The sequence below is a fragment of the Muntiacus reevesi genome, chromosome X (genome assembly GCF_963930625.1).
Source record: "Muntiacus reevesi chromosome X, mMunRee1.1, whole genome shotgun sequence".
In the NCBI taxonomy this organism is placed as follows: domain Eukaryota; kingdom Metazoa; phylum Chordata; class Mammalia; order Artiodactyla; family Cervidae; genus Muntiacus; species Muntiacus reevesi.
Genome location: NC_089271.1, coordinates 142398823 through 142543001, shown reverse-complemented (window position 1 = coordinate 142543001; position 144179 = coordinate 142398823). Strand labels below are relative to the sequence as shown.

The 144179-nt window shown below is 40.7% G+C and overlaps 2 protein-coding genes across 3 annotated transcripts; both read left to right on the top strand.

Moving 5' to 3' along the window:
- Window positions 1–6236: 6236 nt before the first annotated feature.
- LOC136153873 (nuclear cap-binding protein subunit 2-like) lies at window positions 6237–7014 on the top strand. Its single transcript, XM_065915994.1, has 2 exons — window positions 6237–6495; window positions 6998–7014. Exons 1-2 carry the CDS (start codon window positions 6237–6239, stop codon window positions 7012–7014), a joined length of 276 nt encoding a protein of 91 aa, XP_065772066.1.
- Window positions 7015–37465: 30451 nt separating this feature from the next.
- On the top strand, window positions 37466–141529 carry MID2 (midline 2). Of its 2 annotated transcripts, none has more exons than XM_065915553.1 (10): window positions 37466–37540; window positions 50027–50742; window positions 65070–65165; window positions 112132–112239; window positions 113633–113781; window positions 125353–125480; window positions 126584–126727; window positions 133314–133475; window positions 135719–135926; window positions 136502–141529. In XM_065915553.1, exons 2-10 carry the CDS (start codon window positions 50083–50085, stop codon window positions 136902–136904), a joined length of 2058 nt encoding a protein of 685 aa, XP_065771625.1. In that variant the 5' UTR covers window positions 37466–37540; window positions 50027–50082; the 3' UTR covers window positions 136905–141529. The 2 variants fall into 2 exon arrangements, with proteins under 2 accessions (XP_065771625.1, XP_065771624.1); XM_065915552.1 differs by lacking the exon at window positions 37466–37540 and adding an exon at window positions 37862–38172.
- The last annotated feature ends 2650 nt before the right edge of the window (window positions 141530–144179 follow it).

Below are 144179 nucleotides of genomic sequence, written 5' to 3'. Positions count from 1 at the left end.
TCAGATACTTGATATTTACTAAGCAACTTGTCTAGAGTTTCAGTGGTAGAGGTTCTCTGTTCTCTCTTACGCCATGGGTCCAGGAGATGGTATAGCTACCTTCTTCCCAGCCTTCTTCCTCATATCCACTGCTCTCCAGGTCTCTCACTTATTGAGGATCTCGGCATCTCACTTAAAGTCTCCCCAACTCTGGCCCTTATCCTGAGTGACTTTAATGTCCTTGTAAATGACTCATGTCCAAAGTTCATCCTTTCAATTTCCTGCCCTCACCCCACCCTGCCACAGAGTTGCATCCCTACATGTCCTACCTCCTTTCTTCTTACTTTGCAGGAACTGCTTATGATTTGGAGCCTATTCTCTCCCACTTCCTTGACCTCTCTTCTTCAGTTATCACCTTACTCATCTGTATCTTCAACCTTTCTTTGTCTTTTTACTGGCTGTTTCCCCATCAGCATTTAGGTATGTACGATTTTCTCCTATTACAAAAGAAACAGACATGGACCTGGACATTATCATACTAAGTGAAGGAAGTCAGAGAGAGAAAGACAAAAATCATAAGATATCACAAATATATGGAATCTAAAGAGTTGATACAAATGAATTATTTACAAAACAGAAACAGACTCACAGACATTGAAAACAAACTTATAGTTGCCAAAAGGGAAAGGAGGAGGGAGGGACAAACTAAGAGTTTGGGATTGATAGATGCAAACTACTATAATATAGAGAATAGATAAGCAACAAGATCCTACTGTATAGTGCAGAGAACTATAGTCAATATCTTGTAATAAACTATAATGAAAAAGAATCTTAAAAAATATACATATATATGTATGTATACATTCATATGGGTTTCTCTGGTGGCTCAGACAGTAAAGAATCCACCTGCAATGCAGGAGACCTAGGTTCAATCCCTGGGTTGGGAAGATCCCCTGGAGGAGGTCATGGCAACCTATTCCAGTTTCTCGCTTGGAGCATACCATGGACAGAGGAGCCTGGTGGGCTACAGTCCATGGGGTCTCAAAGAGTTGGACATGACTGAGCAACCAACACAACAACAACAATACATATATGTATACATATACATATATATATACATACATATATATGTCAGTATGCATGTATATATGTATGTGTGTGTGTGTGTGTATATATATATATCTGAATCATGTTGTTGTATACCAGAAACTAATACAATGTTGTAAATCAATTATACTTCAATTTTTAAAAAAAGAAGCAAACTCTCCTTTGGCTCTATCTTTAACTGGTGCTCACCCTATTCCACCCACTATCACAGTTGCCTTTCACAAGAATAGTCTACACTCATTTCCTCACCTCCCATTCAAAAGCCAGCCCTGCCTCCCTCCACATCCCACCTCCCACCTCACCCCACCCCCAGTCTGGCTTTTCTGATCCCAGAACACAACGGTTACTGCTCTTGTTAAGGAAACTAATAATATCCTGATTGCCAAATCCAATGAACAATTTTAAGTATTTGTTTTAACAAACCTCTGTTTTACTGGACATCTTGCTGCTGCATTTAATATCTAACTCTCATTCCATTTCTGTCCTCATGCCTCTCTTGAAAGTGTCTACTGCTTGGCTTTGGTGATGCTGCTCCTCTCCTGATTCTCCTCATTCTTCTCTAGTTACTCCTTTATATGCTTCTTTGTGGACTCTACCTCTGCCACCCTTTAAATGCTGGTCTTTCCCAGGATTTTTCTGATTCTATACTTTTCCCCAAACTGTGGAAAATTCTTCAAGAGATGGGAATACCACACCACCTGACCTGCCTGCTGAGAAATCTGTATGCAGGTCAAGAAGCAACAGTTAGAACTGGACATGGAGCAATAGACAAGTTCCAAATTGGGAAAGGAGTACATCAAGGCTGTATATTGTTACACTGCTTATTTAACTTATATGCAGAATACATCATGTGAAATGCCCAGCTGGATGAAGCACAAGCTGGAATCAAGATTGCCAGGAGAAATATCAATAACCTCAGATATGCAGATGTCTCTACCCTTATGGCAGAAAACGAAGAAGAACTAAAGAGCCTCTTGATGAAAGTGAAAGAGGAGAGTAAAAAAATTGGCTTAAAACTCAACATTCAGAAAATTAAGATCATGGCATCTGGTCCCATCACTTCATGACAAATAGGTGGGGAAACAATGGAAACAGTGACAGACTTTATTTTCTTGGACTCCAAAATCACTGCAGATGGTGACTGCAGCCATGCAATTAAAAGATACTTGCTCGTTGGAAGAAAAGCTATGACCAACCTAGACAGCATATTAAAAAGCAGAGGCATCTTAAAAAAAATAAAAATAATAAAAATAAAAAGCAGAGACATTACTTTACCAACAGAGGTCCATCTAGTCAAAGCAATGGTTTTTCTAGTAGTCATGTATGAATGTGAGAGTTGGACTATAAAGAAAGCTGAGCACCAAAGAATTGATGCTTTTGAACTGGGGTGTTGGAGAAGACTCTTGAGAGTCTCTGAACTGCAAGGAGATCGAACCAGTCAATCCTAAAGGAGATCAGTCCTGAATATTCATTGGAAGGACTGATGCTGAAGCTGAAACTCCAATACTTTGGTCACCTGATGTGAAGAACTTACTCATAGGAGAAAACCCTGATGCTAGAAAAGATTGAGGGCAGGAGGAGAAGGGGATGACAGTGGATGAGATGATTGGATGACATTACTGACTCAATGGACACGAGTTTGAGCAAGCCCTGGAAGTTGGTGATGGACAGGGAAGCCTGGTGTACTGCAGTCCATGGGGTTGCAAAGAGTCAGACATGACTGAGCAACTTAACTGAACTGAACAGTGTTTTAAGGCCTATGAAAAGTGAAAATGAAAGTCGCTCAGTCGTATCCAACTCTTTACAACCCCATGGACTGTAGCCTGCCAGACTCCTCTGTCCATGTGATTCTCCAGGCAAGCATACTGGAGTGGGTATCCATTCCCTCCTCCAAGGGATCTTCCTGACCCAGGAATCAAACCTGGATCTCCTATGTCTCTGGCATTGGCAGGCAGATTCCTTACTGTCTGCGCCACCACCGATAGGTGTTTCCCCCTATGACATTGTCACAGTACTTGCTTCAAGGTGCATGTTTTGATCCCCAGTTTATAGATGAGGAAACTGAAATCACTATGGTTAACTACTTTCCTGAGGGTCACATTGATAATAAATGGTGAAGTTTAGGTTTGAACTGAGGTCTTTTGACTTCAAAATTTATGCTTGATTCATAACACTACAAGAGTCAGCCTGAAATCACGAGATGCAGGTTTGATCCCTGTGTCAGGAAGATCCCCTAGAGAAGGAAATGGCAGCCCATTCCCCGTTCCAGTATTCTTGCCCTGAAAATTCCACGGACAGAGGAGCCTGGCGGGCTATAGTCCATGGGGTTGCAAACAGTAGGACAGGACTGAGCAACTAACACTTTCACTGTTTTTTCTACTTTTCACAACACTTCACTGGTTAAAAGGGGTGTCTCCACTGCTGACTGCCAGGCAAGGTATTCTCCAAGGTTGACTCGAATTCCTAGTGCTAGTACCTAGTGCTTACTGTTCCCCAAGGCAGCCATTCCATCTCTGGACATCCATATTCTGACCATTTTAAAAGCTCTTGTTTGTAGGAAGCCAAAATTATAAATGAGCTGAATAAGACACAGCCAAGAATAGAGCTTTTTGGCTCACTCCTACAACTTCCCTTCATGTGTGATACCAAATCATTCATTTGTTCAACTAGTTACAGGCTCATCGCAACAAACAGCTGGGGCATCAAGCCTGTATTTTGCTATCTCATCAACAAGTAAAATATGGGAAAGTTTGCTTAACGCCTGGATGGATTGCAATCCACTATAGATATCACATTCTCTGATCAGCCAATCTAGTAAAGAGATAAAAAAAAAAAAAGAAATGAAGTCTGGGAGGGATATTTGTTTTTAAAAGGGGCAATTTGTCAATGACTCAAAGTAATGAGTTTCCAGCAGAAAGTTCCCAGACTTTCAAATGTCACTGAAAGGCTGTCAGGAAGAAGATTTGGGGGCAGTGGGCTTCCTACTGCTCTTCAAATGACATCTAAATAAGCAGGGTCCCCCATTTTTATTGCTTTGAATGGTACAGCACTGTTGTTTGCACCTGGTTTTATTTAGGCTCCCATTTCAGTTTTCCATGCTTTTATTTTTCTTTGAGTTCTACCCTTGCACATGTTTCTTCTGTCTGGCTTGTTCCCTAAATTTCTACATTCTCCCCTCCCCCAAAACACACATACACCCATGCACACACCTTCCTTGTCATTTGAGAATCAGTGTACCCAGCCTTCCCTCTGGACACCCTCTCTTGTGCCTCCAAACTGAATAACTGTTCCTCCTCCTGTGTGATGTAGTGGAAAGTGCACACAATGTCTATCACAAAGTTGATGCCCAATAAACATTAGTTTCATTCTCTCTTTCCCCATGTATATCATTAAAACAGTATGGATCACACCATATTGTATTCTCTTGTTTACTTGCCCCCTGTATCAGTCAATTCTGAACTCATGCGTTCTTTCTTTCAAGAGGTATTTATTGCATGTTTACTGTATGTGCAAGTCATTGTTCATGCTAGGTGCTGGGGATACAATAATTTCTGAAAATCATACTTACACTGTCTTTTTCATTTTTGCATTCATAGCACTTTGCATAGTGCCTGGCAAATAAAGATTGCTCACTGCAGGTTTTGTAAGAGAATGCATTTCCTCAGAAGAATTTCTCCAAGTGTGGTCCTTAGACCACTTGCATCTAGATCACTGAAGGGCTCAGGTTACATGTTAAATGTCAGTTCTTGTTCTAGATCTACTGAGTCAGAATCTCTTAAGGGTGGACTTCAGGAAGCTGCATTTCAGTCTAGTTTGCAGATATTTCTTTCCCACTAAAATTTGGGAACCACTGCAAAATAGGAGTCAGGAGAACTAATGCATATTTTTGAAAAGTGTAGCTAAAATCAGTTGAATCATGTTTAATGCCTCTGACTACAGTAAGAACATTTTGTAAAGGGGGAAAAGGGCATTCGTTAAAATTATCTGGGAAGGGTTTTTAAATAGACTTGGAATATTCAATTAATTATATTAAAGTTCTAAAGTCTAAGATAATAAGTGGAATTATTGTTAATAAAATCTATTCTTAATTTAGATCAAAGTTTATGATGCCAGAGAGTTTTCATTTTTATATAACTACTTGTATATTGAGGGCTTCCCTGATAGCTCAGTTGGTAAAGAATCCACCTGCAATGCGGGAGACCTGGGTTGGATCCCTGGGTTGGGAAGATCCCTTGGAGAAGGGAAAGGCTACCCACTCCAGTATTCTGGCCTGCAGAATTCCATGAACTGTACAGTTCATGGGGTCTCAAAGAGTCAGACACAATTGGGTGACTTTCACTTTCCCTTTTCACTTCACTTGTGTACTTGACAATATATAGAGATTTTGCCTAATTTAACAGTATAATATAGTGATTGCCATATTATAGGCCTGAATCACAAATTTGTTATTTTAAATTATGAGAGTATGTCACAACTATATTGGTACTTTGGCCCCTGGTTAGGTATGTTTTATCTGATGCCTAGTCCTTGATCAGAAGTGGTGGTAGTGCTCATTCTCCATGAAAATTTGATTCATTTTACCATTTTATGCTGTATTTTCCCAGAGGGTACTGTTATTAAATGTGTTCTTTGGTAATAGATGAGGTATGTACAACATCTGAGTCAACCTAAGGAAGCATAACTTCCCTTTCAGGAAGACTTGCAAAACTGGATTTTATGACCATGTTCCTGGGGCTTGGAACTTAGCATTTTTGGTTTGCCTTGATGTGATTTTCACAATCAAGAGCTGAGGTTGTCTATGCCTCGATGCAAACCTCAAATACACACAAGTTTGTATTTCAGTTTCCCTCCTTGTAACTTTACTTTCTTTAAAATTTAATTTAGGGCTTCTTTGGTGGTGTCACTACTGCTAAGCTGGATCCTCACGGTGACCACATGGTGCCACATCCAATGACCTAAGCATTCTGTGCAATGACTCCTCCCTGGAGCTGAGCGAGTACTGGGACCAGAAGTTTAGTGGTGACAACGATGAGCAAGAAAGATTACTGATGGAAAGCTCCACACTTTATGTGGGGAATCTTTCCTTTTATACAACCGAAGAGCAAATATATGAGCTCTTTAGTAGATGTGGTGACATCAAGAATGTTTATATGGGCCTGGATAAAATAAAGAAAATGGCCTGTGGTTTCTGTTTCATAGAATACTTTAACAGAGATGAGGCTGAAAATGCCATGCAATTCCTAAATGGCACCAGCCTAGATGACTGTATTCTCTGCACAGATTGGGGTCTAGGCTTTAGAGAGGGCAGACAATACGGCCGTGGTCAATCTGGGGGCCAGTTAAGAGATGAGTTTCAAGAAGACTTCAATGTTGATAGAGGAGGTTTTGGAAAACAGGCTCAGGTCCCTGGTAGGAGAGGAATCCACTCAAAAAGTCTTTGTTAAAGAACAATGCCAGGCCAGCAAATAGCCCATTTCATAGCAAATTTAAATTACTTTATTTGCTGGGCAGAAGCCTTATTGATGTATTTTTTCTCTCTGGAATGATATTAAATGGTGCAAACAAAAATAGTCTCTTGTTCTTATCTTAATTTTGAGACTGGTTGTCAGGTTACCAGTTTGGTCATCAGGTGGTCAAATGTGAAATGTCCTTCAGGAATTAACTATGTAAGATATGAGTCGTGAAAAGTACAACTTCCCATTCAGGAAGATTTCAGCTGGATTTTATGACCATGTTCCCAGAACCTGAAGTGATCATTTTATAGACTTTGCATAAAATAAAGTAAAATAATTGGAAACAACTTAAAAAGTCATTAAAGGAATGTAGGCACATTATTATAAAGTATTTAAAAAATCCAGAAGAGACTATAAGAGAAGCAAAAATCCCCCTGCCCCACCTCTTCCTATCCTAGGCCTATTCCCTGGGTGATAACTTTCAATTATTTTAGCAGCTTGTTTTGGTATCTTATGGCAGAAAGTGAAAAAGAACTAAAGAGCCTCTTGATGAAAGTGAAAGAGGAGAGTGAAAAAGTTGGCTTAAAACTCAACATTCAGAAAACTAAGATCATGGCATCCAGTCCCATCACTTCAAGGGAAATAGATGGGGAAACAATGGAAACAGTGACAGACTTTATTTTCTTGGACTCCAAAATCACTGCAGATGGTGACTGCAGCCATGCAATTAAAAGACACTTGCTCCTTGGAAGAAAGGCTATGACCAACCTAGACAGCATATTAAAAAGCAGAGACATTACTTTACCAACAGAGGTCCATCTAGTCAAAGCAATGGTTTTTCTAGTAGTCATGTATGAATGTGAGAGTTGGACTATAAAGAAAGCTGAGCACCAAAGAATTGATGCTTTTGAACTGTGGTGTTGAAAAAGACTCTTGAGAGTCCCTTGGACTGCAAGGAGATCCAACTAGTCCATCCTAAAGGAAATCAATCCTGAATATTCATTGGAAGGACTGATGCTGAAGCTGAAACTCCAATACTTTGACCACTTCATGCAAAAAGCTGACTTATTGGAAAAGACCCTTATGCTGGGAAAGATTGAAGGCGGGAGGAGAAGGGGATGATAGAGGATGAGATGGTTGGATGACATCACTGACTCGATGGACATGAGTTTGAGCAAGCCCTGGGAGTTGGTGATGGACAGGGAAGCCTGGTATGCTTCCTGTGTCCATGGGATCACAAAGAGTCAGACATGACTGAGCTACTGAACTGAACTGACTTTGGTTTATTTCCTGGTAGTTTTCTCCATATTTCTAAATAACATGACTACTTACACTGCTTATTTTAATTTTAAATGTCATCTATTGACTTTCTGCTTTCAGAGATGAGGATGTAGCTCAATTACACCCCCACTGGCACTTCTCTTCTCTCAATCCTCTCAATATAGTTTATAACATTTTACTTACATTTTATATTGTTATATAACATAGGTTAGCTTATGCTGCAGTGACAAACAACCCCAAAAGCCTTAGTGGCTTAAAATCACTGAAGTCTGCTCCTCAAACTACATTCTCATTGCTGATTGCCTGGGGGGTCTGCTCCATGCCATGATCATCCTCCTTTGGGGGCCCAAAAGGCTTATCCACTATCAGTCATGTGAATCAGTTATGGTAATTCCCTCTTTCTTGTTAGTGATTGGTTTAGGAATCCAAGCTTAAGCCAATCAGAGGTTTACAATCCCATGAGATTAGTTATTAATAAGGCCATAGGTGGACAATGACCAATGGGGACCCCAGTAAGACAGAAATGAAGGATTTTTAATTTATATTTGAATGAACCATTGTCTCTCTCCTTCCCACTGCATATGAATAAGTATGTGTACAGAGATTGCTACAAATGGCCTTCTTACAACCACAAGAGAAACAAGCCCTAGGATGAATTGGGCTCTTTAGATGATGGGAAGAAGAACCAAAGCAACTGTGTCTTTCATGAAATTACACAGATGCTGAATCAACTAGCCTGGTAGCACACACTATTTCTGGATATCCTATTATGTGAGATAATACAGTATTTTATCCTGTAAACCAGCTTGTTGACATGCAGCTGAAAGTACCATGATACCAAATACTTTTTCTTAATTTTATTCTTGTATAAAGGATTTAAACTGATTTCTCATGAGCCCAAACATACCTCTCCAGGGTTCATGACCTTTCATCTGGGAATTTCGATAAAATCCCCATCTTACTCCCGATTTCTTCATCCTGTGTCCTGATGTTATGTCTCTCATCAGTAACATAATTTCCTGAGTAGGAGAAGAAAGGGAATGTCAATTTTTATGACTGTTAAGTTCTGGGTATTTTGATGGAGGCTTTAAAACACAATTTTATTTATTCTTAACAACTCTATGCCCCTTACATAGATGAGAAAACAGAGGCTCAGAGAGGTAAGGGCACCAACTAGTAAGTGGCAGAACTGGGGTTCAAACCAAGGAGTCTCCATCAAAGGTGGTGTTAAGCAGGGTACTCTATTGTCTCTTTCCCTTATCTTCAGTCAGGACAGGAGGTCCAAACCTCTTATTAGAGTTTTATTTATCCAGAAATTGTCCCACCGACCACATCATATCTGAGCTCTCTCTCCCTCAAGCAAGCTTCTCAAGCTTTTCTGTCTGATGTCGAGAATTCCACCCAGCCATATTTTATTTCTACTCTCTGCGAGAAAGAGGAGCACCTGACATGCATTTCTGGCCAATTTAGCTTACTCTGCATACAGCAATGGAGTTTACTGAGTTTTTAGTGTCTCCTCTTTGCAACTTCCCTAAAATAGAAAAAGAGACTTTTCAAGTCATGGGATTAAAATTTTGTTTTTATCACAGGATGTTTCTGGAGGAGTACCTTGGCATATCTCCCAGCCACTCCTCCTAGTGGCTACCCACTTAGCCTGCTCCCAAATATGTCTTTAAGCATTTAACAATGTCTTATGAAGCATACTGTCAGTTAAATTAAAGGAACTTTCAAACTGTGTGGCTAGAGGACTCTTCCAGTAGTTCTTACAATAAAACATATTCTTCAAAATCATGTTGAATAAATCAGTAGACTAAAGGGTAAAAATCACATGATAATCTTAATAGATGCAGAAAAATTATTTGAAAAAATTCAATTCCGTTTGCACAACAAAAATGACCAACAAAATAAGAATAGAACAGAACTTCTTCACTCTGATAAAAGGTATCTATGAAAACCCCATAGTCAATGGTGAAAGACTGAAAGTTTTCCCTCTAAGATCAAGAACAATAGACTTTTGTTCAGTATTGTGCTGGAGATTTTAAGCTAAGATTAATTAGGCAAGAAAATGAAATAAAAGTCATTCATATTGAAAAGGAAAAAGTAAAATTCTTTATTTGCAGGTTGCATGATCTTGTAGAGAGAAAATCACAAGGAGTCCACTAAAAAGAGAACTACTAGAGCTAATAGTTCAGCAAAGTTACAGGAGATAAAATCAATATACAAAAATCAATTGCACTTCTATGAACTGGGAATAAAAAATCCAAAATGAAATTAAGAAAGCAATTCCATTTAAAATAGCATAAAAAGGAATAAAATACTTAGGAAAAAACGCAAGAAGTGTCTAATTTGCACTCTGAAAACTACAAAATATTGTTTGAAAGAAATTGAAGAAGGTTTAAATAAATGGAAAAAGTATCCCATATTAATGGATTGGAAGACTTATTAATATTGTTAAGAGGACAATATCTCTCAAATTGATCAGTAGCTTCAATCCAATTCCTATTGAAACCCCAGCTGGCAGGTTTAAAAAAAAATTGACAGGCTGATCCAAAAGCTCATATGGAAATGTAATAGAATAGCTTTAAAAAATCTTGAAAAAGAAGAACCAAGGGGAGCGGTCCTAAGATGGCAGAGGAAAAGGACAGGGAGACCACTTTCTCCCCTCCATATTCATCAAAAGATCATTTGAACTCTGAGCAAATTTGAACACTGAGCAAAACAACTTCTGAATGCTGGTGGAGGACACCAGGTACCCAGAAAGGCAGCCCATTGTCTTCGAAAGGAGGCAGGACAAAATATAAAAGATAAACAGAGAGACAAAAGAGTTAGGGACGGAGACCTGTCCCGGGGAGGGAGTCGTGAAGAAGGAGAAGTTTCCAAACACCAGGACACAACTCCCAGTAGAGAAGTAGCTCAGACACTCGTGTCCACCACCAGCAAGCGGGGACTGAACAGGGAGGCGTGGGTTGCATGCTTAGGGTAAGGACCAGGCCTGAATGCCCTGAGGACAATCTGAGGGAGCTAACGTGAGATAGCAACCCAAATTGTGGGATAGCCAGAGAGAGAGGGGGGAATAATGAGAGAGAGAGAGAGAGAGAGAGAACTTTCCTGTGAAAAGCTCTAACCTAAGGCACAGCTGGGTCCACTCACAGAACAAAGGACTGACTGAATACCAGAGGAGAGCTAGCTGGCTGCAGACTGGCCCATCCCCCGCCGGAGGCAGAGAGGCAGGCAGGAGACAGTCAGAGCCAGAAGGTGACTGGCCCTGGAGACAGCATCCTCTACCAAACTGTGAGCAGGCTCCCTGTTGCTAACCAAGTCTTCTTGGGATCGTGGATGGTTGACATCCACCAGGAGGGTCGCAGCCAGAGATCATCTCCCCAGAGGAGACACACGGCACACCTGAGATGGTGCTCCTGCTGCACACCCAGGAAACTGAGCTACTGAGACTGGGGAGGTGATAAGATGCACCGTCCACCTAGGGAGAGTGTGCTTGCCAAGCATCTGGTTGCCTGAGCTGCTCAGACCTGGGAAGGACACAAAACACAGGCCCAACCAAGTCTGCCTTTGTGGAGTACTCAAGAACCTGAACCTGAGCAGCTTAGACCTGGGAAGTGCAAACAACCCAGGGCTCACTTTAGACAGTTCCCCTGCAGAGCAACCTGGAGCCTGAGCAGTGTAGACTAGGAAAGTACACACGCCATGAGTGGGGGCAAACCCAGTGTGGCCTAGATACTGTGAGCATTTCCCACACATGCCAGTGGGATTTGTTTGCAGTGTTCCTCCCTCCCCACAGCACAACTGAACAAGTGAGCCTAAATAAGTGTCTGCCTTTGCCCCCTTTTGTCAGGGCAGAAATTAGACACTGAGGAGACTTGCAAACAGAGGAAAACAAAAATAAACAAAGAAGAGGGAACCGCTTTGGAAGTGACAGGTACAACAGATTAAAACCCTGTAGTTAGCACCGACTACATTGGAAGGGGCCTATAGACCTTGAGAAGAACTATAAGATAGAACAAGGAACTATCTGGAACTGAACTGACCCCACACTGCCCTCAACAACTCCAGAGAAATTCCTAGATATTTTTTTACTATTATCATTTAAAAATTTAAAAAATTTTTCATTTATTTTTATTAGTTGAAGGCTAATTACAATATTGCAGTGGTTTTTGCCATACATTGACATGAATCAGCCATGGATTTACATGTGTTCCCCATCCCAATCCCCCTCCCACCTCCCTCCTCATCCCATCCCTCTGGGTCTTCCCAGTGCACAAGCCCTGAGCACTTGTCTCATGCATCCAACTTGGGCTGGTGATCTGTTTCACCCTTGATAATATACTTGTTTCAATGCTATTCTCTCAGAACATCCCACCCTCGCCTTCTCCCATAGAGTCCAAAAGTCTGTTCTGTACATCTGTGTCTCTTTTTCTGTTTTGCATATAGGGTTATCATTACCATCTTTCTAAATTCCATATATATGTGTTAGTATGCTGTAAAGTTCTTTATCTTTCTGGCTTACTTCACTCTGTATAATGGGCTCCAGTTTCATCCATCTCATTAGAACTGATACAAACGAATTCTTTTTAACGGCTGAGTAATATTCCACGGTATATATGTACCACAGCTTCCTTATCCATTCGTCTGCTGATGGGCATCTAGGTTGCTTCCATGTCCTGGCTATTATAAACAGTGCTGCGATGAACATTGGGGTGCACGTGTCTCTTTCATATCTGGTTTCCTCAGTGTGTATGCCCAGAAGTGGTATTGCTGGGTCATAAGGCAGTTCTATTTCCAGTTTTTTAAGGAATCTCCACACTGTTCTCCATAGTGGCTATACTAGTTTGCATTCCCACCAACAGTGTAAGAGGGTTCCCTTTTCTCCACACCGTCTCCAGCATTTATTGCTTGTAGACTTTTGGATAGCAGCCATCTTGACTGGTGTGTAATGGTACCCCATTGTGGTTTTGATTTGCATTTCCCTGATAATGAGTGATGTTGAGCATCTTTTCATGGGTTTGTTAGCCATCTGTATGTCTTCTTTGGAGAAATGTCTGTTTAGGTCTTTGGCCCATTTTTTGATTGGGTCATTTGTTTTTCTGGAATTGAGCTTCAAGAGTTGCTTGTATATTTTTGAGATTAATCCTTTGTCTGTTGCTTCATTTGCTATTATTTTCTCCCAATCTGAGGGCTGTCTTTTCACCTTACTTATAGTTTCCTTTGTTGTGCAAAAGCTTTTAAGTTTCATTAGGTCCCATTTGTTTATTTTTGCTTTTATTTCCAATATTCTGGGAGGTGGGTCATAGAGGATCCTGCTGTGATTCATGTCGGAGAGTGTTTTGCCTATGTTCTCCTCTAGGAGTTTTATAGTTTCTGGTCTTACATTTAGATCTTTAATCCATTTTGAGTTTATTTTTGTGTATGGTGTTAGAAAGTGTTCTAGTTTCATTCTTTTACAAGTGGTTGACCACTGTTTCCAGCACCACTTGTTAAAGAGGTTGTCTTTTTTCCATTGTATATCCTTGCCTCCTTTGTCAAAGATAAGGTGTCCATAGGTTCGTGGATTTATCTCTGGGCTTTCTATTCTGTTCCATTGATCTATATTTCTGTCTTTGTGCCAGTACCATACTGTCTTGATGACTGTGGCTTTGTAGTAGAGTCTGAAGTCAGGCAGGTTGATTCCTCCAGTTCCATTCTTCTTTCTCAAGATTACTTTGGCTATTCGAGGTTTTTTGTATTTCCATACAGATTGTGAAATTATTTGTTCTAGATCTGTGAAAAATACCGTTGGTAGCTTGATAGGGATTGCATTGAATCTATAGATTGCTTGGGGTAGTATAGACATTTTGACAATATTGATTCTTGCAATCCATGAACATGGTATGTTTCTCCATCTGTTTGTGTCCTCTTTGATTTCTTTCATCAGTGTTTTATAGTTTTCTACATATAGGTCTTTCGTTTCTTTAGGTAGATATACTCCTAAGTATTTTATTCCTTTTGTTGCAATGGTGAATGGTATTGTTTCCTTAATTTCTCTTTCTGTTTTCTCATTGTTAGTGTATAGGAATGCAAGTGATTTCTGTGTGTTAATTTTATATCCTGCAACTTTACTATATTCGTTGATTAGCTCTAATAGTTTTCTGGTAGAGTCTTTAGGTTTTTCTATGTAGAGGATCATGTCATCTGCAAACAGCGAGAATTTCACTTCTTCTCTTCCTATCTGGATTCCTTTTACTTCTTTTTCTGCTCTGATTGCTGTGGCCAACACTTCCAAAACTATGTTGAATAATAGTGGTGAGAGTGGGCACCCTTGTCTTATTCCTCATTTCAGGGGAAATGCTTTCAATTTTTCACCATTGAGGGTAATGCTTGCTGTGGGTTTGTCATATATAGCTTTTATTATGTTGAGGTATGTTCCTTCTATTCCTGCTTTCTGGAGAGTTTTAATCATAAATGGGTGTTGAATTTTGTCAAAGGCTTTCTCTGCATCTATTGAGATAATCATACGGTTTTTATCTTTCAATTTGTTAATGTGGTGTATTACATTGATTGATTTGTGGATATTAAAGAATCCTTGCATTCCTGGGATAAAGCCCAATTGGTCATGGTGTATGATCTTTTTAATATGTTGCTGGATTCTGTTTGCTAGAATTTTGTTAAGGATTTTTGCATCTATGTTCATCAGTGATATTGGCCTGTAGTTTTCTTTTTTTGTGGCATCCTTGTCTGGTTTTGGAATTAGGGTGATGGTGGCCTCATAGAATGAGTTTGGAAGTTTAGCTTCTTCTGCAATTTTCTGGAAGAGTTTGAGTAAGATAGGTGCTAGCTCTTCTCTAAATTTTTGGTAGAATTCCGCTGTGAAGCCATTTGGTCCTGGGCTTTTGTTTGCTGGAAGATTTCTGATTACAGTTTCGATTTCCTTGCTTGTGATGGCTCTGTTAAGATCTTCTATTTCTTTCCGGTTCAGTTTTGGAAAGTTATACTTTTCTAAGAGTTTGTCCATTTCATCCAAGTTGTCCATTTTATTGGCATAGAGCTGCTGGTAGTAGTCTCTTATGATCCTTTGTATTTCAGTGCTATCTGTTGTGATCTCTCCGTTTTCATTTCAATTTTGTTAATTTGATTCTTCTCTCTTTGTTTCTTAATGAGTCTTGCTAATGGTTTGTCAATTTTGTTTATTTGTTCAAAAGAACCAGCTTTTAGCTTTGTTGATTTTTGCTATGGTCTCTTTCGTTCCTTTTGCATTTATTTCTGCCCTAATTTTTAAGATTTCTTTCCTTCTACTAACCCTGGGGTTCTTCATTTCTTCCTTCTCTAGTTGCTTTAGGTGTAGAGTTAGGTTATTTATTTGAGTTTTTCTTGTTTCTTGAGGTAAGCCTGTATTGCTCTGAACCTTCCCCTTAGCACTGTTTTTATAGTGTCCCATAGGTTTTGGGTTGTTGTGTTTTCATTTTCATTCATTTCTATGCATATTTTGATTTCTTTTTTGATTTCTTCTATGATTTGTTGGTTATTCAGAAGTGTGTTATTTAGCCTCCATATGTTTGAATTTTTGACAATTTTTTTCCTGTAATTGAGATCTAATCTTACTGCACTGTGGTCAGAAAAGATGACTGGAATGATTTCAAATTTTTTGAATTTTCCAAGACTAGATTTATGGCCCAGGATGTGATCTATTCTGGAGAAGGTTCCGTGTGCACTTGAGAAAAAGGTGAAGTTGATTGTTTTGGGGTGAAATGTCCTATAGATATCAATTAGGTCTAGCTGGTCCATTGTGTCGTTTAAGGTTTGTGTTTCCCTGTTAATTTTCTGTTTAGTTGATCTATCCATAGTTGTGAGTGGGGTATTAAAGTCTCCCAGTATTACTGTGTTACTATTAATTTCCTCTTTCATACTTGTTAGTGTTTGCCGTACATATTGCGGTGCTCCTATGTTGGGTGCATATATATTTATAATTGTTATATCTTCTTCTTGGACTGATCCTTTGATCATTATGTAGTGTCCTTCTTTGTCTCTTTTCACATCCTTTATTTGAAAGTCTATTTTATCTGATATGAGTATTGTGACTCCTGCTTTCTTTTGTTCTCCATTTGCGTGAAATATTTTTTTCCAGCCCTTAACTTTTAGTCTGTATATGTCCCTTGTTTTGAGGTGGGTCTCTTGTAGGCAGCATATATAGGGGTCTTGTTTTTGTATCCATTCAGGCAGTCTTTGTCTTTTGGTTGGGGCATTCAACCCATTTACATTTATGGTAATTATTGATATGTATGGTCCTGTTGCTATTTACTTTGTTGTTTTGGGTTCACGTTTATACAACCTTTCTGCATTTCCTGTCTAGAGAAGATCCTTTAGAATTTGTTGAAGAGCTAGTTTGGTGGTGCTGAATTCTCTCAGCTTTTGCTTATCTGTAAAGCTTTTGAATTCTCCTTCATATCTGAATGAGATCCTTGCTGGGTACAGTAATCCAGGTTGTAGGTTATTCTCTTTCATTACTTTAAGTATGTCCTGCCATTCCCTTCTGGCCTGGGGGGTTTCTATTGAACGATCAGCTGTTATCCCTATGGGAATCCCTTTGTGTGTTATTTGTTGTTTCTCCCTTACTGCTTTTGATATTTGTTCTTTGTGTTTGATCTTTGTTAATTTGATTAATATGTGTTTTGGGGTGTTTCACCTTGGGTTTATCCTGTTTGGGACTCTCTGGGTTTCTTGGTCTTGGGTGGCTATTTCCTTCCCCATTTTAGGGAAATTTTCAGCTATTATCTCCTCGAGTATTTTCTCATGACCTTTCTTTTTGTCGTCTTCTTCTGGGACTCCTATGATTTGAATGTTGGTGCATTTCACATTGTCCCAGAGGTCCCTGAGGTTGTCCTCATTTCTTTTGATCCTTTTTTCTTTTTTCCTCTCTGCTTCATTTATTTCCACCATTCTATCTTCTACCTCACTTATCCTATCTTCTGTCTCTGTTATTCTACTCTTGGTTCCCTCCGGAGTGTTTTTGACCTCATTGATTGTGTTATTCAATTTTAATTGACTCTTTTTTATTTCTTCTAGGCCTTTATTAAACATTTCTTGCATCTTCTCAATCTTTGTCTCCAGGCTATTTATCTGTAACTCCATTTTGTTTTCAAGATTTTGGATCATTTTTATTATCATTATTCTAAATTCTATTTCAGATAGTTTTCCTATGTCTCCTCTTTTGTTTGTCTTGGTGGGCATTTTTCATGTTCCTTTACCTGTTGGGTATTTCTCTGCCTTTTCATCTTGTTTAGATTGCTGTGTCTGGAGTGGGCTTTCTGTATTCTGGAGGTCTGTGGTTCCTTTTTATTGTGGAGCTTTCACCCAGTGGGTTGGGTTGGACAATTGACTTGTCAAGGTTTCCTCGTTAGGGAAGCTTGCATTGGTGTTCTGGTGCGTGGAACTAGATATCTTCTCTCTGGAGTGCAATGGAGTGCCCAGTAATAAGTTTTAAGATGGGTCTATGTGTTAGGTGTGACCTTGCACAACCTGTATATTGACGTTCAGGGCTATGTTCCTGCGTTGCTGGAGAATTTGCGTGGTATGTCTTACTCTGAAACTTATTGGCTCTTGGGTAGTGGTTGGTTTCAGTGTAGGTATGGAGGCTTTTGGATGGTCTCTTATTACTTAATGTTACATGTAGTCAGGAGTTTTCTGGTGTTCTCACGTTTTGGGCTTAAGTCTCCTGCCTCTGGATTTCAGTTTTATTCTTCCAGTAGTCTCAAGACTTCTCCAACTATACAGCACTGATAATAAAACTTCTAGGTTAATGGTGAAAAGATTCTCCACCGTGAGGGACACCCAGAGAGGTTCACAGAGTTACATGAAAAAGAGGAGAGAGATGAGGGAGATAGAAATGAGCAGGAGGAGAAAAAGGGGGACTCAAGAAGAGAGATACAGATCTACGCAGTTGTCTGTTCCCAGAGTGTTCTCCGTAGCCCAGACACCCACAAAGATTCACAGAATTTGATTGGGAAGTGAAGGGGAAAGGAGGAACTAGAGGTGTTCTGAGGTAGAAAACGGAGAGTCTAAAGTGGGAGAGAGTAATCAACACACTCCTGAATAAAAATGGGAACTGAATACTGGATTCTTAAATATCCAAAATTTATATCACATACTGAAAAACAAAGATTAAAAATCTAGAGTAGAGGTTAGACTCTTCAAAATACAATGTTAAAAACAAAAACCAAAACAAAAAAAATTTTAGAGATATATATGAAGTTTGGTTTAAAAATAAGGCTTCTCTCTCTTTTTTTTTGCAAAATTATAGTGTAATGAAAATGAAAATTAAGGAGTAGTAGAGGAGTAATAGAGGACTTTAAAAGGAAATAAGAGAAAAAGAAATATAGAAAAATGAAGAGAAAAGGGAAAAAAACAAGAAAAATTTTTTCCTAATTAAAACAATCATAAAAATCCAAGAGAATGAAAGTTAAGGAGTAATGGGGGAGTAATAGGGAATTTTAGAAGAACATAAAAGAGAAAAAAGAAAAAAGAAAAAAAAATTTTTTTTTACTTAAAGAAAAAAAGTAAAAATATATCTAGGAATTTCTCTGGAGCTGTTGCAGTCAGTGTGGGTTCGGTTCAGTTTCAGATAGCGCCTCATTCCAGCTTACACTTCTCGATATCTACAGGCCCCTTCCGGTGTAGTCGGTGTTATCTATAGGGATTTTAATCTGTTTCATCAGTCCCTTCTGAAGCAGTTCCCTTTGTTTATTTGGCTTCTGTTTGCCAGTCTCTTCAGCGCCTAATTTCCGCCCTGACACAGGCGGGAGGAGGTGGTGTCTTATTCAGGTTGCTAGTTCCGTCGCGCTGCAGGGAGGGGCTGGCGCTGCTTTCCCCGTCTACGCTGCTCAGGCTCCCGGCTGTTCTATATGGAGCGTACCCTGCGCTGCGCGCGGTTCCAGCCCTCCGGTGTTCCATAAAAGCGCGGAACAAAAAGCTGCCCCTGCTTTTTGTGCCTTCCCCGTCCGAGAGGCTCAGGCATCCAGGAGCTTGATGGGCGCACTCTCCCCGGGTGTGGCGCGCCTTCTGCCCTCCGTGTCCCCAGCCCCAGTCCCTGCCGGTGCAGGTCGGGTGCCTGCACCCTGTGTCTCGCTGCGACCCTCCCGGCGGATGTCAACAATCCAGAATCTCAGGAAGTCTTTAGCTAGAAACTGGAGGCCTGTTTGCAGTGCGGTAAGGGACGTGGTCCTTGGGGCCGAGCCTGTCCCTTTCCCCTCCCCCCTGCCTCCTGCCTCCGGCGGGGCTGGGCCGGCCGATATGCAGCCTGCGAGCTCTTCTCTGGGCTTGCTCAGTCCCTTTGTTTTCCGAACCACCGGTAGTGTGTTCCGGCCGGTTAATTATCTCGCTCTCTCTTGCTATCCCATAGTTTAAGTTGGTAACTCACAAAAGCTCCCTCCGATTGTCCTCAGGGCACTCAGGACCGGTCCTTACCCTAAGCAATGCCGCCCGCTCCTCTCCGTTCCGCCCCCACTTGCTGGTGGCGGATGCGGGCGTCTGGGGTACTTTTCTGCTGGGAGTTGCTATTAGGCATGTAATCTGTGGGTTTTATTTATTGTTCCCCTCCCAGTCAGGTTGCCCTCCGAGATTCAAAAACTTCCCCCAGACCCGCCAGTGCGAGGGTTTCCTGGTGTTTGGAAACTTCCTCTATTAAGACTCCCTTCCCTGGATGGGTCTCTGTCCCTAGCTCTTTTGTCTCTCTTTTTATCTTTTATATTTTGTCCTACCTCCTTTTGAAGACAATGGGCTGGTTTTCTGGGCACCTGATGACCTCAGCTAGCGATCAGAAGTTGTTTTGTGAAGTTTGTTCAGAGTTCAATTATTCTTTCGATGAATTTGTAGGGGAGAAAGTGGTCTCCCCGTCCTATTCCTCCGCCATCTTGGCTCCTCCCACCATTATCATTTCTATCACAAAGATCTCCAGCCTTGATTTCCAGTGATGAGGAGCTTATCAGCTCTCACAGCAGTTCATTTTATTTTTCAATAGTGTTTCCATTCAATAGAAAGAAGGATTGCTGTCTCCCTGTATCTTCTATCCATTGAGTCTTACATAGAATAAATCTACTCCTTCTGCTCCATGACAGTCTGTATTAGTTTCCTGTGCCCGCTGTAACAAAGTGCCACAAACAAGGTGGCTTAAAACAGAAATTTATTGTCTCACAGTTCTGCAGACTAGAAGTCTGAAATCAAGGTGTTGACAGGGCGATGTTTCATTTGTTTCATTTCTGGGGAGAAACCTTTCTTGCCCCTTCCAGCTTCTGAGGGCACCTGTTTTTCAGCTGTGACAGCACAATTCCAGTCTGTGCCTCCTTCTTTACATGATCATCTTCCCTTTGTGTCTGTGACCAAATTTCCTTCTCACAAGTACACCAGTCATATCGGGTTAAGCCCCGACCCTATGCCAATATGCCTCATCTGAATGAGTTGCATCTGTAAAGACTGCGTTCAAAACTCAGTGGCTTCCCTGGTGGCTCAGTGGTAAAGAATCCACCTGCCAATGCAGGACACACGGGTTCAATCCCTGCTCCAGGAACATCCCACATGCCTCGGAGCAACTAAGCCCATGTGCCACAGCTCCAGAGCCTGTGCTCTAGAGTCCAGGAGCTGCAACTCCTGAGCCCACATTAAACAGCTACTGAAGTCTGCGCACCCTAGAGCCTGGGAACCACAACAAGAGAAGCCACTGCAATTAAAAGCCCACACACCAGTATACCACAACAAGAGAGTAGCCCCCCCCTTACTGCAACTGGAGAAAAGTTCATGCAGCAGTGAAGACCCAGCACAGCCAAAAATAAATACATAAAATTATTTTTAAAAATCAAGTCACATTCTGATATTCCAGAGTTTAGAACTTCAGCATATCTTTTAGGGGGGACACGATTCAACTCAGAGTATAGCCCTTCAAATATTAAGAAAATCATCAAATTCCATATGGCCTTCTCTTGTCTCAGTTAAACCTCCTCTGTTCCTTCAATCATTCCTGAGCTTTGGCTCTATTTTTCCTTAAATCACTGCCATTTATTGAATAATTCAACTGAGCCCACTGATTGAAATGTTATTCAGGTGTCGTTTGACCATATGAATAGACCCCACACTATCCCCTCTCTGCCTCCACATACTCTAATTCTATCACTGCAGCTTAGGTTTGATGTACCATTTCCTCTGCTGCTACTCCTGCTGTTTAGTCACTCATTCATGTCCATGCAACCCTATGGACTGTAACTCACCAGGCTCCTCTATCCATGGGATTCTCCAGGCAAGAATACTGGAGTGGGTTGCCATTTCCTTCTCTAGGGGATCTTCCTGATCAAGGGATCGAACTCAGGTTTCCTGCTTGGCAGGTGGATTCTTTACTACCGAGCCACCTGGAAAGCCCCTACCATTTCCTCTACCTCCCCTCATCTCAGGCTGAGCTGGATGTTCCTCTTCTGTTCTTTTGTTTTACCTCTATCATTGCACATTACACTATGTAACAGCTATTTGTGTGGAAAGAAGTAAGAATGTTTTAAGTCAACCCCATGAACCAAGAGGATGTTATGGCCATAAAATAGTGGATTCATCAAACATCAGCTGAATCCTTACTATGTGTACATGGTGTGATGGATAAAATTTTGAATAAAGCATACTCTTTGCCCACAGGAATCTCATAGTCTAATGAGGGATACAGACATGTGAACAGACAAGAAAAATACAGCTGGATGTAGAAGCAGGATGCTTTGGAAGCACAGAAGAGGAAAATCTAACCCAGCATAGGACAGGGCATGTTAAAGAAGCCTTCTGTGAGGAGATGACGCCTGGGCTGAGTTTGAGAGGATGACAAGAAGTCTGCCAGGCAAAGAGGGAGTGAGAAGCAGAAGTGATGGGCATCAAAGCAGAGGCTGCAGCATGAGCAAAGTCATAGAAGTGTTTGGAGAATTGCAAGGTTGCCAGCAGTTTGGTATTGTTGAGACATTAGCTGTGAATGAGGCAGTAGTGTGGGAGATGAAGCTGGCAAGTTTGAGGAGATTTGCATGTCCCTGATATAGGGGCTAAGAATTGGTGCCTTCGAACTGTGGTGTTGGAGAAGACTCCTGAGAGTCCCTTGAACTGCAAGGAGATCAAACAAGTCAATCCTAAAGGAAATCAACCCCAACTGTTCATTGGAAGGACTGATGCTAGAGCTGAAACTCCAGTATTTTGTCATCTGATGTGAACAGCTGACTCACTGGAAAAGTCCCTGATGTTGGGAATGATTGAGGGCAGAAGAAGAGGGCATCTAGATAGCTGGATGGCATCAACAATGAAAATGGACTTGAACTTGGGCAAACTACGGGAGATGGTGAGGGACAGAGAGGCCTGTTGTGCTGCAGTCCATGGGATCGCAAAGAGTTGGACGTGACTAGGTGACTGAACAGCAACATAGCTTAGACTCCATCTTGTAGGTCATGAGGTATTACATGATCTTGTGTGTGTGTACACAGTCTTTGTGACCCCCATGGACTGTAGCCTGCCAGACTCCTCCAGACAAGAATCCTGGAGAGTGAGTTGTGATTTCCTACTCTAGGGGAACTTCCCAACCCAGGGATCAAATCAGGGTCTGTTGTGTCTCCTGCGTTGGCATACAGATTCTTTACCACTGTGCCATGTGGGAAGCCTGTTACATGATCTTATTTTCAATTTAAAAAGCTAATTCAGGTGGCTATGTGGAGAGCTGGATAGGGCCAAAACTGGAATCGGGGAGACAACTACCAGGTGTGTGATGAGCTGAGAAATATTTGAGAAGGAAAATTGTCAAGATTCAGTCAGGGTTTAGCTATGAGGGAGGTGAGTGGGAGTGAGGAGGCAAAAATGACTTTCAGGTTTCTGGTGTGGGAGTGATTGGGTGATGCCATCCAATAAGACAGGGATTATAAGAAAAGGAATGGACTTGGGCGATACTGAGTTTGGTTTTGGACCTGTTCAAATTGAGGTACCTGCAGGATTTTCAGACTTGAAACAAAGTTCTGGCCTGGCAATATAGATTTGAGTGTCATCAGAACAAAGGTAAGACTGAAAACAATGAGAATGGATGGGACCATCTGGGACAATTCAAAAAGTGGGAAGAACCAAGGACCAAGGATGAAATCCTGGTCAACACACCTACATGCTGATGGAGGAGGAGAATCACATGAAAGAACAAGTAAGAATAGTCATAGAGGTGTGAAGGGAACAAGGAAAGTGTGGTGTCATGGAAACCACAAAAAAGAAAGAAATGAGCAGCAGTGTTAAATGATGAAAGGTTTAGTAAAATAAGGGTTCCAGAAAAGAGCTTATTTAATTCTTTGTTAAAACCCCAAAAAATCCCAAATTCTATTTGCTTATTCTCCCTAATGATTAGCTTCATCAAAGGAGAAAATCAGGTTAATTTGACTCATTCTTAGTAAAAACATCTCACTTTAATAATCTGAGCATTGTAGAATTTTTATTAAATGGACAAATATCTATTGAGCACTTAACTTACACCAAGCATTGGACTAGACTCTGTTCTAGGCTCATCATTAATAAACCAGACAGAAAAAAAGAAAAACCCTGCTCTCATGGAGCTTGTAATTGAGATACACTGTAGTATGATACTGACTCCAATCCCGATAAGTGTCAAGGGTTTTCCCCATACCACCAAGCAATTTTCCCACACCAGCTGGTTGTGCTACAATTCAACTCAATTCTATCACTATCCACCTGGACATAAGAGTCAGATCCCATAGGTTAAAGGCTCAGCCCTACAAGATGCCCCTTGCCCTTTAGATGCCAATGATAAGACCAGGTGGTTGCCTGTACTTCTGACCCACTGGGTGGAGATTTGAGGTTCCAGTGACCCCCTCCTTTAGTTTGGCTAATTTACTAGTATGGCTCCTAGAACTCAGAGAAACGTTTTACTTACTAGATTACCAGTTTATTATTAAAAGATATAATACGTGTAACTCTATGGCTGATTCAAATCAATGTATGACAAAACCCACTGAAAAATAAAAATTAAAAAAAAAATAAAAAAAAATAAAAGATATAATCTTAGAAACAGCTAGATGGAAGAGATGCATAGCACAAGGTATTTAGGAAGGGACACCAAGTTTCCAAGCCCTTTCTGTGTGCCCAATCTCCTAGCATCAATATGTGTTCACCACCTAGATGGGTGGAGGGGGGAGGTTCAAGAGGGAGGGGATATATGTATACATATAGTGATTCATTTTATTGTGCAGCAGAAACTAACATAACGTTGTAAAGCAATTATACTCTAAAAAATATGTTCGTCAATCTGGAAGCTCTCCAAAACTTGTCTTTTGGATCTTTATGGAAGCTTCATTACATAGGAATCATTGATTTAAATCACTGGCCATTGGCTAACTCAACCTCCAGCCCCTCCCCTCTCTGGAAGTCCCCTGGCAACCAGCATCCTACCTTGGGTGTGATCCAAAATTCACCTCATTAACATAAGAAAAACACATTTTCCACTCTCATCACTTAGGAAATTCTGAAAGTTTTAGGAGTTTTGTGCCAGGAACAGGGAGGAAAGCCAAATATATATTTCTTATTATAAATCACAATATCACAGTAGCATAATGCTTATAAGCCTGGGTCTAAATCCTGGAAACACTACCTGCTAAACTATGTGACTATGGATAAATTACTTAATCTCTCAACCCTGCTTTCTTCATCTATAAAATGGGGAAATTAAGGATTATTGCTCAGAGATTATTAATAAGATTAAAAGAGCTAATACACGTAAAATGCTTTGAATGGTGTCTGGTACATCAAAAGAGCTAAATAAGTGTTAGTTATTCTGTTGTGTGTGGGCACATGGGGACAAGCCAATAAACAGAAAAATACAAGTTAGTGATGGGTGCAATGGAAATAATTAAAATTGAATGATTTGAAAGCAAGTAAATGCATAGCTGCTTTGGATGGTGTACCCTGAGACAAGGATGTTTGAGTTGAATTTGAACAAAAAGGTATGTATTATAACAATCCTGGCAAAGGACACTCTAGGTAGACCAAAGATGACCCTTGGGCCAAATCTGGACTGCAGCCTGTTTTTGTAAGTAAAGTTTGATTCTTTACGCATCATCTGTAGCTGCTTTTGCTCAGAGCTGAATAGTTGTGACAGAGACCATATGGCTCGAAAGCCAAAAATATTTACTATTTGGCTCATTAGAGAAGAAGTTTGTCCACCCCTGCTCTAAGCAAAAAGAATAGCAAACTCAAAGGCCCTAGGCAGGGATAAGCTTGGAGGGTTCAGGAACAGAAGTGAAAGTGAAGTGAAAGTTGGTCAGTTGTGTCCGACTCTCTGCAACCCCATGAACTATACAGTCCATGGAATTCTCCAGGCCAGAGTATTGGAGTAGGTAGCCTTTCCCTTCTCCAGGGGCTCTTCCCAACCCAGGGATCGAACCCAGATCTCCCGCATTGCAGGTGGATTCTTTACCAGCTGAGCTACAAGGAACAAAAAGAAGTACTGAAATAAGTTAGAGGAATGAATGATAATGAATCTTATCCTGGATCCACATTAAGTCCACCCTGGTCTGTAGGTTTTAGAATCCACTATCTTTCCTCCTTTGAAAGCCCCTCGTCTCTAGTCTTTGAGGATCTGATACTGATACTTCTCCCATGTGTACGATTTCCCAATGATCACTGACAATTGTTCTTTGATTGTACTTGCACATTCTCATTGCCTAGGGAGTAATTCATCCAGGCTAGAAGATTTGAACTTATTAAAAGTAGAACTGTTAACCCGTTGCAGGCCAGTTGATAGTAACAGAAAGCACCATCTCCAACTGCTACTTTATTTTAAACTTGAATCCCATTCAACTTCATTTCACTGGTATTTCTGAATTGGAATTTATGGTCATGGACCTGAAGTCAGTTCAGTTCAGTTTAGTTCAGTTGCTCTGTCATGTCCAATTATTTGCAATCCCATGGACTGCAGCACGCCAGGCTTCCCTGTCCATCACCAACTCCCGGAGCTTACTCAAACTCATGTCCATCAAGTCGGTGATGCCATCCAACCATCTCATCCTCTGTCATCCCCTTCTCTTCCCACCTTCAATCTTTCCCAGCATCAGGGTCTTTTCCAATGAGTCAGTTCTTCACATCAGGTGGCCAAATTATTGGAGTTTCGGCTTCAGCATCAGCCCTCCCAATGAATATTCAGGACTGATTTCCCTTAGGATGGACTGGTTGGATCTCCTTGCAGTCCAAGGGACTCTCAAGAGTCTTCTCCAACACCACAGTTCAAAAGCATCAATTTTTTGGCACTCAGCTTTCTTTATAGTCCAACTCTCACATGCATACAGGACTACTGGAAAAACCATAGCTTTGACTAGACAGACCTTTGTTGGCAAAATAAAGTCTCTGCTTTTTAATATGCTGTCTAGGTTGGTCATAGCTTTTCTTCCAAGGAACCAGCATCTTTTAATTTCATGGTTGCAGTCACCATCTGCAGTGATTTTGGAGCTCAAGAAAATAGTCTCTGTTTCACCATCTGCAGTGATTTTGGAGCTCAAGAAAATAGTCTCTGTTTCCATTGTTTCCCCACCTATTTGCCATGAAGTAATGGGACTGTATGCTGTGATCTAGTTTTCTGAATGTTGAGTTTTAAGCCAACTTTTTCACTCTCCTCTTTCATTTTCATCAAGGGGCTCTCTGGTTCTTTGCTTTCTGCCATAAGGGTGGTGTCATCTGCATTTCTGAGGCTGTTGATATTTCTCCAGGCAATCTTGATTCCAGCTTGTGCTTCATCCAGCCCAGCATTTTGCATGATGATGCATATAAGTTAAATAAGTAGGGTGACAATATACAGCCTTGACATATTCCTTTCCCTACTTGGAACCAGTCTGTTGTTCCACGTCCAGTTCTAACTATTGCTTCTTGACCTGCATACAGATTTCTCAAGGCAGGTCAGGTGGTCTGGTATTCCCAACTCTTTAAAAATTTTCCACAGTTTTTTGTGATCCACACAGTCAAAAGCTTTGGCTTAGTCAATAAAACAAAAGTAGATGCTTTTTCTGGAACTCTCTTGCTTTTTCTATGATCCAACAGATGGCAATTTGATCTCTGGTTCCTGAAGTAAACTCTGATTAATATCCAGTATATATATTTATAGACATTTGTAGATATTTTTTTATAGACAAAGGAAACCCATCTCTATGTCTATCTATACATATTTATCTATGTCTATATCTGTGACAGTATTTCCAAAACTGTATTTTGAGAGATGCTAGTATCCTGTGGGATATCAATAAGTGAGTAAAACATGAAAGTTCCAGGATCAAATATATCTGGAAAATGCTAAGTAAAGCTAAAATAGGTTTTATTTCTGGCGAGATTTCTTAAAGCCTTAATATGCTAATGTCTCTGAGAGAGAGATTTGATGTGTAACGTTTCCTAAACTTACTTGATCGAATTCATTTTTCTCGAAACACTGGTTAATACCCTGAGGGACACTAGCGTTTCTTGGGTCAGTTTGAAAATTGCTGGCATTTAGGCAGTTGAGGCACAGAGAAATGTGTCTGGCCTCTTTGCATGAATATTCTATAAATTTCTGCCAAGAGATCCTTTCCATGTGATATTCCCATTGCAGATGGAAGACTGGAGTAAATCTGAATCAGTGTGATGAAAGTCATCTCTGGACTGCACTCTTTCCTGTTCTTTGCCATCCATCCATCAAATATGAGCACCTACTATGAGCTAGGTACTGTTTTAGTTGTTGGAGAGGCACCAGTGATAGAGACAAAGTTCTTGTTCTCATGGAATATACATGCTTGTGTGTGCTGTGTGTGTGTGTGTGTGTGTGTGCATGCACGTGTGCATGTGCATGGTGGGGGAAATATAATAAACACATATAGTAAATTTAGCTAGCAGTAAGTGTCCTGGAGGGTGTTATATTAGAGAAAAATATGAAGAGGTTACTTTAGATGGGGTAATCATGGAAGGCATCTTGGAGTAGGTGATGCATAACACAGAAGAAGGAACTAGAACAGCCAAGTGAAGACTGAAAGGGAGAGCACTCCAGCAGAGGGAGACTACATGCATTTTTGGGGTGGTCAAGAGCTTGTGGTTCCAGGGGTGTCAGAAGACAAGTGTGTTTGGATTGTAAGGGTAAGAGTATAACAGGATGAAGTGGGAAAGGTAGATAAGAGCCAGCTAATGCCAAGTCTTAGATACAATGTCAAGAAATCTGCATTTTACTCTAGTGGCCAGAGAGAAGAAAGTAAAATCTGATCACTTTTAAAAGAGCACTTTTAAGTGATTGTAAGAGGACAAAAGAAGTTGTTTAGTCACTAAGTTGTTTCTGACTCTTTTGTGACCCTGTGGACTGTAGGCCACCAGGCTCTTCTGTCTATGGGATTTCCCAGGCAAGAATACTAGAGAGGTGCTGCCATTTCCTTCTCCAGGGGATCTTCCTAACCCAGGGATCAAACCCAAGTCTCCTGCGTCTCCTGTACTGCAGGCAGATTCTTTACCGCTGAGCCACCAGGGCTTCCCAAAAGTAGAGGAGGGGAGACCAAAGTAAGACTTGATGATGGATTGAACACTGAGTGTTGGGGAGAGGAGAGCATCAAGGATAACATCCCAGGGTCTGGTTTAAGCAATCGGGTGGTGTAATTGACTGAGATGGGGAGTAATAAAAACCAAGGGGTCTCTTTTGGTAACATTAAGTTAGTGCTGGACTTCCCTGGTGGCTCTGTGGTAAAGAATCCGCCTTGCAATGCAGAGGACATGGGTTTGATCCATGGTCCGGGAGGATCCCACATGCTAAACCCATGTGCCACAACTACTGAGCCTGTGCTGTAGAGCCAGGGAGCTGCAACTACTGAAGCCTGTGCACCCTAGAGCCAGTGCTCCACAACAAGAGAAGCCACCACAATGAGAAGCCTGTGCACTTCAACTAGAGAGAAGCTCCCGCTCGCCACAACTAGAGAAAAGTCAGAGCAGCAGCTAAGACTCAGTGCAGTCAACAACAACAACAAAAAGGTTAGTATTGTTCATGAGGCAACCAGCTGGAGATATGAAATAGCCAGGTGGATAAGCAAGTCTAAACTCAAGGGAGAGGTCTGAGCTGAAGAGCTAAAGTGGGGATTGTACTTAAAACATAGGACTAGAAGAGGTCACCTAGGAAGTGAATGTAGGAGAAGAGAGCCAAGAGGTCACCTAGGAAGTGAATGTAGGAGTAGAAGAGAGCCAAGGACCAAGGGTTGGGTCACACAAACCTTCAGAGGTTGAAGAGCAGCAGGAGGAAGCAACAGAGCCCATTGGAAATGGGAGCAAAACTTGGAGGACATGGAGTCATAGACACTACTAGATTGTAAGTGACCTGGTGAGCTGGTTAGGAAAGCATGGTGAGCCTCAAGTTTTAGGCTTGGTTTTAAAGGCTAATTAAAAATCTAGGAAAGCATTGACCGATATACCATAGATTTCAAACAGATATGTTTATTGTAACAAACAGAATAATTCAAATAAATTACAAAATTAATTAAAGCAATACCAGAATAGAGTTCAAAGGTGAGTAAGAAGGGCTAGTAGCATGCCATTTCTCCATACTGGGAATGTATTTATTTGAACGTGGCATGTTCACAACTGGTTTTAGAACAATGTCCTATAGATGAGCCCATGCCAAAGTACTTTTCTTCTCACCATCTTGTTAAGAGCTCACTGGTTAGAAAAGCCTTCAGTCAACTTCTGGATTTCAGACAATTAGCCACTTCTTTTGAGAGCAGTATGAAGGTTCCTTTCTGCAGAAGTAACAATGCTCTTATGCAACAAAATCTCCCTTCTGTGATTTTTTCCTTCTGAAACAGACTGGGCTCTGTGCTTCTCTCTGTGGAAAGTATCTTGAGCATTCCTCCACCTACCCTGCCCCCATATTTGTAGTTAGGAAAAAAAGAGCCCATGAGCTGTCACATTCATCCTCTAGAACTGTGGTGTCCTGAGTCTGCCTCACTTAATTCAATTAAACACCTCAAGCAGAATTTGTCAGACGTCATTTTTTTCCCATGGGCCCGATTTATTTTGCTAATAGGATCAACACATGCTACATACAAAGGTAACCATTAAATAATTACAGACAAATAATTTCATCACATACTCCCAGCCGAGTTTGCATCTTCTGCCAGACACAAAACATTTACTCTAATAAATTTACAGGGATAATTTGCATAAAACCACTGAAAGTGGAGATATTTTCAAACTGGCTGCTTATGGGATGTGATTAGTAAAATCTCCACACCCCCATTCACACCCACCCACACTATTAGTCACTGCTTTAATACATGGAAGGCCTCTGTTAAAATTAAAACATTACTAACAGAGAGACAAATGAAGTTATTAACATTTAGCTCAAATTAGTTGACTGAAATCCTTTATCAGTAAGGTCTTTTGTGAAAGGAACCCAGAAGCAGTTTTAAGTTTTGAGAAGGAAATAGGAAAGATTCAGAATATGGGCTGCTGTTTGGGGAGGGAAGAGGGGTTTGGGGCACTCTGTATAGAGCTCTGGTAAGCCAGAGACCAGTTTGAAAGCACTGAACGCTTAGGTAAGACTACAATCATACACAATGAAGCAAGTCACTTCAGTTAAGTCACTCAGTTGTGTCTGACTCTTTGTGACCCCATGGACTGCAGCATGCCAGGCTTCCCTGTCCATCACCAACTCCCGGAGCGCACTCACGTTCATTAAGAAGGTGATGCCATCCAACCATCTCATCCTCTGTCATCCCCTTCTCTTCCCACCTTCAATCTTTCCCAGCATCAGGGTCTTTTCCAATGAGTCAGTTCTTCGCATCAGGTGGCCAAATTATTGGAGTTTTGGCTTCAGCATCAGCCCTCCCAATGAATATTCAGGACTGATTTCCCTTAGGATGGACTGGTTGGATCTCCTTGTAGTCCAAGGGACTCTCAAGAGTCTTCTCCAACACCACAGTTCAAAAGCATCAATTCTTTGGCACTCAGCTTTCTTTATAGTCCAACTCTCACATGCATACATGACTACTGGAAAAACCATAGCTTTGACCAGACGGATCTTTGTTGGCAAAATAAAGTCTCTGCTTTTTAATATGCTGTCTAGGTTGGTCATAGTTTTCGTCTAAGGAACAGCGTCTTTTAATTTCATGGCTGCAGTCACCATCTGCAGTGATTTTGGAGCCCAAAAAAATAAAGTCTCTCACTGTTTCCGTTGTTTCCCCACCTATTTGCCATGAAGTGATGGGACTGGATGCCATGATCTTAGTTTTCTGAATGTTGAGTTTTAAGCCAACTTTTTCACTCTCCTCTTTCACTTTCATCAAGGGGCTCTCTGGTTCTTCGCTTTCTGCCATAAGGGTGGTGTCATCTGCGTATCTCAGGTTATTGATATTTCTCCCAGCAACCTTGATTCCAGCGTGTGCTTCATCCAGCCCGGCATTTCGCATGGTGTACTCTGCATATAAGTTAAATAAGCAGGGTGACAAGATACAGCCTTGATGTACTCCTTTCCCGATTTGGAACCAGTCTGTTGTTCCATGTCCAGTTCTAACTGTTGCTTCTTGACCTGCATACAGATTTCTCAGGAGGCAGGTCAGGTGGTCTGGTATTTCCATCTCCTTAAGAATTTTCCATAGTTTGTTGTGATCCACACAGTCAAAGGCTTTGCCATAGTCAATAAAGCAGAAGTAGATGTTTTTCTGGAACTCTTTTACTTTTTCAGTGATCCAGCGGATGTTGGCAGTTTGATCTCTGGTCCCTCTGCCTTTGCTAAAACCAGCTTGAACATCTAGGAGTTCACGGTTCACATACTGTTGAAGCCTGACTTGGAGGATTTTGAGCAATGTTTTGCTAGCATGTGAGATGAGTGCAATTGTGCGGTAGTTTGAACATTCTTTGGCATTGCCTTTCTTTGAGATTGGAATGAAAACTGACCTTTTCCAGTCCTGTGGCCACTGCTGAGTTTTCCAAATTTGCTGGCATATTGAGTGCAGCTCTTTCACAGCATCATCTTTTAGGATTTGAAATAGCTCAACTGGAATTCCATCACCTCCAGTAGCTTTGTTCGCAGTAATGCTTCCTAAGGCCCACTTGACTTTGCATTCCAGGATGCAAAAGGTCAGTGATCACACCATTGTGGTTATCTGGGTCATGAAGATCTTTTCTGTATAGCTCTTCTTTGTATTCTTGGAGAAGGAAATGGCAACCCACTCCAGTATTCTTGCCTAGAGAATCCTGTGGACAGAGGAGTCTGGTGGGCTGCCGTCTGTGGGGACGCACAGAGTTGGACACAACTGACTGAAGTAACTTAGCATGCATATATTTGTGTATTCTTAACACCCCTTCTTAATATCTTCTGCTTGTGTTAGGTCCATACAATTTCTGTTCTTTATTGTGCCCATCTTTGCATGAAATGTTCCCTTGGTATCTCTAATTATCTTGAGGAGATCTCTAGTCTTTCCCATTCTATTATTTTCCTCTATTTCTTTGCATTGATCACTGAGGAAGGCTTTCTTATCTTTCCTTGCTATTCTTTGGAACTCTGCATTCAAATGGGTATATCTTTCCTTTTTTCCTTTGCCTTTCGGTTCTCTTCTTTTCTCAGCTATTTATAAGACCTCCTCAGAAAAACATTTTACTTTTTTGCATTTCTTTTTTTGGGGGGATGGTCTTGATCACTGCCTTGTGTACAATGTCACAAACCTCCATCCATAGTTCTCCAGGCACTCTGTCTATCAGATCTAATCCCTTGAATCTATTTGTCACTCCACTGTATGATCGTAAGGGATTTGATTTAGGTCATATCTGAATGCTCTTGGTTTTCCCTACTTTCTTCAGTTTCAGTCTGAATCTGGCAATAAGGAGTCCATGATCTGAGCCACAGTCAGCTCCCTGTCTTGTTTTTGCTGACTGTATAGAGCTTCTCCATCTTTGGTTGCAAATAATATAATCAATCTGATTTCGGTATTGACCATCTGATGGGGTTGGGACACTCTGTGTAGAGCTCTGGTAAGCCAGAGACCAGTTTGAAAGCACTGGACACTTAGGTAAGACTATTAAAGTCATACACAATGATGTAAGTCAGAGAGACAAACAAATACCATATAATATCACTTATATTTGAAATCTAGAAAATTAGTACAGATGAACTTATTTTGCAATGCAGAAACAGAGACACAGATGTAGAGAACAAACATGGATACAAAGGGAAGAAGTGGAAAGGGATATACAAACCACTATGTATAAAATATCTTCCCTGGTGGCTCAGACAGTATTGCATCTGCCTGCAATGCAGGAGACCCGGGTTTGATCCCTCGGTCGGGGAGATCCCCTGGAGAAGGAAATGGCAACCCACTCCAGTACTCTTGCCTAGAAAATTCCATTGATGGAGGAGCCTGATGGGCTACAGTCCATGGGGTCACAGAGTCGGACACGACTGAGCAACTTCACTTTCACTTTTCATGTATAAAATAGGGCTTCCCAGCTGGTGCAAGTTGTAAAGAATCTACCTGGCAATGCAGGAGACATAAGAGATACAGGTCAGATCCCTGAGTCTGGAAGATCTGCTAGAGGAGGGAGGGCATGGCAAACCACTCCAGTATTCTTGCCTGGAGAATCCCATGGGCAGAGGAGTTTGGCAGGCTACAGTTCATAGGGTCACAAAGAGTCAGACACAACTGAAGTAATTTGCATGCATGCATGTATAAAATAGATAACTAAGAAGGACCTACTGTTTGGGCTTCCCTGATAGGTCAGTTGGTAAAGGATCTGCCTGCAATGCAGGAGACCCTGGTTCAATCCCTGGGTCAGAAAGATCTGCTGGAGAAGGGATAGGCTACCCACTCCAGTATTCTTGGGCTTCCCTTGTGGCTCAGCTGGTAATGAATCTGCCCGCAAAGCAGAAGACCTGGGTTGGGAAGATCTCCTGGAGAAGGGAAAGGCTACCCACTCCAGTATTCTGGCCTGGAGAATTCCATGGACTGTATAGTCCTTGGGAATCACTGTTTAGCACAGGGAACTCTACTCAATACTCTGTAATGGCCCATATGGGAATAAAATCTAAAAAAGAGTGCATATATGTGTATGTATAACTGATTCACTTTGCAGTACACCTAAAACTAACACAACATTTAAAATCAGCTATCAGTTCAGTTCAGTTCAGTTCAGTCGCTCAGTCGTGTCTGACTCTTTGCAACCCTGTGAACCGCAGCATGCCAGGCCTCCCTGTCCATCACCAACTCCTGGAGTCCACCCAAACCTATGTCCATTGAGTCGGTGATGCCATCCAACCATCTCATCCTCTGTCATCCCCTTCTCCTCCTGCCCTCAATCTTTCCCAGCATCAGGGTCTTTTCCAATGAGTCAGCTCTTCGCATCAGTTGGCCAAAGTATTGGAGTTTCAGCTTCAACATCAGTCCTTCCAATGAACACCCAGGACTGATCTCCTTCAGAATGGACTGGTTGGATCTCCTTGCAGTCCAAGAGACTCTCAAGAGTCTTCTCCAAAGAGAGCTGGACTATAAAGAAAATCAGCTATACTCCAATAAAAATTAATTTTAAAAAAGTGAAGGAAAGGTGGTTTCTGAAGGATGATAAAAGCCATTAAAAGCAAGTTTCCTTTAAGTGACAGTTCAGCCAAGAGCAGCTAGCTTAGTTCTGGTGTGTCCGTGATAAAAGTGGTTGCTTCTTCACATTTCAGAAAACTCTTCAGCTCTCAGTAGGGATCATATCAAGTGAGGTTAAAGAATTCTCAGGGATCAATTGACTTCTGACTCAACTTTGGGTTTTTTGAAGAGATACCTTAAATTTTGTTTTACTACAAAAGAAATTCTCATTGTAGAGTATTCAAACAGTTATAAAATATATAGACTCAAACCTGAACAATCCCCTCAACATCCACCACAATTCTTGGCTCTTGCTATTTTATACTGTGCTTCCCTGTTACACTCTATGCCTTTATTGGCATATACATACATCTACTTTCTTACACAAATTCAATAAGCTTTACCTGTTATATATACCTTCTCATTCTTTTAATTTTTAAATTTGTTTTATTGTATTAAAATATACATAATGTAAAAATTACCTTTGTTATCATTTTTGAGTGTATAATGCAGAGGTATTAAGTACGTTCACAATGTTACATAATCATAAATGCTTGACTCCCAGGGAACTAGGCAATCAGTTTCTTAGGTATCTTTACCGAAGTCTATACACATGTAAGCATAAATGAAAGTGAAAATGTTAGTCACTCAGATGTGTCCAACTCTTTGTTACCCCATGGACTGTAGCCCACCAGACTCCTCTGTCCATGGGATCCTCTAGGCTGGAATGGGATGCCATTTCCTTCTCCAGGGGATCTTCCTGACCTAGGGATCAAACCCCATGTCTCCTGAATTGCAGGCAGATTCTTTACCGTCTGAGCCACCAGGGAAACTCCTATAAGCATATATGGATGGACATATATACCTCCCCTCCTTTTTTACATAGTAGTAGCAAACCATAAACAGCTTTCTCTTTTCAGTTAATATCTGCAATATGTAAATATATATGATATATATATACACAATTCTTACATATATACTCTTCTGCTATGCTACTATTTTAATTCTGACTCAATTTTTTAGAAATTAATTTTTTATTGTGACAAAAAAAACATGTAACATACAATTCACTCTCTCAGCAATTTCTAAGTGTACAATACAACCACATGCACAGCTTCATGCAACAGATTCCCTAGAACCCCTGACCTCAGTCCTGCTTGATTGAAACTCCACATCCACAAAACAATTCTCTTCCCCTTCCCCCTAGCACCTGGAGTACATGATTCCACTTTCTGTTTCTATGAGTCTGACTACTTTAGGTACCTCCTGTAAGTGGCATCATACAGTATTTCTCCTTTTGTGACTGGCTCATTTCACTTAGCATATTATCTTCAATGTTCATCCATGTCATAGTCTATGGCAGGATTTCTCTCTTTTTTAAGGCTGATTTCCCTCTTTTTTGTATATGCCATATTCAGTACACATACCATCAGTGTATATGCCACATTTTCTTTATCCATTCATCTCTCTATGGATATTTAGGTTGTTTTCACTTCTTGCTATGATGAATAATGCTGCAATAAACATGGGGGTGCAAATATCTCTTTGAGAGTCTGCTTTCAATTCTTTCAGATATATTTCCAGAAGTGGAATTGCTGAATCACATGGTAGTTCTATTTTTAGTTTTTTAAGGAACCTCCTCACTGTTTTCCATAGCAGTCGCACCACTTTACATTCCTACCAACTGCAAATAGTGTTCCAATTTCTCCACATCCTTACCAACACTTACTATTTTCTGTTTTATTTTAAATACTGGTCAGCCTAATGGGTGTGAGATAATATCTTATTGTGGTTTTGGTTTGCATTTCCCTGATGATTAGCGATGCTGAGCATGTTTTCATATGCTTATTGGCCATTTGTTTATCTTCTTTGGAGAAATGCCTATTTGAGTCCTTTGCCCATTTTTTAATTGTGATATTTACTTTGTTATTGGATTGTAGGAGTTCTTTACCTATTAACCTCTTACCAGGTACGTGGTTTGCAAATATTTTCTATTTTTGCCTTTTCACTGTTGATTCATCTGCTGCACTTTTAAGTTGAATGTAGTCCCTCTTGTCTAGTTTAGCTTTATTTTTACTTGTGTTTTTGGTGTGACTCATTAACTTTTACTTCTCTTAGGGCCAGACTTTCATCAGGATAGCTTGGTTGTGATTTTTGCCTTCCTTTCCACCTCAGTGCTCTCTTGCACATTGTTTAACGGGGTGTTGGCTAATTACTATTGGTTCCCTGATGGGATACACCCAGAATTACCTTAATTTTTCTGGACTCATTCCCACCGAAGGTAATGGGAGGCCTATGGGAGAGGGTGTTCTTTCCTCCCATTTTCTCACTCCTTTCCCCTTCATCTCGCCTTTTAAAAAAATCCCCTTCATTTCCCTATGTTGAGGTACAGAATCTCCTCTGGGGCCTCCTCCCCCTTCTCTCTCCCACCCTCCTCGGGGAGTGGGGAGGTGGTCTCTGAGCCAATGACAGGTCAGCCCACGGGCGGGCGGACTCCAGACCAATGAGCGCTTCTGGGTTCCAGCTGGACCAATTAGCTTATTAGGGACATTGAATACCTGTTATATAGCTAGCATCTGTCCCATTGTCCTCTTATTAAAGACCCTCTGGTTTGACCCATCAAGGATTTGAATGTGTAAATGAGGCCCTACACTCTCCCCCCGCCTGTTTTGGTTTTGTTTTTTGATTTTGGTGGCTTTAATCCATCTCCACAACTTCTGCCCAAGGCCAATAAAACACAGCCATTTTCCCTTTGTAAAAAGAAAGAGGGGTTGGGTTTCCTTCAATTGTCTGCCCTTTTCTGTCTCCTCCACTATTTTTGTTTTATTCTGTAGTTAACTTTACATAGAGCAGCTTCGTTCGAGGACCTGTGCGCTGGACCCGGGCACTCTCTTCTCATTGCTGGTGGCAACGGCCCTTTCGTTTTTCTAACCTAGGGGTTTGTGGGGGCCAGGGGCTTGGCGGCTGGGAGAAGAGTTTGGCCAGAGTCTTCCTTCTGCATTTCACACACATTCTGCTGGCGCTCTCGCTCTCTTACACACACACACACACACACACACACCCGCTCCGGCCCCTCTCCGTGTGTCTTCCTTCAAGATGACAGGGCGCTGGAGAAAAGGCTGCTGGAATCAGCCGGTAGGTACAGTAGTAACCCGAACCCCACCCACCCGCTGCCTTTGCTCGCTCAGGTTTCTCCGGTCACTCCTGCCAGGGGAGAAAACATGTAAACGCGCCTCCAGAGGGGCAGGGGGAGCTGAGAGCGGCGGGGGCGGCGGAAGGTGAGCCGGGGAAGGTGGCCGAGCGCCCCGGCTGCCGGGCCCTTCCCAGCGCTCCCTCGGGGCAGCAGCCCCAGCCCGCTTCGCCCCCACCCCATCCCCCTTTTCGTCGGGATTGCCTTCTCCCCCCCGCCCCCCCCACGCCCTGCGACGGCGGAAATGACAGTGTGGTGCTGCCGCGGTGTCATGGTGCTGCCCCTGGACTGAGGAGCGAAAACTCTTTAAGTTTGGCTCGGGAGACCCAGCCGCGGTAGCGTGGCGGCCGCCGTGCTGTCCCCGGCGGGGCGCGCGGGCGGGCGGATCCTGGCTGCTGCGCGGCGGCGGCGGCGGCTGCGAAGGCGGGCGGCGGCCTAGAGCGGCGGCGGCAACGGCGGCAGCGGTGGCAGCCGGGGAGCTCGCGCCGGAGCCTGAGCCAGCTCGCGCCGGAGGCAGGCGAGCACCCGGCGCCCTCGGGAGCGCCGAGGACATGGCCGGCAGCCGGGAAGGCTCTGGGTAAAACGCGCCCCTTCGCCGCGGCCCCGGGGGCCGACCGCCACCACCGGCGCAGGGCTCGGCCCCGGGCTCGGGCCGCGCGTCTCAGGTGCGGCCGGGGCCCGGCGGGAGCCGAGGGCTGCTCCGGGGCTTGGCGGGGCGGGGTGACGGGGCCCCGCGAGGCCCCGAGGTGGCGGCGGCGGCGGAGGGCGCCCCGGCCCGGCCCTGGCTCCTCGATGCGCCGCTGGGGCCCGGGCACCCGTCGCTGCCCTCCAGGGACGGAGTTTGCACTCCGGGGTCCGGGGCGGGGGCGGGGGCGGGTCCTAGGCCTCCCGCGCAGTCCAGCCGGGTCGGGCGTGGGCCCCTCCCCGAGCGGCTCTCCGAGAGCCTGGGTGCTAGTCTGGGAAAGGGCACCGCCGCCTTCCCACGCTCCCGCGGCCGGCCACCTCCTTGGCCCGGGCGGCGCCCCTCGGCCGCCTGGCTGTGGCGGCTGCGGCAGCCAAAGATGCTGCGGACACCCTGCCCGCGGGGAGGCCGGGCGGAACTTAATCCCTTTGCTGCCAGGGAATGATCCTCGAGTCTCCGTCTGGGTGGTTCCTTATTTTTGGCCTAGCTGTGAAACCAGCTCAGTGGGGGAGAGGGAAAACTTATAGGTCCCCCAGACAGACTGCGATGGAACCCGGGAGAGGTGGGGTTTTTCCATTCCTGGCTCATAAGAATTAAGTAAATAACAGCGAAGTAGATTGACAGAAACATTTTTGGTGATGATAAGGTTTCGGTTACTTAGCATAACGCGTGCAGCACATTTCTTGGAGGCGTTTCTTCTCAGAGCAGGACATTGGAATCCTGGCGTCATTGGGTTCTTCACTTTTTCTCTTCCACACTCCCCTACCCGCCTTCATGCTCACTCGCCTTCTTCCTACGTGGTGATCACACACCTACGTGCTCACCGGAATCTCCCAACCAGAACCACACATCTCCTGGAGTCCTGTGCACTCCCAGGCTCCCTGTCAAGCAGCCTCTGGCTTCTGAACCAGCTTTGCCTTTTTGAGGATTTCTGAGTGTGGGGAGGGTGGATGGTTATGGTTGTTTGTGTCTGAAGAGAAGCCCTTATAAAGGAGTGTATTAGAGGCTATGTAAATAGACAAGTACTTTGTGTGGGTTGATTCTTCTGATTCTTAAGATGGGCCATAAGGGCTGCCTCTAACTCCATTCTGTCCCCTTCCAGTACTCCAATCAGTTCTCTGTCAATGTTCCAATGGAAGGGGAACCCTGAATAGGAAAAGTCCCTCCCCTACTACTCATTTTACCCCAGCTGGTTACCCCTAATGCTCACATCCCCCTTTTCACTCCACTTATCACGGCCTTGAGAGGGAAAGAGTCTTTGCTATTTTAATATTTTCCTGCCCAGTCAATTAATGCAGATATACAATGTGAATTAGATTTCCCCTGATGGTTCCACACAGCTTGATTTATGTGGTTGAAATACAAATCTAGGAGCCAAGGAGATCAGAGAGTTCATTTCAGATCTGATGTTGCATTGGCTTTGTGGCCTTAGGACATTCCTGTGACCTTTCTTTCATAGTTGATGCACTTGTATGAAAGACATCGTATTGTGTACTGGCTATTGTGAGTCTTGGCTTGGTCCTTTGAAGATGAAAGGATTCTATAAACCTTCAGCATTATACTTTTCAAAGAAAGTACTTCATTTACCTTTAATTGAGGTAATAGTTTGACTGCGTGTAAGTAGGAACCCTGGTTTATTGGGAACCCTAACTTGCCATTATTAACCCTTTTGGGAGCCACATCTATTACCCTACTGTGGTCCTAAGTCTGTTTCTTTTTTTTTTTTCCCCTTAGTGCACATGCAACTGAATGAAAACTTACATAAAATAAGACATTCAGAGTAATGATGATTATTTTAAACTAAGGCTTGAATCATATCTAATGTACTCCAACCTAACAATCTGAGTCAGACTCATTTGAAAACATAACCTCACTCATTTTTAGCCCATATGGGGGCAGGTAGTTACTTTCTGCTGAAAAGTGGCTTAAATACTTTTAGGCATGGCTATCTAAGCAGGATTAGTATCTTGCGGTGGTGAGTCAACAGTGTTTCTTAAAAGCACCTACAGTGTGCAGCCCTCTGCTGACTGGGCCAGGGCCCCAGCTTTGGCCTTACATTTTGGCCTCCTGTTTGTTTAAGGCATGCCTCTGTGCTTGCAGCTCTCAGATTAGGACAGGGAGGGACTGTGTAGGGCAGGGGTGAAGTCTAGAGACTTGAAGGAGTGAGTATTTCCCTCCCATTTACTTTCATGACTACTAGACTCCTAATCTAGCATGTTGCACCTTGCAAGGCCACCCCTGGGAAGTACTGCCACAAATCAGAATGGCTTGGTTGCTTTATGAACATATCATCTGAACAGTGCAAATTGATTTAGGTGAAATTGGTTTAGTTAATCCCTCCTCTAAGTGCAGGGCAACTTGCTCCAACTTGTAGATCCTAAAACAGTGCCAAAGGAGTCTCATAATTGCATCCAAAAATTGCTCTGAGTAGTGAACCTGTCCATTCCCTCATCCCTCCTCCCATAAAATCTGCTGACACCATGACAGTTGAGAAGGAAGCTGCCCAAGGAATATGCCTTTGCTACTTGATGAAGAGGAGAGAATGTCTTCCCTTCACTCTGTCTCTCAAGTTCTCTCTTCCCCCCAACAGGGACAGAAATCTCTAAAAGGAAGGGAAGATAGTGCAAAGGCATAGAATGTGTCTCAAATGGCTGTTCTCAGAGGTGTCTGCTCGTGTGTGTCATTCAGTCTTTGTGGATCTTGGTAACTCCCCAGCTGTTAGGCCATTGGCCTCAGCTGCTGGTGGAGGCCAGAGGGGTGTTCCATTGCCAGGTAGCATTAAGTTTTGTTCTTTTCTTCCATGTGAAAGTGGGAAATTGGCACTGTGTGAAGCACCTCCTTACTTAGGCTGAGTATCTTGACTTAGAGCATTGCATCATCAAAATAGGATGTGTAATGTGTTGATAATGGATATATGACAGTTCACAATTGTTCACTTTTTGATGAGTGAAATTTGGGTACCAAGGTGGTGGTGTGCTAATGTCTATATCTCAGGTCTCTCAACAAACCTTGTGTTCATCGCTGAGCAGTGTAAAAAATAGACTAGAAAAGTGTTTCTCAACCAGTGTGTTGGATCATTCTAACAAGTGAGAAGACCAGATGGGTGGTGTTGCAACAAGAAATTCCGACTCCAGTGATTCCCCTGTGCAGGCTGCTAGTCCTCTTTTTATTTCCCCTCTCTTCCGGGGATCAATATATGTTTCTCCATTTTCATGAATTAAAACTGTTAAGAGTCTTCTGTGGGCACTGGAGGTTTGTGGCTCTTTCTACAGTTTTTCTTTTTCCATCTTCCCCTCCTCCATAACCATAGACACGCTCTTTTGACAATCCCCCTGCTCCTGTGTTGCCCTTAAAAATCTGTGTAAGCTGCTCAGACTACTAGATGGTTAATATGGTGGCAGAGGGATTTTGAGCTATGTGCCAACATCTCACCACTCCCTTCTTCATGTGGGATTCACTTGAATTCATGATAAGGGTTTTGGTTCTGCCTAAGTGGGTTAGCAAAGTATCCTTAGTAGGACTTGTCCTACTTGGGATCTTTGCTCCGTGCAGAGCTCCGACTGCCTGACCTTGGGCTTTATCTCAGCCTCTTTCCTGCAGGTCAGACTCCTCTAGTCTCTGGATCTTCCTCTTGCAGAAACCAAAAGATCTGATAACAAATTCATTATATAACCTAAAATCCTCTTGAAACAGAAAATCCCAGTAGTTGCAGTTTGACCAGTTAGGGATATAATGCGTGGGCATGGGAGACAATGCTAATGCAGGACTGTGACGTGTCTGAATGTATACAGCCCAGAGGTAGAAAAATGGTTTATGGTCCAGAATCCTTGATCGCTTTTGTCTATAGCCCTTTGTTCAGTGTTGCTAGGATCCATGTGGCTCCCAGGGGAGTAGAAGCTTGATTTCAAATACACTTCTGTTCTCTGCCCCTTGTTTCTGACCTGAACTTGGGGTCCTCTCAGCCTAACACCTAACAGCATGCCCTACATACATATATTGCCAATTTATTCTGTAGAGGTTAGAGATGGCTGTCCATCCAGGTGTGCCCCTGAACATTTAAAAATTTACAAATATTTCATTGGGTAGCAGAGATCGGGAAAAGCAGCCCTAGAATAGATGGAAAGCTATCCTCTTAGCAGTAGGTAAGTTGTTTGTTCTCCATTTGTTCTCCAACCCCAAAACTGCCAGTGTAATTGGCATTAAGATAAAGGTGTTATGAATTGTACTTATGATTTCTGACAATTATCAGGTGTTACCTTGGCAAATCTGTTTCTTGGTTACTTAGATTAATCATTTGTGCTTGTAGCAGATCTAGGACTTCTAGTTCTGCTATTGTGATATTCATTTTAATGTTTATGATGACTATATTATATCAAATAGGCAATGGTTGGATTTAAGAGCTAATTATTGTAAAGATCATTAAATCTATGTACTATAAAATATTAAGTAGGCTTTAATAACCTTTTAGACAGGAACTGGCTCTGGTGCTGTCAGTCAATAATCAACCTCCAGTCCTGAGCTCTCCCTGTGCATGATAAAAGCTTAAGAAAAAAGAAGAGAGATAGTTTCTCCCTTTGGGGAAACTCCAGTCTAACAGGGGATACATTTGGGCATGTTAAATACCACAGTCAGATGCATGGTCCTCCAGAAAACTTGTGGGGGAGTGTAATTGTCCTCTATTATGTCAACCATTATGCATTTGGGGTGTATTTCCAAACATGCACTATTTCCTTAATAACTTGCTCCGTATCTGTCATCTGTGAATGTGTGTTGAGACTGTCTGTATTTATAAAGCAAGTTAATAATGTTATTTTCATCTGATCCTCACAAAAGCCTTTGAGAATGGTTAACACAGGTATTTTTCATTCCACAGATGAGGAGGCTGTGGCCCAAAAGATTTAAATGTCTTACCTGGGATCACTCAGCAAATTCAGCTTAGAGCCAGGACTACAACCAGGCTTTGCTGAGAGGATCAAATGAGATTGATAGCTTTGGAGCCATTTGAAAAGTATAAAATTGGTACACAAATGTAAAGTGACTGGTAATTGTGCTTACTGACCACATAGTCTCTTTTTCTGGGTTTCTGTCTTCAGTTTTTTTAGGATGAGAATTCTATGCATTGGGTGCCTTTTATACTCCCAAATAATATTTTTTTGTGCTGTAGAGGGGTCCTTTCCTACTAAATAGTATTCTAGAATTTGGTGTCTTCTTTTTCTTCCAAAAGGTGTTTTCATTAGTTTGTACTCCCATGGGATGCCCCTCCCCCTTTAGCTGTCCCCCGGAACACCCTTTGTGTCTTCTTGGAGGTACATCAGGCAAAACCAGCCACTGTCCTTGAGCACCTTGGCTTAGCCAAGGGTAAGTAATGCATTTTGTTTATTTCCAGTTTCTTTTATGATGATGCCCATCGCTTGTCAGCCCTTCAAGTCATACTAATAAATAAGATTTGTGTTTTGAGGAGCTGGTTTTCATTAATCCCAGGTGCCTTTCCTATGTGGTAACATATAGCAAGAACTCTGTTTTAATAGGATGTCAGAGCTGGAAAACATCTTAAAGAGATTGTCTGATGATTCTAGTGCAACTTGAATGACATTTTACAGTTAAGGGAACATCAGACTAAGCCAGGGCTCATTTGCTCATCCTCTAAGGCAGAGAGACAGTTTCTAGTGTTTTAAGGAAGAGCTCAGCTCATGGGGTATTAATGTTAATATCCTGCAGAATATAAAGCCTACTACTTGGCTCAATCCTCATTCTACAGCCCAGGGGTCAGGCTGGGTTTTACACTCCTGGTTTTTCTGTGAAGAAAAGGAGACTGTGGCTCCTCAGGGAGGTAATGAGAGCCCAGAGCCATGCTCCACAGACCTGGAAGGTGAAAACTAGATGGAATATAAACTGTTGAAATAAGCGGGCATTTAATTATTTTCAAATAACATTTGAAATAATAGCATTCTGCCAAGTGCCGATCATGGCTTCTCTGATCAGAGTTAACTGAATGCTGGATTTGAAGGGCAATGCTGAAGTCAATCTTTTATTTTGTAAGTGTAGAATGTATTATTTTTATCCTAATTGCCTGCATTGAGACTCCTCCTTTGTATTCCTGCCTACTCACACAGCCTTATGATACCTTCTTATAGTTTATTCTCATCAACTTTTTTTTCAGGAGTCTCAGCCTGAAGGGGGAGTGCAGGCTGACAGTCAGCTGTACAGAAACAATTTTATACTAGAGCAAGGGCAAATCCATAAACATTCTTATTTGACTACACGGCAGTAACTAAATGATACGGAAGGGAACAAATCAGTAGATATGGATGTGGGCATTTGTTTCTTAACATGACGATTGACCTGCCTGCCCAGGCATTTCATTAGTGCATTTTTATGACAAACTATTGTGTTTTCTGGCAAAACAAACTTTGTGATTACCTGTCATTCAGTGACACTCTATCAGGTTTACATCCTGTCTTTTTCCTTAGTATATTATCTAATTCTGGATAGATTAGCATTTCACAAACTTTTTGAAGTTGCAACACAGCCACTGTTTATTTTTGTTGTACCACTTCTTCCTGTACTTCCTAAAGGTATTTTGTGACCTAGGAGTCAAATATGTTTTAGGAGTCTTACAATTTTTAAATGAATAAAAAATTGGGAGCTAATCATTTCCTGATACCCATTGATCATTAGAGATATCCCAGGTATTGTAAAACCTAGACAGGCAATCACCAACCTAGAAAAGCAATTGAAAGGAGTAAGTGCTTCAGGAGAATTTAGAAACACTACTGAATTACACAGTTGCCAGGGTGGAATAGTGGTTAACTGTTCACACTCTGGATTGTGGGTTTGAATCTTTTTTAAAAATTAAGATAACATTCACATACCTTAGTTTCACTACTTTAAAGTGTACAATTCAGTGGTTTTTAGTATAATCACAAAGCTGTGCAATCGTCACCACTAATTCCTAAACATTTTCATCATCCCCAAAGGAAAACCCATATGCATTAACAGTCACATTCCATTTCCTCCACCCCCCACCCAGGTCCTTGAGAAATACTAATTTTCTTTCTGTTCTTATGAGTTTGCCTATTCTGGGCATTTCCTATAAAGGGAATCATATAATCTGTGACCTTCTGTAACTAACTTCTTTCACTTAGCAAAATGTTTTCAAAGATTATCCATGTTGTAGCATGTATCAGTGGTGGTGGTTTAGTCATTAAGTCATGTCTGACTCTTGCAACCCCATGGACTGTCACCTGCCAGGCTCCTCTGTCCATGGGATTCTCCAGGCAAGAAAACTGGAGTGGGTTGCCATGCCCTCCTCCAGGGGATCTTCCCAACCCGGGAATCGAACCCTGGTCTCCTGCATTGCAGGCAGGTTCTTCACTGACTGAGCTGCAAGGGAAGCCCCGCATGTATCAGTACTTCATTCCTTTTCTTGCTGAATTATATTCCATTGTATGGATATACCACTTTTGTTTATCTGTTCATCATTTGAGGGACATTTGGGTTGTTCCCACTATTATTGTGATTAATACTGCTATGAACATTTGTGTACAAGTTTTTAGGTGAGCATGTCTTCAGTTCTCCTGGATCGTATGGTAATTCATTTAGCATTTTGGGGAACTGTCAAACTATTTTTGCTGCATAATTTTACATTCCCACCAGCAATGTATGAGGGTCCCAGTTTCTTCATGTCCTAGCTGACATTTGCTATTTTTTTTATTCTGGCCATTTTAGTGTGTGTGAAGTAGTATAGCTATTCTAGGAGTGTGAGGTGGTATCTAAGTGTGGTTTTGATTTGTATTTCCCTAATGGCTAATGATGTTGAGTACCTTTTCATATACCAACTGATCATTTGCATATCTTCTTTGGAGAAATGTCTATTCAGATGCTTTGCCATTCTGTATATTTCTAGATACTAGACCTGTATCACATATTTGATCCACAAATATTTTCCCGTTCTGTGAGTTGTCACTTTTTTGGTGATGTCATTTGTAGTACAGAAAGTTTTAAATTTTGATGAAATCCAATTTATCTGTTTTGTTCTTCAGTTGCATATTTGCTGTCATCTAAGAATCCCTTGCTTAACCTACATTCATGAAGATTTACACTTATGTTTCCTTCCAAGAGTTTTATAGTTTCTGTGCTTACATTTAGATCATTGATCTATTTTGAGTAAATTTTTGTGTATAGTGTGAGGTATGTCTCTAACTTCATCCTTTGGCATGTGGGCAGCTGGTTTTCCCAAAGCCACTTGCTTGAAAAAAGTTTACTGTTTCACTGTTAAATGGTTTTGGAACCCTTATCAAAAGTCAGTTGACCATAAATATATGAGTTTATTTCTGGACTCTCAGTTTTATTCCGGGTTTGAATCTCCACCTTGCTACTTGCAAACAAGTGTGACCCTGGACAAGTTACCTTTTTTGTTGTTTTAATAATAATGCCTGCCTTTTAGAGGGCTGTTGTAAAAATTAAATGAGATAATGCCTATAAAGGGTATTATTTACTGCCTCACACATGGCAAATGCATAATTGCTTTTAAAGGGAAAGGTGCTGGGGTAGTCAGGTAGGTAGGGAAAATGGGAGATAGGTTGAAAGGATGCTGAAATACTAGGAAAGACCAGAAAAAGATCTCTCATAAATGAGAGATGAGATGAACAGATATTTGAAAAAGTTGAAAAATACCTAATTCTCCCAAATTGTAATAAAACAGAGTAGAAAGAGTTTCAGAGAAGGCGATGGCATCCCACTCCAGTACTCTTGCCTGGAAAATCCCATGGACGGAGGAGTCTGGTAGGCTGCAGTCCATAGGGTCGAGAAGAGTCGGACACGACTGAGCGACTTCACTTTCACTTTTCACTTTCATGCATTGAAGAAGGAAATGGTAACCCACTCCAGTGTTCTTGCCTGGAGAATCCTAGGGATGGCGGAGCCTGATGGGCTGCTGTCTCTGGGGTCGCACAGAGCTGGACACGACTGAAACGACTTAGCAGCAGCAGCAGCAGAAACAGTTTAATAGAAAAAGTTACTTACCATAAGCAACAGACTGTAACCATTTTATATTATTCTGTATAGACCTGCAATCAGTTCAAGTAGTTATTTTAGAGCACTGATGTCTGGCTTTTTTGTCAAGGACTCTTTTTTTTTTTTCTTTTCTTTTTTTTGGCTGCAGCATGCTACAGGTGGAGGCTTAGTTCCCCAACCGGGGATCAAACCCGTGCCACACCCCTACATTAGAAGTGCAGGGTCTTAACCCCTTGACTACCAGGGAAGCCCCTTCTGTCAAAGACTCTTTTGAGAACAATTTGAATGCTATGGACAATCTGCTCCCCATGAAAGTGAATATGTGATCTACACACAGCATTCTTTAAACATTTCTAGAAGGTTCAGAAATCCCTGGTCAGAAATACTATTTTGACCTTATCCAAGGCAATTCTGATTCATAGCATGCTTTGCTAAGCTTAATTTCACAGTGACGTTCCAAGTGTCACATTTAGTCAGGAACAACTTTTTGGGTTGCAGGAAAATTCAGAGTTTTTCCTCTGTACTGAGGAATTTATATGGCACGTTCCTAAGATTTAGAGAAGTTGTGGTACACCAGTTTTTTTTTTTAAAGGTTTCAACACAGAAACAGGCCTATCAGCAATGCTCTTGACCACCTATCATTTTGGCAGGAGGCCTTACTCCATTCTCCCAAGTAGCTTCCAACACAGACCCTGAGGAATGCAGACCTGCAGTTCTGGAAGAGAACACAATAGAAATTCAGAGTGAGGTGGAAATGGGCCTAGAAGGAAGAGATGTGATTCTGAAAGAGACTAGGAGTGAGAGGCAGATTCAGAGAAACTCAGAGGGACATAGACTCAAATAGAAGTGGAAACATGCTGTCTAGAAACCCTCTTGTAAATAGTCAAGATATTTGTCAAGTGAAGGAGGTGAGATGATTAAAATAAAGGTGTAGGGGAAAGAGCACAGACATTGGCATTAGACTGCTCCAGTGATCTGGGTATGTAGGTTCCTGGTTCATTTACTTAACAACGCTGAGCCCCAGTTTCCTAACCATAGTATGTGTGTAGCATTAGTACCTTCTGTACAGCCTTCTTGATAGAATTTAATGAAATACTGTGTGTAAAGTTCCTAACAACGTACTTAGAATACAGGAGGTGCTTAGTAAACACTAGGTCCCTTCTTTAACTTCCTCTACTTTAAGGAATCTTTCATTTAACAATTTTTGAATAACCAGTGTGTGCGAAGCACTGTGCTATGATTAAAAATATGACATAGTTAATGTCTGCAAGGAGAGTTAGCTGGAGACACAAATATATGTATTAAATAAAACAGAGTGATAAACATGTAAATGAGAGAACTCCTGGGTTTCTCGGCTTGGATGATGATATTCAACAGATAGGGAAAATTGGAAGAGGAACAGGTGTTTTGTGTTGTGGGGCTGGGGAGAATATCAAGTTCATTTATGGACATGTTGAATTTGAGCAATGGAACTACCAAAGACAGTATTCCTGCCTTGAGTGAAAGTTGGGATCTATCATCTCTAAAGTCTCTTCCAATCCTAAAATTCTGTGATATTTGTACATTTTAATTGTTTTACTTTTTCATCTCTATCAGTGAATGCAGATAGATGTTATAAGCTACAAAATACTAGCCAACAACTTTTAAGCACTTGTGAATTGTAAAATAAGAATAGCACACATCTCTTTTTAAAAAGGTGGTTACGCAAACATCTAAACTTATTAAACCAACTGAGAATGTTTTACAATAAAATTCTTCACTTTTACAGTTCAGTTTCCCATAGATTTCCATTAAATAGCTGGTTAGTTCAGTGCACTTAAAACATTTGATTTAGAAATAGCTTTTAGGGATACATTTATTGTACTTGGGGACAACATGTAATTGTACTCAATAGTTAAGTGTCCTGTGAGAGGGCTATGCAGATATCTCTGACAGATGACAAAATCTGAACAAATACCAATGGCAGAATCAAACCTTCAAGCCCTGATGAGACTCTCCAGTAATAGCAAAATGATGAACAAAAGTTATTCAGAACCAAAAATGCCTTTCTCTTTTCATAAATCAGATTCCCACTTTAAGCCAACAAAATTCCATAATTTTTATACTTTAATATTTTTCCTCTTTGTCTCTAGTAACTCAGTTTGCTAAAAATGGTATGGAATAGAAATTTCCATGTGTGGTAATAGGAAATAATTCAAGGTCACCTATCTGAAGAAATAATTATCCTACACTGAGAACTACATTTTTCGAAAGCTCTTCTTTTTTTATACAGTCTCTTAGAATGGTATCATTTCAAGAACCAGAGAGTTAGGTTGAAATATGGCCTTGTTTTCCTTTCACTAGATGTGAAATAGGAGCAGCTTGGAAGTAAAATAGAGAACACTACTGGAGAATGGAGATTGAGAATTTGGCAGGGCCTCAGACGCATCATAGTCCAGGACAAGAGATGTCAGTGGAGAGGGTCTATGAATAGGAATGTGAGTTGGTAAACCAGGAGTCAGAGGTGGCACTAGCTTCTATTTATTAGTGCAGGAAAATAAACCCAGGCATTTGTCAAAAACAAGGTTTCAAGGGGGAGAATAGCTTTCTGATTAATTCCCAACTCGTTTTCCTAGTGCGCCAGTATCCCTGGGGAATCCAGCCTGTAAAGCCTCCATGGGTTAGTGTGTAATTATGTTACATCCACATTTCCTTTGGAAATGCTTAACGACTTCTTGCTTTGTGTTCCTTGCAGGTGAAAGCCCAGCCTCTGCGGTTCTTAATGCCTCAGCAGGATTATTTTCACTAAAGATGGAAACACTGGAGTCTGAATTGACCTGTCCAATCTGCCTAGAGTTGTTTGAAGACCCCCTTCTGCTCCCTTGTGCTCACAGCCTCTGCTTCAGCTGTGCCCATCGCATCTTGGTCTCAAGCTGCAGCTCCGGTGAATCCATTGAACCCATTACTGCTTTCCAGTGTCCTACGTGCAGGTATGTTATCTCACTGAACCACCGGGGCCTGGATGGCCTCAAGAGAAATGTGACTCTGCAGAACATTATTGACCGCTTCCAGAAGGCTTCTGTCAGTGGACCCAATTCCCCAAGTGAGAGCCGCCGAGAGAGGACTTACAGGCCCAGCAGCGCCATGTCTAGTGAGCGAATTGCGTGCCAGTTCTGTGAGCAGGACCCGCCAAGGGATGCAGTGAAAACGTGCATCACTTGTGAGGTCTCCTACTGTGACCGTTGCCTGCGGGCTACACACCCCAACAAGAAACCTTTCACCAGCCACCGCCTGGTGGAACCAGTGCCAGACACGCATCTTCGAGGGATCACCTGCCTGGACCATGAAAATGAGAAAGTGAATATGTACTGTGTATCTGATGACCAATTGATCTGTGCCTTATGCAAACTGGTGGGGCGTCACCGAGACCATCAGGTCGCATCCCTGAATGATCGGTTTGAGAAGCTCAAGGTAAGGGATCTGGAAGACACATCTTACACAACTTTGTCTCTTTACACATAGTTATATACAATCAGCAAGTTCCCTAATAAAATCGGTCACTTTTCCTATATGACAAGAATGATTTAACTCCAAGTTCTTTTCATAAGAAATAGCCTTCTAACCTGCAAGCTCTCACTGTAGCCTGTTTCATCTTTTGCACAAACCTGCTTGCATTCATTCACCTCTGGCCAGTTCTGGGGGATTTAGCCCATGGCCCACACTAATAGCCTGCCCAGGGAAACAGCGCCCTCTCTCCTCTGACAATGACATATTATACCCTGTGTATCTCTGCCATGATCTTTCCACATCTTCTTTTAAGTATGTGAGCACCTGTGTAGGTGTACTACAATTAGCATATGTGCTGATTTGCATAATTGTGCATATAGCAATGGGAAGGTTGGGTGTGTCTCCGTGTAGATGTGGGTGGAGGTGTCTGAGTGTATCTACGTAGGTGAGAGGTTTTCATGGAGGACAGTACTGTATGTGTTATACACTAGAGAAATAAAGGTTTGGCACTGACCACTACAAATTGCTACCAAGCCCTTAACAAGGTGGCTAATTCTAAATCTGCCTTACAAAACAAAGCAAACAGACAAAAACGGGACTTCAGTGTACTATGAAGTCAGGAGGGATCATCAAATACTGAAGTAAGCATTTAAACTGAAGGCAACAAATATTTAATCCAGGATCACATTTTGTGCCGGTGTTCATTTTTGTGGGGTACAGACCAAAGTGTTTGTTTGCAGTCCCTTCCTGGGAAGTTCCTGTTCAGTGGACAGAGTTTTCTGAAGTTGTTGTGCCATGTAATATTTCTGTGCAAGTCTAAGTGCCTGCCTTTTTTAGAGCACTACTACCTCACGTTGATGTTAACAAAAGTCAGACCCAGCAAATTATTTTATTACCATTGCCTGTCTGCTATGGGGCTCAATTTCTCTTAAGAAACTACTCAACTGAAATTCTGGAAAAATAAAATGTTTAAACAAATAATAAGATTACCGTTCCAAAATAGGACCTGGATATATAAGCGAAGCTAGAAGGAACACCCAGACAGCATGGAAGGAGGGTGATAAGGGGATGGAGATTCCCCTCTTGCCATGCTATGGAAAAGTCATTGTAGCTTATGTAAAAATTATGATGTTGGTGAGGGTAGTAATACTCAGAATAGGATACACTTTCCATTCTGTAATTTATTGAAAACAATATTGAGAGTCACACTGACCATGGTTTGTGCCTTTTTAATTTTTTTAATTTTTTGAATTTGTTGAAATTGGCTCTTTTTAAAAGAATTTTTTTTGGCTGTGCCAAGTCTTCCTTGCTGTGTAAGCTTTTCTCTAGTTGCAGCAAGTGGGGGCTACTCTCTGTTGGACCATGTAGGCTTCTCATTGTGGTGGCTTCTGTTGTTGCATAGGATAGGCTCTAGGGCAAGTTGGCTCCAGTAATTGTGACTTGTGGGTTTGGAATTTCTGCTCCCTGGCTCTAGAGCACAGGCTCAGTAGTGGTACATGGGCTTAGTTGCTCCGTGGCACGTGGAATCTTCCCGGATCAGGGATCGAACCCATGTTCCCTGCATTGGCAGGCAGATTCTTTACCACTGAGCCACCAAGGAAGTCCAATTTGTGCCTTTTGATTTTTATTTACATTTAATATTTATAAATTTGTACGAAGTTTAATGTTTATCTGTTGATTTCACTCAAGTTGATATTCTCATTCACATCAAGACTGTAGAGGGCAATAATCTCATTGGCTTCAATTCTTAGAATCCTAAGATGGTTGGCCTTGGACTTGGTCCAGTTGAAGCCCTGTGTTTTAAACTGGTATAAATGGAGGCTTTGTGTGGTTAAGCCATTTGGTCAAAGTCACAGAACTGGAACTGGAACTCAGCTTCTAGAGCTAAGTTGAGTTAAATATCCTTTCTATTGTAGCCTGCTGCCACTTTGTTTTGGACCTAAATTTTTCCTGTGGAATGTGATTTGAAACTTAAATTTATGCTCCAGCAACTGCACATTTCATGGGTCACAGATAAACAGTTAATAGCATTGAGGAAAAGGCATATTGTATAAACTTACAGCTTTTTAATAGCAAGAGATGAAAGCGGGGTTGCAGGAAGACTAGGGGATATGGACAGGAGAGAACAATCTCTGCCAAATATTTGCAGGTGTTGGAACTATAATAAGGCATTGGCCTTGAGAAATATTCCAAACAGAAAATTCTGTATCCATATGTACCATTGAGATAACAAAAGACTGGATAGACCAAGCCTGTATCTACAGAACACCAGCCTTTTGAAAACATCTGAAAACATGAAAACATTGGATGATTGATTAGATATTTGGCATCATGCAGCTACAGTCCTTGTCTCCAGGGATAGGTGTAAAACAAAAGTATTTTACCAAAAGATACTTTACTCTGTAATTAATCAGTAATTTGGGGAGTTAGGAAAGATCACATTTTGAATTGTTCCCCTTTAAATTTTTAGGAAATGTGCAGAAAATTCAGATTATAAATTAAGTGGAAACTTTTTTGCTCATTTTTGGACAGAGAGTGGAAACATATGAATCATTCCCAACCGTGTGGTTTGTTATGTTGTCTGGAACAACTTGGACTTTGAGGAGGGAGAGAGAAGTCCTGCTTGTATGAGAGGGGGATGGGTGGGGTAGGGGTCACTTGGGTTTGGTGCCAAGAATAAAAGGGTATTAATTCTCCACATTAAGCAAAGAGGAAGTCTGACATTTAGGGTCACATATCCTCACTTCTTTGAGTTAATTTTAATTTAGAAAAGCATTTAGGATTATCCCCTTTATCTGCTTGATTCTTCCTGAAGGAGAAAGGAGAAAGGTAGCTGTCAGAAGCTATAGGGTAGATGGCCTTGAGTGGACTCCCCTGGCCCTCAGAGAAGCACAGGAGTCCTACCCGAGGAGGGAAAAGGTTTTACTTCCTGGTCAGTGACTGATGCAGTGTTTATTTGTACTTTTTCTCTGGAGATTCATTGGTGGCATTTCTAACTACTCTTTTTGCACTAACCTTCCTGATTAGGATTAGTGGTCTCAAATATTTATATGTTCAATAAAGAATAAACAGATCATGACATTTTAGATGAAAGGTCAGAAGAACCAGAAGCTAGCCTGGCTTCTTAACATGTACTCAAAATGGGTTAGAGGATTTGGGATACTTAGTATCGTTTATTATCTTTATCTAATTGTCCTGTCTATCTGAACATCCTTCAGAAGGCTACCAGTGGTTTAATTAATTCTTTGATTTGACAGAGTAATTGTGTTCATGACAGTCATTACAGTTTAAGGCCTATCAAGGTAACTATCTTCTCTATTCTCTTTTCATCTACTATTCCATATATATATGAGCTTATGATATATGTTGCATTTCTATAAAGATGCTTCATATTTTAGAGTTTTCATTGTCACATGAGTTCTTCCCCTTAGAAAAATTGATATTATTGCATTAATAAATGTTGGCTTTATAAAAGAGGTCAAATTTGGGTGACTCTCTACTGGGGACAGAACTCAACTGGATATTCCAAGTCCTGTACAACTTGGTTCTCATGCTTGCTCACCTATCTTTTCCTCCTGCCACTTTCAAGCATGTTACCTTCACCATCCAATATAACCTTCTGACTATCTGCTAAACACGCCACTCTTTTCTGACTCTTAACATTCACTCATACTGTTCTTTTGGCCTGCTTAGGAATCCTACCCACTATTTAGTGCTCTATTGAAATCCCATAAGGCCACTCCAACACACCCCAGTGATACCATAAATTCTTTGAGGCCAGGCACAATGTCTTTTTGGAGCACACAAGGACAACCTACTCCAGCGTTCTTGCCTGGAGAATCCCATGGACAGAAGAGCCTGGCGGGCTACAGTCCACAGGAGTTGGACACGACTAAAGTGACTGAGCATGCATGCACAGTGTCTTTTATTTCTCCAAAGTCTTCCTTTGTGTCTAGCACACATAGTATAGGCTCAAGAAATCCAAATTGCCATCCTTAACAGTTAATAAGTCTAGGGGAAAAAATCTCCTGTGAACTTCTGATAATGATAAAAACCAGAGTGTTAGCAAAAGTGTGACATGTCCTTAATTTCAGGTGCCTATCCATTTTGACTGCTAGATTTTCTAATTGCCTAGCCCTAAGGTGACATCTGTATAAATCAGATGTGATTATTATAATTCTCTTTGAGAGTAATGTCTTCACATTTCCATGCCCACAGCCTGCCAAAAATATAGCTGATGAAAACCAGGGGGAATAGAGGAATTTCCTGAAGGGAATAAACAAGTACATTTTCTTTTTCATATTATATTTCCACAAATTCATTACTACAAATAATTCTTTTTCTTTTTTTTTTCAGAATACAAATAATTCTTAAATGCAGTTACATTTACCTATCATGGATCTTGTCGTTATAAAATATTACCTGGCACTAGAGTAAGATTTTTGCTATAGAAAGTAAAAGTTCCTCCCCTGCACTCCCCCCTCAACACACACACACATAAACAGAGACTGAGACAGAGAGAGCTAAAGATTGCCAGACAAAGAGAAGGGAGATATGAGACTTGGAGAATGTTCAAAAGAAAACCACAGTGAGAGTTAAAAGATTGGAAAATATGATATTCTAGAATCTTATCATAGTGAGTTACTTGTCCTTCTTCCTACTCAGTCACTCTCTCATCTACATTCTCACTCAGCCACTACCTTCTCCCAGTCGGTTGCCTACTCATCCACTTGACACCAACTACTGTCTGCCTAAACAGATACCCTCTCAGCTTATCTACCAATGGATGTTTGTTTCTGAACCAATATGAATATCAGAGACATAAGGAAAAGTATCTTTATGAGAGACTGTGTTGAGAGGGCATATTTGCATACATCTGTATATGTCACTATACACAAGTGTGTGTATCTCTGCATGGGTGGGTGGCTGAGAATTTAATCTGTGTGTGTCTGTGTATCTATAAATGTGTGTCACTGTGAAGAGGAGACAGTGCCTGTGTTCATCTTCTGTGGGCTTATCGGTGGATAACTGGGGTATGAGGGGGTCGTGAGTGTAGGACAGGTTTTCTGTGGTCACTCTAAGGAGAATTAGGGCTTCAGTAGACCCTATCCTGAGACAAGGGATCACCAATAAATGAGCTTCATGATGAGACAAATCTTTAGGAGGACAGGGTGGGTCACCATAGCCAAAGGAACAGAATTGTTTCTCACTTTCACCCACTTAGGTACTGAATCATACTAGCTAAATATTAATATTATAAGAGCAGAGCATTTCTGTCTAGATTTGCACTCTCTAAGGTACGGTGGTAGACGTGTGTGTATGAAAGTATTAGTTACTTAGTCATGTCCAACTCTTTGTGACTCTATGGACTGTATCCTACAGGCTCCTCTGTCCATGGGATTTTCCAGGCCAGAATACTGGAGTGGGTTGCCATTTCTTTTTCAGGGGACCTTCCCAACCCGGGGATCGAACCCAGGTCTCCCACGTTGCAGATTCTTTACTGTCTGAGCTGTAATATCTGTCATGGGGTTTTTCAGCTAAACCGGCCTTCTTCTCACTATCTTAAAATCATTCTTGCTTGTAGAACTGTAGTCTGTTAATTGACTAAGACTTGCCCCTGACTACTTAGAATATGTATAAATCTGTACATGTTCTGTATGTGTGTGGGAGGGTAAAAAATGCATTTTATTCCATTTCTACTTGAACTGTGTGCTAAGACTCATTTGAATCACCTTTCTCGCCCTCCAATAATTATATTGATTCTCTGACTCGATTAGTAGTAGTAACAGGCCCCTGTGTTTGAAGATCTTTTCTATTGTTTCTCAGATTTGAGAGCAAGTTTAGCAAGTGGATATTCCAACTATCTGTGCTCTCTAGTGAGTGAGTGAAAATTGCTCAGTCGTGTCCGACTCTTTGTGACCCCATGGACTATGCAGTCCATGGAATTCTCCAGACAAGAATACTGGAGTGGGTAGCCTTTCCCTTCTCCAGGGGATCTTCCCAACCCAGGGATCAAACCCAGGTCTCCTGCATTGCGGGTGGATTCTTTTTCTACCTGAGCCACAAGGGAAGCCCGATCTGTGCTCTTATCTTTCTGTTTTTCTTTTATTTCTTTTGTCCCAAGTCTCCTCTTCATCAACATCTGAAAGAGCTAACAATCATCAGTCTGAGAACAGCTTACACAACATTGACTCCAAGATTGTTCTTGGGTGGATGAAACTCCTGTCTGTTATTATTGGGCAAAAGAATATATTACAGAAATATAATATACACAAGGAAAGATTAAAGAAACAAGAATTATTAAACCCAAAGAAGTGAGGTTTAAAGGGGAAAATGTAATAATGACATTCAAGTTCATGAAGCGTTGATATATGAGGTAATGTCTTGTTCTTTATCTCCCCTGAAGATGGATCAGACAAGAACTTAAAACTGTAGCCCCAGGGATTTAGCTCTGGGGCTCATTCATTCATTTAAAAGCAATTAATGAGCATGCGTTTTGTTTATTTAAAATGAAAGTGTTAGTCTCTCAGTCTTGTCTGACTCTTTGTGACCCCATGGACTGGAGCCCACCAGGCTCCTCTGTCTATGGGATTCTCCAGGCAAGAATACTGGAGTGGGTTGCCATTTCCTTCCCCAGGGGATCTTCCCAACCCAGGGATTGAACCTAGGTCTCCCGAATTGTAGGCAGATGCTTTATGATCTGCGCCACCAGGGAAGCCAGTCCATGGGGTTGGAAAGAGTCGGACATGACTGAGAGACTTCACTTCACTTAAGAAACAAAATGGGGCTTCCCTGGTGACTTAGACAGTAAAGAATATGTCTGAGCAAGAAACCTGGGTTTGATCCCTGGGTCTTTAGGTCATTGTAGTAGGATCTGGGGACGTGGGAAATAAGGCACAGTGCCTGCCCTGAGGAACTTTGAGCTCAATAAGGGAGATAGATAAGGACATCTCTGAATTCAGTATGGTAAGTTCCATGGCAGAGGTTTGCACAGGGTGCTCTGAAGCACAGAGCAAGCACAGGTTGGTGAAAGGAAGTCACTGAGCTAAAAGCAGGAATCATAAATGGTTTTGTTGGAGAAGAGGACCAATTGGAGAGAAACTGAAGAAAGAATCGACAGGACTTGAAGAACGATTACAGTGCTTATAGATGATGGAGAGAAACAATTAAAAAGTGACTTTTGAGGAGGAGATGTCTTGAAGAATGGTGGTATTGGGCATAGAAATAGAGAAATTAGAAAGGGGCTAGTGGTTTTGGGGGTTGACTTGACTTCAGATTTGAGTTTATGTGATTGATCGTGGATCACTTAATATTCACTCACTCATCAAACTTTTATCAAACACCTGTTAGGTGCCAAGCAATAGAAGAGGTGTTGGGGTTCCGGTGATAAGCACAACAAAGCCCCAACCCTGGTGGAGTGCTCAGCTTAGTGTGGGGAGGCAGAAAAATGAGAACACAGTGACAACTGTGGTGAGTGATAGTGGAGGCACTGAGGGGCAGGGTGGGGAGGATGCAAGACTACATAGGAGGGCCAACAAAAGAGACTTCGGGTGGCATTTTGGACCCCCAGTTAGGGGACAAGGTTGGGGTTAGAGGCAAGGAGTGTTGTAGTCCAGAGAAAATAGTTTGTTCAAATATCTAGTGGAGGTTGAGCATGGAGCACTTGCAGAACTGAAAGGGCAAATGTTCTAGAAGGAGTTGACATTTGGGCCTCTGCAGTGGCTGAAAGATCAGGGCCAGAGACATAGGTTTGAGGGTATTTAGCATGGAGGGAGAAGCATGCAGTAGTGGGTTGAATGAGAGCCAAGGAGCAAGCCCTGAATCACCCTCCTGGTCTAGAAGGAAGACAACAGAGGAAGGGCAACAAATGAAGGAGAAAGGGGAGGATGTGTATAAAGAGGCAGGAACCAAAAAAGAATCATGCAAGTGGAAGAGAGTAGTGAGGCCTCTGGGAAAGTAGAGTTCCTTTGGTTAGTATTATCAAAGTAAACACTAGATTTAGGTTTTTAGTACAGGTTTTCTTTTAGAAGGTCCAAATCATAATTTACACATTTAAGCTAGAGACTTAACCAGGATACACCCCTGAAGAGAGGGAAAAGAAAAGAATGTGTAGCTTGTAGATCATTTGTGTAGAATTTCTGATAAGGAAACTGGGAGAGGGTGCGTCTTTGCTGGTTGGTTTCAGGACCTTCTGAGAAGAGGAGGGCTGGCCACCTGTTTCACCTGACTTGAAGACCAGTCTGCTGGTTTCCCCAAGAAGCCCTCAGGGAGAGAAGATCTCATACCCCCAGTATGTCACATGCCTCTCATTCTGGGACAAAGCCTGTGTCTATACAACAGCAAATAAATGTTTGGGGAAGAAATAAATTCAGGCATAAGGGTGTGGGCTTCAGTTTGTGGACCAGATGGTGTGTTCTGCTGTTGAAAGGCCATATGTAATTGATACATAAAGTGACAGACTGAAGCAAAAGCAAAGTAAGTATTTTAAGACAAGCAGTTAAAAAAAGAAGGCAGAATGTGACCCCAAAAGTGTGCTAAGATTTTGGCTACTGGCTTTTGGAAGAGCTGGGAACATCAGTGAATAGACAGGATATCAAAAAAGAGCTTGTCAAAGAATAGCAATGGGGTCACTGGCTCCAAGTATTTTTAAAGATGAAGTTGTCTACTGTCAATTGGGAAGGCTGAAGTTTGGGGTGGGTTGGCCTTTCTTCCATTCACTTCTCTCTGCAACCTCCAAGGTTCAGTTCCCACATCAAAACAGTGGGGATCTTGTCTAGGTTTAGGTAATGTTCGCCTTGTACCTTGTAGAAAGCAAGAGAGAATTCTGTGGCATTCAGTGGCAATAAAACATGTTTCAATAGAACAAAGAGAAAGGCTTTGCCCATTTCTAGGCTTTAAGACTTGCTGTGTCAGGTAGGTGTATATAGGTGTGCTCATATATGTGTGAATACATGTGCCTTCCCGGAGCATGACAGATGAAGATCACGGTCAAGTGTGTGCCATAAGGGGATTCTCTGGTTTTAATGAAGAGCTGGTGTTTGAATGTGTAACTAGATTTCTTGAGTGAAGCAATGATAAAGCTATCTGAAATAACCTGTGTCTAAAGAAGTGAAAAAAAAAAACACAGCAATTATTTGAGAGGGTTAGTGAAGCCATTTCTTTTTATGGGAAGCTGTCTGGAAGAAGAATAGACCATGCCTGGCTTTCTCAGAAATAGCAAAGCATTTTCCTCTTTGGGAAGGGTATAACAAAACACAAACAGGCCAAGTCTATATGACACAAATGAGGTGGAACTCGGGTAAAAATGTAATCAGACTGCCAATTAAGCTAACTTGGGCCTTTTAAAATCTCAGTTATGTAAATCAGCCAAGTCTTCCCCTCACTTTGTGCCATTTAGACACATGTACAATTTTTGAGAGAGCTCTAACAATGTAGTTACCTGGAAGTGTGGAGGGGGCAGGTTGTGTCATAGTTTCATAGCTAAATGGCTTCTCTAAGCCTCAGGGAAGCACAGAAGGGGCCAGAGGTAACCTCCTGCAGCAGGAAATGGGAGCTTCATCCTGCTCTCCTTGCCAACCTCCTGTCCCGTTTCCTCCAGCAGATATCTCCATTCCAATCTCCCCTGCCACTTGGGCCCACTAATTATTATAGATCCAGTGTTCAGAGAAAACTGCACTAACTAGGCATAGGCAGAGGGAGCCTGGCCAAGTCACTAAGTGGACTGCATGAAAAAAGAACAACAACACAACAACAACAAAGAGACATGTTTTACATAAGATTTTGCACACACCCACACACACATCCTTTTAGTTTACTTAGCATATAGCCATGATAATTACTTAGCCAAATCAATGAAATCATTCAAAACTAGAGTGGCACAGAATTTCTAGTTGCAAATGATTCGTTAGGGCTAGGCATGATAAAGAAGGGTGAGGAAATGGACTGCATAATTGCTTCAGTTCTCTGCTTCCCTTTGCATATGTTCGTTATTGAGAATCAATTCCAGTTTGAGAGGAGGCTTTAATTCCCAGTAAATGAATAGGAAGTGAGTAAGTAAACGTTCGGTATTTCCCTCGAATTATGTCTTGTAATGTAAGAAAACAGTGGCAAAAAGCCATCAACAGATGGTGTTTTCATTAGCCAAAGATTTATTTTTCCAAGCACTTTCATATTAATGAAGTAAGGTTGAAATTAGAGTCATCTTGTCAGTTCTAGTTCTGGGTTGATAAAATGTGCTGGCATTCGGCAAATTGCTAGGGGGTGGGCAGAGCGAAATAACCATTTGCTATGATGTTGTGATGGTAACCCAAGGTCTATAGTCTAATCAGACCCCACATTATATGTTCAGCCTTAATTTTTGTTTTCAGTGGCTTTACAGAAGCTGTGAGTCTCAGTTGTGAGCCATAAATGAGGAACACACGGCAGGGATTAGTACTGCTCTACACTATGAATTATTTATAAGATATCAGTTTCATGACAAGTGTTGCAACAGGTTGCATGCATTTGTTAGGAAACATTCTCCCCTTGGAATCCCATGTTTGAAAGAAACCACAGTACAGTTGAAACACAGGTTTCTAACATTATATATACTCTGAGCTCATCAATCCACACTATATTTACCTAATACATTGACAGAGTCATTTGTGATACATAGAATGTCCACTGATCTAGGAATCTGGACCACTCTGCCTGAGGAAATCACAAACTGATTGTATCCGTTACCCATGCCTACTCTCTAACTTGAGCTGGAATTTTTCAACTAACTACAGCTCCATCATATTCACCTTATGGCTCAATTTTTGAAGAGGAGTCCAGACTTGTAGCCTCTATGTCATCATTATTGACATACTAACCCTGCACAGTTTGGCACTTGCTTCCAAAACTCTGCTGAAACTCCTTAATCAAAGGTCACCAGTGACCTCTAATGACCAAATCCAGCTGTCTTTTATCAGGCCTCGTATTTCTTGCCCTCTCTGCATATTTCAGAGTGACAAATCCTTTCTTGAAACACGTTTTTCTTGATTATCCTCTTAGCTTGACCCATATCTGCATTACCAACTACTTTGCATATTGCAAGTCTCCTCCTGATCAGTGCCCCTGCTCCCAGGTCTTCTTGTTTTAGTCTGCCCCACATAGGTTGATCTCATAAATGCAGCCCTGATTATGTCATTGTCTTGCTCAAAAGCCTTTGATAAACACCTACTGCTTTAAAAAAAACAAGTACAGACTCCTCACCTAGACATTTAAGACCTTCATAACAGGGCCTCAATCTCCATTTCCAGCCTTGTGCCATATAATAGCCTTCATAGTACTAATAAAATACATATCAGTTTTACCTTAGTACCAGCACATACTGTAAAGCAGTTATCCTCCAATTAAAGAAATATCAGGGACTTCCCTGGTGGTCCAGTGGCTGAGACTCCATGAGTCCAATGCAGGAGGCTAGAGTTCAGTCCCTGGTTGGGGAACTAAGATCCCACATGCCTGCAGCGAAGAATTTGTGTGCTGCAGCAAGACCCGGTGCAGCCAAATAAACAAATAAAAATATATAAAAAATATCAAACCCCCCAAATTTAACTTAGTAATATCCATTATAAGGCTTTTGAAAATATTAACTACTTCAAAGTAAGTCCTAGGGCCCATATTTAAAACTTAGTTGTCATGAATGTCCACTGATTCATTCTTTCAATTCCTTCATGCAGTATATGTGGACTATATGCCCCTCAGGCAGAAGGGTTGCAACTAAGATCAAATCAGACATAATTCCCCTTCAGGGAGATTAAATTACACTTTAGAGCAGAAGATGGACAATAAACAAGCACCAACAGCTATCTAAGTATAAATTATAAGTACCATGAATAAATAAATCCATCACCATCCAGTTGAAAATAATTTGAGTGCACAGGTCTGGGTAAGAGTCTCAGGATGGACAATTATGGGGGATCTATGTTCTGATGTTAGGGGCCTAGATTTTAATGCTGACAGAGGAAATCAACAGGCCCCCAATATGGGCCATAAGAATGCTTTTTACATAGAAAACATTGCCCTTCTATAAAAACACTCTAAAGTACTTGGTGAAATTAATCACCTTTTTAAAAAAAACTTTTTTTTATATTAGAGTACAGCCCATTAACAATGTTGTGATAGTTTCAGATGTCCAGCAGAGTGACTCAGCCATACATATACATGTATCCTTTCTCCCCCAAATTCCCCTCCCATCCAGGCTGCCACATGACGTTGAGCAGAGTTCCCTGTGCTATACAGTAGGGCCTTGTTGTTTATCCATTTAATATATAGAAGTGTGTACCTGTGCATCCCAAACTCCCTAACTATCCCTTCCCTTTCCCCTTTCCCCTTGGGAAGCATAAGTTCGTTCTCTAAGTCTGTGAGTCTCTGTTTTGTAAATGAGTTCATTTGTATCTTTTTTTTTTTTTTAGATGTTATGTGTAAGGATATCATATAATATTTCTCCTTCTCTAAGACCCATCTTAATTTCATCTCCTCTTTATCTCTGAAGTCAGAGCACCTTGAATAGAGTGGGTGCTCAATACCTTCTGTATTAAATACAAATGAAATACCTTTTGTATTAAGTCTCTGAACTGCCATCTCTTTCCTTTGTCCTGACATCTTCTTTGCTTAGAACTGACGTCCAAATCAACAATTGTGGGCCTTCGTGTTTTCCTTTGTCTCTCTTCCTTTTTCCTTGCTCAGGGGAAGACCACAGATTGAGATGGTGGTGGAGTTAAGGAAGGCCAGGAGAGACACAGTGCCCAAGCCAAGAAAAATGGAACAAATGGTGAAAACTCACTCCCATGGGAATAAAGCCAGAGAACCCAAGAGAGATCTGGCAAGAAGCAGGGATTAAGTTGATCCTCATAATCCAGATTGAGGAAAAGTGAGATCAGATTACCTGTCCTAGCAATATATATATATCCATGGGAATACTCACCTGGGATAGATTCGTGGGACAGTGCCAAGGATACTAAGGAACCACAGCTACCTAGCAAAGAAGAAAGGGGCCAAGTATACGAGTCCTCTCCCCTTTTTCCCACTCTTCCTTGCCCCCTCTTCCCTGCCCCTGCCCAAAACATGAACTTTGAACAACTGTGAACTGTAGGAATGATGAAGACAGCAATGAAGCAATGGGCACAACCAAGGGAAGGCATGCTATGCTAGCGGAATAAAGGCCCAGAAGTTGGGGTATTACATTTGGAGCAGACTTTGTTGGGATGGTGAGTGAGAGAGGAATGGTTATTGGGGCAGGTCCTCAAAGAGAAGCAGCCGCCAGAGTTGAAGACTTGAAAATGAGAAGTAATTAAAAAAAAATCCTATTATTAATCTAGAGTGAATAACATTCTGTTTTTGTTTTCCCACAGGAGGAATGGAAGAGAGTAGCTTGCTCAACTGAAAATATGCTAGGAGGTCTTAGTACTGCTGTAACCATGTTGTAATAAACAGATTTGCAAAGAATCTATGTCCCAATAAATGATAGTAAGCAATGAATGTCCTGTCTTGATATAGCCAGGCTTTGCAGTTTGAAGTCTAGCATTTCTGTAGGCTATTGCTTAGTGCCAAAAGAGGGAAGCTGTGAGATAGAAAGCTAGATTCTGATGAATTTCACACTTAAAATACCATCTTTTTTTTCTTTCTGAAAGAACCTACAAAAGACAAAGACAAAAAAAAATATCATGAAATACTGAGGCAAAACTGTATCTGATGACTAGAGACCTGGGTTCCAGTCTTAGCTTTGCCACATGCTAATTTTATGACTGGGCAAAGCACTTTAACCCCGCTCTGCAGATCATTTCTCTCATCTGTAAAATGCTGACATTATTATTAAATGATATGTTTGAAATTGCCTTGATTAGTGTCTGGGTAGTAATTGTTCAATAAGTTATAGTTTTCTTAGTCAACTTACCTGTAAAAAAGAGAATAAAACCTGTTTTCCCTATGTCACAGGATTACTATGAGGGCAAAATGAGATATTGACTCTGAGATACTTTTAAAAGTTTAAAAATATTATAAAGAACATAAAGTTGCTTTAAAGTCATTAAATTCCTACATCCTCAAAGTCATGAATGTCATTTTTCCCCAAAAATAGCAATCTGGAGCAAAGATACAGCATTATTAGTCAGCACCTAGAACAATGCTTGGCCCATATGCAATGAATCTTTGAAATAATTGTTGACTGACTGATAGCCACATGATACTGGGTCTCAAACTCATCGAACATTTCTTCTTTCTCCCCCCTCTTCCCTGCTTCTCTCTGGCTTCATATTTGGCAATGGCAGCAAACTCTGGAGATGAACCTCACCAACCTGGTTAAGCGCAACAGTGAACTAGAAAATCAAATGGCCAAGCTAATACAGATCTGCCAGCAGGTTGAGGTACGTAACAGAAACTTTTGTCATTCTTTCAAAGAACTGGGATCCAGTGATCCTTTTGAGGGGATTTGTTTTGCCAGAGTATGACTCAGTCATTTGGAGTGAAAGGCTTAATGAGAATTCTAAGAAACGTAATTCCTTCAAGATGCATGTTCCAAGAAAAGTGGCAGATAGCTATTGTTTAAAGGATAATAATAAGTGGTAGTGGTGAGTGGAGGGGAAGACATCAGCCCAAGGGGCAGTGCTGTCTCCTCTTCCAATACCAGGTGGTATGAGAATCCAACAGGAAGTGTGTTTCTTTCTTTATCAGACTGGACATCATAGCTCCTTAAAGAGATTGCTGGAGAGTAAGAAAAGTTGGGAACCTGAGGTCCTTGGGGATAGAGTGAGCTTTGTTCAATGCAATATTATTTCTGTAAAAAATACCAGAATTGCTTCTCTTCTTCCTAGCCCCTTCTCCCTTCTTTTTCATACACCTTACCTGGTCCTCACTCATCACCTTTCTTCTACTTCTTGTCATCATCAAATGGTATCTATGTTAAAGTTATCTGTTTCCAAATGTGTTATCTACATCAAATCTCAGAACAAAGCTTATGAGAGGAGTTGACCTCTTCATAAGTGGACATGATAGAAGAAAGATGCTTTTTCTCTCTTTTTCTCAAGAGCCTGAAACTTCAGCCATAGCATTTGGTTTTGTGTTGATTTTCTTGATGAGGTGCTGGTAGAGCTTAAAGTATAGACAGTGTTGGGTAAAATATTATAGGACTCCTTGTGGGCAGTGGTTGGGTAAAAATGTTTCTATTTATAGCCTGATACTCTAGTTCTAGGGCTTCCCTTATAACTCAGATGGTAAAGAATCTGTCTGTAATGCAGGAGATCTGGGTTCGATTCCTGGGTCAGGAAGATCCCTGGAGAAGGAAATGGCTACCCACTCCAGTATTCTTGCCTGGAGAATCCCATGAACAGAGGAGCCTGGCACACTACAGTCAAAGGGGTTGCGAAGAGTCGGACACAACTTACTGACTAAAACCACCACCACTACTCTAGTTCTAGTCTTACTTATATCACAGAAAATGTAATGGTTCAAGTTTATTTTAAACAATAAAATAACTTTATTAATATCTCATCTCTTAATCCCCCCTGAGGATTCCTATTTAAAAGAATGTGGATAATCTTCTTATGAAAGAATCAGAAAGGCAAATTCTTTGCCTTCTTATGAAAGGCAAAGAATCTTATATGAGTAACCATTCCTGATTGTTTGGATATCTTAAAGTACTGGGTTTCTAAAAGTAGGTTGTTCTTGTAGGATGAGCATACCATAGCAATTTAATCACTGCTGGGTGTTCCATTCATGGAAGAGAGTGGTGGTGCATTAGGGTACATAGGATACTGGTTAAACTCAGGTGCAAAATTGTGGAATGGGGTGGGGAATTTAGGAAGAAGTATAAGGAATGGAAAGAAAAAATACTGGAATGTAAGTTGGAAAATTGGGTTCTAAATGTGACTTTGTCATTAACTGGTAGTATGATCTTGGGTAAGTCATCTAGCCTTTCAACTTCAATGTCCTTACCTATAAAATGAGGGATTTAACTGAATACATGACCTTCACTGTCTGTTCCAAAGGCATGATTCTGTGAATAGTTACTTTATTCTTTTCTTTTTCTCTTCAGTCTCATCCTTTCCAAGAGGGGAGAAGCAAAATAGAAGGCATTTTAGAATGGTTTTCAGCTAATCAGAATCCCTTTATGTTCCACTCTATCAAAGCTTCTGATTATGCCGCTAGATTACAGTGTAAGAAATCCACACTGGTGAAGAGACAAGGAAGTATTGTGAACAGGAGACAAGAAAAGGAATCCCTTTGGTTTAGAATTTGCATGATTGAGGGTGGGGTAACAGCTCTTAGTGAATAAAACATGGTTAGAAATTATAATAATCGCTTCCTCAGTCTCATCAAAAAGTTATTTAAGTAGAGAGCAAGTTGTAGTGAAATTAGCAAAGTAAGCGGTTTCTTTTCATTGCTTATTCACTTTAACACTGCTATAACATCTTATTACACACCCCTCCCCCCACCTGCAGAAGCTTATCGCTCTGGCCAGCCTCACCCAAACAGAGCCCTGTTCTAACCTTTCCCAGCCCATTGCACCAATCAAACCTGTATAATTCAGGGCCCTACTGTTTTCCAGCATTAAGGAGCTAGCCTCATAAAACAATACATCATTGTATAAATGGAGAAGGACTCATTCTGGCCCTCTAGGTTATAGGCAATGTTTTCACAGAGCCTTTCTGAAGCTAGTATTCCTGCTTGAGCCTTCAGGAGATGATGCTAGTGCCAAATGTAAGCAGAGTAGCTGGGAAGAGCAGCCCCATGGCAACCAGCAAAGGAGGTGTTTAAGAGGCTTCCTTAGGGACGCTTATAAAATCCTTGGCCACTGTCTGCTTTCACACACAAAAGGTCACCTTTTATTGATACTTACTTATGCATAGCATTGGGCTTCCCTGGTGGCTGAGACATTAAGAATCTGCCTGCAAATGCAGGAAATGCAGGTTCGATCCCGGGGTTGGGAAGATCCCCTGGGGAGGGCATGGCAATCCACTCCAGTATTCTTGCCTGGAGAGTCCCATGGACAGAGGAGCCTTGAAGGCTATAGTCCATGGGGTTTCAAAGAGTCAGAAATGACTGAGCGACTAACACTAACTATGCATAGCACTGTACCAGGTGCAAGGAAAATGGAAGAGACACAGTATTTATCCTCTAAGGGCTTACATGTTATACAAATCCACCCTAATGTAGATACACATGTGCAAGCAATACAGACAGTGGAGTTAAAATATTAACTGAGAATTGGGAAAGAATCTTGAGATAGTACATTAAATGTCAAGAGTAAGAGTGTATCTTGGGAGTTAAGTCCACCATCTTTTCAGTTTAGGATTCTGTCTTTGGTGGAGGCCCTACAGGATGGCTTCTGGATGCCCATGGCTGTGCTGTATGCCATCACCCCTTCTGAAAGGTTAGGGATGTGCCCTAACTTCCCCATAATAATAGGGTGAATCCAGAGTCCTTATTATGTTCATTTGGCACAGAGCCTGTGTGTCCAAAAGGCTTCAGGACAGCCCCCGGGATTAGAAAGGCAGTTAAAGAACGGATTTGAAACTTCATACATGCTTATAAGGCCTTCCCTCATAGCTCAGTTGGTAAATCATCTGCCTGCAATGCAGGAGACCTGGGTTCAATTCCTGGGTCAGGAAGATCCCCTGGAGAAGGAAATGGCAGCCCACTCCAGTATTCTTGCCTGGAGAATCCCATGGACAGAGCAGCCTGACAGGCTACAGTGCATGGGATCGCAAGAGTCAGACACGACTTAGCGACTAAACCACCACCACCACCACATGCTTATAAATACTTTATAAAATGAAATAAATAGAAGGAGACTGTCTGTCATGGGAGCCAGAAAATGAGGGATTATTTGACTTTTTTTTTCCATTTTATCTAATGCAAATTTGTCTATCAGGAATGACTGTATTCACAGTGTAAAGCAGGCATTTCACTTCAGGCGGGAGTGGAGGATCCCAGCTAAGGCACTTCTGAGAAAACTGGAATAGGCTATTTTCCTGCCAGACCTGTTCCCCTTCCTGATTGTCTGCAAATATTTTTGTCACAGATTGACTTTTCATAAAAGAGCCATAAATACTGCCTCCCCCTCCTGGTTCTTTCTCCCCATTCTCTATTCTCCTCAGAAAGTAAACAAAGCTGCAGTCTTCCTATTATTACAGAAACAGAGATTAGGATCACCACAGATTTGTTAGCTGAATTCTTTGGTAATGCAAGACTCTTAGAGTCACTGCCCAGCTTTTCAGAATTCCGTGGATAGGCAGTTGGAAAATATTTTCTGTTGGGGCTGGAGAACATGGGAAGGAGGGAGAGGCAGGCCCAAGACTCCTTTAATCTGGTTAAGGAAGGGAATGCTCTGACCTTGCTACTCTGGCCACTTGATCTCTATATATAGTTCTTTGTCCCATCTCATCAGGCATCTTTTGTTTACATTTCCAGAGGAAATCTCTGTTTAATGCATAGCCAAGGGAAAATATATACCAACAGATGAATATTTCCTCTTGGCTTCCAAGTCTGCATGGTTTTGTGAATAAATAAGCATTCCTGAAAATACTGAGAGGAAGAAAAATGGTAAAATACTAATCAGTCAGGCAACGACATTTCTTAAGCAAACATGATGTGCTCCATGTGGTAGGTCATTTGGGGGCTACGAAAAAAAAAAAAAAGTTGTTGATGACCTCCAGGAACTTTTATTCTAGCGAGGAATAACCCAGTACCTAGTGAGAAAGGGGAGTATTTGTAAAACAGCTTGCAGTATAGGAAGCACAGATGAATGTAGCATGACCCTCCCAGGTTTACTTATTTTATCTTATTGTTAAATTTTAGGGCATGAAGTGGATTAAAGCACTTTCCTGGCTATTCTGTGTGCCATCTGTTTTCTTCTCCTTCAGAAATGCTGCCGGACAATGGGTCTGTCCATCCCAGAATCCCATGGGTAGATTGATTTCTTGCTGGCTCTTCTCAAACCGTTTGAGGACCTGGGTGGCACAGCTCTTTAGCATTAACAGAAAGAAAAAAAGAAACGAGATGAACTGGCTTCCCTTAATTTGCAGAATTTCAGCTTTTCATCTTGCCACCAAGTCTTTGTTCCAATAACTTTCAGAAGTCTTCTATTAGAGTTCAAACTGTAGGTAACTTGGTGTTCTCCCCTTTCTACTCTTGTTGCTCACTGAAATGGTATTTGGTTTGGAAATAGCAACAGTCAATGTCTACTTCTCCAAGCATAAAAATAGATATCTTAAAAGAAATTAGTTGAAAAAAACATTGTGTTGAGTGATTCCAGCAGATGATCCTGAAATGTTTTCAAGTGGTTGAACTAGAAGAAATAATAGAATCTTAACTCATTAAAGCACAAATATGTTTGTTGGAAGACTCTTCTGCAAGCACTGAGGATATGATAAAACAGAGTCATTAGAGAGATGTAAGCATAATTAGGGAAAATTTAGTGGAGAAAATGCACTTTAGACAAATGTTGAAGGAGGAAAAATAAATTCTCCCCTTCTGCTGAGACAGGGAGCAAAGGTATTAAAAGAGGTGGAAATAAGCAAATTGTATGGGCAAAATGGTATATACACTGGCTATACAGAGATAAACAGTAAATAGTCCCTGATCTCAAGGAACTTGTTTAACAGGTAAAATGTAAAATATAATGTGAAGTGGTAATTATTGTAATGAAGGTAAGTGCAGGATGACAAGCTAGCCTAAAGAAATACCTGTCTGTCTGAGGGACTTAGGAAGGACTGTAGAGTGGGACCAAAAATCAAATTGTCTTAAATAAGAGTAGAATTTTGCCCCCCAAAATGAGAAAAGAGAGTGAAGGGAACACCATATAAGAACACAGGAGGGTAAATAGCATAGAGGTGTTCGAGGGAGCACCAGAAGTTTAGTTCAGCCAGAATGTGAGATGGGAGAATCATTGTGAGAGGTGAGTATGGAGAAGTGGCTAGGGCCTGGGTAGCGAAGGGCCTTGTATACCATGCACAGGTGTTTGGACTTTATCCTGTAGACTCTGGGGACCCATGGAAGGATTTAAAGTGAGTGAATAACTGGATATGGTCTTCATTTTGGGATTGCTCTGGCTGTAGTATGCAGGATGGAGCAAGTGTCAAGGGTCAAAACTGAAGGCAAAGAGACCAGTGAGGTGGCTTTTACTGATCCCTGGAGAGATGAAGGCCAACCTAAGGCAGTGGCAGTACGGTTAGGGAGCAGGAGATAAATTCAAAACAGATTTGTGGGAAGTAGAATCAATATTTCTTGGAGAGCAGTTAGATGAAGTGGGTAGAGAGATGAGAGAATAGTAGGATGATCTATAGGTTTCTGTCTTGGGGAACTAAATGAATGTGTTGCCTTTAACTAGGTTAGGAAATAAATGGAATTCTTTTTAGACAAGTGAGGTTTGTTGTGCCATGGGTCAGAGAGTCAAGTAGGAAACGCCCAGTGGACAGCTGTCTGGGTCTGGAGGTCAGGAGAGAGGTCTGGGAAAGGGATAAACACTGGGGAGTCATCTAAGTAGCACTGAAAGCCATGGAGAATGTGTACAATGAGAAGAAAGCCTAGGACACCGAAAGCAATTGTTTGTCACTGAGAATACAACAACAAGCCGACTTTCCAAAAATAAATGGAAAGGCTGGAGCCTTTTACAAAGTTACTGAGGGATGGCATGTGTTTAAAAAATTAAATATCAGAAGGAAAATTTTCAATTGTGGGCATAATCAACATTTTAGATACTACCTCTGTAAAGACTGCAATAATAAGTGACAAGGAAGATTTCCCACATTACAGGTAAGCACTTTATATGTGTTAACTCATTTAATCCTCACAACTCTATAAGGTAAACACTATTCTTATTCTTGCTTTACAGATAGAGACATTGAGATACAGAGAGATTGAAGTGATTTGCCAAGGTCATGCTGCTAGTAGGTAACAGAGTGTGGATTTGAGTCCAGGCACTTTAGCTCCAGAGCCTACACCCCTGAACACCCCATTATTATACTTCTTTTGCAAGGCCAAGGCATACATCACTTGGATGTCCCTTGTTCATCACCAGTGGTTCCTGACCATCATGAGGATGACTTATAGTGAGTAAGGGGAATGATATATGGGTGTGAATTCTGAAGGAAAGCAAAAGAAACAGAAGGTGCAGAATGGAGGAAGAAAATTGACAAAACAGAGGCTCAGAATGGCAAAGGAAGAGAGGCCTTCAAGGTGTGGGAGTCTTGATAGAGTCCATTGGAGCAGCGCCGTTATATAGGAAGATATAATTAGTGACCTTTGAGAGAAGGTTCAGTGGAAAGGTGAGGATAAAGTCAGAGAGGTCCACGAGAAAGTAAGTTGTAAGGAAATACATGCTGTGAGAAGTTTGACCATGTAAGTAAAAAGATAAATAGAGTGATAGTTATTATCCTTTTGAAATGCTAAATGATCAGACTCACAAACACTCTGTACAGTATTCTGGTTGTTTATTTATTACTTGGTAGCTCACAATAAGAGTCACTAGATCCACTGACTGACTATACATGCTTCATTTCCCATCCTGATTTGGCTTTCAGCCCCCTTTCCAACCCTGGGCCCTCCTGCCCAGCTCCAAGTTTCTACAGCTCACTCCTCAGTTTCTACATCTTGCTCCTTGTAGAAAGTGTGTGGGTTCTGGGATGAAATGTGATACGGTAACTTTGGAGTTGGGTGTGCTAGCTGTGTAACCCTGGACACACACATAACTTCTCTGAGCCTCAGTTTCATTATCTATGAAACTTAGATTAATCATATTTTTAAGGGAAAGGTAATATATGTAAAACACTTGCTACTGTAACAAGCAGATAGTCAAGGCTCAATAAATGGTAGTACCAGTGGCAGCAGCAGCAGGAGTGATAATAGGAGCACTTAGTATTCATAGTACTAGTATTAATAGTGCATATGCATGCTAAGTTGCTTTTGGTTGTGTCCAACTCTTGTGCGACCCTATGGACAGTAGCCTGCCAGGCTCTTCTGTCCATGGGATTCTCCAGGAGTGGGTTGCCATGCCTTCCTCCCGGGGATATTCCCAACTCAGAGATCGAACCCCCATCTCCTGTGGTTCTTGCATTGGCAGGCGGATTTTTCATCACTAGCACCACCTGGGAAGCCCGGTATTAATAGTACTAGCAGTATTTCTGGGCACCTCACCTTTGCCAGAGATTCCTAGTCCCAACTTCAGAACTTCTAAAGGATCATCAATATTTCTGAGGGTGGGGAAGACAGTCAGTCCCCAGCAATCACAATCAATCTCAAATGTAACACATGAACTAGAACTTGCCTTGGGAAAGGGGAGTGGTGATGAAATTGCAGCACTAAAAATGTTGGAAATCTCAGCTACATGGTCCTATTTAACCACCCACCCACATCTGTGCAAAGGTGGTACACCAAAAAGGGTTATTATGCTCAATAAGCTGCCGGTTTTCAGTTACTGAATGAAACTAATTTTATTTACTATGGAAAAGTTCACTGCCCTTCTGCACGAATATCTAGGGGTTTCTTTAAGTTGATATTTATGTAAACTTGCCTATTATCCTGCCCAAATTCCCCTTGATTACTGCCCCTAAGCAAAGGCAAAGAAATGTTTTGGGGAGGGACAGATGCTTTCATCTCTAGTGGTTTTTAAAACAGTGACTTTGGGGGATTTTTTTTAATTGAAGTGTAATTGACATACAACTCTTTGTTAGTTCCAGATGCACAGTACAGTGATTCAATATTTATTGAGGATTTTAAAATGTTTATTAGCCAGAATGTTCTGTGAGTATTTTTGTGGAAGATGGAAGAGCAAGAGGAGCAGACTTAATGTTAAGCTCCTGAGGAGGATTTGGCCTCCCAGTGCCTCATGAGAATGAAATAGCTATTTTGAAGCCAGTGTGGAATAATAGGTGAAGAAATGGTTTTCATGAACAATGGGAAACAAGTACAGAGTGACCTAGTCAGTCTATTCATTTATATTAGTGAAATGACTAATTCAGAGTATTATAGTCAATCTTATTAAGTATATGGCGATGGATAGTTAATATAGATGAAAAACCTAAATCAACTGTGCAATCTTAAGTGTGGGCATAGCCTATTTTTATACTAGAAAAGAAAATGCTTTATAATTTCTCAGACACCTAATGTGTTTCATTCTTTTGTGACAATTCTTGATATATTCCAGTGAAATAAAAATTTTGAGGACATTAAAGGCTGCATTTGAAACATTTGGAGGGTGTGAACACATGACAGGCTATAAGGATAAAATGAGTTAGGATTAACATTGTTTTCCCTTCCCTCCTCCCGACACCTATAGGGCATATAAGCTTTCCAGTGTGGCCATGTTTTCATATTCAAAACAGTTCATATAGGCATGTACTCTTGTTCTGTTTTTGTGCCTTTGGAGGGGGGAGTGCAGTGAAGCTCACTTTATAGCTCCATTCCCCTTCTGCTGCCTTCTTCCTCCAGTTCCTGTTTCTCAGTGTTCAAATTCCAGGTTATTCACTAAATGACAAGAACACTTGCCTAATTTTGGATTCTTCTGCTTGCTCCACTCTTTGCACAGCCCGTCCAAATTTCCCACTTCCAATGTGCTATTGAAAAGTTGGTGGAATTATAATAATTCCGGTTATAGCCATATCAAGCCTACCCTATAACCTTTAAATGTTTCCAGTTGCACCTCTGTCTCCAATCTTCCTTGCCATCAACCCAACCGAAACACCAAACAGATAAATCAAAAACCAAAAAAAAAAAACACCCTAAAATGAAAACAACATCCACCACTATAACAGACATGCATACAGCCATTGAAATGCCCTTTCTGTCTCTGCTTGTCTGGAATAGTTCAGCTGTGTGATAGGGTCAGCAGAGACTGGGAGTGGGAGAGAATCATATTTGAATCTTATGTCCTGGGCTTTGTGCTAGTTCAGTTCAGTTCAATCGCTCAGTTGTGTCTGACTCTTTGCGACCCCATGAACCGCAGCACGCCACGCCTCCCTGTCCATCACCTACTCCCGGAGTCCACCCAAACCCATGTCCACTGAGTCGGTGATGCCATCCAACCATCTCATCCTCTGTCGTCCCCTTCTCTTCCTGCCCTCAAGCTTTCCCAGCATCAGGGTATTTTCCAATGAATCAGCTCTTCACATCAGGTGGCCAAAGTATTGGAGTTTCAGCTTCAACATCAGCTGTTCCAGTGAACACCCAGAACTGATTTCCTTTAGGATGGACTGGTTGGATCTCCTTGCAGTCCAAGGGACTCTCAAGAGTCTTCTCCAACACCACAGTTCAAAAGCATAATTCTTCTGTGCTCAGCTTTCTTTATAGTCCAACTCTCACATCCATACATGACCACTGGAAAAACCATAGCCTTGACTAGACGGACCTTTGTTGACAAAGTAATGTCTCTGCTTTTTAATATGCTGTCTAGGTTGGTCATAAATTTCCTTCCAAGGAGCAAGCATCTTTTAATTTCATGGCTGCAGTAACCATCTGCAGTGATTTTGGAGCCCAGAAAAATAACATAAGCCACTGTTTCCACCGTTTCCCCATATGTTTGCCATGAAGTGATGGGACCAGATGCCATGATCTTAGTTTTCTGAATGTTGAGCTTTAAGCCAACTTTTTCACTCTCCTTTTTCACTTTCATCAAGAGACTCTTTGGTTCTTCTTCACTTTCTGCCATAAGGGTGGTGTCATCTGCTTGTCTGAGGTTATTGATATTTCTCCCAGCAGTCTTGATTCCAGCTTGTGCTTCCTCCAGCCCAGTGTATCTCATGATGTACTCTGCATATAAGTTAAATAAGCAGGGTGACAATATACAGCCTTGACGTACTCCTTTTCCTATTTGGAACCAGTCTGTTGTTCCATGTCTAGTTCTAATTGTTGCTTCCTGACCCGCATACAGGTTTCTCAAGAGGCAGGTCAGGTCAGGAGGCATTCTTGTTTCTAATCTCAGTGTTTATGACAATCCTGTGATAATGTTGGTGATATCCCCATTTTACAAATGAGGAACCTGAAAGTGAGAGAAATTTGATGACTTATTCAAGGTCACACATATAGAGTTAGCTCAAGTTCAGTCTTGCATCTCTCTGGCTTTGAAGTCCAAGTTCTTTCTGCCGTACTATGCAGCTGACTGAAGACAGTGTCTACTTGCCATGGATTTACTGGTGTTGGAGAAGGAAATGGCAACCCACTCCAGTATTCTTACCTGGAAAATCCCATGGACAGAGGAGCCTGATGGGCCACAGTCCATGGGGTCACAAGGAGCCAGACATGACTTAAGCCACTAAACAGCAAACAGAGGAGATGGCTTAGGATGCCCACTGATTTTCCTCCCTTCATTAAATAACTCCAGAAGAGTAGATGATCTGTTTGGGGCCTTGGCATTCCTGACTGAATGGGAAGTCTCTTATATACCTATATTTGATAGCCCAGAGCAACTCTCTCCCATAAAAACCCTTCGTGGAGTTAGGAAGCAGAGGGAAAATGGCTGCTCAAGCCAGCAGAGAAAGCAGTAATGCCCACTGTTAAGGCACTTACTTGCTTAGATTATTTTTGTGCCATGAGACCAAGGTCAGGGGTGGTCAGCTCCAGGTATTGATACTGACCCTGGTCATACAGTCAGTTTACTGTGGGACCCATACTTCCTCCCTGAGACTACCTTGTTGGGCCTCCTAGGGCATGACTCTGCTACTGGTTAAACATTGTCTTCATGTGAGACATGTGAGACAGGTTTTCTTAACCATTACAAAAGAGTTTAGCAGTAAAGATTTACTCTCAGCCAATCTACAGATTCAATGTTCAGTTCAGTTCAGTTCAGTCACTCAGTTGTGTCCGACTCTTTGTGACCCCATGAATCACAGCATGCCAGGCCTCACTGTCCATCACCAACTTCTGGAGTTTACTCAAACTCATGCCCATCGAGTTGGTGATGCCATCCAGCCATCTCATCCTCTGTCATCCCCTTCTCCTCCTGCCCTGAATCCCTCCCAGCATCAGGGTCTTTTCCAATGAGTCAACTCTTCGCATGAGGTGGCCAAAGTACTGGCGTTTCAGCTTCAGCATCAGTCCTTCCAGTGAACACCCAGGACTGATCTCCTTTAGGATAGACGGGTTGGATCTCCTTGCAGTCCAAAGGACTCTCAAGAGTCTTCTCCAACACCATAGTTCAAAAGCATCAATTCTTCGGCACTCAGCTTTCTTCACAGTCCAACTCTCACATCCATACATGACCACTGGAAAAACCATAGCCTTGACCAGACGGACCTTTGTTGGCAAAGTAATGTCTCTGCTTTTTAATATGCTATCTAGGTTGGTCATAACTTTCCTTCCAAGGAGTAAGTGTCTTTTAATTTCATGGCTGCAGTCACCATCTGCAGTGATCTTGGAGCCCCCCAAAATAAATAATCCCTATCAAATCACCAATGGCATTTTTCACAGAACTAGAACAAAAAACAATCTCAAAGTTTGTATGGAGACACAAAAGACCCTGAACAACCAAAGCAATCTTGAAAAAGAAAAATGGAGCTGGAGGAATCAGGCCCTTTGATTTCAGACTATACTAAAAAGCTACAGTCATCAAAACAGTATGATACTGGCACAAAAATAGAAATGTAGATCAATGGAACAGGCTGGAAGACCCAGAAATAAGCTCATGCACCTATAGTCAATTGATCTATGAAAAAGGAGGCAAGACTACACAATGTTGGAAAGACAGTCTCTTCAACAAATGGTGCTGGGAAAACTGGACAGCAACATGTTAAAAAAAAAAAGAATTAGATCATTCCTTAACTCCATACACAAAAATAAGCTCAAAATGGATTAAAGACCTAAATATTAGACTGGACACTATAAAACTCTTAGAGGAAAACATAGGCAGAACACTTTCTGACATAAATCATAGCAACATCTTTTTAAATCCATCTCCCAGAATAATGGAAATAAAAGCAAAAATACACAAATGGGACCTACTTAAACTCAAAAGCTTTTGCACAGTAAAGAAAACAATAAAACAAAAAGACAGCACAGATTGGGAGAAAATATTTGCAAATGATGTGACTGATAAGGGATTAGTCTCCAAAATTTACAAACAGCTTATGACACTTAATAGCATCAAAACAAACAACCTACTCAAAAAAATGGGCAGAAGACCTGACTAGACATTTCCGTAAAGAGGATAAATAAATGGCCAATAGGGACATTAAAAGATGTTCAAGATGTTATTAGAAAAATGCAAATCAAAACTACAATGAGGTATCACCTCTCACCAGTCAGAATGTCTATCATCAAAAAAACCCCACAAACAGCAAATATTGGAGAGGGTGTGGAGAGAAGGGAACCCTCCTGCACTGTTGGTGGGAATGTAAATTGGTACGGCCACTATGGAGAACTGTGTGGAGGTTCCTTAAAAAACTAAAAATGGAGCTACCATATGACTCTGCAATCCCTGTCCTGGGCATGTACTCAGAGAAAAACATGTTTCCCAAAGATACATGCACCCCAGTATTCACTGCAACACTGTTTACAATAGACTAGACATGAAAACAAATGTCCATAGATGGAGGAATGGATAAAGAAGATGTGGTATATATATACGATGGAATATTACTCAGCCATTAAAAACAATGAAATAAGTCCATTTACAGCAACATGGATGGATCTAGAGAGTGTCATACTGAGTGAAGTAAGTCAGACAGAAAAGGAGAAATATATGACATCCCTTATATGTGGAATCTAAGAAGAAATGATAGAAGTTACAAAATAGGAAGAGACTCACAGACTTAGAAAATGAACTCATGGTTCCGGGAGTGGCAGTGGGGAAGGATAGTTAAGGACTTTGAGAAGGTCATGTACACACTGTTATATCTAAAATGGATAACCAGCAAAAACCTACTGTAAAGCACATGGAACTCTGCTTAATGTTATGTGCCAGCCTGTTTGGGAGGGGGGTTTGGGGGGAGAATGGATACATGTATATGTATGGCTAACTCCCTTCACTGTTCACCTGAAACTATCACAACATTGTTAATTAGCTACACTGCAGTACAAAATGTTTTTGGTGTTAAAAGAAATAAAGAATCTTAAAATTAAAAAGTGTCCTTAATTTTATCACACTTAGGCTATAACTGATAAATATAATACCACAGTGACTGCAAATATATAGATTTCCTCAGAAAAAGTACTTACTTTGCTACTATTTTTAAAAATTAAATTAAATTAAAAAAACCCTAGAAACAACACACCCATTTTCCCCATCCCCCTATTCCCCACCTCTGGCAACCACCAATTTTTTTTTGTATCTATGAGCTTATTTTTTTAATTAAAATTTTTGTTTAGATTCCACATATAAGAGAGATCATATGGTATCTATCCTTTTCTGTCTTATTTCACTTAGCATAATGCCCTCAAGGGCCATCCACATTGTCACAAATGGCAAGATTTCATTCCTTTTTATGACTCAGTAATATTCCATTATATAGGTATATCACAATTTCTTTATCCATTCATCCACTGATGAACTCTTAGATTGTTTCCACATCTTAGCTATTGTAAATAATGCTATGAAATAGATGCAGCATTATTTACAATATGCTGTGGGAACATGGGGGTGCATACTTTAAAAAATATTTGCTTATTTATTTGACTGCTTTATATCTTAGTTTTGGCATGTGGATCTTTTTTTTTAAATTTATTTATTTTTAATTGAAGGATAATTGCTCTACAGTATTGTGCTGGTTTCTGCCAAACATCAGCATCGGCATGCAGCTCTCATTGCATCATGTGGGATCTTTCCTTGCAACATGTGGGCTTAGTTGCCCCAGGCATGTGGGATCTTAGTTCCCCAACCAGGGATTAAACCTGCAACCCCTATGTTGCAGGGTGGACTCTAAACCCCTGGACCACCAGGGAATTCCCAGGTACTTATTTTTGAATTAGTTTTTCATCTTCTTTGGGTAAATACTTGGAAGTGGAGCTGCTGAATCATATGGTAGTTACACATTTAATTTTTTGAGGAACCTCCATACTGTTTTCCATATCGGGTGCACCAATTTACATTCTCACTAGAAGTACACAAGGCTTTTCTCCACAAGGTTCTTATTGACTATGTTTTCTTCTGGGAGTTTTATTGTTTTAGGTCTTATAATTCAAGGATTTAATCCATTTTGAGTTAATTTTTATGTGTGGTGTTAGTAGTCCAGATATATTATTACTGTTAATGGTGGGCCCATATCCTCTGATGGAATGATTATTGAGAAGTGCAGGCACACCTGTGGAATCAGCTATTTACTACTTCAGGACAGAAAGAGAATTCCACAGCTCAATGCATTCCCACTCCCTCTCCTCTCACCTAAATCATATCTAGAATCTAAGTTTACCCTATCTCAGGCAGTTCTAGGAACTCTTATTACTCCTAAGAGCTTTATATGAATTCACTCATTTAATCTTAACAATAACCCTATGCTGCTGCTGCTAAGTCTCTTCAGTCGTGTCCGACTCTGTGCGACCCCATAGACGGCAGCCCACCAGGCTCCTCCGTCCATGGGATTTTCCAGGCAAGAACACTGGAGTGGGTTGCCATTGCCTTCTCCATAACCCTATGAGATAAGTACTATTATTATTTTCATTTTACAGACATAGAACCTGAGGCACAGGGCAGGTAACTAATTTGTACAAAGTCACACAGGGAGTAAGTGCAGAGTGAGGATTTGTATCTAGTTAGACTCTAGAATTCATTATTTTAACCACTAAGCTATATTTAAAGTGAAGGGCAGAGCTGACCAGGTCAGTTAGTGGCTCTATGTGCAATGCTTTGCAAGTTGCTTATTATTGTGTCTCCAATCTGGATAAGGACAGACGTTTGTCAGTATAATCAGTCTTGGCGTGTTAAGTGAAAGTATGTCTATGTGGGAAGGGCACAGTGCATATCTGATCATTGTTTGGGCATGCCTTTCTTTGTGGTGATAAGCTTTCTATAGAGCATGCATCTTAGCACCCTTCTACATGCTATGCATCTCTCTATTTCAAACATGGCTGCCTGAGTGTTCATCTCGTGTATGTGTGTGGGGGGAGGTGGGTATATTATAAAGATAATATATGTGGAAAAAAGAATATGTCTAATGAGAGAATAAGTATTTGAACTGGGTCGTGAGGACTGCTTTGACATCTGTTTCCCCCCCCCCCCAAAGGGTTCTTTCCAAACCCTTGGCATTTTCCCCATATAGGGGAAAAAACTGAGAAACACCTGGAGGAGGTAATCTTTTTGTTTGCTTTGATTGGAAACCTTGTCTGTCGTGTTCAGAGCAGTTTTTCTGACCTCTTCTCCTCCATATCCCAGGCCTGTTCCAGCTTCTTCTAATAACATCAAAAGCATAAGAGAGTTATTGGCTTTGGAATAATTTGTAAACCAATAGAACTTTAGCCAAAAGACTGCATTGTACCAATGGAAGCCCATGTCACATAGAATCACACACTTCTGCCTTTTGCTTTTCCACTCCCAGTTTATATATGGGTAGTCACATGCTGGCACACAACAGCAGGCTTGTGAGTGCACAAAGATGTCTTCTTTGAAACATCTCAGGTGGAGGGGCAAGCATAGGATAAGAGGAGGATTAGACAAGGGTGAAAGGACCACAGTGGTACTTGGTGAGCAAGTATGTGAAAAGGAAGGAGGAAAACAATCACAAGATGCCAGTTTACTATATAGTGCACATAATGTAATTCTTGCCAAATTTGTGACGTGTTCTAGTATCTGAAGAGCTCTTCTAGTCTTCATGGGCTATTCTTGGATTCTGACTGCCATCCAATCTTCAGCCAAGAAATGCAACCTATTTTAGGAGGATTCCATTCGCTTTCGAAAGAAGTGGAATTTATATTATATGGGTAGCAGAGAGAACATTTTATTTAAGAAGCAAGATCTACTCTTACAGATGAGTAGGCAAATTGTACAGTGGTCTGCAGACCAGGGAGTGGAATAAACATCTTTATGCTTTTACACTCTGTTTCTGTCAAAAACAGGATATTGGCAGCAAACCACCTGAAAAAGACCCACTGAACTATAGTGGATCCTGCCAAGTGAAAGTGAAAGTGAAGTTGCTCAGTCATGTCCGACTCTGTGAGCCCCATGCTTAATGCTAACCTACTAGACAGCTGCTAACACATCATTAGCCCAGGAAGTGAAAGCAAATGTTATTCCCAGGATACTAGTGTTTACTATTTACAGTCTCCTTTTAGAATGGCAACCCACTCCAGTATTCTTGCCTGGAAAATCCCATGGACGGAGGAACCTGGTAGGCTGTAGTCCATGGGGTCACAAAGAGTTGGACACGACTGAGGGGCTTCACTTTCACTTTAAAAAATAAATACCCTTATAGAGAGTCAGTAAAACTTGTCACTTTCCCTATGTGAATGTTTATCACGAGGTATTTATTAAATTCCACTGTGTGCTTAGCATTGTGCTAAGTATTGCAGGGGACTAGAGCCTTGAAGACAAGGTCAGTGTAGTCTATTTGGGGAAACAAGAACTAACCGTATGAAGCAATACAAAATAAAACAACTGAATCCTCAGTTGTTGATAAGGGCTATAGGAGTTCAGAGGAGAGGGAGATCAAAGAAGTCTAACTTTATCATCACTTTCTCAGTTCAGTTCAGTTGCTCAGCTGTGTCCAACTCTTTGCAACCCCATGGACTGCAGCACGCCAGGCTTTCCTGTCCATCACCAATTCCTGGAGTTTACTCAAACTCATGTCCATTGAGTGGGTGATGCCATCCAACCATCTCATCCTCTGTTGGCCCCTTCTCCTCCCACCTTCAATCTTTCCCAGCATCAGGGTCTTTTCCAACGAGTCAGTTCTTCGCATCAGGTGGCCACAGTATTGGAGTTTCGGCTTCAGCATCAGTCCTCCCAATGAATAGTCAGGACTGATTTCCTTTAGGATGGACTGGTTGGATCTCCTTGTTGTCCAAGGGACTCTCAAGAGTCTTCTCCAACACCACAGTTCAAAAGCATCAATTCTTCTGTGCTCAACTTTCTTTATGGTCCAACTCTCACATGCATACATGACTAAAAGAAAAACCATAGCTTTGACTAGATGGAAATTTGTTGGCAAAGTAAAAAGTCTCTGCTTTTTAATAAGCTGTCTAGGTTGGTCATAACTTTTCTTCCATGGAGCAAGCGTCTTTTAATTTCATGGCTGCAGTCACCATCTGCAGTATTTTGGAGCCCAAGAAAATAAAGTCTGTCACTGTTTCCACTGTTTCCCGATCTATTTGCCATGGAGTGATGGGTTGAGATGCCATGATCTTAGTTTTTTGAATGTTGAGTTTTAAGCCGACTTTTTCACTCTTCTCTTTCACTTTCATCAAGAGGCTCTTTAGTTCTTCTTCACTTTCTGCCACAAGGGTGGTGTCATCTGCATATCTGAGGTTATTGATATTTCTCCCGGCACTCTTGATTCCAGCTTGTGCTTCATCCAGCCTGGCATTTCTCATGATGTACTCTGCATATAAGTTGAATAAGCAGGGTGACAATATACAGCCTTGATGTACTCCTTTTCCTATTTGGAACCAGTCTGTTGTTCCATGTCTAGTTCTAACTCTTGCTTCTTAACCTGCATACACGTTTTGCAGGAGGCAGGTCAAGTGGTCTGGTATCCCCATCTCTTGAAGAATTTTCCACAGTTTGTTGTGATCCACACAGTCAAAGGCTTTGGCATAGTCAATAAAACAGTAGTAGATATTTTTCTGGAACTCTCTTACTTTTTTGATGACCCAGCGGATGTTGGCAATTTGATCTCTGGTTCCTCTGCCTTTTCTAAATCCAGCTTGAACATCTTGAAGTTCATGGTTCACATACTGTTGAAGCCTGGCTTGGAGAATTTTGAGCATTACTTTGCTAGCGTGTGAGATGAGTGCAATTGTGCAGTGGTTTTTAGCATTCTTTGGCATTACCTTTCTTGGGGTTTGGAATGAAAACTGACCTTTTCCAGTCCTTTGGCCACTGCTGAGTTTTCTAAATTTGCTGGCATATTGAGTGCAGCACTTTCACAGCATCATCTTTTAGGATTTGAAATAGCTCAACTGGAATTCCATCACCTCCACTAGCTTTGTTTGTAGTGATGCTTCCTAAGGGCTTTTCTCAATAGCTAACATTTATTGACACTTCATATGTGTCAGGTATTTGTTAAGTGCTTTACACATATTGTCTCATTTAATCCACCCAAGCTACCTCTGAGATAGGCATTATTATCCCCAAAAGAGGAGGAAACTCAGATAACTAAGTAATGTATCCCAGGGGAGTGATGAGACATGAGACTTGGAGAGGCAAGGAGGGACCTGATCCCAAAAGACCTTAAGAAGTTTGTAATCTGTCCCAAGGTCAGAGGGAAGCCAGTTGAAAATTACAGTGAAACCGTATTAATCATTGAGAGGAGTGTATTGTTTAAAAAAGATTATGCTGCTTGGCTGCTGTATTAAACACACAGTTTGGATTGGGAAGATACAAGACCAGAAGCAGAGGGACCAGTTAGATGACTATTGTATTGTGGTGCCTGGCACATACATAGGAGATACTCAGTGTCTATTTGTTGGATGAATGGATAGATAAAGAGGTTCTAGGGGACAGAACTAGTGACATAATAATAAAAGATAGAAAAGGATAGATTTGAATTATATTTAGGAGGTAAAATTAGGGATTTAATGATTAATTGAATGTAGGGGATGAGGAAGGGAAATTAAGAACAATGCCCAGGATTTACTAGGGGCCAGTGGTACCATTTATTCATTTAGGAAGTATTAGAGTAGAATCAGATTTAATGGAAAAGGGTGAGGGAAGGAGATGAGTTTAGTTTTGGAAACTGATTTTGTGATGCCTGTGGTTATACAAATTAAAATGTCCAGTAAGCAGTTATAAATTTCAAGAGAGATTTAGGATGGAAAGAGAGATAAGTGAGATAAGGAGAATTATTCTAAACTTGGGTTGTGGTAATGGTTGCACAGTTCTATAAATTAGTTTGAAAAAATCATTGCATTATCTAACAGCACTGTTTACAATAGCCAAGATATGGAAGCAACCTAAGTATCCATCAACAGATGAATGGATAACGAAGATGTGGTACATTTTGTTGTTGCTGTTCAGTCACTCAGTCATGTCCTACTCTTTGCGACCCCATGGACTGCAGCATGCCAGGCTTCCCTGTCCTTCTCCATCTCTCAAAGTTTTCTCAAACTCATGTCCGTTGAGTCAGTGGTGCCATTCAAAGATCTCATCCTCTGTCTTTCGAATAATTTCTGTCCCCTTCTCCTCCTGCCTTCAATCTTTCCCAGCATTGGGGTCTTTCCCAATGAGTCTACTCTTCGCATCAGGTGGCCAAAGTATTGGAGTTTCAGCTTAAGCATCAGTCCTTCCAATGAATATTCAGGACTGATTTCCTTTAGGATTGATTGGTTAGATCCCCTTGCTGTCCAAGGGACTCTTAAGAGTCTTGTCCAACACCACAGTTCAAAAGCATCAATTCTTCGGAGCTCAGCCTTTTTTATTGTCCAGCACTCACATCCGTACATGACTACTGGAAAAACCATAGCTTTGTTTATATGGACCTTTGTGGGCAAAGTCAAGTCTCTGCTTTTTAGTATGCTGTCTAGGTTTGTCATAGCATTTCTTCCAAGGATAGATGCAGTCACCATCCACAGTGATTTTGAAGCCCAAGAAAATAAAGTCTGTCACTATTTCCATTGTTTCCCCATCTATTTGCTATGAAATGATGGGACTGGATGCCTTGATTTTAGTTTGTTGAATGTTGAATGCTGAGTTTTAAGCCAGCTTTTTCACTCTCCTCTTTCACCTTCATCAAGAGACTCCTTAGTTCCTCTTCGCCTTCTGCCCTTAGGGTGGTATCATCTGCATATCTGAAGTTATTGATATTTCTCCCGGCAATCTTGATTCCAGCTTGTGCTTCATCCAGCCCGGCATTTCACATAATGTACTCTGCATATAAGTTAAATAAGCAGTGTGACAATATACAGCCTTTTGCCAATTTTGAACCAGTTCGTTGTTCCATGGGCTTCCCTGGTGGCTCAGATGGTAAAGCATCTGCCTGCAATGTGGAAGACCCAGGTTCGATCCCTGGGTTGGGAAGATCCCCTGGAGAAGGAAATGGCAACCCACTCCAGTACCTTTGCCTGGAAAATCCCATGGACAGAGGAGCCTGGTAGTCTACAGTCCATGGGGTTGCAAAGAGTCAGACATGACTGAGAAACTTCACATTGTTCCATGTCCAGTTCTAACTGTTGCTTCTTGACCTACATATGTGTTTTGCAGGAAGCAGGTAAGCTGGTCTGGTATTCCCATCTCTTTTAAGAATTTTCCACAGTTTGTTGTATTCTACACAGTCAAAGGTTTTAGTGTAGTCAGTGAAGCAGAAGTAGATGTTTTTCTAGAATTCTCTAGCTTTTTTTATGATTCAGCAGATGTTGGCAGTTTGATCTCTGGTTCCTCTGCCTTTTCTAAATCCAGTTCATACATCTGGAGGTTCTCAGTTCACATACTATTGAAGCCTAGCTTGAAGGATTTTGAGCATTACTTTGCTAGCATGTGAGATGAGTGCAATTGTGCCATAGTTTGAACACTCTTTGTCATTATCCTTCTTTGGGATTGAAATGAAAACTAACCTTTTCCAGTCCTGTGGCTAGAAGAAGATTTGGTATGTATATACAATGAAATATTTCTTGTCCATACAAAAAATGAAATAATACCATTTGCAACACATAGATGAACATACTAAGTGAAATAAGTCAGATAGACAGAGAAAGACAAATTACATGATGCCACTTACATGTGGAATCTAAAAAAAAAGAATAAATCTTTATACCAAATAGAAACAGACTCACAAACAGACTCAGACTCACAAACAGACTCAGAAAACAGACTTATGGCTACCAAAAGGGAAAGGGGAGGTAGAGGAATAAATTAGGAGTATGGGATTAGCGAAGCACACTACTATATATAAAATAGACCAAAACAAGGATTACTATATGATAGGGAACATAAGCAGGGCGCTGGCATATAGGTGGTATTGAGGCCTTAGATGTGGATGAGATTACATAAGACTGAGGGCAATATAATTCTTGGAATACTGGCATATATGGTTCAGGCAGAGGAGCTGGAGTGATCAGAAGGAAAATTAGGAGAATCAGTGTCATGGGAACCAAGGGAAGAGAGTGTTTCCAGAAGGAAATGGATGATTTTTTTAAAACTATGGGAGACTTGATCATCATCATCTGTGCATGCTCAGTCTTGTCTGACTCTTTGTGACCCCATGAACTATAGCCTGCCAGGCTCCTCTGTTCATGGAATTTTCCAGGCAAGAATCCTGGAGTGGGTTGTCATTTCCTTCTCCAGGGGATCTTCTTCCTGATCCAAGGGTCAAACCTGCATATTCTTTACCACTGTAAATTCTTTACCACTGTAAATTCTTTACCACTGTAAATTCTTTACCACTCTCCCCCCACTGGAGAGTGCATGCAGGTCTCAAGCCATCCTGGAAAGGGATATTTAATCAGCTTGTAGTTGAAGGAACCACTGAGCTACAGCCTGAATGTTGATGGGAAGGAGAAAGTTGAGAGGTAGAGGTTGAATGAAGGAGAGAGAAAGGAAGACTGATTAAGTGAGGATTCCAAGAGGGTGGGAGAGGATGGGGTGCAGAGCACAGGCAGAGTGATAAACTTTCTAGAGGAAGAGAGATACCATTTTTTAAAAATAATGCCAGCTGAGGGCAGGATGGCTGAGGGTGCAGGTATGTTTGTTTATTGGTTTGTTTTTGAGAATTTGAAGGAATTCTGTGACATAGGTTCTGTTTTCTTCATGAAGAAGGAAGTAAAATCATTTGCTGTTCTTTTATTATGAGTGAGAAGGGAGGTGGTGGCCTTGGAGCTTTGAGGACTGTGGAGATTTGAATTAGCTACTGTAAAGAGAGATGGAAACAGCTGTTAAGAGAATTCTACTAATATAGGATTAGTAGGAAACTTTGAGAGCCTGCTGGAAGCTGTACACCATGAATGTAAAGGGGAATCAATCTATGCTTGTGTGATGAGCATATAGGTCATACTTAAAACCACAAAAACCAATATATTGGTTAGGTGAGAAAAAGGATGTTGTTGTTGTTGAGTTGCCAAATTGTGTCCGACTCTTTTGCCACCCCATGGACAGTAGCCCACCAGACTCCTTTGTCCATGGGATTTCCCAGGCAAGAATACTGAAGTGAGTTGCCATTTCCTTCTCCAAGGGATCTTCCTAATCCAGGGATCAAACCTGTGTCTCCTGCTTGCCAGGTGGATACTTAACCACTGAGCCACCAGAGACTGTGAAGAGGATGGCGGTGTATATATATACAACAGATAAAAAGGTTACTGTCACTAATATTGGAGATATCCAATATTTTATTATTATATTAGTGATGTTAGCCTTTTATCTGTCACATGTTGTGATTTTCCCCCCCTGATTTGTCATTTATCTTTATTTTCCTATATGTCTTTTAGTGTTCCTGGCTTGTGGGAGGAAGGTCTCCCCTCCTTAAATGTTCTTTTCATGTTTTCAGTGGTTTTCTTTTCGTATTTTAAGTCTTTAATATACCTGGAATTTATTTTAGGATATGTAGTTTTGTTTTCTTCAATATAAAGAGCTCCTAAGCCAAGACCATTTATTCACACAACAGTCCTTTTCCCATTGCCACATATTGGGTTTCCATATGTAGTTGGACCTATTCTAGACTCGACTCTGTTCTAATGCTTTAACTTTCTATTCTTATGCCAATACCTTACTATTTTGATCATAGTGGTTTTATGGTAACTTTTAATATTTAGTAATATCTGGTATTTCTTTATCATAATTTTCTTTCTATTCTTGGATATTTTGTTCTCCATGTGAACTTTAAAATAATTTTATCTAGTTACCAAATATACTTAATTTGGATTGTGATTGTCATTGTATTACATTGGGAAGAAATGATGTTGAATCGTCCCAAACAGAAACCTGTCTCTGCAGGTTTTCAGGTTTAATTTTTGGGAACTTCTCTTTAATATTTTACTGTATTCTTCAAATAGGTACAGTGCATTCTCATTAAATTGATCCATAGGTATCTTATGGTCTTGTCCATGTTGTGAGTGGTTTTTCTATTTCCATTTAAAATAGCATGTGGAAAAGACTCTTGATTTTATGTATTTTCTTGTCTGTAATAATCTTACCAAATAATTATTTTTTATATCAATTATTTAATTTTCTAATATTCTTTTGTCTCAGCTAAAACATTAAAAACATTGCTGAATAATAATTTTGCTTGTTCATGTTCTGGGAAGGACCTTAGAATTTTCACCATTGAATATCATGTTTGCTATTTATTTTCTTTATCATATTTAAAAGTTGTCCTTTGTGGTGAGTTTTTATTTGGATTGCCTGCTGAATTGTGTTTAAAAATCTTTTAGAATGTATTAATACAATCCTGTGTGTTGATAGATATTTCTAATGTTGAATCATTATTTTATTTCCAGAATAAACTCTGTTTGATTATACTGTTCTATTCTGTTGGCACTAGTGGTAAAGAACCTGCCTGCCAGTGCAGGGGACATAAGAGAGGCAGGTTCGATTCCTGGGTCAGGAAGATCCCCTGGAGGAGGGCATGGCAACCCACTCCAGTATTCTTGGCCTGGAGAATCCCATGGACAGAGGAACTTGGTAGGCTACAAGTTCATAGGGTCGCACAGAGTCGGACACAACTGAAGTGACTTAGCACCCATCCATTCTGTTGTTACCCTTTTGGATTTCATTTTCTATTTTATGTAGAGTTTTTCTGTATATATTCAGAAGTGAAATCAATCTATATAGTCTTATTATTTCTGATACCATTTTTAGGTTTCTGGTATTATGGTTATATTAGATTTACTAAATGCAGTTGGGATATTTTTGTTTTTCTCTATGGTCTTCATAGTCTAAACAGCATAGGAATGATCTGTTCTCTAAAGAGTTTATGGAACCCAGTTCTGAAACCATTTTTTAAAAAAAATTATACATCTTAAATCAGCTTTCCAATCTGGCCTAAAGTTATCACTCTGTCAAGGTTTTGTTGCTTCTTCTTGGGTAAAATTAGGTAGTATTTGATAGATTTTCAACTCTGTCCTGTAGGTTGCACATAATATTTCCTTGTAATTACTTTTATGTCCATCTAGTGGTATGCTGCAGTTGGCTAGCCAGTTGTGTACATTTCTGGGTTTAGTGACTACACATTGGTAGCTTAAAATCCACCATGTTAGGAGTTTTATACCATGAAAATTAGCAAGCACTGCAAATAGAGGCTTTTTTTGAGAGCCAATTTTTAAATGTTTACCAGCATACTATTGTCTGTATCTGAGTGTATCTCCTTTTTCATTGTGTTTTTCTTGTATGTTTTGCTTTGTTTTCTCTCTTTTTACTTAATTAGGATTTTCAAAGAACCTATATTGATTTTAATTATACTTGGTATGATAGTTTCATTTTGATTTAATCAATTTCAGTTTTTTTTATGAGATCCTTCCATTCCCTTTTAGTTTATTTTATTGTCCTTTTCCAGTTTTTTAAATTGAAAATTTAATTCATTTATTTTTAATCATATGCATTTTCCTGAGTAGAGCTTTGAGTCTATCTTGTAGATGCTGTTAATAAGGTATGCCTTTTCATTATTTTCAATAAAATTATGAATTTCAATTTTAATTTCCTTTTTGATTCCAAAATTTATTTAGGCATATATTTCTTAATCTCCAAGTATTTAAGGATTTAGGGGTTCATATTCTTGTTATTTTCTTCTTATTTTACAGGAGTATAATTAGAGAAGGTAGGCTATATCTTTTTAAATGTATCTGTATTGCACCATTCTTTGTGCTGAAAGACATGATGAATTGTCTGTTTCGCAAATAGAATATATATTTTCTACAGGATGCAAAGTTCTACATGTAACTATTACATTGTTTTATCAATATTTTCCCCATATTCCGTATGTCCTTGCTTATTTTTCAGTCTGAAACCTACCTATTTCATCTGCCTGCTTCACACTGTAACTATATCTTTTCCCCTTGTCATTTCTCCTATTTTTAAGAATATTTGTTTCCTAGAAGTGCAACTGATAACTTAAAGAAAAGGCTCATCTTTAAAATTATTAATACATATTGTCAACATTCTCTGTTCACCAAGGCAATTTACACTCCCACCAGAAATGTACAAGGGAGCAGATGGGGCTTTCTTGTGTTTTCCTCTGCTGTACTGTTACAAAATGCTGCTGAATTCAGTCAATTACACCTAGCCTTTTTGGTCTTCTTTCTAAAAGAAAAGTCCTTGGATGCTAAAAGCAGGAGCTCCCACTGGATTAGAGTTAGGGTTTACAAAACTGATGTCATCCAGTGGGCTTCCTAACTCCTGTTGCAGGGAAGACAGCCAAGTCTCTATGGTTTGGGTTGTTTCCATAGAGAACAAGGTCAGAGAAATCAGAAGCAGTTTTGAGTAAGCAACTAAATATCCCCATGTTGGTCCTTAATTAGTTTTCTTCACAATTCCTGCCACCCTTGCATCCCCTGGCTTTCTTACTCTTTGTTCTTTCCAGAGGTAACTTTTTCTTCTCTCCAGTATCTTTCAGAATCTATTTTCTGGGACACTGAAATTCGCCATGTTTTCTTTTTTAAAAAAATTTTATTTATTCACTTATTTAGTTTTATTTTTGGCTGTGCTGGGTCGTTGTTGCTGTGTGGGCTTTCCTCCTGTTGTGGCAAGCAGGGGCTACCCTCTAGTTGTGGTGCTCAGGCTTCTCATTGCAGTGGCTTCTCTTGTCATGGCTCCCAGGCTCTAGAGCACAGGCTCAATAGTTGTGACACATGAGCTTAGTTGCTGAATATTCCCAGATCGGGGATCGAATCCATGTCTCTTGCATTGGCAGGTAGATTCTTACTAATGGGCCACCAAAGAAGCCCCACAACGCTTTTTTAATGAATGAAAACTGCTGTACAGAGATCTGTATTTTCAAAAAAGACATACATTTCTGAAAGTAGAATTTTAAAGGTCAACGATTAACGTGGAAGAGTGCATAGTACTCATGGGGTCTTCCATTTTTTTTCACCACAAAACAGCAGTATTTAATTATTCCTTAGAAATATAGACTTCCCTGGTGGCTCAGACGGTAAAAGCATCTGCCTATAATGCGGGAGACACGGGCTTGATCCCTCGGTCGGGAAGATCCCCTGGAGAAAGAAATGGCAACCCACTCCAGTACTCTTGCCTGGAAAATCCCATGGATGGAGGAGCCTGGTGGACTGTAGTCCATGGGGTTGCAAAGAGTCGTACACAACTGAGCAACTTCACTTTTCACTTTTTAGAAATATTGATGTCCTTTGAAAAATCAGTATTAAATTCCTCTTCGTAAAGTATCTGATTCAAACAAATCAACTGGAAAAACACATTTTTTTTACATAATTGTGAAAATTTAAATATGGAACAAGTGCTAGATGAATAATATTAAGGAATTATTTTAATCATTGTGATTGTGCAATAAAATATCCTGTTATATTTGAGATTCAAATTGAAGTTGGGGATAAAATAATAGATGAGATTTGCTTTAAAATACTCCAGCAAAAAAATGGAAATAAACCAAACACGTAGAGCAAAATGTTGATGACTTTTGAAGCTGGGAGATGGATATATGAAGTTTTATCTAGAGGATGTTTAGTTTTAGATATGCTTAGAAAATGTCATAAAAATGTTTAAAATGGTAATAGTAATGTACATTCACTGCAACCAGTAAATCAGGGCTGCAATGTATCAGTGTACGGAAAACATTTTCATTTTCCTCACCCCCCTCTCCAGTCAGAATCATAGTCTAGCTTCCTTTTTGTCTGCCATATCCATTTTTGTCACAAAGTCCTATATCCCCACTCTCAGGACTAGCCCAGTTTTCTCCCATGCCCAATTTACCCTCCTTTTTTTGGGTCACTGTTTGAAGCTCCTCAGTGAGGTGAATGTGAGTACAGGGAAAGATCCAGGTGCAAGAAATAAACCACATTACTGTCTAAAGGCAGCCCACAGGAATTGGCCATATGTAAATGTATCCTTCCTTAGAAAATTCATTTGGAATCTGGTACTAGAGATGTGAGATTTGAACTCGTAAGAGATCTTAGAGCTGAATTTCTACAATATGTTCATACCAATGTCACTGAATGAGTTAGCTCATTATTCAAATAAGGCTAACCCAGCCCTTTAGGTTCTAGATGAGATTAAGAAGAAGGAGAGAATGGAAGGAACTCCTGAGTAATAATTGAAGCCTTTAAATGATTTGGAAACACATTCTTATGTGCACATATACACACCTACATGTTTTAAATTCTAAAACTATCTCCATTAACCAACAAAGATTACAGAAATATCAGTTGAAAATGATAAACAATCAATAGTTGAAATGCAAGTCATCCTATTTTTACAATAAGATGAATAAGTATAGACATATATCAAACACTGAATTTTTGCTTTCTGGGAAAGAAGTACTGCATATTTCCAGTCTAGAGTAGAAAGTAAGGGTGTGAGAGGAGTGGGAAAGATCATCAATATTTTTTAATCTATTTTTTATTTGGAGGAAAATTGCTTTACAATCTTGTGTTGGTTTCTGCCATATAACAATGCAAATCAGCCATAATTAACACATATTCCCTCACTCTTGAGCCTCCCTCCCATCTTTGCATCCCAACCCTCTATGTCATCGATATTTATTTAACTCCTATTAGGTTCCGGGTTCTGTGCTAAGGCTGTTATCTCTATTTTCTTATTTGATTTTTAGAACAATCTGCAAGATATGTAGCAGTGCTTCTGTTTTACTTGGCAGAAAGATGGGCTCAGAGATGTTAAGTAACTTGTCTGAGGTCACTCAGCTTATAAGTATTAAAGCTAGATAAGACCTGCTTGACTTCAAATCCAGAGCTTTTCCCAGTCTACTTTGTTGCCTCCTGGGAGAAAAAAGTGCTGAGAAGAAATGGCAACTTAGCACATGAAAATCCTCAAAAAGGAAAAAAAGAAGAGCGCTTTTTCTCCCCCCAAAATAGTTATAGCTACAAAGAGAGTGATCAAAGAGCAGGATTACTTTGATGGTTAGAATGAATCATGGGGAATCTGAAGGAGCCCTGGCTTTGAAATTAGAAAACCTAATTTGGGTTGTAACTCCACCACTCTATAGTTTATATGACTTTGATAATTCATTTTACCTTCTGAATCTCAGTTTTCTCATCCATAAATACAGACAGTAATGCCTGTCCTAGCAATCTCATAAGGTTGTGAAGATCAAATGCAGACATCAAATATATCTGAAAGCACTCTCTAGTCTAAACCATAACCACTACACAGCTTAACTACACAACTGTAATCAATGATTTCCTTGATTAGAGTCACATTGTGTTAAGATGATCAGCTCTTTGGAATTTCCCAGCAAGTTAAGATGCCTTCTCCTTTGCTTTGTGTTTTCTCTAGGAGCTACTGAACTTCCCAAAGTGAGAAACTGAACCCTGAGCCCTAGGAAGAAAGTAAAGACCCAAAGTAATTCATATTCTATGCCCCACTATACCACCACTGTTTATGTATAGGTGAATCAGGTTAGGGCTTCCCTGGTGGCTCAGTGGTAAAGAACCTGCCTGCAATGCAGGAGCCGCAGGAGATGTAGGTTCGATCCCTGGGTTGGGAAGATCCCCCTGGAGGAGGGCATGACAACCCACTCTGGTATTCTTGCCTGAGAAACCCATGGACAGAGGAGCCTGGTGGGCTACAGTCCATAGGGTCCCAAAGAATCAGACAAGACTGAAGCCACTTAGCACACACACAAGCACAAATCAGCTTAAAGTCAAGATCAAGGGCAGACTTATAAGCGAAAATAAGCTCCCAAAAGGTATCATTTTGTCTGAGCAAGTGTGAGATTGGGAGACACAGACCTACCTTCTTTGTCCTAGTGAAGGTGGAAAGAGATTATGAATTTCAGGCATTATATACACAGCAACACACATGCAAACACCCACATATATGTGGGCCTCAGGATTTTTCACCGTAAGGCAATGCCCATCAGGACAGAGTCCTAGATATAACCTAGGGTCATTGCTGATTCCAGTAATACTTGCATAATACCATACTTTCTGTTCATATGTTTGACAACTGCCTCTCATCTTTCCTCATCAATACCACAGGCAGGCTAACCAATGAATCCCTGAACTACAGAGCAGGGATTCTATGTGGGAAGGTGCATATTCATCAATGTATTAACAAGTATTTTAATGAGCCTCCATGGTATAGTGCTTTAAGCTGCTTGGAGCTTAGAGTACAGGACAGATGGGGTCCTCTCCATTAGGGACCATTGCAGAGGAAACTGAAACAGAATGAAATTACGCTATTATATTTTTATAAGTAAGGGAATGTGTTAGCTTTCTTGCTTACACACCTATTTCTTCGAGATTCAGCCTAATATCTTTTGGTCTCTGAGCCTGGGGAATTGTGATAAATATGGGGAGAGCCCAGAGCAGAAAAGCAGAGAATAACATGCTTGAGCCAGCCACATTCCTTCCCAGCCAAACATGTGAAATATAATCAGTGCTTTGTCAGAAATCAGTACTTAATCTCTGTTTTGGCACCAGCCTTCTACTCTAAATGGAGGGAGAAGGTGATGGTCTGGCTCCTGGTAGGAAGAGAGACCATCTTATCTTCAGAGGCAAGATAAACCCTGCCCCACAGTGTGGAGGTAACTACCTTTGGGCATGAGATCTAGATGCTTAGGTGTGGGAAGAAGTATAAGAAAAGGGACATGGTACTCTCAGAGAAAAGTGATCATGACCCAGGATGTTTAGAAAGAAAAACAGATGCAGAAACTGAATAAAAATAAACCAGATGATAAAAGAGTGCTTGCTCATTTGTTCTGCAGACAACCCCAGAAGATACAGTGGTTTTAGCAAGAGTAGTTACAGTCATCATCATCATCATCAGAGCAGCAGTAGGAAAAACAAAACAAAAGAAAAAACAACTATCTGACTACCTATTATATATCAGAAAATGCATTAGGTGCTTTATTTCTGTTGTTTAATCTAATAAACGTGTACAAACCCTTACAAGGCTGGGTGCTAGTCTCATCCTCATTTGCAAAAGAGGAAACAGGCTGCTTGCCCAAGACCAGACAGGCCATTGGTAAGCAGCAGATCTGGGAGGCTAACCTGAGGCTGTCTAACTTCAAAGCCCATTCTTTTAACTATTTTCGACTTGATTTTTGGTTTAGTAAAGATAAATCCTTACCCAAGGACACCCAGGAATCCTTCCCACAGAGTGTTCACATGGATGTGTGTGTATGTCCATGCTCTCACTCACTTTGTCTCTGTCCATCCCCAACCCCATCCCCACCAACATAGCCTGGCCAAGGGCTCTCCTCAGGACCCCTTTATTTCCTTGGACATTCCCATATAGAAATCCCTTAGCTGTGGTCCCTGTCCTGGCTCATGAGGTAGTTGGGACTCCTGAAAATACGTTGTCCAGGCATCTTTGTTACCTGCTCATGGAATTGGACATTTTTCTGGGGTCTCCTTTTTCACTGATGGTCTTATACAGAATTCTTCAGGTCCTTGTCCTGAGGCTCTTTCCTGGTGCTTCTCCATCTTCTTTCCCTACCCCCCAATTCCTCCACCCTCCACAGCTTAGAAACAATATAGGCCCTTCTTCAGCTATTTTTAGGGCTTCCCAGGTGGGTCAGTGGTAAAGAATCTGCCTGCCAATGCAGGAGACATGGGTTCAATCCTTGGGTTGGGAAGATCCCCTGGAGAAGGAAATGGCAACCCGCTTCAGTATTCTTGCCACGGACAGAGGAGCCTGGCCGGCTACAGTCTATTATGTTTCAGAGAGTCAGACAGGACTAAGCACGCACGTAGCAGCCATTTTCACTCTTACACTTGGGCCCTTGTTCTTTCTAGTGACCATCTTCCTTTTCTGAACATGGAACCGGTTTTTTTTTCCTTTTGTCATCTGAAGTCCCCTGCCTCATAAAGAATGACTTCTTTCTCAGAATGGTTGTTTCCCTGACTTTAACTGTCAGAATGTGAATTTCCTGGACTCTCTTGCTCCACATGTATAGAAGAAGTACCAGGATACTGCAGCCATCACCCAGAGACAAAGGTCTTGGGGAGGGATGCTAATGTCAGACATGAGTTTAAGAAAGGGCTAAATGCTCCCCACAGTCTAGTCTGAGGCTAAAGAAAGCATAATTTTTCATTGGCTCGCCCTGCTGTCTTTCCCTTACATAATTCTGTGGTTGTGAAAGGCAGTTAAAAGGAGAGCTTGGGGAAAAGCCCTAGACTCGGAATCAGGAAACCTGGTTTCTGTTACTGGCTCTGCCACCCACCAGCTGCAAGACCTTGGGCAGAGCAGCCAGTGTATCACCTCTGGTACACTGCCTGCTTGGCTGTATTAGAATGACCAGGTTCCATCTCATTTCCTTCTGTGGACTATAAGCTTCTTAAAGGCAGTGGCCATGACATATTCATTTTGGAAACCACAGTTCCTAACTGGTCTATCTGAGTCATGCTGTCTCCTTCTCTAATCCACTTTCCACATTGTTGTGGGAATGAACTTTAAAAAATGCAAAGCCCACATGTCGTTCCCCTACCACAAATAATTCAGTGGTTCCCCATCATGATTAAGATAAAGGTTTATAAGACCCATCATAGTCTGGACCCTATCTACCTCTAGCATGTGCTCTTTACTACCTGCACTTTATACTTTTTTCGTTCATTCCACAGATATTTAGGCATATTTCTGCCTTGGGCTAGGCATTGGAAATACAGTGTGAACATGAGCCTGCCCTCATAGAACTTCCACTCCTCCCCTCTTCTCCTGGCTGACTGCTGCTTGTCTCTTAAGACTCAGCTCAGACATCCCCTCCTCCAGGAACCCATCACGTATGCTCTGTACTCTCTCTCTCTCCTTCCCCTGTGTACCTGAAGCACCCTATGCATACTTCTGTCATAGCACTTCTATGTATTGATCTGTCTCTCCACTAGACTGTAAACTCTGAGAATGCATACTGTGTGCTCTCCACTTTTTTATATCCAGCACATGGCTTGGTATGCAATAGATATTGAGAAAGGATAATTGAATAAACAGTACCCTCTGGTGGCTTGCTGTGTAATCTTCCACACATCATGAAAGTGAAAGTGAAAGCTGATCAGTCGTGTCTGACTTTTTGTGACCCCATGGTCTATACAGTCCATGCAGTTCTCCAGGCCAAAATACTGGAGTGGGTAGCCTTTTCCTTCTCCAGGGGATCTTTCCAACCCAGGGATTGAACCAAGGTCTCCCACATTGCAGGCGGATTCTTTACCAGCTGAGCCACCAGGGAAGTCCAAGAATATTGGAATAGGTAGCCTATCCCTTCTCCAGGGGATCTTCCCGAACCAGGAATCAAACCAGGGTCTACTGCATTGCAGGCAAATCCTTTACCAACTGAGCTATCAGGGAAGCCCTCACACATAAGGGTGAGTAAAGCATAGCTGATTACCCAAGAGAGGTAACTTTTCCTCTTTTAACACTGGGTGGAAAACTATTTCAGAATATGTGATTACCTAGCACCTAGGTTGTTATTCCAAATTTTTCCAAATCTTTCCTAATCAGCAAACAATACATAAATGACAGAACATGATTGTCGTTTTGAGTAATTGTGTGAAAAGAAAATGTAAGGGAAATTTATCTCATGTAATGAAGAAATGTAGCCTTGTATATAATTTTGCAATTTACCTTTATTTCAGGGCCAGCATACTCACATTCATTCATTAATTCAACAGATATTTGTTGAGTACCTGCAATGTGCCAGGTACTATTCTAGGTGTTGAGGGTACAGCAGTGAACAAAACAGATACTTTAAGAAGCTTTCATTCCAGTTGGGAGAGATACATGATAAACAAGCATATTTTTACTAGCGGTTATGTGTGTTATGGGTAAAAATAAACCTAGGGTGCAAAGTGGAGTATGAGAGGAGATGCCATTTAAGCAAAGTCCTAAAGACATATTAGCTATAATTTCAGAAAAATACATAAATATTGGTTCACGAGACCTGCCTAAAACATTGTGGGACTTCTAGAACTTTCTTTCTTTTTTTCTTTTAAATGTTGAAATAAGTTTAAGCTCATATTTGTTGTTGTTCAGTCATTAAATCGTGTCCGACTCTTTGTAACCCTATAGATTGCAGCATGCCAGGCTTCCCTGTCCTTCACTATCTCCCAGAGTTTGCTCCAATTCATATCCATTGAAGGATATGGATATCTAACCGTCTCATCCTCCTCCACCCCCTTCTCCTTTTGCCTTCAATCTTTCCCAGCATCAGAGTCTTTTCCAATGAGTCAACTCTTCGCATCAGGTGGCCAAAGTATTGGAACTTCAGCTTTAATATCAGTCCTTCCGGTGAATATTCAGGACTGATTTCCTTTAGGATGGACTGCTTTGATTTCCTTGCTGTCCAAGGGACTCTCAAAATATACACATACACACAAACACACACAAAAAGAATCTCCTCCAGCACTGCAGTTTGAAAGCATCAGTTCTTTGGTGCTCAGCCTTCTGTATGGTTCAACTCTCACATTTATACATGACTACTGGAAAAACCATAGCTCTGACTAGATGAACCTTTGTTGGCAAAGAGATGTCTCCATCTTTCAATATGCTGTCTAGGCTTGTCATAGCTTTTCTTCCAAGGAGCAAGCATCTTTTAATTTAATGCTGTAGTCACTGTCTGCAATGATTTTAGATCCCAAGAGAATAAAATCTGCCAATGCTTCCACTTTCCCCCTTCTATTTGCCATGAAGTGATGAAAGCAAATGCCATGATCTCTTTCACCCTCATGAAGTGAAAGTGAAAGTCACTCATTCATGTCCAACTCTTTGCAACCCCATGGACTATACAGTCCACGGAATTCTCCAGGCCAGTATACTGGAGTGAGTAGCCTTTCCCTTCTCCAGGGGATCTTTCCAACCCAGGGACTGAACCCAGGTCTCCCTAATATTACAGGCAGATTCTTTACCAGCTAAGCCACCAAGGAAGCCCTTCATCCTCATAAAGAGGCTCTTTAATTCGTTTTCACTTTCTGCCATAAGGGTGGTATCATCTGCATATCTGAGGTTGTTGATATTTCTCCTGGCAACCTTGATTCCAGCTTGTGCTTCATCCAACCCAGTATTTTGCATGGTGTCCTCTGCATTTAAGTTAAATAAGCAAGGTGACAATATACAGCCTTGTCATATTTCTTTCCCAATTTTGAACCAATCAGTTATTTCACATCCAGTTCTAACTCTTGTCTTGACCTGCAACAGGTTTCTCAGGAGACAGGTAAGTTCTGGTATTCCCATCTCTTTAAGAATTTTCCAATTTGTTGTGATCCACACAGTCAAAGGCGTTAGCATAGTCAATGAAGCAGAAGTACATGTTTTTTCTGGAATTCCCTTGCTTTCTGTATGACCCAATGAATGTTGGTAACTTGACCTCTGGTTCCTCTGCCTTTTTTAAACCCAGCTTGTACATCTGGAAGTTCTCGGTTCACGTATTGATGGAGTCTAGCTTGAAGAATTTTGAACATAACCTTACTAGCATATAGAATTGCTAAAATAATAGAGTTCCAACATAACATTCATCTACTCTTCTTCAGTGTTAGCACCTTTCATAACCACATTAACTATCGTAATTAGGAAATTGTCATTGGTACAATATTCTACTTAGTAAACTATAGACCTCATTCAAATTTCACCAGTTTTTACATATACTCAACCTTTTGGGGCCCAGGGGAGTACGTGTATTTCTGTGAATTTTATCACATGTATAGATTTATGTAATCACCACCATTGTTGTTGTTGTTTAGTCACTCAATAATGTCCAGCTCTTTTGCGACCCCATGGACATGCCCACCAGGCTCCATGAGATTTCCCAGGCAAGAATTCTGGACTGGGTTGCCAGTTCCTTCTCCAGGGGATCTTCCCAACACAGGGATTGAACCCATGTCTCCTATATTGGCAGGTGGATTCTTTACCACTGTGCCACCTGGGAAGCCCAATCACCACCTTGGTTAAAACAATATAATTCCATCACTCCCAAAACCTCATTTGTGCTACCTCTTTGTAGCAATCACTGATTACCCCCCAGCAATCACTGATCTGTTCTTCATCACTATAATTTTGTAATTTGTAGAATGTTATATGAACAAAATCATACAGTATGCAACATATTATGATTTGCTTAAGTCACTCATCATAATGCCTCTGAGACACACTCAAGTTGTGTATATCAATAGTGAAAAAATTTTATTGTTGATATTCCACAGTTTGTTTACCCATGTGCCCAAAGAAGAGCACTTTGGTCATTTTTTGCTACTACAGTTACATCTGTTATAAACATTCATGCAAGATTTTTGTGTGTTTAGACATGTTGTTGTTTAGTTGCTAAGTCATGTCTGACTCTTTTGCAACCCCATGGACTGTAGCCTGCCAGGCTCCTCTGTCCATGGGATTTCCCAGGTGAGGATACTGGAGGGGATTGCCATCTCCTTCTCCAGGGGAATCTTCCCCACAGGGATCAAACCCAGGTCTCCCCCACTGCAGGCAGATTCTTTACCGCTGAGCCACCAAGGAAGCCCTTAATGCCATACTAGCACCTTTAACTATCATTGATTAACACCTTAGTTGAGAACAAGGTGAAGAGAAAAAGCAGGCAGGGTACTCAAAGAAGTGAAAGGATACAACAAATTTCTCACTTCTCATTCTAGCCCAGGATCACCCAGGTGACCACTTCCCCACCTTCTCAGACTCCAAAATGTCAAAGAAAAGAGGCCGAGGACTTTGTTTAACATGCAGCCACTTTTTGTGCAAAGGAGATGAGAAAGAGAAGTAAATTGGACATCTGACTGATTATCAAGAAATTGTTATGAAAACCTCTCACCTTGCTGAGCAGCGAAGAATTTATTACTGTCATTACAATGCAGTCAAGAAAAGGCAATGGTCTCTTTCTATGAGTTTGGTTTTTTTAAAGATTTTTTGTTTATATTTAACAAGACTGTATGTGTGCTTGAAAGTTGCTAACAGAGTGCATCTTAGATGTTCTCACAGACACACACACAGAGAGATACACACATACATGTAACAGTGTGAGGTGAAGTACATGTTAACTAACCTTATTGCAATAATTCTATCATGATATGTTAGCATATCAAATCATCATATCGTACACCTTAAATTTACACAATGTTGTATGTCAATCATATCTCAATAAAGCCAGAAAAATTAAGAAACCATGATGTTTATGATGCACAGGTTAGACCTACTGTGGCAGCATCTAAGCTAAGGTGTTAATCCAGATCACACTTTAAAGCAGGGGTCCCCAGCCTCTGGGATCTAATGCCTGATGATCTGAGGTGAAGCTGATGTATTAATAATAGAAATGAAGAGCATAATAAATGTAATGGGCTTGGATTATCCCGAAACCATTCCCCCACCTCTGGTTCCTTGGAAAAATTGTCTTCCATAAAACCAGTCCCTGGTGCCAAAAAGGTTGGGAACTGCTTTTTTAAAGCACTGCATCACACACACCACCTCCACAGTCCTTTGTATCAGGAAGGTTCAAATGTATAAAAGGAAAAAGAAGATGAGACTACCTTGTTTTTTTGTTTTCCAAAGGAAAACAGGGCAACATTTCAAAGATGATTCCATCAGCTTTACATAAAAATAATTAAATAAAGCAGGGCTTTTTATTGGACTTTATCTGTTCACTTGAAGGCAGGGGGTCACTGCCTTCAGGACTGGGAGACATGTAAAACTATTAATAGGATTTTGAGTCCCCTGTACTGGAGTAGCTGTAGCTTAGGAGACAAAAAAATAATTCCTGAAGCAGAGTTAAGCAACCTACTGCCTTTAGTGCCTAAGTTTAAACTTTTTGGCAGAGGTGTGAGTGAGGGGTTGTGGATAAAGGTAGGTGGGGGATGGGAGTGTTGAAGCTAGAAAAGTAGTGTGGATGGGGAGGTGGCAGCCAGGGCATCTAGAAGTGTAAGAATCCTAATGTATTGGACTCGGAACCAGGATGTGGAAGGCCTTCTGACAGACATGGACATCAACTGAAGACATGTTTCCTGTCAGGCTGTGGGTGCTTATGATGTGCTAGGTACTGTTCTCATTGCTCCATATATTTTAACTCATTCACTTCTCCCACTTGCCCTATGAAGTTGGCACTATTATTATCATTGCCATTTTACAAAAGAAACTGAGAAATAGAGGTTATATAATTTGCCCAAGGTCATACATATAATGAGTAAATGACACAGCCAGGATTTGCACTCCAGCAGGCTGGCTCTTGTCCATGATTTAACCAGGTGTGTGCGTGTGTGTGTGTGTGTGTGTGTGTGGATGTGTGTGTGATAGAGAGAGAGCACGTGCTCACATACTTCTTTTCCTCTCAGTTGCCTCTTAAGATAATCACATTCCGTAGCATTAACTGCTACAAACATTTTGGGTAATTTGTTCCTGATTTTGAAAAAATATTGTATAGTATAAAAATGCATGTAATGTCACATTTATACAGTGTACACACATGTATCGACACATGTATTCCATGTTTATTTTACCCTGAGTAACTAACAAAAATCTTGGCAACAGAGAGAGAGAGAGAGGGCAATTTGTTCCATATGCATGCCTTAGGAATGAACCAGTGCCATGTTGCACGTCTGTGTTGGTTTTAGAATCCTTTCTCCCCAGGGATCAGACCTCCAAGCCTTGGTAGCCTTAGGGTTAGTTACTTTCTGCCATATATTCTCTTTCCACACAAGGCAGCTGTTTAGAACATGCAAGAAGTGGGAGAGGTATAATCTAGGCTTGCACCTGGGATTCTATATATAGAGCTATAAATCCTACATGAAATGAAGCAAAAACCTCTTTCTGTCTCTTCAGAACCACAGAATTGTTGGATCTTCAAAAGACTAAAGAAATCATCAGTTCCTAGCCCCTCACTTTAACGATGGAAATATGAGGCCTAGAGAGAAGGGCTTACCCAACATCATATTACTGATCAATGACAGGGTCTTCTGACTCCCCATCCAGTGTTCTTTCCACTCTACTGCTTCTTTTGTGAAGCATAGCACTTTCTTATAACCCCCTCTGAAGATATAAAACTCTCTAGATCTCACCCTTGTGTGAACCCCAGAAATGTGAACATGTATGCCTAAACACAAGCTTCCCTGGTGGTTCAGCAGTAAAGAATCTACCTGCCAATGCAGGAGACGCAGGTTCAATCACTGGGTTGGAAAGATCCCCTGGAGAAGGAAATGGCAACCCATTCCAGTATCCTTGCCTGGAGAATTCCATGGTCAGAGGATTCCTCATGGGCTACAGTCCATAGGGTCGCAAAGACTCGGGCACAACTGAGTGACTAAACAACAACAACATGGCATTAAGATCCTGACATTTTATCCAGCTATGTTCAGAGACTCTGAATGACAGTGCAGCTTTCTAGAATACATCTACAGCCTTCATTTCTAGCCTTATTTCCCTCCCTTGCATCTGTCAGGCTGATCTGCTTTACCCAAACACGTTCTCTGCTTTCCTGCCTCTGTTTTTGCTTATGCTATTCATATTATTCTCTCTGCCTGCAGTTCTCTTGCCTTAAACCTAATTTCTGCCTGCCCATGTCTTGTTCATCCTTCAAAACCAGCTCAGCTACATGAAACCTTCCCTAATCTCCTGACTGTCCTTTTCCACAGACCAAATTACTTTCCTTTCTCTATGCTCTCCTTAGAGCTTCGTTTGTATCCTATTATATTTCTTCTTCTGCTATTTATTAAATTGTAATTAATTGAATTCACAGTCATATTTTGCACTAGACTATAAGTGCCTTAAAGGCCAGAAGCTGAGTCTTTTTCATCATTTTGGTCTCACTCAGAAACCCACCTAGTGCCGTGTGTGTGATGTAGGCATTCAATAAAAGTGGAAAGTGAAAGTGTTAGTCACTCAGTTGTGTCTGACTCTTTGTGACCCCGTAGACTGTAGCCCATCAGGCTCCCCTGTCCATGGAATTCTCCAGGCCAGGATACTGTAGCCATTCCCTTCTCCAGGGCATCTTCCCAACCCAGGAATCGAACTGGATCTCCTGCATTGCAGAAAGATTCTTTATCATCTGAGCCACCAGGGAAGCCCAGGCACTCAGTAAGTGCTGAAATGAAAACTTCCCCAAATGATTTTTAAAATATTTATTTATTTGACTGTGTTGGGTCTTAGTTGGGGCACATGGGATCTTTACTGTGGCAAGTGGGCTTCTCTAGTTGTGGCTTCTCTCTAGTTGTGGTGTGTGGGCCTAATTGCCCCACAACATGTGGGATATCAGTTCCCCAGCTAGGGATTGAACCCATGTCCTCTGCATTGGAAGTTGGATTCTTAACCACTGGACCGCCAGGGAAGTCCCCCAAGTGATCTTTAATGCTGGCATTTCAAAATCTTTGAGGTGGAAGGGGAAGACCTATTTGGGCAGAAGATTTCAGAAAATAAAGGAGGCTGGCACTGACCTTTTAGAACAGAGTACAATGAGGTGGAGATGTCAACAAGGAGTTCTATTACTGTGTAAATAAATTGCATTTGAGTTTGCAAATGCTCATTGCAGGTAGAGGGCTCATCCATTACTTCATACATATTATTCTACCTGAACATAAATTCTCAGTTCCTCCTGAACTGCATTATGGTACTCTGCAGGACTGATGGATGTGACTGAGCTAGGGAGAGGGTGTAAGTGGAGAAGTTTCTTCTGGGGGTGAGGTGGAGGGAAGGCTGATCAACTTTAAACCAAGGGATAAAGGACCAAAAGAATGAGTGTGTGGGAGTTCTCCCAAAAAACTCTCAAACAAGCTCTGTAAAAGAAGGGAGGGGTAAAAAGGTTAGTCCATTTACATTTCAATAGGTAACAGAAACAATTAACCAAAATAACTTTTTGCATCCTCTTAAATCTTGGTAACTTGTGGCTTTTGTGAACCCCTACATATTGATTTCCTTGTAAATCCTTCAGAGAACCTGTGTGTTTCTGTCAGGGAAGGGTGGAAATTGGGGAAGACACGGTCTGACTCTGGGTTTAATCTTTCAACTAAGAGGTAGGAAAGAACTATAGGAAATAGAATGAGGTGGGCAATGGGAAAGAAACTTGCCAGTCAAATTCTCACTGCCTTTGGGAAGAAAAAAAGAGAGCACAGAGCAGAACAGATCTGGAGGCTTAACAGGAAGGGCTGTGTGTCCTAATACTTAGGCCTTATAAGACTGGCACTGAGACTCAGTCTAAAACATCAGAAACTCCCCTTCCCTTACACAAGTAGGTTGCCAGTTCAGTTCAGTTCAGTTGCTCAGTCGTGTCTGACTCTGCGACCTCAAGAACCGCAGCACTCCAAGCCTCCCTGTCCATCACCAACTCCCGGAGTCCACCCAGACCCATGTCCATTGAGTCGGTGATGCCATCTAACCATCTCATCCTCTGTCATCCCCTTCTCCTGCCCTCAATCTTTTCCAGCATCAGGGTCTTTTCAAATGAGTCAGCTCTTCGCATCAGGTGGCCAAAGTATTAGAGTTTCAGCTTCAACATCAATCCTTCCAATGAACACCCAGGACTGATCTTTAGGATGGACTGGTTGGATCTCCTTGCAGTCCAAGGGACTCTCAAGAGTCTTCTCCAACACCACAGTTCAAAAGCATCAATTCCTTGGTGCTCAGCTTTCTTTATAGTCCAACTCTCACATCCATACAGGACTACTGGAAAAGCCATAGCCTTGACTAGACGGACCTTTGTTGACAACGTAACATCTCTGCTTTTTAATATGCTGTCTAGGTTGGTCATAACTTTCCTTCCAAGGAGTAAGTGTTTTTTAATTTAATGGCTACAATCATCATCTGCAGTGATTTTGCAGCCCAAGAAAGTAAAGTCAGCCACTATTTCCACTGTTTCGCCATCTATTTGCCATAAAGTGATGGGACCAGATGCCATTATCTTAGTTTTCTGAATGTTGAGCTTTAAGCCAACTTTTTCACTCTTCTCTTTCACTTTCATCAAGAGGCTCTTCTTCACTTTCTGCCGTAAGGGTGGTGTCATCTGCGTATCTGAGATTATTGATATTTCTCCTGGCAATCTTGATTCCAGCTTGTGCTTCATCCAGCCCAGCATTTCTCAAGATGTACTCTGCATATAAGTTAAATAAGCAGGGTGACAATATACCCCTAATTGGATTTTCAGGGGGTATAGATTTTTCTACACACATAAAGCCATTTAGTCAAACACATTAAACCAAAGAACAAAGTTCAAATAAAGATCTGGGGTTTTCCACAAACCACCAACCAACTGACCAATGAACCAACCAATCAACCAACCAATCATGCTTATCAAGGTAACCCCAGTTGGAAAAAAGTAACCCCTGTTGTTTTTATCTGAGGGTTAGTAAGCAAGTGGAATACCTCACTGTATTTTCAAAAAAAACTGCAGACAAGGAAAATACCAGGGGTTTCAAGTGCCTTCCAAGCAATTTGAGATGTTTTATTTACACCATGAAGACAGATTTTCCCTGGATATTTCCTGTTCCAAAAACACTTAAGGACCCTGCTCTTTTGGGCTGCTTCTTGACATGGAAAATTTTTAATGTCACTGCTTTACCTTTAGTTTGGGATTTTGCCTCTTCAGTTAACTGTCTGCTCTACTAGTTGCATCTCACTGTTTCATCTTGCCTGATGTAACTGTCCAAACCACACTCAAACTCCCTCATTTCAACCTGCATTTTCTCTAAAAAATGCATTTACTGTAGAATATTTTTAAATGTTTTTCATTCCTATTTTGATTTTTCACTTTGCTAAATCCATCAGTAAATGTTTCTTAAGTGTTTGTTGTGTTTAGGCATTGTGCCTATTGCAGCAGGAAAAACAAAATGGCATAAAAACTTTCCTCAGGGAGCTTGTTGTCTAATTGAAGATTATTAAGCAAAGGGATGCTTCTCGTGTTTGACCTTTCCTTTCAGTTCCTGTTACCCTCCTTGACTAGGCCCTGTTCACATCACAGTAGCCTCCTAAATTGTCCCCATGCTTGCTGCTGCTGCTGTGTGTATGTGTGTGTGTATGTGTGTGTGTGCTCAGTTGTGTCCAGCTCTTTGCAATGCCAGGGACTATAACCCACCAGGCTTCTCTGTCCATTGAATTTTCTAGGCAAGAATACTGGAGTGGGTTGCCATTTCCTACTCCAGGGGATCTTCCTGACCCAGGAATTGAACCCATGTCTCTTGCACCTCTTGCATTGGCAGACAGATTCTTTACCACAGCTCCACCTGGAAATCCCATGCTTGCTATTACCCCCAATTAAATTAACCCTAATTCATCTTCTTAAGAAATTTTATTATAGTTATTCTCCCACCGTCTTACCCTCTTTCTTCCCCCGCAAAATTTTCAAAGATACTATATTTTTTTATAAGGTTCAATCTCACTAAAGTAAGGTTCAATCTCATTATCTTGGCTCAGAATTTCCCCATTCTCACTTTTTAAATCTGAGTCCTATCCATATTCAAGTCCTGCCTCATTCAGGCATCTTTTTTCAATTCCCCACTGAGACTGATCTTTCCCTTCAATTTCTGTACATTATAGCCTACATCACTCATTGACATTTCACTTATATTACCTTGATATGTTTTATGTTTAGGTGGTTTTTTCCCATAAAATTGGCCAAGGAGCCAAAAACCTGAAGCCCTTATCACCCTTTTGGATTGTACATTTATTGAGGGCAGGTCCTGAGCATAGTGCATTGCACACAAGAGATGATTGACGGTTGGTGATAAAGATGGTGATGATTTTTCCTGATTTCAGGGGATAGGATGGATTATGAAAGATAGCAAAGTAAAGATTCTGCAGGTAGGGAGATGAATTAATGAGGCTTTTATAATAATATTCAAAAAAGGGTGATGAGGGCTTCAATTTATTGTTTCCTTGGCTCAGAGCCTCATTGTATTACCAGAAGGATTTTAGTGAGATTGAAAAGAAGGGAGGGGAGGACTTTGGGACTGCTGTGATTTTATGTGGGAATGAGGAAGAACTAGGTAACTGAACCTGAACAAGTACAATAATGATAGCATTAACTTGAAAGAGGAAATCAGAGGTGGAAGCTGGATTTAGAGGGAAGATGGTGAGTTTGTTTTTAGACATATTGAGTTACGATAACTTGAGTAACTAAGTGAACATGTCTGACAAGCAGTAAGATACTGCTCTCCATTCAATTCAATGCAACAAATATTTACTGAACACCAACCATATGCCAGTTGCTGTGCTGGAGATATAGTCAAATAATACACGGTCCCTGGCCTCCAGAGCTCATGTTTGCTCAGGGAAGTCAAATTAATAAATTCCTATAAGGTAGTAAATGATATGATAGAATTATATATAAAGTGTTGTGCGTGCATGCTCAGCTGCTTCAATCGTGTCTGCCTCTTTGCAGCCCTATGGACTGTAGCCCACCAGACTCCTCTGTCCATGGCGTTTCAGAATGCTGGAGTGGGTTGCCGTGCCCTCCTCCAAGGGATTTTCCCAACCTAGGAGTTGAACCTGCGTCTCTTGCTTCTCCTGCATTGCAGGCAGATTCTTTACTGCTGAGCCACCAGGGAAGCCGATATAAAGTGCTATGGGAATATAAATAGGGAATCAGTTGTATCCAAGCAGGTGGGAAAAAGTTTCAGAAGTGACAATCTTTGACCTGGGTTTGGGACGATAAATAGAACTTTGTTCAACAAATAAATAGTGAAATCACTTTCTAAGTGAAAGTATAGTCTTGAGCAAAGGCACAAGACATGGATGTACATGGCCTTCTCAGGGAACATAGTCTGAAAACGCTAAAGAGAATGCAATGACAAAATAAAGATGGATAGTGCAGAAGAGGTAACGATTGTCAGGAGCTGAAGACAGGATTCTGCTACACTAGACTGGAGAGACAGTTTAGTGTGATAGCTAAAGGTATGAACTCTCAGAGGTGGATGCTCTGGGCTCAGATTCCATCTCTGCCACTTAGTAGGGCTGGGGCCTTGAGCAAGTCAGTTTGCTCAGGTTTCCTTATCTGTAAAATGGGGCTAATGGTACCTCCTTTATAGGTTTTTTTTTCAAGTGAAGCTAGAATTGGTTTTATTAAAAGTAATCAAAATAGTCCCAAATAATATGAAAGTGAAAGTCACCCAGTCGTGTCCAACCCTTTGCAACCCCATGGACTGTAGTCTGCCAGGCTCCTCTGTCCATGGAATTCTCCAGGCCACAATACTGGAGTGGGTAGCTGTTACCTTCCCCAGGAGATCTTCCCAACCCAGGAATCAAACCCAGGCCTCCCACACTGTAGGTGGATTCTTTACCAACTGAGCCACCAGGGAAACCCCAAACTTCAGGACACAACTGAGTGACTTTCATTTTCACTTTCAATAATATGGCATCCATTTAAATAGATCCTTTTAAAGAGATGAAGCACTACCATAGAAAGCTTCTGCTGGTACTTTAATTAAAAGATCCATAGGGTTGTTTTGATGTTTGAGAGAGCTAGTATATAAACTATTCAGGATGGTGCCTGGCATATAGTGAGTTACTCCAAGGTTACTCCAAGGACTGAAATATAAGAAATAAGGCACCACACCACTGTTTACTATACCATCAGCAGCTATAAATAGGAACTGTCTTATGTCTCCAAATAGTCTCTGCACAGATCCAGGGAGCACTAGATGAATCTCTGATTCCCACTCAAAGAGTGGGAATTCTTTGAGAGGGTGATATTATCTGCCTTAGAAAGGAAGATCCAATTTAGGAAGGGGTGAGCAGTCTGAGAAAACACATTAGGATGGCCAGAGTGGGACTGTTCATTCAGAATAAATGGAAGCTCTCACTGTGGCACTTCCCCTCTGGCAAGTGAAAATAAACCAAAAGAAGGTTGAAATTCGGCATGCATATTTTGTTTCAGTTTAGTAGGAAATAGAAAATTGACCAGTAGGGACCTTAGAGGGTGAGAGAGGAGACAGTGGGGCCTAGTGACAGGTTATCTTGCTGGGCTTGGAGTACATAAAGCAGCCCTCTAAAGAGGGCTAGCGGGTGAAAATGCAGCCCTACTTTGCTAATGAAGCACATCTGACGACTTCACTTTTGCTGCTCAAGAAATCCATTGTCTATGTCTCAGCTTTTTAGAGCTCTACTCGAATGATCCTTGAATAGACTCTTGGAATGATTGTGCTTCCCTCTGTGACTGCTGCTGAAATGAAACTGAACCTTATCTGCCCACCTTGCCAGCCCAGGAGTTTCCCTTGACACATCTTGTTTGAATTCTGTTCTCACCACGTCCCAGCTGGGCAGTCTCGAGCAAGTCACTGAAATTCTCTTAGCCTGTTTTCCCATTTGTGAAATGGAAATAAAAATAGCTCCTATATTATAAAGTGGTTATGATAATTATATGAAATAATTTATCTATAAAGTACTTGATACATTGAGTGCTTAAAAGACATAAGTTTCATTCCCCTTTCTTTCCCTTTACATTTAGGCAGCTCAAAGATCCTCTGTGCTCATTTTAGCCCAGCTAGGGACTTCATATCATCTAATGTCTATAGTAGTAGAGATGGGCAGAAGGAGAAGGCAGTACGTGGGAAGACGATAAAGAATGGTGGCTGTTTTTTTCATCCTCCCACCCTGACTTTGCAGTAAGGATATTTTGATGTAGTTAGTATCCACAAGTAGGAAAGGTATTCAGATACTGGACAACCCAAAGTAAGAGATATCTATTAAGACATGATGACAACTGTGTGAAAATACATCTACACAATCATATACTTAATATGAAGATAGAGCTAAACATTCATATGTTTTAAAATTAGAAAGGAACAAGGAAAACTGAAAACATTTTTGTTAGGATGGTAGAAATATGTTGTTGTAAGGTTAACCTTAGTATTCTTGTACCTATGGAGAGGATCCTCTTTCCCTGATATACTTAAATCTTCGTACCCTCTTTCCAAAAGAACAACAGGAGGACAGGGTGCTAGATTAAAGGGAATTGCACAGTGGGAATAATATGCCCCCATCTCATCTGTCCTTCTGCCCAGCCTTCCATTAATCATCATGATCTACCAGAGGCCAGAGACCTTCCTGTCTGTGGTGCTTCAATGCCCTTGCATCATTAATATCATCATATCTACCCTTCTTCTAGGAGTGGATCTTATGAGGGAGGTATGGAAGAAGTTGTGCATGCTTAGTTGTAAGTCCAAACCTTTGAGAACCTGCAGGGGACAAGGACAGAAATCACTAAGTAACACTCTGGACTTTCTTGGCAGGTGAATACCGCTATGCATGAGGCAAAACTTATGGAAGAATGTGACGAATTGGTAGAGATCATCCAGCAGAGGAAGCAAATGATTGCTGTCAAAATCAAAGAGACAAAGGTAAAACAGAGCACCTCAGTGTGACCAAGGCCAAGTTGACTTTACAAAAGTCCAAGTTTCATTCCAATAATTCCAGTTTAAACTTGGATTATGAAAGCAAGGAGATATGGGAATTTAGGGAGAGAAACAAAGAAGAAGCAATCTTTGGCCTATGGCTCTGAATTCAGAAAAGATGATGGCAGTTCTGCAGTGTTGGAAACATTTCATATTGTGACTTGGTTGGTAGTTACATGGGTATATGTATATGCAAATATCATTGAGTTGTACACTTCAGATTTGGTGCTTTACTCTATGTATGGCCTAAGTCAACACAGAAAGAACTGTGGACCAGAATTATGGAAGGATCATGATTGCCATTGTAAGGACTTAGGGTTTAATCTGAAAGGCATAAGGAAACCATTCTGTTCAGTTTCTTATGATGGGAAAAAACTGATAAATATAGCAGAAGTATGCAGGGTAGATCAGAATAGGATGGTACTAAAGTCAGGGAAGCAAGTTATGAGGCTTACTGAATGATTCTTGGTATAAGTTGATGAAGGCCTAACCCAGGAAATTGGCAGCACAAATGGAAGGGAAGAACATAACAGGCATCGCTAGAAAGGAAATGACGAGAATCATCAACCAATTATATATATATAAAGGATGAATGAAGGATAGAGAGAGAGAAGACTTCCAGGCTTTTAACATGGGAACTGAAGAATTGTGATCAAGAAGGTCAGGTGTGGGCCTTCATGCAGCTATCTGATTTTATGCTTGTTGGTCTGCTGGTTAGTATAGTGATGATGACCTCATGCTATGTGTACAATGTGTGAAGCTCTGAGAGCCTGGAGTGATAACCATTACTTTGTGCCATGCTGGGTGGTTCCTTACTAACACAGATACTGAAGTTTCTGAGAACACAGATCTGTGAGCACACAGGTACGCATGAATGCCTAGAGAGAGAAATATATACATATGAATGTGGATTCTCGTAAAGAAAAAGGAGGTGTTTTTTATTAAGCATATACATGACAATATATTGACAATAAAATGTCAACAGAGGTGATCTCCAGGTGGTAGGGTTTCTTTTTATACTTTTTATTTTCTAAATTTTCTATAATGACCATGCATTGCTTTTATAATCAAAATAATTAATATGATCAATAAAAGAGGAGGTAGGTAACCTAGAGTGTATGACTGAGTGTGTTGCAGGGTAAGTAAGTGGGTGCAGGGAGGAGTTGGCAAAATAGACATGGAGGGTGGGGGAGAAGGCGAGTTATTAGTTCAGGGACCATGGGATGTTCATAGGTCTTATTTTTAGAGTCACTGTAGCTGATCTCCTTCATGTTGTTTTATCATCTTTAATTAAGCACTGGATGTGTTTATCTTGTTTCTCTTTTGCTAATTCTTTAAGGTTATGAAACTAAGAAAGTTGGCACAGCAGGTTGCTAATTGCCGCCAGTGTCTTGAACGATCAACAGTCCTCATCAACCAAGCCGAGCATATCCTGAAAGAAAATGACCAGGCACGGTTTCTCCAGTCTGCAAAAAATATCGCTGAGAGGTGAGTTCCATGGTCTTTCAACATGCCTCCTCTTAGGAAAAGGGACCAGCTTAAAGTCACTTAATTCAGTTCAGTCATGTTTGTAGCCACTGCCACCTGAAGATTTTGCCAGCTGGCTACTTACTAAGCCTTAGTGTGGTGGGTAGCTCTGTGGATTTCTGGTGCCCCTTTCTCTGTCTCTGCCACCTCCCAGTTCTTCTTCTTTTTTTTAAATGTTGAAGAATTTCAGTTTTATTCTGTTTTTTTCTAAAGTGATTTTTAAAAAACTTTTTATTTTGTATTGGAGTATAGCCAGTTAACAGTGTTGTGATAGTTTCAGGTGAACATCAAAGTGACTCAGCCATACATATACATGTATCCATTCTCCCCCAAATTTCCCCCCTCCATTCAGACTGCCACATAACATTGAGCAAAGTTCCCTGTGCTATACAGTATGTTCCCAGTTCTTCTAATACACAGCCAACCATGCACCCTAGCAATGCCATAGCTCTATGCTACCTACTCAGGCCTGGAGCTTTCTATGTTGGTGTTGGTTTAGGGGCAGAGAAACTTTTGGCCACATACACAGATGCATGCCCTACCTAAGTCTAGACCATAGCACTAGACTCCCTGGGTTTGAATCTTGCCTCTGACTCTAAACTAGTTGGTTGGTCGTTGGTGAGTCACACAACCTCTCTGAGTCTCATTCTCATTCTCCTATTTGCAATAATAATAGTGCCTATCTCATAAAGTTTTTGTGAGGGTAAAATGAGTTAATATTTATTTATAAAGGTTTAGAATAATGCCCAGCATGTGGACTTTTCTGATGATCCAGTGGTTAAGAATCTGCCTGCCAATGGAGGGGACATGGATTCAATCCCTGTTCCAGGAAGATTCTACATGCCTCAGGGCAACTGCTGAAGACTGAGCACCCTAGAGCCCATGCCCCACAACAAGAGCAGCGTTAGTCTCTCAGTCATGTCCAACTGTTTGCGACCCCATGGACTGTAACCCTCCAGGCTCCTCCGTCCATGGGATTTTCCAGGTAAGAATACTGGAGTGGGTTGCCATTGCCTTCTCCAGGGGATCTTCCCAACCCAGGGATCAAGCCAAGGTCTCCCGCATTGCAGGCAGACTCTATCGTCTGAGCCACTAGGGGGCTTCCACAAGAGAAGCCGCCGCAATTAGAGAGTAGCCCCTGCTCACCACAACTAGAGAAAGCCTGCATGTGGCAACAAAGATCTAGTGCAGCCAATAATAATTAATTAAAAAATAATTCCCAGTACAAAATAAATACTCAGTATTATTATTGGAGAGCAGAAATTGCAGATGAGAGGAGATTGCCACTTCTTGCAGTATTACTATTAGCAATATTTGACTATTTAATTGGGGCTTCCCAAGTGGCTCAGTGGTAAAGAATCAGCCTGACAGTGTAAGAGATGCAGGAGATGTGGGTTTGATTCCTGAGTTGGGAAGGTTCCCTGGAGGAGAAAATGGCAACCCACTCCAGTATTCTTGCCTGAAAAATCCCATGGACAGAGGAGCTTGGCAGGCTCCTCCATAGGGTCATAAAAAGTCAGACATGACTGAGTGAGCAAGCACACATACACATTACCTTAATATAAATAACTTTTAAATATTTAAGAAGAATAAATTAGAGGTGAAGAAATTAAAATTATTTCAGGAAGTTTCCTGTAAAGGGAAAGAGAAAAATATGGTGATAACCAGAATGAGTATGAGATAAAGGAAGGTTGTGAATACCTTTTTTTAGATAGCAGAGACATGAATGAGTTTAAAAGTGGATGTGAGGTCAGCTAGAGATGGGCAAAACTGAAGGTATGGAAAAAAGGTATATGGCCAAGTAATGGATGTGGATGTTGGTATGCCCAGCAGTTTGGTATGAGAAATTAAATAATTTATCATTTCATATCTACCCCTCTCACTTTAAAATAGGAGGCAAAGTCATTTGCTGAGCATGAGCAGGAAGTTAGGGTTCTCTAGCTTTTTGAACATATGGAATACAGTTATAATCATTGCTTTAATGTCTAATTCTAATATCTGGGTCAGTTTCAACTACTTACTTTTTTCTCCTCATTATGGGTTTTATTTTCTTGCCTCTTTGTGTGTCTGTGCTCAGCCTCTTGTGTCCGACTCTTTGCGACCCCATGGACTGTAGCCCACCAGGTTCCTCTGTCCATTGTACATCTGGTTATTTTCTATTGGATGCTAAACATTGTGAATTTTATCTTATTGGATGCTGTATATTTTTATATTCCTATAAATATTCCTAAACTTTGTTCTGGGACACAGTTAAATTACTTGAAAATAGCTTGTTCCTTTTAGGTCTTGCTTTGAAAATTTGTTAAGTGTGATCAAAGCAGTATTTAGACAGGGGAAGTTTTTCCCCACTACTGAGGCAAGACCCTTCTGAGTACTTTAACAAGTGCCCCATGAATCATGAGATTTTCTGATTTGACCAGTGAGAACATACACTATTCCTGGGCCTGTGTAAGCATTAGTATTTGTCCCCTCTAATTTTTTTGGATGGCTCTTTCTCTGGCATTGGGCACTTTCCCCCACATGCATGTGTTGATCAGTATTTTGTTGAATACTAGAGGCAAAAACCCTTTCCAGTTCTCAGAATTCTCTCTGTGCATTGTCTTCTCTAGTAATATGCCCCGAGAACTTCAACCAGCTTCAGTTCAGTTCAGTTCAGTTCAGTCGCTCAATTGTGTCCGACTCTTTGTGACCCCATGAATCGCAGCATGCCAGGCCTCCCTGTCCATCACCAACTCCCAGAGTTTACTCAAACTCATGTCCATTAAGTCAGTGATGCCATCCAACCATCTCATCCTCTGTTGTCCCCTCCTCCTCCTGCCCTCAATCTTTCCCAGCATCAGGGTCTTTTCCAATGAGTCCATTGCATCAGGTGGCCAAAGTATTGGAGTTTCAGCTTCAACATCAGTCCTTCCAATGAACACCCAGGACTGATCTCCTTTAGGATGGACTGGTTGAATCTCTTTGCAGTCCAAGGGACTCTCAAGAGTCTTCTCCAACACCACAGTTCAAAAGCATCAATTCCTTGGCACTCAGCTTTCTTTATAGTCCAACTCTTACATCCATACAGGACTACTGGAAAAATCATAGCCTTGACCAGACAGATCTTTGTTGGCAAAGTAATGTCTCTGCTTTTTAATAGGCTGTCTAGGTTGGTCATAACTTTCCTTCCAAGGAATAAGCGTCTTTTAATTTCATGGCTGCAGTCACCATCTGCAGTGATTTTGGAGCCCCCTCAAAAAAAGTCTGCTACTGTTTCCACTATTTCCCCCTCTATTTCCCATGAAGTGATGGGACCAGATGCCATGATCTTTGTTTTCTGAATGTTGAGCTTTAAGCCAACTTTTTCACTCTCCTCTTTCACTTTCATCAAGAGGCTCTTTAGTTCTTCTTCACTTTCTGCCATAAGGGTGGTATCATCTGCATGTCTGAGGTTATTGATATTTCTTCCAGCAATCTTGATTCCAGCTTGTGCTTCATCCAGTCCAGCATTTCTCATGATGTACTCTGCATATAAGTTAAATAAACAGGGTGACAATATACAGCCTTGATGTACTCCTTTTCCTATTTGGAACCAGTATGTTTTTCTATGTCCAGTTCTAACTGTTGCTTCTTGACCTGCATACAGATTTCTCAAGAGGCAGGTCAGGTGGTCTGGTATTCCCATCTCTTTCAGAATTTTCCACAGTTTGTGGTGATCTACACAGTCAAAGGCTTTGGCATAGTGAATAAAGCAGAAGTAGATGTTTTCTGGAACTCTCTTGCTTTTTTGATGATCCATCGGATGTTGGCAATTTGATCTCTGGTTCCTCTGCCTTTTCTAAAACCAGCTTGAAAATCTGGAAGTTCATAGTTCACGTATTGTTGAAGCCTGGCTTGGAGAATTTTGAGTATTACTTTGCTAGAGTGTGAGATGAGTGCAATTGTGTGGTAGTTTGAGCATTCTTTGGGATTGCCTTTCTTATGGATTGGAATGAAAATTGACCTGTGGCCACTGTTGAGTTTTCCAAATTTCCTGGCATTTTGAGTATAGCACCTTCACAGCATCATCTTTATATAACATAACAATATAACATATTACATGTAACATATTAATGCATTATATATTATATATATTAACATATAGCATATTAACAATATAACATAACAAGTGAGTCTCAGAAGTGAATCTTAGTAAGCACAGACCTTAATTAACAAAACTAGAACTTAATATTCAGTGAAACATAATTTTTTTTTGGAGAACTCATTGTGAGTACATAACACTGTAGCCAGGGAAGGCTTTAGCCCATCAAATAAAAATGAGGTCTGTCAGGGAGCCGGGGAAAAGCCAAGTGGCCATCTTGAATTCCCCATAGCCCTGGCTCTTGGATTTTTAATGATTGTTTTTCCATTTTTAATTTCCTGATTTAGGAGCAGACTATTGCCATGTTTTAAGGACATCAAGATAGCAAAAGCCTAACTGTGAGGGGTTATTTTTTTGTAGAAGCAGAGTGAACTTTGTCTACATGTAACATAATCATAAATAATGTTTATTTACTTCACCAAAGTAACAAAAAGATTTTAAAAACAAATATAAATCACTTAAAGGCAAAGACAATCATAATCTGTTATCGAAAGCTGCATTCTAAGAAGACTTTGTTCTCTAAACAGAGAGAAGACCAAATTCCATTCTGGTACCAGCTTACTGTTAATAACAAAATTTGTTTATCTGCTTAATCTTAGAAAGACTTTTCCATCAATTTTGAAAAACTAGTAGTATTCTTCTAAAGGCATGAGAGTAAAACCATAGAAGGCATGTTTAAAATCTGACCAATTGCAATTGACCAAGAAACCTGGTCATTGTTGTGATATGTAACACTTTAATATGATAACTAGAATTATAATTGACCATATTTTATCAGGGCTTATCAGATCTATATGAATTTTACACAATTTTAGGATATCGATATTGGTAACATCAGCCATACATTTTAGTCTGAAAAGATTTATCACCCCTTTAAAGCACTTCGCATGTAATTTAACATGTCCAGTGAACCAAGGTAGCTTAATAGCTCTTTGGGATGTCTCTGGGCCCCTCTGAAGCATCCCAAAATTAGCTAGAAATCAAGTTATTTAGAAAGTTTTGTCAATAAATGTCAAAAGGGTTTATAACACTCAGTCAGGTAGGATCATATAAGTTACTGTGAAATAATAGTTATTCACTTAGCCAAAGTTAACAGAAGATTTCAAAGGTAAATGTAAAACAGATCAATTAAGAGGTAAAGAAACATATATCTATTATTAAAAGCAGTTCACCATCTGAATGTCCTCTTATCAGAGAGAAAGGCCAAATTCAAGTTTTTGTACCAGCTTACTTTAAACTCATTTAGGTAAACTTAATTAAGTTTATTTTAAACTTAGTCAGTCCTAACCATGCACAAAACTTTTTTTCAGGGTCCACTTTCCACAAACTTTTTAATCACTTTCTGTAATAGCCACCTGTAAGTCAGACCTACTTTCTTTTTCCTTTATAAAATGTAATTTTATTTTTTATATCTTCTTTATTAAAAACATACATCTTCCTTATTAGATTAGCAAACAGACATTAATACTAGATATTTAATATTGAATATTTCCCAGTTTACATGAATCTGAAATTTATTTAGGTTAATTTTTCTTGTATTTAGAATTGTTTGATTTGTAAGCACTTACTTTTCTTTAGGCCAATTAAATTAGAATTTACAATTTACAATTTCAACATGTTATCAGAAAAAAACAAAGACATACACAAATCCAGACAGACAGACTGACAGAGATCTTATAGTTTTCTGTTTGAGGTTTAAAATATCTCTTTGACCCCTTTTTTTTCTTTGCTTGAAGTTCTAATTTGCCCAAGGCTAAGATCTCAGGCACAGTGAGTGGGCTGTGTATTTCAAGGACATGAAAAGTGTTAACTTCAAGTTTTTTCCTAGGCAGGTCTTTTAACAAGCTAGTTGTTTTTAATTACACATGCAAAAAGAATTGGTTTTGCAGTTTCCAAAAAGAAAAATTTCTCTCATTCTGTTCAATCAGCAATCATGCACTCACAATCATTCAGAAGCTATCACAATGCCTCCCTTCTCCTGAGTCCCCAGTTCTCCCTATCTGATGCTCCCTTCTTGGGAGCTCCAAGGAGGTGATCAGTCTCCTCTTTTACCCGTTGGGGTAGGACCTGCCTGGGGACTGACCCCAGGGCCTTACCTGATCCTATGGCCATTCCTGGTGTGTTGGTCTGTCCCGCCAATGAGTCCAGTCAGGGCTTAGCCATCTGGAGAGTCAGAACGCCGGTCCAAAAGAGAACCCAAAATACCGTCAGGTGGTGCACCTCCTTGTTTGTCTCTCCACTCAGTTCCACTTGGAGTGGGTTCTTTCACTCCAGCCCAGCCGAGCCACTAGTCTGGCAGCTCAGGAGGCTGACGTGGTTGGAATCTCACTGGGGCCTCCAGAAATGTTGCAAAAACCAGTAATCGAGAAACCAAGCACCACATTCAGAGAGTTGGAGAACTCAGGTTTATTATGCCAGCGGGCTCAGAGGAGTTAACACTCCCAAGCTCTGAGCCCTGAACAAAGGGGTTCCAGAGTTTTTATAGACAGACTATAGTGGGCAACACTGCTGCTAATAGGCTGGTTTAAACTAAGGGGTTTTGTGTGCATGGGAACAGAGTCAAGATGGGGAGGGGGATGCCTGACCTTTACACACTGAGGCATGACTAAGCAGGTTTTCAGGGGCTGAGCAATTGCAAAGAGCAGGACAAGGGTGAGCAAGATAAGCTCCAGTCGCTAGTATTGTACGTCCCCACTTTCTGAGACTACATGACCTAAGTGATCCTGACTGCAAAGAGCAAGCTGAGTTACAGAGGCAGAATGAGCAGGAGGTTATGTAAACTTTTAACTTTTCTTCTTCACTACTTTTCATGACTTTATCTTTTAGGTCTAAGATGTTTCCTTAATTTTTCATTCAATCCTTCTATTACAATTTTAATTTAAGGATTCATATTTTTATTAATAAGAGCTCTTTCTTGATCCTTGCTTCTTTTTTAGCACTCTGTCCTTGCTTTATGTATACAAACTTCAGTAAGTCCCCTACATACGAATGAATTCCAATCTGAGAATGTGTTCATAAGTTCAAATTGTACATCCAACAAAGTTAGCCTAGGTACCCAACTAACAATTGGCTACACAGTACTGTACTGTGATACTTTCCACATAAATAATACATAGAAATAAACAAAAAATAAAGCATTTTTAAACTTACAGTACAGTACCTTGAGAAATACAGTAGAACAGTACAACAGCTGGCATACAAGTGGCAACAGCTGGCAACAACTGGCATACAACAGCTGGCATCAAGTGAACAGGCAAGAAGAGTTACTGACTGGAGAAGGGAGAGGAAGTGGGAGATGGTAGAGCTGAAGGATTGCCAGCAATAGAGATAGAGGGCAAGCTACATTTTCACTCACACCTGACGCTGATGGAACTTTGAAAGTTCGCAACTTGAAGGTTTGTATGTAGGGGACTTACTGTATTTATCTTCCTGATGATATTAATGATCATTAAAAATGTCTTCTTCTAAACTGCATTGTCTTGGTTTCCTCCATGTTCCATTTCTCTGTTAGTTTCTGTCTTTCCCTAAATGTTTGGGGAGCTTTTTGCTGCCTTTTTGAATTTAAGCACTAAAAGGTGGTTGGAATATCTGAGAGAGCGAGAACATTTTGTTGCTTGGTGAGCTTTGCTATGGGATTTTAAGGTGGGGTGTTAGATTTTTATTGAGTGGACCCTACGTGTTTTAGTTCTGTAGGCATTTTCTCTTGGCTTAGTTAGCCCTGGAAGGAGCCCACCAGTCTCCTGCTTCTGGGAGTGAGGGGAGCAGTGAAGGGCACAAGTCTGACTGCCACTGTTCCAGGAACCAAGCAGGGAAAGGGCCTGAAGACTGCTCTTCATTTGGCATCAGGATGAGAGAGGTGTAGTCTCTGGTTGAGTGGATCTGGCAGTGTAGCTGTTTATCATGCAAACCTTCAACATCTGTGACATTAAATCAGCTTCATCTTGTTGCCTTCTTGATCCAGCTTTCTCTGCTCTGTGGTTGGTTACCACTCATCCATTCCCTTTCTAGTTTCCAAACATTTGTTGACAATATCTTACTTGCATCTCCTTTTCCATTCCCTTTGTCTTTGTGGGTTCATGATGGTTTTTTTTTTTTTTTCCTTTGACTGTCATTTAAGTGGAATTTCATGAGAGCAGAGATAAAACATATATTTAGACCACTGTATGTAATCATGCCCGCTCACTCTTCAACTCCCTGAAATGTCTTCTGCCACTACCACACTATTGAAAGTGTTCTTTTCAGGGTCACCTGATGAATAACTTGTTGCTAAATTATGATAGACATTTCTTTGTTTTACTGTTTCATCTTGCTTGGTCTCTTAGAATTTGTCCCTACTGACCATTTTTACTTGAAATTTCTCTGCCCTTAGCTTGAGAACACTCCTGGTTTTCCCCCTACATATCTGGTTTCATTTGCCTTTGCAAGCACTCTTCCTTGACCTATCCCCTTAATGCTGTTGTTCTTTCTGCTTCTGTCTTAAGCAGTTTTCTTTTCTTATTGCATATTCTCCCTGTTGCAGACTTATAGTTCCTAGGGTTTTGGTTACCATCTAGCTGTTGATTCCTAACTCTCTATATCTAAATCTTCTTTTCATGGGCTCAAGTATAGCCTCTGTGGTAGGTGGAATAGATAGCTAACTCTGGTATGGCTTGAGAATAATCTACATAACCTAAATATCTTTCTCACTGGTCTCTCTCACAGGGTCTGAAATTCTTCCCCACAATTAATCATTGTTATGTATTAAAACCAGGACTTCAGTTAAAGTGAAATTTTAACTGAGAGAGAGAGAGTTATTCCTTCCCCCTTACTAATGACTGACAGCTCAGTTGGTAAAGAATCTGCCTGCAATGCAGGAAACCGCAGGTTGATTCCTGGGTCAGGAAGATTCCCCTGGAGAAGGGATAGGCTACCCACTCCAGTATCCCTGGTGACTCAGATGGTAAAGAATCTGCCTGCAATGTGGGAGACCTGAGTTCTATCCCTGGGCTGGGAAGATCCCCTGGAGGAGGGCATGGCAAACTTCTCCAGTATTCTTGCCTGGAGAATCCCATGAACAGAGAAGCCTGGCGGGCTACAGTTTATGGGGTCGCAAAGAATTGGACACGGCTGAGTGACTAAGCACAGTACATGCCAATTTAATTAAAATTCTCTGTATCTAAAATGTTGCCCTGTAGTTAATGAAAGACATTTTAGTGTGGTTTATGTATAATGCTAAATAAAGAATATTTAAGCTGTTTATAGATTATCCATTTTTATAGATTTTTTAAATTCAGCATGACAAGATACAGTAGCAAAGTTTGCTTTACTAAATCAGACCAAGTTATAATTCAGGATTGTCTTTTAAACAGCTATCCAAAAACAACATACAACTGTAGAACTACTGTATATGTGTGATTAGTAATGGTGCTTTAGCCAACTCAGAAGGATTAAATTACAGGAGATATACCAGCAGCACAAGCTTTGTAAATTATGTGATCATAAGGCTTAAGAATTAAAACCAAAATCATAGACTAAAAAATATTTATGAATTAGAACTGTGATATCAAAGAATATTTGCATTTGAACCTATTTTCTCATGTAATGCTAAATTTGGCCTCCAAAATCTGAGTCATTTTCAGTCCTAATCAAAATATGTAGGCTTATTTAATAGAGACATAAAAAGCTGCTATGATGCTTTTATTTATAATCATAAATGCTGTCTCATTTTACTTTACATTTCTTTGATTTGTCATGTAGTTGGGATTTTAAATATATTTGTTAGCTATTCATTTTCATGTTTATGAATTAACTTTCTGTTTTATATGTCTATACTTCTCCTGTCACCACTTTACTTTCTGCTCATTCCTAGACACCTGAAAAACCTGATCTGCCTCTAGTTTTGACCACTTCCATCCATCCACTGCAGCTGGAGTATTGTTCTTGAAATATAAATTTGCACTCATCACTCCTCTGCCTAAAATGCTTCAGGGACTCTCATTATATTAGTCTTTCACTTGTTTATCCTGGCCTGAAATTTATTCCAGCAACATCTCTATTTTCAGAAACAGCCAAAAGCTATTGTCATAAACGTGTAACAGGGTATCCATGCATGAGGAGATCTATATCTTTAAGTCCTCATCCCCTGTTTCGAAAGAACAGCATGTATATTACCCAGAGGAATCGGGTGGAGAGGGAGGTGGGATGGGGGACCGGGATGGGGAATACGTGTAACTCTATGGCTGATTCATATCAATGTATGACAAAACCCACTGGAAAAAAAAAAATAAGTCCTCATCCCCTTATAACTAGTTCACCATACAAATTTCCTCTCTGGTAGTCCTACATTCAGTGCCTCTTTTCTCTCCTCTAAGGTGCATATTGTTGCCAAGTTAATGTTTCTTTCCATACTGTTATTTGCATGCTCCAGAATTCTCATTGGCTTTGATTCAGGTCAGGCACAGGGCCTAAACATGTATGTTTCAATCAAAGCTCAGAGATAATTCTGATATGGAATAATTTTTGAGAATTGCTGAGGTATGTAAAAATATACCTTAATTAAAAAAAAAAACTGTCTACATGGTTAAGGGTATAGAGTTTAGAATCCAGGGAACATGGGTTCAGTTATGTTTCTTTTTTTCTAACCCTTGTGTGACCTTGAGCAAGTTCCTTAACCTTACTATGTCTCATTTACAAAATGGAAATAACATTTGCTACACAGGGTTATGGTGAGGAGTAACTTGGATAATGTGTGTAAAGTGCATGCATGGTGTCTTATACATACTGAATGCTCAATAAAAGTTACCATTTGTGGTGTCGTTGTTAGTCATTCAACAATTATTTATTCTCTATGTGTCCAACACTGCGTTAGGAACCATGGTATAAAATGCGGATCCCGCTTTTGAGACTCTTACAATTAGTTAGGGAGATAAAACTAGCATAGCATTATATAACTAGAGAGCAATAAAATTAAGTGTAAATGTTATAAAAGATCAAAGAAAGTATAGTATTTAGGGGAAGATTTTAACCAAGCCCTAGCATGCTGGCTTGTTGATTAACATTTAAAAGAATAGAGGGGTAGAAAAAAAAATCTCTCAAACTTCTGTCACCAAGCTTTCAGAGGTCTAGTTTTGATGCTGCCTGCCAGATGGAAAATGATGTAGAGGGGAAAAAATCCTGTATTTACTTCCCCAAATTAAGACAGGATGGGGGAGTGTGTTTGAGGAATGAACATATGTGAATAAATATGGTATAACCCTTAATTGGTTCCTGATGATTAAAATTTAAGTGGTTTCCATTGGGAAAGGACAGATATTTTTCATTTTAATCAAGTCCTACCAGTCATTTATCTTCACCTTGTTAAACCAGAAATCAAACATTGGATAAAGGTTGCAAATCTATTTTGATGTATATTGATGCACTTTTCTCTCTTTCAGGGTCGCTATGGCAACTGCATCTTCTCAAGTTCTGATTCCAGACATCAATTTTAATGATGCCTTTGAAAACTTTGCTTTAGATTTTTCCAGAGAAAAGAAACTGCTGGAGGGGCTAGATTATTTAACAGGTGTGAAAATACTGTGCTTTCCTTTCCATTTTAGTCCTTTTCTTTTGGTAGGCTTTTACTTTAAAATAATCTGAAAAGGCCTTTATAAATATAAAAATGCCTTTATAATCTTTAAAATGATACATATATCTTTTTAGATAGAATATATTTTAATTCATGTAACTTAAAATAGAAATGATTTGTCAAATATTTCCAAGGACAGAATGGGTATACACACCATCCCTACTTAAAGGTAAAAAACAAGAAGTTGCTGATGGTTTTCTCCTTACGAGCCTGTCAGTAATATAATGTCGCCTGTTATAGGGGTAGAACTTGGGTGGTAATTAAAGAATATTAGAGAATTTTTCACATGGGTACAGGTACCACCCAAATGCTTGTAAGGAAATTTAGGAATTAGCAGAATAGGAAGAAAAATGTAAGAAATATCTGACGTGCAGAGAGAATTTTAGAAAATGAGGGCAACAACTTGTCTGTTAAAAATACTGACTGCCTTCAGGATGTTTGAATGATCATTTCATGAGGAAATATACACACACAATAGCTTTGTGTTTGTAGTTATCTTTGTTACTATATTAAAATAGGTGTCATTGATGGAGCATCTCCTTTAAGCCAGACACTATATATTTATTTTACATCATGATCCTTACAAGGAATCTGTGAATTTAATTATCATCCCCATTTTACAGATGAGGAAACTCATATTAATTTGCACAAATAATCCCTATTAATACTGCCAAAATATATAATACATCTTATTTTGAAATAAAAAGAAAATAGATTGAAGGCCATATAATAAGGAAACACATGACTGCGTTATTCTAATAGCTATGTATGTGTTAGTGCAGGCTGAGTAGACAATGGGTCTACTGAGTAACAGGCTTAGATCTTTGCCTAAAATCCCTATGTCATTGAAGCAAAAGTGGTTAGGGAACTTGAGGTCTCAGCACTTGACTTCAGGTTGTGTGGTATGTGCAATCTAAAGCTTCTTTTTAAGAAAACCTCCTTTCCAGGAGATGTTGGGTTGGTTAGCAAGAGTAACACATTATAAAATGCCATAACAGAGAGTATGTTTTCCTTACCTTCTTTTCCACCTTTCGTTACAGCCCCCAACCCACCATCTATCCGAGAGGAACTCTGTACTGCCTCCCATGACACCATTACAGTCCACTGGATCTCGGATGATGAGTTCAGCATCAGCTCCTATGAGCTTCAGTACACCATATTCACTGGCCAGGCTAACTTCATCAGTAAGTCATGGTGTAGTTGGGGCCTGTGGCCAGAGATAAGGAAATGTAAGGAAGCAGTAAGCTGCTCAAGATTGGCCGGGGCGCCACGAGGCAAGTGTTTGTAAGACATGTTAGGTTGTTTAGTACAGTGTTGTATAGACAGTGCAAGCTCCCCCAGCACATTGCAAAGATCTTACTGATGGGTGACAAGCAAGTTGTGTATTTCCTTGCTGGGCAGTCACTGGGGCCACTCCCATTTGTTTATGTAATCCTTAGCCTTTCTTGAGTTAATCCATGTCACTCCACTCTCTGAAATCAGAGCACAGCTCAGAATTCGTTCCTAAGTAGTTAAGTCACAATCATTGCTGATTCTATGTGTGTGAACATCTCTCTTCTTGACTCTTCTTCCACTTCATTATCATGGTAAAAAACATTACATTCAAAGACTACCACTTCCTTTACTGTACCCATTTGTATCAGTGAATAAGTGACAAGCCTCCTGCCTCTGTCACTCTTCCCTCTATCCCTTCTCCCTTTCCTTCAAAAATTACAACACATATAAAAGTGCATCAGCGAGCCACCAAATGAAAGATGTTCTGAAAGCAGTCATTTAGCTCACATGTTATGGTTTTACCTTCTGATGAATTGGAACAAGACATAGGACCTTACCTCAAGCTGCAAATTCCCCTCAACCTGCTGGAGAAAATGGAAATGAAAGCAAAATCAAAGCTGAATTCAAGATTGGAACCAACTTGCACGCTAAGGTTGCATCTGCATAGCTGCAAATTAGTATTTTCCTTTTATCTTGTGTTTGTGCTTCTGTGTCTGACTTCACAGACCTGTGTGAGAGGAGTTTTTCTGATGAAACCCTCCTGAAAGGGCTTCCTTTTCCCATCTTGTGACAATTTAGGGCCACATGGTAGGGTGGGGAGGTGAGAGGACATTTGGGGTCCAACTCAAAAAAAAAACACTTGCCTCGTGCAGCTCCAACCTAAGCCACTTGGTCCTGGTAGCTGCGTTCCTGGGTGTTTGTTCAGGTTGTGAAGCTGAAAAATGCTAAGGCCTCCCCAACATATATGTTTACAGTGGCCTCTCCTGCTCTGGAAAGTCTTAAAGCCAGTAACTGTGCTTTTCTTTCCTGATATGGGGAGAACAGTGGTCTCCTGGGAGTTGAGAATAAGTCCAAGGAGTGACAAAGATCAAAAGGCTGTTACCTCTATTTTCAAGGATAGATAGTCCTTTGTAAAGAAAAGCTTAAAGGATAAGTCTTAATAGTGATAAGATCATAGCATTTTAGAATTGGAAGGGACCTCGGAAGTCATCTAGTCAAATCATCTTCCCTTCTACCACATACCTTGTAGGTGGTTGTTCTGTCTCTGCTCAAACATTTCCAGTAATGGAATTCTAGCAAAATAGCCCATTCAGTTGTTATGCAGCTATAAATAATTGTCAGTGCTTCCTTATAAAAGGCCCAAGACTTCCTCCTAGTGAATAATAATAATAGTAATTTACATATGTATGTGTTTCCATTTACAGACACTCCCATATATGTTATCTCATTTGGTCCTCATGACTTCTTCCTTAGCCTTATGAAATAGATGATATTAATTATTTTATAATTGTAAATTTATAGACATAGAAATCGAGGCTCAAGTTGAATGAGTTGTCCAAGGTCACAGAGCTACAAACTGAGGGAATCATGATTTGAACCCAAGCCTTTCAAACTTTAAGCTTAATGCCTCTTGAATTAAACTAGCTACCAATTAGTCCTAGTCCATGGAGGATAGCTGAATTATTGCTTTTGTGTATTAGTTGATATCCCCTTACCCCATATCTTTTTTCTAGCAGCCACATTGACTATCGTGTTGACTGAACATATAGTAAGCTGAAATCCCTAGGCACTCCAAATCCCATTCCTATACAATTGAGTGTTTAAACTGAAATACAACATCTTGAATTTATTCCTAGGGACATTTTTATCTGGTAAGTTCTGACTCCTTACCAAGCCAGCTAAATTTTTGGGGGGGAGTTTCTGCCTCCCAATATATTTACCTTCCCTCCCAGCCTGCCTTCTCTGTCTTCCTCCTTTGATCATTGATGGAAAAGTGTAATAGGACAGAGACAAAGACAGAACCCTGAAGCAAAATTTTGGATGGCATTGGACAGATAAGTTGAAACTATTTTACTCAGAATAAATATTCATGAAGATTCCAGTCCTACATGCTTGTCTGGCCTGCCACTGTTGACTAAACTCTGTTTGTGAGAGCTACTTTCCCTTGAGGTTTTCCTACATTTTCTCTTTTAAAAACCACTTTATTGAGGTGTGATTGACATATAAAAAGTTGTCCATCAACAGATGAATGGATAAAGAAAATGTGGTATATACATAAAATGGAATATTATTAAGCCTTTAAAAAGAAGGAAATCCTGCCACATGCAATACCATGGATGAACCTGGAGGGCATTGTGCTAAATGAAATAAGCCAGACACAGAAGGACAAATACTATATGATACCACTTATATGAAGAATCTTAAAATAGTCAAACTCCACATTTTCTTTAACCAGAAATTTCTTCCTTGTTTGTTAGAATTTTGTCTGGAGAAATAGTTCTTTTTATTTTTTTCAGCTTTTCTCCTTTATTTTGAACTTTCTTCCCACTTTATGTAAGATATGAAATGGTCATAGGCCAATAGTGTTTCAGATGATGCTGTTGGCTGAATGAAAACTCCAACAGATGTTTGGATAATGGTCTTCCCCATTACTGTATTTCTTTCCTCTGTTTCAGTTTTGCATTTTGTATTATAAAAGCAACTGGCTGTAACTTCTGGCTGCCAGGCGGTCTGTAACATACTGTCACAAAGATTAACTTTTATCTCCCCTCAGTCTTGTTCTCATGCAAATGCTCTCTATGCCCATTTACACTCAGGTTCATGGATTTCCATATTGTGGTCTTTTCCTTTTGAACAAGGTGTATACTTCCATTACCATAAATAAGTGATAAATCCCATCTCACTAAGTCTCAGTGATACCCAGAGGATCATATATTTACCTTTTTAAAATTTAGAAATGATTTCAAAATTACTGAAAAGTGTGCAGGACTAGTGCAAAGAAAACCCATATACTCTTCACCCAGATTCACCTATTGTTAATATTTTATCCCATTTCCTTTATCATTTGCTAACATTCTCTATTACTGTGTTTCTTCTGAACCATTTAAGAGTAAATTGCATACATCATGGCTTTTCACTCCTAAATTCTTCAGTATGTGTTTCCTAAGAATAAAGAAATTCTCTTATGTATCCACAGTACAGTTATTAACTTTAACAGATATGACGTTAATGCAGTGCTTTTAACTAATCCACCATTCATATTCCAGTCTTGACCATTGACCCAATAATATATTTTAAGACGTATAGAACCCAATATTGTCCTATATAGTCTAAAATCAGGTACTGGACTTAATTGTCATATTTGTAGCATCCTTTAATTTGGAACATTTCCTCAGCCTTTCTTTGTCTTTAATGACATTGTTATTCTTTTTTAAAGTGCCCTTTTGTTTGTTTATTATGCTGTTCCTTGAGTTTGTCTGATGTTTCCTCATGATTATATTCAGATTATGCATTTTTGGCTTCCATCACGTAAGTGATGTGTTCTCCTTAGGACATCACATCAAGAGACACACAATGTGTACATGCCCTTCATTGGTGATGCTGATTTTGATCACCTGATCAAAGGTGTTATCTGATTTCTTCTCTGCATAGTTATTATTTTTCCTTTTGCTACTAATAATCAATCTGTACAGTGATACTTTAAGGCCATAAAAATATCCTGCTTCCTCATCAAATCCATCCTACTTCCATCCCTCTTTTAGCATCAATCAATAATTCTCACCTGATCCAAACTTTACTCTGATGATGGCAGAATAATGATTTTTCCAAGTGAGCATCCCATCCCACATTTACAGGTTGCCACTCTGCATTCTACTGTAAGCAAAAGTCTCATCCTTCATTTGTTTATATTTTTACTTCTCAGCATGGACTCATGAATTCTCTTTTTTCATTCATTTATAATTCTTTACTGCCCTTACTTATTTTGGTGCTCAGATCACCCAACTTTAGACAGTTGGAGCCTTTTAAGCTGACTCCTGAGTCCTTATATTCTGCCATCATTTTCTCGAGCACTTCCTTACTTTGCAACATAACAAAAGGTTATTGGCTAATTTTAGACCATACCTTGCCCCAGCCTTGAAGTCAGCCATTTTTCCAAGGAACCCTGGTCCCTTTTCATGGCAGGATGTTATTAGAGACCAAGACCTGGGTACTAGAAAAATGCACACACAATACACCCATGTACATATACATATTCACACATAATATATGTACCCATATACTTAACGTATGTGCACGCATGTATGCACATACACATACACATTTTAGAAATAATGAGTTCATAGCAATATCTCCAGCCCATTCCCACAGGTTCTTGCTTGCCACCCCCCATTTCATACTTGAATGTTCCTACTTCCACAGTGAGAACCCTGGCTCCCAACAGCATCAACACATACACTCATTTGCTCAATCCCGTAGCATATCTGAAATAGTTTCAGAATGGCGTTGCCCATACCACTACAAAAACAAGCAATACTGGAGCATCTATTGACAGTTCTCCTCTTGCCCTTTTCTGTGATTCTTGATATTTGAAATGCAGGTGGTTTCATTTGGTTTGTTTGCTTTCAGTTTTAGACCCTACTCTTACCATTCATATTGGTGTCATTTACATTTTTTTAATTTCTAAAGCAACATTTCTGAAAGGGAAAGATATGAAAAAAAAGAAGGTATACTCAGAGAAGTGTCATTCTCTCTTGTATTCTTTTAATCCTCTTCCCCTACCCCCATCCCTTGTACGTAACCAGCTTCATTATTTTCTGGTTTTTCTTTCCTGTTGTTATTATTGCTTTGTAAATCTAAGCAAATATATGTAGGTTTTCTAATTTGCCTTTCTTTCTTGCATGAAAAAGGTAGCATACTACTTATACCCTTTTGTAATTTTCTTTTTAAAATTAGCAGCATATCTTGGAAATCATTCCATTACCAACTCATAGAAATCTCCCACCTTCTTTTTTCATAGCTGCATAATACTTCTTTGTGAAGATTGTTTTCTCTTTTGATTTTTTGTTTTGTATTGTTAGAAGCATACCTGAAAGATCATATATTTCCCTCCTACTGTTAAAATTTAATATATAGTTTATGACTAATACTGTGCATTGATACATTGGTAGTCAAGCCCTCCAACATTTTTTTTCTGGCCCTCATCCTTATTGTCATTTCATGAGAATCAATGAACATTGCCACCAATTATTCTTCTTTCTATAGCATATCTGTTTGTACTCCATTATGCTTCTTTTTCTAGTTTTAATTTAGACTTCTACCTCCCCCCAAATTAATTACAAAACCTTCCTGATCATATCTTTTTCAAATCAGTTATTATTATTTCATTTTTAATTTTTACTAAAGCTGCATAGAAATAACTAGATCCACCAGTCATTTCCCCTGCCCTTTCTTTTCCATCCTCTGGTAGAATTATTGTTAAAAAGTGGTAAAGTGAAAAGCAGATAACAGAAGAGATAAGTGTAAATTCACAGACTGGAATGTCTATCCCTCTTTTATCAAAACTTAGCTAAATACATGTTTTTAATTATGTATATTTTTATCTGTTTAAGTCAATGTTATTGGTCTAAAGAGTTTCAAAAACAGAAACCTAGATCTCTGGTCCCTTTCCCTACTTGGGAGGGAAGAAGGTTCCAGACAACAAATGTGTTCCTGGACTACCCAACCTCAAATGAGTATTGGAATCAGAAACGGGGAGGGATAAAATAAGTAGTGTCAAGTAAGGAGATGCTATTTCACTTTGACTATCGTATCATCTCCTTGGCTTCCCTATGACACCTTGGAGCCCACCAGGATTGGAAGCAAGGGTGAGGATAGTGTGGGAGAGCTGAATCATAAGCCTTGAAAGCTTTGCTACCTTGCAGTGACAAAGGAACATTGTTTGCTCCATGAATTGTGGAGCAGTGTAGCGGAGAGAACACTGGACTAGGTTAAAGAGACCAGGGTTCTATTCAGCGCCACTCTCAGCTCTCTGTGGTCTTGGGCAAGTCACTTTCTTTCTCTCTTAGTTTCCTATTTGTAAAACAAGGGAAATACGGTGTCTAGTTGGCCTTTTGGCTCTGAGATTCCTTATTATTCTGTTCTGCTCTACCCATTCGAGGGTCAGACTCAGATCTCAGAGGACTGAACCTTTGGGGTAAAGATCTAGAAATGCTATGAAAGACACGATTCTGTGATTTTGTGTAGAAGTTTTCCCTGTATTCTTTGGCAGAAAATTGAAGTAACTTTTCGCCAGTGGTTACATTCAATTACCAGAGGCAAGGAGCCTGGCATAAGCTTAGCTCCGTGGGAGAAAAGAAGCAGATGGGATTCATCTCCCTATGTCTTCCACGACTCAAAACAAAATGAAATTTGCTTTGGGGGGCTTATGATGAATACTCAGTGTGCTTCTCATCCTGCCTTTTTTACATTAACATCCTTGCTTTCCCCACATTACAGGCCTGTATAATTCTGTGGATAGCTGGATGATCGTGCCCAACATCAAACAGAACCATTACACAGTCCACGGACTGCAGAGTGGAACACGCTACATCTTCATTGTTAAAGCCATAAACCAAGCAGGCAGCCGGAACAGTGAACCTACCCGACTCAAGACAAACAGTACGTTGTGATCGCAAAAGGAGAGAGCAGCTTTGCCCTTCTAAGCAGCGAGTACTCTTAGTCTGACACTGGCACCTCTTACAGCAGTGTAAGAGGGCAGAGGCACCAAGTAGAGAAGCTTTGCTGTTGGATTATGTGCTTTGGGCCAGAGGGGTTGTTTTTGCCCCTGGGAGGTATGTGGACACAGAGATATACAGAAAACAGCTGGTGACTTGGGAGGATGTTAGTGAAGAAATGTTTTTGTTTATTTATTTTTGACTGTGCTGGGTTTTCATTGCTGCATATGGGCTTTCTCTAGTTGTGGTGAGCTGGGGCTGTTCTCTAGTTGCCATGCACAGGCTTCTCATCGTAGTGGCTTCTCTTGTTGCAGAGTACAGGCTCTAGGTGCATGGCTTCACTAGTTGCAACATGCAGGCTCAGTAGTTGTGGCTGGCGGGCTTAGTTGCCCCATGGCATGTGGAATCTCCCCAGGCCAGGGATCAAACCCATGTCCCCTGCCTTGGCAGACAGATTCTTAATCACTGGCCCACCAGGAACGTCCAGTGAAGATTTTTTCTCTGCACTCTGCCTCCATACTTGGGGTGCAACTGAGTAAAAGAGTACTGTTTGTAATAATCTGGTAAAATTCTCCTTCAGAGAAGCCAAACCTGTTAGGAATGCTTTTTGACAGAAAAATCCAACTAATTTAGCTTGACAAATATTATTTGTGAGCAGCTTAAACAAATTGTATTTTTTTTCTCTCTTTCATATAGCAAGAAGCTCAAAGGTAGGCAGTTCAGGGCTGGTACCTGTCATAAAAGACCAAGACTCCTCCTCCCTTTGTGTGTTGGCTTATTGCTAACCTGGCAATAAGTCCCAACCTGGCCACTGCAACCTCCAGATGACATATTTCTTTTCAAGATAGAAAGAAGGGGAAAACACTGGTACATGCAATGACTATCTCTTTTACCAAGAAACTTCCCAGAAGTTTCCCCACCCCATCTGACCTCTGCTTCCATCTTCTTAGTCACCCCTAGCAGCAAGGGAGGCTAGGAGCTTGAGTATTTAGCTTTTCTTGCCTCTATAGTAAAAGCAGGTAAGAGAAAAAAAAGTAGTGGGTGGGTGTTACATTGACCAACGGTGTCTATCAGACGTGTTTTGTATTATACAGCTCTTGCCATACCCAGCTGTTGGCTCCTAGTAACTAACTGCTTTTGTCATATGACTTTAAGGAATTCTTTGTTGGGAATGATCCAACACAACAGATATTTTCTCTAATTATTGATGATGCAACAATCACTCTAACAAAGTGACCTATTAGATGTCATTTCAGTTCAGTTCAGTCGCTCAGTCATTTCCAACTCTTTGCGACCCCATGAATCACAGCAAGCCAGGCCTCCCTGTCCATCACCAACTCCCAGAGTTTACTCAAACTCATGTCCATCGAGTCGGTGATGCAATCCAGCCATCTCACCTTCTGTCGTCCCCTTCCCCTCCTGCACCCAATCCCTCCCAGCATCAGGGTCTTTTCCAATGAGTCAACTCTTCACATGAGGTGGCCAAAGTACTGGAGTTTCAGCTTCAGCATCAGTCCTTCCATGAACACCCAGGACTGATCTCCTTTAGGGTGGACTGGTTGGATCTCCTTGCGGTCGAAGGGACTCTCAAGTGTCTTCTCCAACACCACAGTTCAAAAGCATCAATTCTTCGGCACTCAGCTTTCTTCACAGTCCAACTCTCACATCCATACATGACCACTGGAAAAACCATAGCCTTGACTAGACGGACCTTTGTTGGCAAAGTAATGTCTCTACTTTTTATTACATCCCAGTAATTAGAGGGCAAAACAATTTGTCCTATAGTTGAGTTATTCTCAGGTTTTTTGTTCTGCCACCAAGCAGCAATTATCTCATCTATCCCCACTTTGCCTTACATGAAATACTCCTTTCCCTAAAATCTGCTCGAATCCCAAACCACCCACTGAAATAAAGCAATGTACAAAAGTTATTTGAGAATAGGAGACCTTGAGACCCCCTTTTAATTTGACAGTCTATAAAGGGGGGGACAGCTTATTTTTATTTTATTGAAAACAGTGGCTTCTGTCCTGCTTCTTTCATATAATCCAAACACCAGTCAGCTTTCACTGACTCAAGAATGATCATTATGTCAAGGTTCCTCTGATAGTGATGGTCCTGCAGAACCAGGAGAGAATTCTTACATACTTTCTCATGTATTTTCTTTTTTTTCCCTACTTTATTTTTCAGGCCAACCCTTTAAACTGGATCCCAAAATGACTCACAAGAAGTTGAAGATTTCCAATGATGGATTGCAGATGGAAAAGGAAGAAAGCTCTCTGAAGAAGAGCCATACCCCAGAGAGGTTTAGTGGCACTGGGTGCTATGGGGCAGCAGGAAATATATTCATTGACAGCGGTTGCCACTACTGGGAGGTGGTCATGGGGTCCTCCACATGGTGAGTGGATCCAACTTTTCTTTCCCCCTGTTGTTAGGTTCCTGGGAGATTCAGTTTGATAGTACAAATATAATACCAGTAAGTCAAGGTTAAAAGGCAAGTGATGGAAACCACTCTTAGAAAAATTTTCCAGTTTTTTAAAAATCAAATCATGGAAAATATACTGAGCTAGGAGTTGAAAATTACAGCACTCTAATTGCTAACTTTTTTTAAAGCTCTAGTGCTATCACTGTTATGGATCTAAATGTAAACTATTTAAGGAAGAAACGTGTATTCTATTGCTTAGATGTCCTGTATCATGTCTGTGCTGTGCTTAGTCGCTCAGTTGTGTCCAACTCTTTGTGACCCCATGGACTGTAGCCTGCCAGGCTCTTCTGTCCATGGGCTTCTCCAGGCAAGAATACTGGAGTAGGTTGCCATGTCCTCCTCCAGGGGATCTTCCCAACCCAGGGATCGAACCCAGGTCTCCTGCATTGCAGGCAGATTCTTTACCATCTGAGCCACAGGGAAGCCCAATGGTATCTAGCATAACTCAGATCATGAATAGATGTCATCTCCTTTCCACTGTCTCACAGGTATGCAGTTGGCATTGCCTACAAATCAGCTCCCAAGAATGAATGGATTGGCAAGAACGCCTCCTCGTGGGTCTTCTCGCGATGCAATAGTAACTTCGTTGTGAGACATAACAACAAGGAAATGCTGGTGGACGTGCCTCCACAGTTGAAGCGCCTGGGTGTCCTTCTGGATTATGACAACAACATGCTGTCTTTCTATGACCCAGCTAACTCTCTCCATCTTCATACTTTTGATGTGACCTTCATTCTTCCCGTTTGTCCAACATTCACAATCTGGAACAAATCCCTAATGATCCTGTCTGGCTTGCCTGCCCCAGATTTTATTGATTACCCTGAGCGGCAGGAATGCAACTGCAGGCCTCAAGAATCCCCTTACGTTTCTGGGATGAAAGCTTGCCATTAAGTTTCAAGAGAGCATGTAATAATTCACTGGCTCTCCAGTTCAGCAGTGCTTCCCCTCCTAAACCTCAGTTAGTATCCAATATACAGGATACAAAAATGAAGTTCATTTGAAGCATCCAAAAGAACTAGATATTATAGATTTAATTTTTGTGCATTAAAGCTTGTATTTGAATTAATGTATTGAGTTTCTCAGAACAAATAATGAGTAGTCTGGGTTCAAGCCATTGGAGAACAAATTTGGAGAATTCTTCTCTTGTTATTGAAGAATTCAAAATTCCCAGTGATTTAGGAGTATAAATGATATTGGAAGGAATTCTAGGTAAATAATGTATAAAGATGCTCTGAACAAGGGGCTAGTCAGCCAGAAAGCAGGGATGCATCAGCCTTTCTAGTACTGGCTGATTTGGTCAAGTAGAATTTTGAAATGTCAAATGATCCCATATTATATGTAGCTTTTTATGAAAACCTACAATCAAGGATTTATTATAAAGAAAACATGTATGTGTATATATAATATATATATAAAATGAATAAATAATATATATTATATATTCATTTTATAATTATATATACATAATGAACTTTTAAATTTACTCATTTGAGTGAGAAATATACTGGAAGGGAAAATAAATTATACCATCCATTTTTGTCCCCTAAAGGGAACATCAAAATCATTTCTCCCCTCCCTCCATTCATCCCTCCCTTCCTCCCTCTGCTCACACACACATGCACATGCAATAATGACACAGATGGTGGGAAGAGCTCTAGATTGGATTAGGAGACATAGGGAGACAAGACTGCACAAGAGATGCTCTTGCTGGATAGAAAATTGATCCAGGTAGTTGTGTTATGTGTAGCACACTTTCATTGGTGCTACCTAATGGAGAAGGTCTGTCTGAACTGTTAAAAATGCTGTCACAGAATATTTCAAAGAAATACAGTTTTACTAGTCTCAAGTAGCATACAGTTACTAGAATTAGGCTTAAAAAAACAAGAGTTGCATAATGGAGGTTTTTTAGGAACCTGCTTTCTTTACTTATTGAGTAAGAATGGAGTGTTGTAGATGCAACAGCTATTTCCATATAAATGGACTTATATTTTCAGATAAAACACTTCTGAAGTGCTTAAGAATGCCTGAGAATAGTCTGTTTTCTTAAACAGGATGAATAATCATTCTTCTCCTGATCTTGTTTACACTATTCATTTGCTTAGCCAACCCCTTCATGGCAAATGCAGATGTAAACTTCAACCCAGTCCTTATTGCAATCATTGAAGGGAATTAAGCTTTATGGTCGACGCTTCTGTCAGTTCCTCTTCTGTAATTGGGAGTGTCAGCACCAGAGCTCTCTCCTTTCAGGAGCTAAGTCGGCTTCAAAGAGTCTAGTTCTTGGGAGTTGTGAAAATATTACTGTCATACAACGTGGTAGTTGTAACAAGCCCCCAGATTGGAGCCTTGAAACAATGCCCAAACTTCTCCCCCTCTTCCTTTCCACCACCTTGGTGGGCGTTCATTCATTCATTCATTCAACAAGTTATTAGATGCCAGGTACTACGCTAGAGCTGACATATTAATAATCCACAGTTCCTGCTGTCGAATGACTTACTATTCTGCAGGAGAGACAAAATATCTATAAAAATCCCCTAAATAAGTTTTGTATTGTTTGCACACCTAACATGGAAAGCAAGACTGATTCAGATACAGATGGCAAGCTCAAACTTACCTATCTAGTGGCAAAGTCAGTATTTGGGGTTTTAAAAACCCTACATACTTACTGCTAATCAGGAAACAAGCAACCTCAGTAAGATTCAGCAGTGCTGGGAAATAGTTTGCTGTGTGGGAAAGCTCATCATAGCCTTTGAATTAAAATAATCGATTTCCTCTGCCATTTACTAGCTGTGTGACCCAGGGCAAGTACTTCACTTCTTTGAGCTACTGTTTCCTCTTCTATACAATAATACCTACCTCACAAGGCTGTTTGCAAAGATGAAAAAAGATAGCACATGTAAACTGCTTAGCACAACACCTGGCATTTAGTTAAGTATGGCATTAGTATGGCATACTTAACTATGAAGCGTGGCATTTTGCTAAGTATGCAACAAATATTACTCTCCTTTGCTCGGCCTCAACCCCAATACAGTGTAGCAGTGCTTTAAAATGGAAGTCTTTCATTTCTAAGTTAATTCTGGGTCTCTCTCTCCTCTAGGGCCTATGCCCAAATTCTTAAACAAAACAGATGATTTCAACCCCTTCATAAAACATTTCACTGACATTCAATAGAAAGTCCCAGTTACTTACAGTTTGTCTTTTCAAGTCCCTATTTGCTTTCACAGTTTCATCTTTTGCCACCTTCCCCCTCACATTGATTGCTCTAGCCAAGCTTAACTATTTACACAAGTTGTTCTCTGGGCCTGGAATAGAGACATTAGTAACTGTTTTGATGTCCAGAGTAAACAGCAGGAATTGTTCTTAAAGTAAGGGAATAGTGTGAAAATGCTGTCAATGCAGAACACTCCACCTCCATCCCAGTTCCAATTTCTTTAAGTTAACCTAGGATCTCCGGTGTATTGGAGAAGGAAATGGCAACCCACTCCAGTGTTCTTGCCTGGAGAATCCCAGGGACGGGGAAGCCTAGTGGGCTGCTGTCTGTGGGGTCGCACAGAGTCGGACACAACTGAAGTGACTTAGCAGCAGCAGCAGGTCTCCGGTGCCATTCATTTTTTGTGCCTTTATATTGTAGTGCCCCGGGACAAAGCTTCATTGTCTCCACCCTACTTTTGACTCTAGCCTGGACTACCTTTCCCCACTTCTGCCCCATAATAGATTTAATTCCTGAACCCCTAGACTGCGTTACGTTTTCCTCTTGGGAGCTCCCATGGCACCATGACCATGCCCCCTTCTCAGCAATAATCACATTGTATAACAGTGTTTTTCAAAGTGTGATCCTCAGATCACCTGTTAGAATTATTTTTGGTGTTTGTTAAAACAGTTGATTTTTAAAGTAGACCTCCAACCTAGATCTACTTAATTAAAATGTCTGGGCACATAAGTGGAATTTAGCATTTTTAACAAGCTCCCCCAGGTAATTCTGATGCATACCAAGGTTTGACATTAAGAATCATCCTCCTTCCTAGACTGTGAATACCTTGAGGGCAGGGGTTGTGTCTTTTTTGTTGTGGTGGTATTTTTAACACCTGACATAGTGTGTGGAACAGAGTAGTTGCCTGGCTAATGTTAATTGCGTGAATGTATGAATGAATGAATGAATAATCAAAGTTTCCCTGTTGTACTCTGATATCCATATTGGTGTGTGTTGTTTTCTGGGCAGAAAAGCTTGGCTACTCCATTTGAGCTGTACTGATATTATTTTGCAGATGTCCCAGAACTCATACATATAAATGAGTGTAGTCTTCCTCGAAAGCTCTTGGGGAATTGTTTGGAATTATTTGGAGCATGTGGCACAATTGTTTTCAATAATTTTTCAGTCTCTTCAAACTTTGTTCTTTGAATGTGGATTTATGTTTTGGTTATTGCCAAAAATCACTCAGAGCTAAGCCTACTGAATAAAGTAGGAAATTAAACTGGGTTTGGGGTAAGCAATGAAGTTTCTGAGCCAAATAATGAAAAGTACGTTCCAAAAAATTGGTGACAAAAGTATTTGATGGGGATATGGTGAATCCCAGATACTTCAGTAAACTTAAGGACTTTCATAGAATTCTGGCAATTTCAGGTACATTAGAGATGTCATTGACTACCTCTAGCTAAACCCAGTTGGACAAAGGATGTAAGACCTTTATTTAACATCTTCAAGGAAGGTGACTGCATAAGTTTTCATTGTTGCTGTCCTCAGTCTGTTCTCCTACAATCCTTTCTCCTAGCAAATTATTCTTTTGTCTGCAATTTATGCTTATTTTCACTTTTTATATTGTCTTATTGAAAGAAGCACAAAAATAACAATAAAGTTAAACATGTTTTGAGAATATGAAAGAAATTTTAATGCCACATTGGAGTTCTGGCTACTTGTATGTAAGAGTAACTGCATCTGTATGTGTTTTTATCATGTGATTCCATTGTGTAAACTCTGGATGCAGTGACTTTCAAATTGCAGCAAAATCACATCTATGTTCTTCTCAGCTAAAGTATACTAGGTGAATTTTCTAAGCTTCCATGGTTTACATATTTATATATGACTACCTGGATGGAGAAATCCACGGATGGACTTTTTGATAAGTGCAAATATTTGATACCATTTCTTCTACAGAATGGAGAATGTGAGGCTGACAGATGAGAACCTCTCCCACACTTATTTCAATTCCTGAAGCCAACTGCAGCCTCACAGCCATTGGGCTGTACTTGGCTGTGTATTTCAGGTTGGCCAGGTTGACTGCCATCAGGTCAGGTGAAACTGCCTTCTACAGTCTGATCTGCCAGCTTCAGACATATGCTATGTCATTGTTGTTGGCTAGAATATTTATTGGACCATTGTTGGACTATTTTTTATCAAATATTTTATCCCAGGCTTGTTTGCCCTGGGAGCTCTGGACCAATAGTGTCTCTCCTAGTGACAGAAACCTGAGCATCTGTGGATTACACAGCCTCATCCCTCTAAAATATCCCAGCCCATCCAAAAATGCTATATTATGAATTAAATAAATATATATGTATTCATGAGTTCTTGATTGTCTCTCACTGAAGCTTGAATTGGGGGAAGATTAAAAGGAAGAAGGTCCAGAGTTACTGGAAATGACAGGGGAAATTGATTACCATGTTAATAGGTAAAGATTCAGGCAGGGAGGATCTGGAACACCTGGATATCGAGATCCAATCATGAAGACTTTGGTTTCAGGAGCGGGATACAGGCAGAAAGACTAAAGAGATGAAGGTATATGGCCCAAGGAAACATGGCACGTTCATGTTTCAGTAATTGGGCCAGAAGGTGGGAATTAGGGAAGAACAAAGAAAACCCCAGTGCTGGAAAGTGAAAGTCGCTCAGTCATGTCTGACTCTTTGCGACCCCATGGACTGTATCCATGGAATTCTCCAGGCCAGAATACTGGAGTGGGTAGCCTTTCCCTTCTCCAGTACTGGAACCTAGTGGTTAAGGTCAGGATAGGGCCACATATGAGCCAACTTGCTGTTAAACATCTGGCCTGTAGGAGGAGCCTGGGAGAGTTGGGAGATCTCCCAGAGCTGGGGTAGCATGTGTGGGTGCGCATGTGTGTGCACATGCACTAAATCACTTCAGTTGTGTCTGACTCTTTGCTACCCTATGGACTGTAGCCCACCAGGCTCCTGTGTCCATGGGATTCTCCAGGCAAGAATATTAGAGTGGGTTGCCATGCCTACCTCCAGGGGGGATCTTCCTGACCTGGAGATTGAACCCGTGTTTCTCATGTCTCCTGCATTGGCAGGCGGATTCTTTACCACTAGCACCACCTGGGAAGCCCATCCAACCCAGTAATTCTTACCAAATAATGATTGATTTATGAATTAGAGTTACTAGTGGTAGCTGTAAAAGGAAGCCTTTACTGGAGACACAGGTATGAGAGTGGAAGCTCTTACCAGACTTGTACATAGGAGATACCTAGTAAGTGCTGGTTGAATAGAATTAGAACCTGATAAGCAGAGTGACAAATGGGCCACCTCCTACATTGTGAAGTTTGTCTTAGGTGAACTCCACACCACCTCTCGGGCATCTATCTCTGGTCTAGGACAACTGCCTCTTGGTTAACAGGCTATTCTTTATGGCCAGTCTCTTTCAGAGGGAACAATGAGATTTAATATATTAGCCATCAGTAACGTGCAAATGGAAGGGCATGGGCAAAATCCCACATCTTTGGCAGCTTCTCACTCTACCTCTTCCTTCCTGCTCAGAAAACAAGAAAATGTTAATGAGGGTTTTCTAGAGGCAATGTTTTGTTGTCTAACCTGGGGTGAGTTGGGTGGGGCAAGCTTCAGATTTTCAGGTTTGGAAAGGGTCAGCCAATAATCCTCTGGAAAGCCTCTTGGAAACATACTTTGAGCAAAGGGGAGTCTTAAATAACAGAATACAGATGCCCACTCTTTTTGCATACAGAAGGCAAAAAGGATCTGTGACTAATTCCACCAGATTGGAAGATGCAGAAAAACGGAACTTGGGCTGATTTTCTGCATGCAGTGGTGGAAAAAAGCCTTTACAATGTATGTATCTTTTTGTTCAGCTCAACTTCTGTGATAAGGGAGAGTGTTATAATATACCTGAACACAGCAAGTAGCAAGTACACAAGTGAAAGTGAAGTCGCCCAGTCATGTTCGACTCTTTGTCACCCTATGGACTGTAGCCCACCAGGCTCCTCCGTCCATGGGATTTTCCAGGCAAGAATACTGGAGTGGGTTGCCATTTCCTCCTCCAAGTACAAGTACACAAGGGGAGTCCAAGACCTGAGGCATTTAGCAGATAAAGTCACAATGAATCATGTTTAAATTCCGTTTATTACTTTCTCTTCAAGAAAATCACAGATACCAAGGGAACATTTCATGCAAAGATGGGCACAATAAAGGACAGAAATGGTAGGTTCCTAACAGAAGTAGAAGATATTAAGAAGAGGTGGCAAGAATGCACAGAAGAACTGTACAAAAAAGATCTTCACGACCCAGATAATCACGATGGTGTGATCACTCACCTAGAGCCAGACATCCTGGAATGTGAAGTCAAGTGGGCCTTCAGAAGCATCACTATGAACAAAGCTAGTGGAGGTGATGGAATTCCAGTTGAGCTATTTCAAATCCTGAAAGATGATGCTGTGAAAGTGCTGCACTCAATATGCCAGCAAATTTGGAAAACTCAGCAGTGGCCACAGGACTGGAAAAGGTCAGTTTTCATTCTAATCCCAAAGAAAGGCAATGCCAAAGAATGCTCACACTACCGCACAACTGCACTCATCTCACACACTAGTAAAGTAATGCTTAGATTTCTTCAAGCCAGGCTTCAGCAATATGTGAACCATGAACTTCCAGATGTTCAAGCTGGTTTTAGAAAAGGCAGAGGAACCAGAGATCAAATTGCCAACATCGAAAAAGCAAGAGAGTTCCAGAAAAACATCTATTTCTGCTTTATTGACTATGCCAATGTCTTTGACTGTGTGGATCACAATAAACTGTGGAAAATCCTGAAAGAGATGGGAATACCAGACCACCTGATCTGCCTCTTGAAAAACCTGTGTGCAGGTCAGGAAGCAACAGTTAAACTGGACATGGAACAACAGACTGGTTCCAAATAGGAAAAGGAGTACATCAAGG

Coding starts and splice junctions, on each gene's coding strand:
- LOC136153873 (XM_065915994.1), top strand. CDS start 6,237: ATGGGCCTGGATAAAATAAAGAAAATGGCCTGTGGTTTCTGTTTCATA.
- MID2 (XM_065915553.1), top strand. CDS start 50,083: ATGGAAACACTGGAGTCTGAATTGACCTGTCCAATCTGCCTAGAGTTG. Junction 50,743..65,069: donor ATCGGTTTGAGAAGCTCAAG/GTAAGGGATCTG, acceptor TGGCAATGGCAG/CAAACTCTGGAGATGAACCT. Junction 112,240..113,632: donor TCAAAATCAAAGAGACAAAG/GTAAAACAGAGC, acceptor TAATTCTTTAAG/GTTATGAAACTAAGAAAGTT.